Source organism: Schistocerca piceifrons, chromosome 3, assembly GCF_021461385.2.
Source record: "Schistocerca piceifrons isolate TAMUIC-IGC-003096 chromosome 3, iqSchPice1.1, whole genome shotgun sequence".
Lineage (NCBI taxonomy): Eukaryota > Metazoa > Arthropoda > Insecta > Orthoptera > Acrididae > Schistocerca > Schistocerca piceifrons.
Window position 1 is genome coordinate 308977500 of NC_060140.1, and position 144179 is coordinate 309121678.

The 144179-nt window shown below is 41.4% G+C and overlaps 2 protein-coding genes and 1 non-coding gene across 3 annotated transcripts; 2 read left to right on the forward strand and 1 right to left on the reverse strand.

Moving 5' to 3' along the window:
* Positions 1-18456: 18456 nt before the first annotated feature.
* LOC124787893 (vacuolar ATPase assembly integral membrane protein VMA21 homolog) lies at positions 18457-56471 on the reverse strand. Its single transcript, XM_047254864.1, has 4 exons — positions 56272-56471; positions 55744-55849; positions 50946-51090; positions 18457-18588 (listed from the first exon to the last, which is right to left on the reverse strand). The coding sequence occupies exons 1-3, from the start codon at positions 56290-56292 to the stop codon at positions 50948-50950; spliced, it is 270 nt and encodes an 89-aa protein (XP_047110820.1). The 5' UTR covers positions 56293-56471; the 3' UTR covers positions 18457-18588; positions 50946-50947.
* A 14046-nt stretch (positions 56472-70517) lies between these two features.
* Positions 70518-70592, forward strand: Trnas-cga. Its single transcript has one exon. It is a non-coding gene; the product is annotated as a tRNA-Ser (tRNA).
* Positions 70593-111661: 41069 nt separating this feature from the next.
* Positions 111662-112552, forward strand: LOC124788615. The gene has a single exon (XM_047255885.1). The coding sequence runs from the start codon at positions 111662-111664 to the stop codon at positions 112550-112552; it is 891 nt and encodes a 296-aa protein (XP_047111841.1).
* The last annotated feature ends 31627 nt before the right edge of the window (positions 112553-144179 follow it).

Here is a 144179-nt window from a genome sequence, read left to right on the forward strand (position 1 = left end):
TGAAATGCACAGTCTTAGATTTAAATAGTATTCATTAACATTCTAAAGAAATGTTATAGAACAGCCAAGAAGAACAATTAAAATCATAATACAAAACAAGAATGTACCTTCATGTTTTATGCTGAATCTGATCACACACAAGACCACTGAGTAAGAAAACTGTTAGTTTTGTTCGGTGAACCACTTAAAGAATTCCTGATTTTTTAAAAGTTTCATAATATTTTGTTCTTATTTTCACTACTTTGACCTCCTTGTGTGTATAGTGATATGACAGGCATCGATATCTTGAGAGTGACTTTGGAAGAACTAACAGTAATTCTTTTTTATGTTTGGCACAAAACCTTAAATTATACCTCCATTAAGAGTATACTGGAAGAAGACGTTACAGTAAACATAACTGCTAGTTATTGGATAGTTTATGGACAGGTGTCCCTTCAACTGGACATTATAAAATGAAAGTGTTGGTAATGTTCACTTCAACAGTTTACTGGACATTGTGAGAACAGGGCCAAGTACCTTCTTCATACACGATTTATGCCCAATTGGGCTAATTAGGCGAGATTATGTATTCAAATTTATTGCTCTTAGGTTAAGTCTTGTTACTCCGTGGATTCTTTGTCAACATGCAGTTTCCTGACAACTGAACGAAGACACATTCACAAATGGTACTGCCAAGGAAATCAATTAGTTTGAAATTCTTACATTATTGACAAAAATTTTAGTTTGTACATAAAAATTTAAATGCATTGGGTGGAGAGCAGTGAACCGCTTCACTTAGTGGCATCTTATATTCATTATGAAAGTAATTAGCATTCAAATTAAAGAATTTTCTATCTAATGTTACTGACAAGAAAGGAATGGAAGCAAACGCTATCTCTATCAGTGAAGAGGGTTTGCCTGCAACAATATTCAAAGTGTAAACACAATTTTTAAAAACTGCATTTACTACCAAAAAGATTACACTACTATGATAGTTGTTTTATATCACATGCACTGCATCTGCCATGCTCTTACACACTAAAACTCCCTACCAATCAAGGTAATATAAAACGTTGCAAGGAAAGAGGCAACATTTTTCCGGACTATGATTCACACTAATGTGGTGTAAACAGTGTTCTGAAATATAATGTAACAGCAGTTTTTCTTCCTTTATTAGTCGATTTAGTTGTTGAACTCTGCCTGTATTGTTGAACTCTGCCTGTATTCATACTATCATATTTTACGAGCTATAAGATGCTGTGGACTAGAAGATGCACCCTAATTTTTAAGCAGTTTTCTAAAAGATAACATTTTTACCTTTTTCATCATTAGATTACAAAGCCAGACTAAAAATAAACTGAACGGATCTTTAAAATCCTTGGAAATTATCATCTGAAATTTCTCCTTCTTCCTCCTCCTCCTCTTCTTCATTGTCCTCTTCATATATATGACTGTCTTCACTGCCATCAAGATCATTACTTATGCCACACTTCTTGAAAGATTTAACAATAATGTCTTCTCTCACTCTAGACCGTGCTTGTTTTATCCAGTGACACACTTGTTTTATTATAGGTCATTTTACAGCTCCCTTCAGCGTGAATTGATGTTTGGTTTCATCCATCATCCATTTGTTCCATTCTTCTGTCAAATACACTTTAAATGGCTTATTTATCGAGACATTAAGAGCTTGCAATGTGAAGTCAGTCCTACCGGAATAACAGCAAGCTCTGTATTTCCCTGTCTCAATTTCTCTTCCACAGAATTTTTCAAATGACTACTAAATTGATCTAGCACAAGAAGAGAACCCTTCTTCAATAAAACACCTTTCCTTTTCTCCCACATTCGGCTAATCTATGATGTCATACCAGCATCCTCCATCCAGCCCTTGGCTAGTACATGGACAGCACCACCTGGTGGTATTTCAAAAGGTTTTGCACTTGAAAATAATCATTGAATTTAGTTCCATCAGCACAACATGAAAAGAAAACAGTGCAGTGAATTTTTCCCCTGTCTTCTTGTTTTTATAATTACAGTTTTATCACTTTTCAGGCAACAGTTCTGTTACTCAGCCAATCAAATGTCAAAGACGTTTTCCTCCATATTTGCTATTTGCCTAAGTTCCACACTTGTTTTCTTTAGATGTTGAATAATAAAGCAATGGAAAGACAATTTTTTCATTTCATACTATTACGGCATTTTCTGAGATATTTTGGTTTTGGTTCGTATGCTAAGTCCACGATGCTTCATAAACCTGTAGCAACAACCAACTCCAGTCGGTTACGTTCCACTGTAGCGCTATCTTATGAGCCTGTATTTCAGGGTGTATACGACCCGGGACAACCGGGAGGTCCGGGAAAAACCCGGGAATTTTTTTGAATTACGGGAAGTTTTCATTGTTTTAGTTTTTGGTTACATTTTTATAACTTTGACTAGTAAGAACCAATACTCTAACAAAGAATAATACTGTATCTCGCTAATCCAGAATAATATTGCAGCAACAAAACACGAACGAGAGAAAAAACGAAAATAAAACCTAAGCTGCAAAAGGAAATGCGCCATATGCAGGAACATAACACAGTGCTCATACAAGCGTCTGCCAACAGCGAAATGCGTCAAGGCTGTAGGAAGACTATGCAATCTTTTATAACAACAAATTGCCTACGATGAGCGTGACGTCACAACTGTTTCAGCGGTTGCGGGCGAGTTTTATGCGCACGTGCAGTTGAGTCGCGTACGAGTACCTTCTCCCGCTTTTGGCTACAGCAAGCAGCCAGATGCTATCCGGAAAAATTTTACTGGTGCACCTAAGCTGGCAGATTCACGTATGCGGAACAGGCCCGAAAGTAGGGAGCGGGGGCAAACCGGGGTAACTATCTGTCCCAGCCGGCAGTTTCAGGGAGGGGCGCACCAAATTCATAATATTTAGAAAAAGACCTTGTTTCACAAAGCGCCTTGCATCCAGCGCACGTTAGTCTATCGATTACTCGTATGATTTTGAACGCATCCCTGTTGGTTTTTGAACTTCTTTCACCAAATTCTAAGTTGATTTCTGAATGAATCGTAAATTTATTTTTGAATGCGTGCATAGTGTACGTGATGTCTCTGTCAGGGGAATCCCCGTCGCATCTAGAAAAAATGCTTTTCTGCAGACAAAAGGGGACGGGTCTTTACGAGCTGAGCGAATAAAGCCGAAAGGGTGAATGACAGTCGCTGTTTATGTGGTTGACTGGGTTTGCAAATCATCAGCGTTGTTATAATTACTAGCGAATTCCATAGATTCTGGCTACCAGAGTGGAAATAAACGACTAACAGGAATAAGATTACATGTTGGCTCCTCGGTGTATCCAAAAAATGAAATTTTGACAGAAAATTTTTGGCCAGACCGGTACACTACAGTCCCCGGCTAGCAACCGCTAAAGTTCTATTCTGGGACTACCGCGGAGAACGCGTTGTGCGAGCACTTAATAACGCCTAATCGGAGAACAAATGCGGGATAACTAAACCGGTGATTGTGGCAGGGTTAGTGAAGTTACCCAGAGAATAAATGTTGACACTGGCAGGAATAGTTACAGAATTAGTGATGACAAGATTGTTTGTTAGAACGAGGAAGGAGAAGAAACGGGGCCTCAGGTAAGTATATGACGATTACAAATTTATATAAAAATTACGTACTACCACTTTTCGATCTCATGCTTCAGAAGTTAGAGTATGAATGAAATGTGAAATTATTTCCTAACATAAAACTTTTTGCTTGTAGTAGGCCTAATATTAGTACTTCGTGCATTATATTCTGTCGTGTTATAAAAATGACCATTTGTGCCAAAACAGTTTCGTTTATTTGGTGTGTGTAACAACTGCTGCAATATTAGGCAGATCTATTTCGTTTTATCTAGCACACAGTGACAAAATACACGTAATCTGATCGAAAAACCACACCAGTCTTGGGTACTATTTGTATTAATAGCTTTTCTGGTATTAGACAACGACATTTCGTTTTGTCATGTAGCACAACGTTGCCGAACTTTGATAGCATAATAGATTCTTTCCCAGAAAGGAAAGTACGCCACATAAAGCTGTGGCAAGATTACAGAGAGAAAAAAAAAGAAAGAAAGAAAAAGCTAGGGCTTGAGGATTGAAATAATGTGTACTGTCTTGCTTGTCTCTTGTCTTTACTCGTTTTATGTATCCTATATATAATTTTATGTCACACAGAACAGCAAGTTATTAGCTAGTAGGCAGTAAAGACTGCAAATTTTCCAAATAATCCCATCCACTATTAATTGCCAGCTTTTTTAAAGCGGGGCAGGATGTCAAACCGGCCGACTGGGAGCAGGAGAGGCACCACAGGACATTTTAATTTCCAGTGGCCTGAATGTAGTTTGATGGCACCCATTAAAAAATATTACACGTTTGAATTCCACAGAGCGAAATAGAGAGACGTGCGATGGAAGAATACTGTGTGAAGAGGCGTGGCACTGCACTTCGGCACACTTAAGACCAAATAACATGTCTTACGTTGTCTCGATCATTTATGTTTTATGTATCAGACACTTAAGAAAGAAGCGCGCTACAAATGAAGATATTTTTGAAAAATCAATTTTTTAAATTTTTGGCGTCCTACCTCAAACGCTCGAGGGATGGGGAGCGCCACTGTCTAATATTGGCCCGGTTCGGAAGTATCGTAGATCCGGACCTGATGTACAGAAGAGCAGTCTAGGTTGTAGTGGGGAGGTGGTAGCCTCCACGTGACCCGTGTTTACGTTAAGTGATTTTGCTGTTCCCTCTTCGTTTATTGCTCTCACGTAAAATGAAAACAAAACGGATTTCTGTGGTCGGGAGCTATCAAGCGAATTATAATACATACTCATAAATACGGAAGGCTAAAATAGGTTATTAGTTTCAGATTTTATTTTGTTTCTACCTTTCTGACAGTCAAGCGTTAATCGCCTTGCAGAACAATGAAGTTATCTTCGTCGGTTTGTTAAAGAAATTTGACTTATTAATATTTTCTGCCGAGTCAGTCAATTTATTTGAAACGGAGTGTTTAATTCCACATTATTGCCTAGTTTCAACTGTTCGCTACATTTCATTTCAAGTTCACGTTTCCATCGTCTAGCACGTATGGCATTATGCCATAATAAAGAACCAATCATGAGATAATGCGGTACTGGTACATCTGAATTGGACATACGAATGTGCACTTTAAGCCGAATTATGCATTTTAGTAGGGTTCACAAAATTCCCAGGCTCTTGGAGTATCCTCTAACGTCTTGTTTCTTTTATGACATAATGTATGATCTATTTTTGTTTTTACACGTACGAACGTACGGGCTTCCTGTGTCATCGTAGCTGCGCAAGCACGAAGACGCCTGTCATCTGGCGCAACTGCTGAAACGAATCTATTTCTAACAGGTCGCGGGAAAATATTCAGAATGGTTGTTTGAAAAGCGTTGCTTTCAAGTAAATTTCCTTTTACACAAGATGAACTCTGTGCGCGAATGTCCGATGTTGTTGTTGTTGTTGTTGTGGTCTTCAGTCCTGAGACTGGTTTGATGCAGCTCTCCATGCTACTCTATCCTGTGCAAGCCTCTTCATCTCCCAGTACCCACTGCAACCTACATCCTTCTGAATCTGCTTAGTGTATTGATCTCTTGGTCTCCCTCTACGATTTGTACCCTCCACGCTGCCCTCCAATGCTAAATTTGTGATCCCTTGATGCCTCAAAACATGTCCTACCAACCTATCCCTTCTTCTAGTCAAGTTGTGCCACAAACTTCTCTTCTCCCCAATCCTATTCAATACCTCCTCATTAGTTACGTGATCTACCCACCTTATCTTCAGCATTCTTCTGTAGCACCACATTTCGAAAGCTTCTATTCTCTTCTTGTCCAAACTGGTTATCGTCCATGTTTCACTTCCATACATGGCTACACTCCATACAAATACTTTCAGAAACGACTTCCTGACACTTAAATCTATACTCGATGTTAACAAATTGCTCTTCTTCAGAAACGATTTCCTTGCCATTGCTAGTCTACATTTTATATCCTCTCTACTTCGACCATCATCAGTTATTTTACTCCCTAAATAGCAAAACTCCTTTACTACTTTAAGTGTCTCATTTCCTAATCTAATACCCTCTAATTTCCTAATCTAATACCCTCAGCATCACCCGATTTTGAATGTCCGATGAATTTCTTAAATCACTGAGCGTTTGACTGTCATTCAAAATTCAAATCTTTGAGAACGACCATTTAGAATATTTTCGAGCCCAAAAGATCAGACATTTATGACGTTGTTAAAAAATTTACTGGCACATTTCAGTGGTGTATCTTAAAAGTGTAACACGCGCAAAAGGATCACCATTACGTGTGAAAGCCCAGCTTCTTTTGCAGCCTATTAATTTTAGAGGCCAATATTATAGGGTACGTGAAAGCTTTTCTTTTCTTTTAGCAACACTATGTATATTAATTTAAACCATTACCTTTCCCTATTTGTGTGTTTGCGCTACTTAGCAGTGATGTGCTATTGGCTGACTACATCACATGTCCTATACTCTGAATATCCGCCGTCATCGGTTGGCGAGATCGCTTGACATGAGCTACGACCGGCTTACAAAAGCGTAACGCAATCTCGATCTCAATCCTTCGGAAAGTAACATGCCGTTTTTGGTGGAATTCGAATTTATACTTTGGTAATACGAAATATGCAGTGTACATGTTGCTGCACATCAGACATCTTTTCAAAACGTGTTTTTTCCCCCTGAGTTTAGTTTTCTAACGTGCCGAGAAATTCTACGCCAGTGTATAAAACCACAATCATTGAAAGGATTGATAAGTTTTACAGTTCCGAGGAAAAGTATACTGTTACTTAACACGGAAAAAGTGTATTTTCATTCAGGAGAAAGTGTATTTTTAACCGGGAAAAATCCGGGATTTTTTTTTCCTCGTCCACGTATACACCCTGGTATTTGCATCATTTTTGTACTAATTCCAGTACTATCCTGATGGTGTCCCTGAATGCATTTCAGTACGCCATCTTGTAGCATTGGCTCTTTTGCTTTCTTTCCTCCATTTGCACATTTAGTCTTCCTCAATTTTTTCAGTTCTTATTTACTATCCTGCCAGTCACGAATGCTTTCTTCTGTTGGTGGAAGGTCGAAATGCCGCTCAGCTACTCTGTTTCCACATTTTTCTGCATAAGCTATTACTTTAAATTTATAGGCTGCATCATATGAATACCTTTTACTTTTTTCCATTATGAAACTAGCTACTAAGAAAAATACTGTACTGTTACCTATAACACTAATCACTTTCAATTTAAGTTCACTGGCACTATAGACTGCAGTGATGCATCATAGGCTAGGCAGTGTCCTGGGTTTGTGATGGCGGGGCGGGAGGAAGACTTTGTTAGCAAGGTTGTGAATCACCACAACTCATTTTCATTGCATCGTTGCACTGCTGCTGTCAGTTGAATCCAATATTGCCAGATAGAGACATGTTTCCCGTGGCATCAAATATATGGCCATTTGTAAGACTGGCAGGAATTTTAAATCAAACACTGAACATTTGATATTAATTTCAAGTATAAGACACACCTGAATTTTGGAGATAATTTTTTTGAAGAAAAAAGTGCATTTTATAGTCCACAAAATACAGTAACCAATCACAGTGTGTTAGATATATTGCATAATGTGAATAGTAGTAATTAATACTTTGTAACACATAGCAAGCCTCGCGAGCACCAAATACGTAGAGCTGAATGTTGACATATTACTTTTACTGTTTCACACAGGAAATTCTGCCAGTCCTGTCTGGCTAAAAGTTTGGCAATCATGATGGTCTGGAAATTGATGCTGATCAATATCATCAGTCTTCTGAGCATACTTCAGTGTCCACCATTGGGCATGACAGCAGAATGTTTACTCAGTGAGTGAGACTCTGCTTAAAGACTCAGATTGGAACTGTTGCTGCCCAAATGCAAGAGGCTTGATCAGGTATTGGAAGCTATATGAGAGTTAGCTGTATGAGAGTTAGCTGTAATTTCACTGTATCAAACACATACTTTTATTCTGTCCTTTAACTCTCAGTGGAAGAGGTGTACAGGTTCCAACATCCACACAACAAGAGCTTATGAGGTTAGCAGTATAGAGCAATCTGCTACAGACGTGGGAACTTCTTATAGGAACAGGGCACAATTACACAAGGACATTTTTTTACACTGAGCAAACACAGGCACCTTTGATAACTTGTCTCCTTTAACAATCAACACGATTTTGAAGGAATTATAAGTAGGCAGAAATGTGGACACAACATAGGACTATAGTAGACTTGAAAACACACACTGAACTGGAAGAAAAGCAAGGAAGGAAATGATTGTGACATTTGAATTCTGAGTATCATTCAGAAGGTGATACTTCAAAGCAGAATTTGAGGAAAACAGACTGTGGTCAGGAAAGTGGCATCAAAGTGAATGGGGATTGATAAGAGTACATTCATACACCAGCTGATGCCATTAGCAAATTAGGACAGTAAGCCTTTTTATAAAATGACCGCTGTACACAGAGAACACTAAACTGTGATAAAAGATGAGAAACAATTACTGAAGCCCAATGAAGAGGACTCTGATGTTCAGAAACGCCTTTATGATGAGGGGGAGAGTCTATATAATTATATTAAAGTGAAGTATAGCAACCTGCTTCCCTGGTACTATAAATATGATGCTGGCAACAATCAGAGCAAAATGCCTCGGACCTTTGGAGGTGACGGAGTCCCACCTCTAATTGACAAACCAGGGACTCCTAAGATACGACTCGGCAAAAGAATGGTAACGAGATGGGGAGCTATAATATCAATGGGGGCTACTCTGGAAAGAAGGTAGAGCTGGCAGAGGCTGCAAGTAAGATGGGGTTGGACGTTTTAGCTGTTAGTGACATTTGGGTAAGGGGTGAGAAAGAAGAGGAAGTCGGAGAATGCAAGGTCTACCTGTCAGGAGTCAAAGCAGGAATAGCACAATGGGGTGTAGGGCTTTTCATCAGGAAAGAAATGGAACCCAGCCTAGTTGCAATAAGGTATGTAAAGGAACGACTGATGTGGATAGATTTGACAGTGTCTAGCAAGAAAATTAGGATTGTGTCAGTATATTCGCATTGTGAAGGGACAGATCAAGATAAGATGGATAGTTTTTATGACTCACTCAGTGATGTAGTTATTAGAGTAAAGGACAAGGACAGTGTTCTGCTCATGGGTGATTTTAATGCTGGGATTGGAAATTGAACAGAAGGGTATGAAAAGGTTATGGGTAAATTTGGAGAGGATATGGAGGCCAATAGGGACGGGAAACAACTCTTGGATTTCTGTGCCAGTATGGGCTTAGTAATCACAAACTTCTTTTTTAAACATAAGAACATTCACCGGTATACTTGGGAAGGCAGGGGAACCAGATCTGTCATTGACTATATAATAACAGATCAGGAATTCAGGAAGGCTGCGAGGGGGACACGTGTATTCAGGGGATTCTTTGATGACACTGATCATTATTTAATCTGCAGTGAAATTGGGATTGTGAAGCCGAAAGTGCAGGAAGTCAGGTCCATATGTAGGAGGATAAGAGTGGAGAAACTTCAGGATAAGGAAATCAGACACAAGTATATAACAGCGATCTCAGAAAGGTACCAGTTAGTTGAATGTAGTCAGTTACAGTCATTGGAAAAGGAATGGACAAGGTACAGGGATACAGTACTAGAAGTGGCTAAAGAATGTCTTGGAACAGTAGTGTATAAAAGTAGGATGAAGCAAACAGCTTGGTGGAATGACACAGTCAAGGCAGCCTGTAAAAGGAAAAAGAAGGCGTATCAAAAATGGCTACATACTAGAACTCAGGTAGACAGAGAAAGTTATGTTGAAGAAAGAAACAAAGCCAAACAGATAATTGCAGCAGCCAAGAAGAAATCTTGGGAAGACTTTGGAAACAGGTTGGAGACTATGGGTCAAGCTGCTGGAAAACCATTCTGGAGTGTAATTAGCAGTCTTTGAAAGGGAGGTAAGAAGGAAATGACAAGTATTTTGGACAGGTCATGAAAACTGCTGGTGAATCCTGTTGATGCCTTGGGCAGATGGAGGGAATATTTTGAAGAGTTGCTCAATGTAGGTGAAAATACGATCAGTAATGTTTCAGATTTTGATGTACAATGGGACAGGAATGATGATGGAAATAGGATCACATTTGAGGAAGTGGAGAAAATGATGGAGAAAATGGTCAATAGCTTGCAGTGCAATAAAGCGGCCGGGGTGTCTGAAATTAAGTCTGAACTCATCAAATACAGTGGAATGTCAGGTATTAAATGGCTACACAGGATAATTGAAATGGCGTGGGAGTCGGGACAAGTTCCATCAGTCTGGATGAAAGCAGTCATCACACCAATCTTTAAACATGGAAACAGAAAAGACTGTAAAAAGTACAGAGGTATCTCTTTGATCAGCGTTGTGGGTAAAATCTTCTCAGGTATTGTTGAAAGGAAAGTGCAAGTATTAGTTGAGGACAAATTGGATGAAAATCGGTGTGGGTTTAGGCCCCTTAGAGGTTGTCAGGACCAGATCTTTAGCTTATGGCAAATAATGGAGAAGTGTTACGAGTGGAATAGGGAATTTTATCTATGTTTTATAGATCTAGAAAAGGCATATGACCGGGTTCCTAGGAGGAAGTTATTGTCTGTTCTACGTGATTACAGAATAGGAGGCAAACTTTTGCAAGCAATTAAAGGTCTTTACATAGATAGTCAGGCAGCAGTTAGAGTTGACGGTAAATTGAGTCCATGGTTCAGAGTAGTTTCAGGGATAAGACAAGGCTGCAACCTGTCTCCACTATTGTTCATATTATTTATGGATCATATGTTGAAAACAATAAACTGGCTGGGTGAGACTAAGATAGGTGAACACAAAATAAGCAGTCTCGCATATGCGGATGACTTAGTTGTGATGGCAGATTCTATTGAAAGTTTGCAAAGTAATATTTCAGAGCTAGATCAGAAATGTAAGGACTATGGTATGAAGATTAGCATCTCCAAAACAAAAGTCATGTCAGTGGAAAAGAGATATAAACGGATTGAGTGCCAAATTGGAGGAACAAAGTTAGAACAGGTGGACGGTTTCAAGTACTTAGAATGCATATTCTCACAGGACGACAACGTAGTGAAAGAACTGGAAGCGAGGTGTAGCAAAGCTAATGCAGTGAGCGTCCGGTGTAAATAATACTTTTATTACAGACGGAATATTTCTCAATATTACATAAGACACCTATGTGGTACTTAAATGAGCTATTGTTATACAGTAAATTTTATATGAAATTTAGGTATCTTGTCCACATTTCATTCTCAACATTGTGGCAACTAAAATCGACCATACGGAAAGTATACTCTATGATCTTTTACCTTTGCAAACTCTTCAAAATTTCGTGCAATGGTTTACTATATTTAATGCTGCATAATAACTGCGCTGAACATCGAAATAAAATTAAGTCATTTATGGGGGGAAGGTATCAGTCAAGAAGACGTGTAAAAATCAAATTTTTGGGCCAAATAGTTTTTGTGGAATTGAATGATAAGTGTGTCAAAGCAGTGGGAACACCATGTGTCTACACAGGCGAGCAGTGCAGTGATGACAAAATCGTGCACAGCGCGGAATGCGGCGAGCACGTGTCTGCAGCAGGAAAGGTTTAATGAAGAGACAAAGCACTAGAAATTTCAAAAAATTGCATTCAAACGAATATAATTCGTGAAGTAAGGCACTTCGATATTGTTTTTAAATAATGAAAATATTAAGCATCGCACAAGGTTTGAACTCATAACCTTTCACGTAGCAGCCCAACACCTGAACCGTTACGCTAACGCACCTCTTCTGACTACATAACGCAATGAGGAGTACAACACGTCACGCAAAATACCGACAAACACTGTTGGTACGACTACGAATTACTCACGCTTCGTCGAAGTACAATAGGAAATAAACAATTACCGCTGTTCTTTATTGCAAAAAAGCTGTTCGTGAGAGTGATACAAACACCTTTCCTTGCTATCGCCTGAATTAGGAGTCCTATTGCTTGTTTGGTTTAGTTAATTAATAGAATATGAAGCAATTGGTATAAAGAATGCTTTTTCCAAACTTTCTATAAAAGAATGCCTGCTATCAAGACATTGCTTTTGTTCTATTACTTTATTTATGACTGAACGTTTCTAAAACTGAAGACACTCGTCCATGCTCTGCACTGCAGTCGAGATATGGCAACGTCGTTCTCTGTTCATTGGCTGACTGTGTTTTGTGACGTCAGATGCGCAGAACCAACCCAAACTCTGCCGCCAACATAAATGACGCGCACTTTAGTAGAGGGGAACAATGGCAGGAGGGTGTGCACAATGAGAAAATAAAAAAAAAAAAAAAAAAAAAAAAAAAACTGGGAATGAACTCTATAGATGTAGCAGTCAGGGCGAACAGGCTTAGATGGTGGGGTCATGTTACACGCATGGGAGAACAAGGTTACCCAAGAGATTCATGGGTCCAGCAGTAGAGGGTAGGAGGAGTCGGGGTAGACCAAGGAGAAGGTACCTGGATTCGGTTAAGAATGATTTTGAAGTATTGAAGTAATAGGCTTAACATCAGAAGAGGCACCAATGTTAGCACTGAATAGGGGATCACGGAGGAATTTTATAAGGAGGACTATGCTCCAGACTGAACACTGAAAGGCATAATCAGTCTTAAATGATGATGATGATGATGATGATGATGATGATGATGAAGTATAGAACTATGAAGTGCACAGCTGATACTGGCATGTGTTTCTGCACTCTTCCCACCAGCTAACAATGAAAGTGCAGGACACATTCACTACATGACAATTTCAGAAAACTGTGCCAAGAACTTGACATGTCAAAAAGCCTTACGTTACCAGTAAAATCTAGCTGAGCATTCAAATTCATACTGAACCCATTGTTGTGTGTTGTATACAGTACAAGGTTTCGTGCGAATATTCAAACTACTGTCATAAGATCAAAAGGGAGACTGTCGTTCAATTTTCTGAGCTTTCATTATCAACTAGTACTTAGGCAGATGATCAGAATCTATAGTGAAATTACTTCCCATTGAGAACCTCTATGTACAAAGCAAAATGATGAATTTTGAAGAGACTTTTCACTAAATTTAAGAAGGTCTTCTGCCAAAAAAGAGAGGCATTTAGGAACTTTTTCCTGACTATGTGACAGTCTGGACTTACCTGTATCTGTGGCACTATTGTATGTGTACATCATTATTTTTGTGTGTGTGGGAGGGATAGAAAGAAGCACATGTAATTATTATTATTATTATTATTATTATTATTATTATTATTATTATTATTATTGCAAGGAAGGAAATCTATGGGATTGGTAATAAATTGCCCCCCCCCCCCCTTTTTTGGGACTAAGGCACTTGTCAAAGATGCAGTGGTCAAAAGCCAGCTTGCTTGCAGTTGTGATGAAGCAATTTCTGGAGGAAAATATTGATTTGTTGGACATTTTTATTTATTTTTTGTTGGTTACAACAGACACAGTCTTTGTCAAAAAACATTTAGTATTATTGAATTTCATCAAAAATCCATTTCTTGATGGCTGCACATTTGCTTTGTTGCTTGGTCTGCCTCTGTCAGCATTGAACTATCTGCTGACCTAGAAAACACAGCACTGTTTCAGCAGCATTGCATTGAAGAAAAAGGAAAAAAAAAAGATTGTAATATCTTCACAAGTACAGTTTACTGTGATGATGTCATTACCCTAAAGTCCAGTTCACGCACATCTACAGCACCTACTGCATTCTCCAGATTCAGATTTAGGTTTTCTGTGATTCACTTAGGATCTATGCAGTGTTGGTTCTTTAGAAATGGAACAGCCGATTTTCTTACCTGTCCTTCTCCAATACAAGCCTGTGCTCCATATAATGACTTCATCACCAGGACATCATACCCTAATCTTTTTTCTTTGAATTTTCCAGTTTCTTGACACTGCTCTCCCAACAGTCACATAGTACACTCAAGAACATTATACCATGTCCAATCTTCTTATAACACCAAATCCCTTCACAAAAACAATGATATGTCATAAGTGGCCTGTTGACAATGAGACATGTAATGCAACACAACTGGATGTATTCCTAGTGAGGTAGTGAAAGTATTTAACCTTCAATCATGTACTGTCATTGGCTGCCTAGAATCCATTATGCACTTACACACATTACTGACAACATTAAGCTGTCAGTATATGCTGCAAAATACTTCTAACACATGATGGATAATGTCTTGTGTAACACATTTATTTTACAAAATACCATTTCTCAATAGAGCAGTTTGTGTGACATGACCCCACAACAAATTAAGCACTTCCATCTCCTGATGTTCCTATACAGTATTTCCAAAAAACCTGGAATGCAATCACAGGATGATGACAAATATAGCATACAGTGAGATAACTATATAGCCAACTGTTAACGCAACAAGGGCTAGGTATGCCATGTGTAACACCAGCAATGTCTTTGCATTTCAACCTGCCTGGGAAGAATCTACAGATTCACAAGGTTCCATTGTCAAACATGACAATCACACACTGCATATATGATATGGCAGACTACATTCACATTTAGCTCATAAATCTTTGTACAAAATTGGTTATAGCACAGCTAGCCATTTTTATCAGATGCGTAAACAGTGAAATTGAGGTCAAAAAGAGCTGCTGGACTTGTTAGATGCAATGAACATTCTTAGCAGCACAGAAGGAAGTGTAGAAAATAAAGGTTTATCATGAGATTTATTAGTTTCTGTGCCTGGAGACAGAGTACCAGCCATTTAGTAAATAAATCAGGACTCTTAGCGCAACTGTATGAGAAAATGAAAAAGAGCTTCCAATATCTAGTGAAATCAGAGGGTTTCTAAGCATGACTCACCAGGAGAATTTATGTGCAAACAAAGTCACTTTGAAAAATTTAATAAGTGTAGTTCCTACAACTAACATAAGGGTGCATGAAACAGCACCATTTAGAGAAGATACAGATGAGCCAGTTATGTTTGCTGACGTTAGTAATGTGTGTGTTCCTGAACTGGACCAGTCTTCATGCAAAAGAGACCTTGCATTCTTTACCAATAAAATCAGCTACCCGAATGACTTAACACTTCAGGATAAGGATCTGTTGATAACACATTTCCTTGGCCGTATACACGCATTCAAAATGAAATTGGCACTTTGGGAAGAATCAACTGGCAAAGTACATGCAGGTCATTTTCCAAAATTGTCTTCACCGAAGGACTCTGGGTTTAACAGATTTCAAACGCTAACCACCTATTCTAGTTAAGATTTCCAGTGTTGATTTAACAATGTCGCAGCACTACACAGTTATTTTTCTCTGTTTTTCTCTTCATATTCAGTGAAGATTGGTGACATTTGCTTTGATCTACAACTTGAAGTTGATCTGCAACTTGCAGTAACTGACTGTAGTGTTACAGGGAATATAAGGACAGATTTCTCTGATTATACAAGATGGCTGGAGGCATAATATCAATGTTGCATTCCACCTGTGTCTGTGAACAACTGTTTTCAACAATGGGGAACAATAACATGCATGTTACACTAATGGCTCCTCTTCTAAAAGGGAAAAAGAGCAAGAAGAATACATGTATAAGGTATGATTAAGGATTATTAGAAATATGTACCTACTTAATAATGTAATGATGTGGCAACATTACATTTTTAGTCTGTTTAATTTAAAGCAGTGGAAACTCATTTACAGTAACTTGCACACTTCTTGTTGCAAAATGAATAAGCCTGAGACATATCTTCACGCAGCTCCCCACTCCCTAACTCTCCTGTAATGATGGAGGAGAGGAGGTTCGGTACTTGTAGGCCTGTGCTTATCACCTGTTCATAGGAGACAGCTGTGAAGTCCCTTTGTAATGAGTTACAATGTTTAATATTGATTTTAACCTCATAGAAATAAATGTTTTGAGTGCCTGTACACACAGTTTCAGAAGCAGAGAATTCAGCATGTGGACTAGACATTTGCAATATTTCTCGAGATGAATACTGTCAAGAATTATATTACATATAATTCCTGATCCAATTCTTAACGTGCACTAAATCTAATGGCAGTTACACTGTTCAATCATTCTCTGAACATTTTACACAGTTTATTCAATGCCCACTGATGCCAAGCAATCAGACCAGAAGAACTTTCAAATTCAAGAGCAGATCCTTCACATCTGGATTCGTTGCACCAATGAGTGCATGCTAAAGGAGGAAATAAATCGCTAAATTCCCAATGCAGTTCGTCACAGTAATGATGTGCATTCATGAACAACCTTCTGAGTACATGCATGCAAAAAATAAAATTAGGCAAACTAACATTCTACTTCTACAATCTTAGAAATTTATTACACTGTAATTTGCTAATTGCTGTGAAAATATTTTGAACAATGTGTGGTGTTTCATGCAAACAAAAAATACAATTACTGGTAATACTGGAGGTTTTTTACTAATTTTAATGACAATAGAAAAATAGTATAGCAATATAAATAAACAAAAGTCATTTTTACATAGTGGCTTCACAAATTCTGCGAAATGCTACCAGAAAGGATGGATTAAATTTTCTCAGCCAATGTAAGTGCACACTAAACAATGCAAAATCAGTGGTTTATGACTTCTCACAGAATTCCCTGTGTGCTACTACTTCACATGCTCATCAAAATCCAGAAAAGAAACATAGCCGTAAGAGATATCTGAAGCAGTGCAACATGCACTTACCCAACAAGCAGGCTGAACATCATACAAAATTACTGTAACATACAGGGCACAATAATTTTACTTGTGTAATGCTCAAGTCCTCATCTAAATTTTAGGTAAAAATAAGATGGCGAATGTAATACAGTACACTTGTTATTTTTCTTGAGTGTTCACTGTTTTCTCTGAACAATGGTCTTTGGATAAGAGTAACAAACAAAGCAAAGTAATAAATTTATGGTAAAGTTGAGCTGATATTACAGTAGAATGCACATTTTAAATATCTTAAGCATCTAAATATTAAAACTGCTACATTTCTTGCAAACTAGTGACCCCTCACCACATACCCATCACTACAAAATAAAACCATCACAAAGAGAGACTAATTGGCTAGAAAGCCAGCAATGCCGATGTGGCCAAGAAAGTATTTAAACTGTTTCTACAGTAAATAAGTATTGCATTTGCAGTGTGGTAAACTGAACTTATCTCCTGCATTTACACCTCTGATATGGGTTAATCTGCAAACACTTACGACATGGTAGTTCTTATCTTAAGTCTGACAGGAAAAAATAAGAGTCCACTCCTATGTAACGTCTGTTCTGTTACTTTCTTATATTGCAATGGTTACTACTGCCATTATAATATTTTTAGTTCTACAATTTTTTTACAAGAGAAGCACAAAGGCTACATAAACAAATCCTTCCCCTTGGAACATTACCAAAACTTATGAAAATACAAGTCTCCAGAAAACCCTGGTTCCAATGCTCCACGAAAAAATTAAAATTTTGTACAGCTAATACTGCTCATTGTAAGCAATCCTGTCACCAAAATGATATTATGTTAATGTACTGACATTGAAATTGTTTTTATTCTTACATCTCAAGATCATGTGACCATGGTATGGCGACTGAAATATTATCCTACACATACTACAAGATTACACTGGAAAAAAAATTCAATAAAATTTACTGCACTGCAATGTTCTGTACAACCAGTATTAGTTAATATTCACCTACTAAAATACTGAACTAACACTGTGTAATTGAATAATATACATGTTGGTACCATTACTGATGTTTTCCAAAACAAAATAAACAGACAAAATGAGCCAGAGTTTGGTGTGTCCCTAATAATTTGCTATGTCTGAAGTACTAAATGGCAGACTGGTTTGTAAGTTGATATTAGAATGTTATGAGTATAGTTATTCTGTGCAAGTCCTCATCCAGCATTAAGGCACCAGATAAATGAATTTTCACAGATCCTAAGTATGGAACTACTAAACTGAACAATTAACATTTGAGAATTGTCATATTTGATAGTCTTTTTTAAGACCTATGTGTGGGACCCCAGGTTGTGGAACACAATGCAGCACAAAGAACAGTGCCAGTAATTGAAAACAGGAATCACTATTTGCCAGTATAAAAGCCACAGTATTCTCTTACACAACTTAAATAAATGTGTACAATGTCACAGAGTAGTTGTTAAAATGAAACTGTGGTATTATAAGAAAATTATGAAGGTCCAATTAGTTGCTCAGGATGTTCCAATAATCACTATGTGTGTAAAACTTTCTATTCATTATCTCCTTCCTTTTTAAGGCATAAAACCCTTGCTCTAAAAGTTCCAAGAGTGGGTACTCACAACTGTTCCATGACAGTTTTTACTGACCCACAACACTTCAAATGTGTTGATGGAAACTGATGTAGTTCAGCATGACACATGCCCACTCAGTTACATTTTATTGCTTGCAAAACATCTATCATCATATCACCAATCATCTGATGGGCACCTGCTTCCTCATTCTATCCACACAATGAAGATACCTGCAACAGAAGATAAAACACTGCAGTTTATTTTGATTCAACAATTACACTTGAAATAGTTTGGAAAATATACCAGCAAGATAACAAAAGAGTACAGAAACATAGAAATTGAATCCACAAATTTAGTAGCACTTGACTTCAAATCTTTTTTCTATCCTGTAGGTAGGAGGTTCACTTGAACTGCCTATTTTTTTTACACCACTGCCAACCACTGACAGTTAAGTATCACTTAATATATATCTGACATCACTGTACTGAATCACACAATCAAAAAAATTTAAATTTCTAACATAATCAAAGAAATTTAAATTTCTATGCTTGCATCCAGGTTTGTGAAACATATTTCATCACATCTGATGTATTTGCAAAGCAGAGTGCGATTTGTGCTTTTAACCAGTGGGGGGGGGGGGGGGGGGGGGGGGGATGGGATGTCTTAGGGGGTTAGTAGAATTATATATGCTACTAGCTTGGACTGTGGCATTACGCATGGTTAAACAGCTATTTATAAATAGATGTTAATGCCGAAACTCCGAAACTCACTATTCACGCTTATGCACTATCAGAAAAGCCATCCCTTGTTATATCTTTAAAAGTACATTATAGGTAAAGCTTATTTACAAAATCATATACATACAGGTATACAAGGGGACTCCAAAAAGTAGAGGCACATTTGTGAAAAGCTGTACTTATTCTGATGATAGAAAACTGAAACATATTAATAGTAAGACTTATTAAAAACTTTCAGTGTTCGGCTCCACAGATTTAAATTATATGTAAAATTTTACTACAGTGCATGGGAAATAAACATCCCAGGTTGGGATGCATGAATTAAAACCAGAAGAGGGGATGGTCTGATGCAGAGGGGGGAAATCCCCCCCCCCCCCAACCCCCCCTGCAAATCGCACACTGTTGCAAAGACATAAACTTCTCTTTAAGTGAGGTATGGTCTGTTCCACAAGATAAAATTACACAATCCTTGAAGCAATGTGAGGCGTTTTCAGAAAGTGTGTGTACTAGATTACTATATTTTTCCAAAAAACACACAGTACTGTTGAAACGAAAAAAATAAAATAAAATAAATAAAAATTACAGAGTATTGTCAAAATGCTTGCGGACTATTTTTCCATATAATCACCAGCCTGTTCAATGCATGTGGCAAGTTTTAGCACAAAGTTCTTTATGTCCTCCTCAAAGAACTCTGTTAGCTCCTACTCGCACTTCAGAGCCTCTTTGTGCACCTGCTCAACGAATGAAAACTCAGTTCCATTGAGTGCCTTCAGAGAGGAGAGAAGATGATAATCTGAAGGCACCAAGTGAGAGGAATACAGGGGATGGTTCAGAATGCTCCACCCAAAGAAGTCCTGGAGCGCCTTGGTGGCAAAGGCTGTGTGAGGACGAACGTTGTCTTGCACCAAGCACAGTCCTCTCACCAGCATTCCCCTACTTTTGTTTTGAATGCTCCTTTCGAGATTTTTAGGATCTCACAATATTGTTGTTCATTGATTGTCTCCCCGAGGCAGAAATTTGACCAAAATGACACCTTTTCTGTCCCAAAACTATGAGGCCATGATTCTTTTACCCAAAACTGTGGTTTTGAATATTTTGGCAGATGGTAAATAGTGTGACACCACTGTGATGATGGTCTTTTTGTTTCAGGCATGTAATGAGCCACCCAAGTTTCATCTCCAGTTACACAAGAACTCAGAAAATCCTCACCTTCCAAGTTAAGGTCGCTCAAGAATCTCACAGGTGCTACTGACCCAATTTTTAATGTGATGTTGTCAGCTGTTTTGGGATCCATCTTGCACACAGTTTCCAGTATCCCAGAGTTTCTTCGTGGATTTTGTATAAGAGACTTGTGAAGAAATGTGGAAACCTTGCAGAAATTTTCTCCATTGTCAATCTGTGGTCTTTGCAAACAGTCGCCTTCATTTTTTGCACCAACTCAACAGTCAAAATGGAATGTCTTCCACCCCTCTGCTCATCATGAACATTTGCTCTGCCTTTGCCAAACTACCTACAACACTTAAACACTCATTCTGTTCATAGCACCTTTGCCATAGACCACTCTGATTCATGAAAAAATTTGGGCAGAAGTTATTCCTTCTATGAGTAGAAAGTGGATCACAGCACATGGCTCACACTTGGCGAGATTTCATACTGGGAACTTTCACACAACTGGACACTTCAATATGAGTTCATGTTTTGTTTCTGTGATGCTTGGTCTGGTCATGGGGTCCTCCCTCTACCACACAGTGTTGCCAACCCACAATAAACAAAAAACCACCATCTTTTGTGGTCATAGTACATTACTTTCTGAACATGCCTCGCATTATCTTATCTAATACTACCCAACTGCCTTACCTGCATTTTACCCATTTTATCCTTTTTCATATTATTACTAGAATGATTAACTACATTTAAAAAAAAATTACTTTACTTACAAGGACCTTATATTCTGGCCTCCTTCGATTTCCTTAAGGTTTATAGGGTTTGAAGGTCAGTGTTTGGACACCAATTTCCCAAAGCACTATTCCCAATCGTAAAAATTAAAAAAAAAAAGAAATGTGAAAAAAAAAAACTTTGAATCTTAGAGGATTTCTGAGCACTGCTACGTACAAAAAATTTCAATTTGATTAACATAACGTTTGCCAGCTGACTGCATCGTGTAAAAGTCTAGTATATAATATTTCTGGTTCAAATTTTGCTAACAGTAACTTTTATTGTGTTTTTATTTAAATTCCACATTTAATGACAAATGGAAATGGTAAATAACAAATATTGAATATTATATAAAAAATAGCAGTTTTGTAATTACTGATAGCCTGAAGTATTCACAATAAATTAAAATTCAGTAAACAAATGTGAAACATCAAATACAAAATAAAATACTTTTTTATTTCTACAGATTAAATAGCATTAGTGATGTATATAATTTTTTCATTTAATAAATTCACATCTGTCATAGTTTATTTTCATACAACCAGCAACTAAAAATAAAAACTGTTATTTTTATTTAAAAATTACGATTCAATATTTGTTGATGAAATTTTCATCTATTAATAAATGAGGAATTTAAGTAAGAAAATTTATTGGGCTGAGATTTGGGCCAGGGACTTTACCTAGGACTTCATGCTACACATCACACAACAGACACTTACAAGGGGCAGCCAAATGAAATGAGACAGATGTAAGAAAGCATGTAAACTTTTCATTATTTCAAATGTAATTGCCATAACTGTTAAAACATTTGTCACATTGCTAGATAAGATGGTCAATGCCTTCATGGAGAAATGTTTAGGGTTGTCTACAGAACCATGATTGTACCCAGGAGTGTACCTTTTTGCCTCAAGCATATCTATGACCACAAATGTCTTTCTTCAGGGCTCCAAAAATGTGGAAGTCACATGGGGAGAGATTGGGATTATCTGGAAGACATGTCAGGACTTTCCAGCAAAACTTCTGCAGCATACTTGAAACAGCCTTGGCAACTTGTGGGCCACCTGATCTCTCCCTGTTCGATTTCCACATATTTGGAGTCTCGAAGAGACATTCATGGCCATCAATACAGTTCTGATAAAGAGGTGCAGGCACCGACTCTCTTGACTCACAGTGGGATAGATGTATTAACAGTTATGGTGATCACTTTTGAAATAACAAATACTTTTTAAACTGAAATAACAAATACTTTTTAAATTGAAATAACAAATAATTTTGAAACAACAAACTGTTTGCTTACTATTTGTTATCTGTCACATTTTCATTTGACTACCCCTTGTATGTTTGCTATTTTGAAATTCCTTACATTTAGCAACTTCAAATGACGATTTTTTTAAAATTCTTTTGAGACTTGCGTCATACTCCATTAGGAAATTGAGCTCCAGGCACTGATATTCAAATCTTGTAAGAATGCAGAAAATCAAAGTGGGCAGAGCAGTCCGTAACGCCCCTTTGTTAGTTTTCTAGCTTTTCATACTTCTTACTCTTGACTTCTAATCTGCCTGTCCAAGCACTGTTGTTTTGCCCAACTTCTCTTATTATATGAACCTCATGGCGCTGGGACTGCCCACATACTCTGTTTTACTGAGCAGCCTCCCTTCCATCCCTTTAAATTTATTGAGACAAATTGCCCCCCCCCCCACACACACACACACACACACATTCACACAGAGGCAGAGGGACAGGGAGAGATATATTTACTATAACGACAACTGTACACAGACGCCCTATGACAGGTTACTGTCTGTACAATTGAGTCGTTAACACAGGAAACATTGTAAGACATGAAAGCTCGTTGAAATGGAATTTTATTCACATAAACTGGAAGTGAAACATACAAAACTCATGTGGAACAGTGGAACTCAGGTAATATGAATTAAACAAGAGCACCATATTAACAATAAAAATTTGATTGAAAGCATTGTCACACCCAAGTTTTAGACAAATTTGCTAATTTCAAGTGCAATTTCTGTAAAAATACCCAATAGTATTAAACCAAAAATTCAAGCACGAAATATAAATCTTATCTAGTACTGTCAGTTCAGGAATCTCTCGGCAACCACAAGGCATGACAATGTAATGTCGAGTGCCACAAACTACTTGCTTAGCTCCTTAGGTTTCAAGGATGGGACAATCTCTGTAAGACCAACCTCAACTTCAAAGTGTGTGGCACTCTGATGGGGTCTACGGCTTCTGAAGAGAAACAGTTATCACCCTCTTTTATAAGTTTTACCTATGGAAAAGGGGCTCTGATTGGACATTTATTTCGCTTGTTTCTTAAAAAGACTAAATCGAACTTTCAAATTATTTCATGTCACTCCAGCTGCACGGGCAGACAGCCACTGAGGATCCATACTCAATGTTGTAATGGTGTCTGTGTAACATATTTATTGAACTAAGACAAGATACACTTGAAGCACTGATAAAAGTATACTGATAACTGTAAAACAGTCTAGTTGTCAACAAAATACATCAATAATTTCAGCCAGATAACTTTTCTGTGATGGAAAATGGATGTGTCATCCTCCTCTCCAACGGGGTCAGTGAAGAGAAATACAGTACCTTTTGGGGCTCATTTAATCCTTCACGCTTTACTTTTCCCCACATGTTATCACATTTACTGGTTTTCCACATTAGAAAAGCTAGAGGATTATTTCTTCAGTAATTCACACTGTGATGCTTCTTATTGGGTCCCAGTAATCTGTCATGTGTTGCAAATGATGAAACTATTTCCCACGGGAAGCAGAAGTGGAGTACACATCACTTATCTTATCTATCCTCTGTTCTCTAGCACATCAGATGACGAAGGAATGATAGCTTCTGCCTATCTATATGAATAATATCATGTAACAATCCTTGTCATATGTGCAAGGTCTTCTGGTCTGTCCGTTACACGATGCACTGGACAAAATCCAGCACTGCTTGAAATTCTAATGAGGCTCCCACAACACTTGATTTGATAGATAAATGATAATTATGAACAGGATAGATTGCTACTCACCATATAGTGGAGATGTTTAGTCGCAGACATTATTCCATCCAGGATTTTCTTTGTTTGATTTGATTGATAGATTTATTAAGTTGTTAAGTTACAACTGAAACTGGTTGTTGTTTTCCTTCAAAAATAATAATAAAATTAAGAGGCAAACAGCATTATGCCATGACAATGAAGTGAGCTTTTCAGTCTTCGGTCTGCACTCTATTCTCACATCTATCCTCAAATGTAAGTAAACACTCCCAATGCCATCAGAACACAAAATATTTAATGAGATGATCTTAGACTGTGAAACAGATAAATCTGAAGTGTGGTGAATATTTCATAATTTCAGAAATCCTATTGGATGTTACCCCACATTCAAATATATATAATTACCTTTACGACAACCAGTTTCCTTTGTTGGAGTAATGATTTTGGCAGCTTTACTCTGAACAAGTCTGACAGGTGTAAATATATACATTCTATACTCCACAAGGTATTTGGTAATGGAAACTTCATGAGCCACTACCATTTGCTCCATTAAAAGAGAGTCACTTTAAGAATGACTTGACTGCAATCCTCTGGATAAGCCTGATTTTCTCCAGTTTTATGATAACAGTCAAGGAGAAACATGTATGAGGGGGTACATAATATGTTCCTTGACTGTTCTTAGACTGAACACTCTCACAATTTTAAGAGTAAATTCCTCTTGGATATGACATTGGAGTTGGATTAACACCTCCATTACAATGTTGTGTAAACTAATTTTTAACTAACTCCATTGCTCTTTTTCTTGTTCATATTTACATCTATGAATTCTACTTATTACACCCAGCAATCAAGAACTGGTCAATTTAAAGTTCTGTAAGCTAGCTCCTTCACAACCGAATTATGTTTCCCTAGAATTTTTCTAATTGTAGCATTTTTATGCTTCCACAATAGAAGTGTGTGTGTGTGTGTGTGTGTGTGTGTGTGTGTGTGTGTGGTAGTACACATTACAGGTGAAGTGATTTTAAATATGGGCAATTCTATTTGATGTGTGTTAGCACAGAAATTTGATGACACTGTAACTGTGAGAACTAGTTTGACAGATGAACTAAGCTGGTACCAAGAACACACAGTCCATCCAAGCCACAGGTTTGTGATGGCAAATCTCACTGGCTGTCGAATATACAGTGTATGAAATAATGCAAGTAAACGAGTGACAAATTAGAGCAAGTACTGTGGAACATTTTGCCATATTACACTGTACTACTGGAGTCTTGGAGGAGTCAAGTTGCCTCATTAGCCACCCTGGCCACCCAAAGTTCACTGCCACCTGCTCCTGCACACCTGTGTTTCAGAACAATACAGTGAGCACCAGTTTCAGCCTCCCACAGATTCTCTTTGGAGCGGATGACTGAAATGGCAGTTGGCAGTCCACTCATATCACAGGTAGTAGAGATGCATTTGGCTCAGCAGTCCTGGCTTTCATCAAGTTGTCACTCCTCGTAATCTTCGATCTTGGAGAAATTTTTCCTCCAAGCACAGTCAGTCTGCCAAGAACATTATAATTTGTGTTTTGATAGCTCCACGACATTTGATCAGGTGCTGTGAAATACCTCTGCCATATCGAACAAATACATTTGACTTAAGGGGATCTCCCAAAGCATCATTTGTGACTGTTAAAAATACTTCCACAAGAGGAAGATCAAAACCCACTTGAAAATATGATGGGGGGTAGGGGGAGGGGGGACTGATGCCTCGGCAAACGTAATGCTGAAATAGTGGTTATAATATTTAGATGCATACATATGCTATTGCATATATATTTGCTATTGTTAATTTTCTTGTACACTTCATTTCACAGCTTCAGTCTGATGATGAAATTTTGAAATGCTTAATGCTTAATAAAGAATCATGTGATCGAGACCTTTCTATATTTTAAAGTTGTGCCAAATCTGAATAGTCACCTGCCTCTATCATGGGTGTATTTCTCCATCAAGTAAAAGACCTGTTTGTTCCTCTGTGTTTGTAAACATTATTATGGCTGCAGAAAGTGTGATTTGAGTCTGCTATCTGCAACTCTACTGTCGTGTTCCAATCTGCATACGATATGATTCAGCGAGTCAAGTTTGTCTTCATTGGAGAATACAAAAATTTCATGAACTATCGGAATCCTGGTATGAACAGAGTAATGTTGACACACTGCACATTTATATTTACATAGTGGACACAATCTTCACATAGCTGCCACCCTTGAGGAAAGGCTGTAGGTAATCACGTGGCAAATATGGAAAAGCTTATTTACGTCTTCAACACTGTTTTAGACACTTTCCGACCCTAAATAAAGATTTTTCAGGAATGAAAACAATTGTAAATGAAAAACTCAGGTGAAGTGGAAAATGCTAAAAATTAGTTTAGTACATTCAAGGTTGTTTTAGCAACATTTATGTAATTTTCATATACTGCAAAATCAGCACACACATATCTCTCAAATTATTAATGAAAACGAAGCATGGAAACAATCCACTTGTATTATTAAATAAAATACTAATTTTCATTGGTGACTGAAGATAATTTTTTCTTGAGCGGTATTTACTGTGAAATTACTTTGGTGACATGCTCTTCCTGAAGACAAATGGCTCGTTTTACTGATCATCATAGCACTTGAAGTTTCTATATTCATACAAGATTGAAATTCAGTAGTGTTAGGAAAACAATACTGAAAACTCTCTCACAGGTAGTATTACTGCAATGAAAAAGCACTAATGCAATCATAAGCTTGCTCAGCAATGGATACTTTTTAATACCTGATGCATCACAGACAGCAGGTATTTTGCGCCAACCGATATCAGCTTTCATTTCTTCTACTCTTCGAAAGTCATCAAACTGGTATACTAAAAACTCCAATTCTAATTTTTTTTTTTTTTTTTTTTTTACACATATTTTTCACTCAGGACATTGGGAAAGAGCTCACTGAACTTCACAACTGATGTAAAAGATATACTGTCGTAAATCCAATATCCATAATGTCCAAGTTTTTCTTTGGTGCAAATACATGAGTTTATGAAAAAACTTCTGATATCTTCATAAAATTTTACAACACACTTTTCAAACTTGGTATGACGAATAGTAGCTTCTAGTGTTTACAGCAATAATAATATCTTTATCTCCTTTTTTTTATATTTTTCGAAATTTCGATTCCAGCAGACAACAAGAACCACATACTGCAGAAGGTTTGATAAATCTCATAACCAAATCTTTAAATAAGATATTTAGGGTGCTAGGTAACTTACAAGTTACTGGCTCTTCTTTCTGAAGGAATACATTTGCTTTTGTAAATAATGGAAGAGTATAATGCAAGAAAAGAAGACATGGTTTAGTAACTGGATCATTTAGAATGGAGTGTACTCTACTTAAGTGAGAGCTGTTTATACTTTAAGCTTTCTCAATGAAAAATTTTACCACAGGTTCCCACTGTTCAGTTACTTTTTCCATTGTCTGAAGCAAAGAGAGGTTTACTTGTACTCAGGAAAGGAATCATTACCCTTTGTAAAACATTATAGTAGCATATAATTATTGGAATGTAAACAGTGCCTTTCCTGATTCTTTTTCTAAACACTGAGTTTTAAAATCTCTATCCATAGCTTTTAGTAACTTTCTGTAACACTGCAATTAAGGTGATAAATCTGTGATAACTACAGACAATTTGTAATAGTCATGTCTTCACAGACATTTTGATGTTTGCGGTTATCTTGCCTGAAATTTTCATGTCTGCAAGTGGCATAATCACAAATATTGAACATGACCTCCACAACAGCATTACTTACATGTTTCATATTAATATGTCTTAAGTTACTGCTGACACTGAATGTTGCACTACAAAATACACAATTATTTCTATAAATGTTTCAAGAATCTGAGAATCACACTGAAAATTTCGAATATAGAGCATTTGCTGTAATGATTCTGTGGGACTTTAGCATCTATATGGAAAAAGCACAAACACCGTTACCAAGATCATACAACAGCACGAAGCACCAAAAAAGGAGCAAAAATTAAGATCACTACAACACCAAAAAATCACAAACTGCTACGCACTTTAGCAATCGTACGCAAAGATAGGAAGTGTTCGGGCTTGTCACATAGTTTTCCCACATTCAGGCTATAAAAATGATGCATGGGAAGTATTTTGTTGGGTCCATGTAGCATGGTATGACATAACTAGGTAGCTACGACAGATAAAATGAAATACTTTATAGTTACTATAGTCCGATCCACGAATGACAATGGTTCGCGCATGACGAGGCACGGATACGAATTGCCTTGTTGACAATTCCAAGTGACAGTTGCGGTACGTGCGTGCATGTGCTTTCCACTTTAAGAAAGCATATGTCCTGCAAATTATGTCTCTCGCTTGCTTATGCAAACTATATCACTTACCACCACAATCAGCGATGACAACTCGCAACAAATTGAATCAAAACTCACTAAACAACTTGCTCTGATCATGTTCAATGCTCGTATTAGCCATGGCATTCACAGCAGAATGCTCAGAACATGCTAAACGCTCACTGGCTGCTGGAGAATACGTGACGTTGGTATGCAGAACAAGCCTAAACTCTATCTCCACCGTTCGTCACTCCAACTATAGACGCAATGATCTGCACTTGACAAAGTAGTTTTCTGATTTTATTGTTACCTGTTTAGGTTATTTGTTGAGTGAAGTAGCAAAAGTGAATCATACCTTGATGTTGGTACCTACAATAACACTGAACACAAAACCAAGTGCATATTTTATCATCACTTTCACAAAGACTTTGACCACCACAAAATGTATGTTTCCATCTTAAACAGACAATGGAAAGCCCAGGATGGAATACCTATCCCCTTTCCTTGGTCTCCCTCCAAAACTCCATATGCCTTCTGTTCCATGGAATGCCTATACCCTTTCCCTGATCCCCTTCCAATACTCCACATGCCTTCTATCCCACTGATGCACCTATTAGTCTTTCCCTCTCTCTTCTGCTCCCACTCCAGCACAGCCTTCCAACTGCACCTAGCAGCCCATCCTGATCCCATCATTATGTCCCTGCACACTCCTACAGGCAACACAGCACCTTCCCTCACTTCTACCCTGCCATCCCTTCCCACCCCATGCCTTCTCCTAAACCCTGCTATCCACTCTCCATGCCACCTTCTAATCCTCACTACCCGCTTCAGGAGGTTGCTGCTCATGCCAGATGTAGTTTTAATCTGCAGTCAGGTCCCATCACCCAAAGACAGTGGTCAGGTGTGTGCGAGACAGTGGTCAGGAGTACGCGAGTTTTGAAAGTATGTTTCCATTTTGGAACAAGGATTTTTGTTTGTTTGAAAAATTAAACATATTACAGTATTTTTTATTGTGCCACCTACAACTCTACACCACCTCTATGGGGTGAGTAGCAGTCTACCCTTCTCACTGCTAATGAGAAGATAAGTATATGGTAATGCAAATCAAGAAATTACTTGTTTCAAACAAAAACTTGGAAGCAGTCTGGATCCTAACTTCCACTCAGATTTGTGACTGATGAATTATTTCACTGATGAATGGGTGGGTGTCAGTGTCCACTGGGCACAATACTTCGGCAAATGGCCAAGCTGCCATTACCAGGTTTGCTGATGAACTGATAGGACTGTGTCATCACAGCAATATTTATATAAGGGAACCACTGATCAAGCACACTAGTGGTTTCATCCTTAATAAGGCCTAGGAACCCGCATTCAGTATGGTGAAGAAAGGGAGGGGGAGGGGGAGAGGGAGAGGGATCCCACAAGGAACTTATTTCAGAGACTGGGAGTGCGACAGTTGAAGTGGCACATGGAGGTGTCCCTGGGTGTGAACTGGGTATGGAGTAATGTGCTGGCAGGAAGAGGAAGTGATGAGCATGGATGGTAGACAGAGTGACAAATTGGTGGAAGGGAGGGGGAGGAAGAGATAAAATAGTGCCTTGCTGACCCCTTCACAGTCAGTTTATCAGCACACCTGATGATGACAATTTTGTCAGCTGTCAAAATATTGTGTCCATTGGACACTGACACCTGGCTGTTTGCCTGTGAACTAATTCGTTGTGAATTACGCTGGGAGAAACTGGAGAATCACAGTCTCTTAAATTTGCTTTTTATAATATTTTTCCAGTGTATTTTCTAAATCTACATTTATGCTCTGAAAAACACTGAAGCACATGCTGCTTAGTAAGATACCAGATGTATTCGAGTCATGTATAAAGTGCAGGAAGAATGACTGCTTACAAGCTTCTGCGTGTGCTGTAATTAGCTTAATCTCATCTTCACAGTCTCCATCAGAACAATACACAAGAGGCTGAAAACTGATAGGACTGTGTCATCACAGCAATATTTATATAAGGGAACCACTGATCAAGCACACTAGTGGTTTCATCCTTAATAAGGCCTAGGAACCCGCATTCAGTATGGTGAAGAAAGGGAGGGGGAGGGGGAGAGGGATCCCACAAGGAACTTATTTCAGAGACTGGGAGTGCGACAGTTGAAGTGGCACATGGAGGTGTCCCTGGGTGTGAACTGGGTATGGAGTAATGTGCTGGCAGGAAGAGGAAGTGATGAGCATGGATGGTAGACAGAGTGACAAATTGGTGGAAGGGAGGGGGAGGAAGAGATAAAATAGTGCCTTGCTGACCCCTTCACAGTCAGTTTATCAGCACACCTGATGATGACAATTTTGTCAGCTGTCAAAATATTGTGTCCATTGGACACTGACACCTGGCTGTTTGCCTGTGAACTAATTCGTTGTGAATTACGCTGGGAGAAACTGGAGAATCACAGTCTCTTAAATTTGCTTTTTATAATATTTTTCCAGTGTATTTTCTAAATCTACATTTATGCTCTGAAAAACACTGAAGCACATGCTGCTTAGTAAGATACCAGATGTATTCGAGTCATGTATAAAGTGCAGGAAGAATGACTGCTTACAAGCTTCTGCGTGTGCTGTAATTAGCTTAATCTCATCTTCACAGTCTCCATCAGAACAATACACAAGAGGCTGAAAACATCTCTACATTCTTCACTTAATATCAATTTTTGAAACTTTAAGTAGGCCTTTGCAGTATAATTTATTTCTAATCAGGTGATTTTAACACTTCTGTGACTAAAAGAAACCTGTCATCATTTGAGCCACCCCTCTTTGTAGTTAATCCTGCCTGCTGTAGGTTCCACACAGTTCAGCAGTATGCTAAAATGGGACACACAAGTGAACTGAAAACAGCAGTCTTCTTTGTAGACTAGCAGCAATTTCTCAGTATCCTGCCGAGGTACCTTATTTTGTCATCTGATTTACCTACTATTGAGCCTACTTGCCCATTCCATTTCATATCCTGTCAATCTGTTACACCCAGGTATTGTCCGCTACCACAGCTGAGTGGACAGAGTGCTGGCTTGTCATGCTGGGGGGACCGGGTTCAATTCCTGAGTGGGTTGGAGATTTTCTCCGCTCAGGGAATAGGTGTTTGTGTTGTCGTCGTCGTAATCATCATCATTTCATCCTCATTGACGCGCAAGTCACTGAAGTGGCATCCCCTTGCACTAGGTAATCAGGTCTGCCACAAGGCATTTCATTTCACCCAGGTATTTGAATGAGTTGAACTCTGACTCCTGGCTATTTTAATCATATACTGTGAAATGCACAGTTTTACATTTAAAACAAGTTGCCAATCTTTGCATTACTTCGAAATCTTATCAAGATCATTCGTGAACTGCTTCAAAGAGCTAATCCTTCTAAGGAGTGAGTGATCAATGACTCGGAAAAAAGGAGCATTAGCTCCTCTGATCTGAAGTGTCTCTGGAGACATTTGTGAGCAGAACAAAGGTTCCGTGAGAGGACACTACAACAGTGCCCCATGTCTGATGATGAAGGAAACATTTTCCAAGCAAGGGAAAAAGGGATAGGGAAAGGGGGAGGGGGGGGGGAGAGAGAGAGAGAGAGAGAGAGAGAGAGAGAGAGAGAGAGAGAGAAATATGCACAATAGAGCATGTGCACGTATGGTTTTCAGAAGACTGCTTTAACACAGGAAACACTTTGCATCTTATAATGGGTGTAAACGATAACCATTTACAGAGGTGTAGAGGAAGTTGAGAAGCAACAATTTCATATAGGACACCCTGTGGTCTATCAAGCTGGGAAATGACCTCAAATTGACATACAAAAATTACCTAAGGCACAGCACATGCACATCATGCAGGATTTTCAATATTCTCCCGCTCTATTTTTGCAAACTATTAGGCCTAGAGAAAAAATGAATAGGACCTTTTTTATGGAAATTTAATATAGTTTAATTTTGTATTGGGATACTTTTTTCTAGAGGGTGCATGTTTCATGTCATTCAAGAAAAATTTACAATAGTTACTTTCAAATGTACCACCATCCCTCAGCAGTCAGTGTTTCTAGTATGTTGTTGAGGGCATTTCCTCCTGCCACTGCACAAAACCATGCAACTTGACATATTATTTCCCTTATTTGGCCTTTGTCTTCACTGACTGTGCTAGTACACCACCAGCTTAGTTGCGCACTTTCAAATTGTAAAATGGAGATTTGTATAAATTTTACCTCACAGTTTTGTGAACTTCTGGCATCATAAAATTAACAATTTAATCGTTTTGTTTTCGTGGTACCTTCTTACTGTGAAACTTATGTGCTAGTAAGGATATAAGTTTAGACTGAACTGTAAATGTAATCAGTTTCTGCATAACATTTGCAAAAGTCTTTTTTCCTTTCATTACTCTCAAAGGAAAGTTTAAATGTTAATAAAATACGCGACTAATCCTGTGATGTAATAGCCCAGTTGAAAGGGGGCTGCCCCATTTGTTATGGCAATTTTAGTAGGGTTTGACCCTAAATCAGAGTGAAGCTGTGAGTCTGATAGATGTACTCAACCTCTGTAATATCTATATAATCATATCCCTTGTAACACTGTGTTTGAGACCAGATATGTTGGTCAGAGTGTGTCAGAAAGTAGCAGAGCCAGTGTGTGTTGCATAGTCTGGTAATGTAACTGGTTGGAAAAGGATGGAAGCTGGCCTGCCATGTAGTGGAGGCAGCATTATTTAAAAAGGCTTTTGTAAATAATATGTTTTTAAGAAAGATACTAAGAAAATGAGATTATATTATTAGAAGAAAGATAAAAGGTACTACAATTTTTTATATTTGTAATTGTCGAGGTAACTGTGTTACTATTAAAACATTGCACATGTTTGAAGTTTGCCACAGAAGTTTTTTAATGTGGCATACAGTTTTGTCTTCTAGTTGAAACAAGTGCCATGAAACCAATTGTACACAGGAGAGTTGTTAAAAAATATTTTTGCTAACTTTTCTAGGTGTGAGAACTTTATGAACAGGTGTATTGTTGTCATAACTTAATGAAGCATGCATAGTTGTTTGAAATTCAGGGGGGAGATGGCTTTTTGGGCCATTCGGATGTTAAAACTGGGATTGTAAGTTCCAGAGTGCGTGTTCAGCCGCTCCTAACATGGAGAACAGACGCTGTTTGTAGCAGCTCCTCTAGGAGTTCAGACGCTACATTTCGTTAGTTTTTGGTCCGCCCTGGGTATTTGATTTCCCCAGTACCACCTATATCAGTTTTAACCTCGGAATGGCCCAAAAAGCCATCTCCCCCCTGAATTTCAAACAACTATGCATGATGTCAATTTCTCTAGATAGAACTACTCCAGGAGGTAACCAATCCTCCGCCGCTAACAGCAGCGCAATCAGGCCTAAGGATTCTGGAGAGCCTGAAGCACCATGTCGTTCAAGGAATTCAAAATCCTCTAAACTGAAGAAAAACAGCGTACATTTCTTTGGAACCCTAAATATTAACTCGCTCTTGAAGCCGGGAAAACTGAAGCAGCTCACCGAAGTCTTGAAGGTATATACAATCCAAATATGTGCGCTGCAGGAAACCAGATTTACAGATGAAGATTTAATGGATTAGGAAGGATACAGGATATTTAAAGGAAAGAAAGGCTGGAACCCATGTGGAAGAGGCCTTCCCCACCTTGGAACAGGCTTCATCGTGAAATCTAACTGGGTAAACTCAATAACCGACTTCCAGTCATCTAATGAACGCTTGTCTTTTCTCACATTCCGCGCCCTAAATAAAACCTATACACTTATTAATTGCCACGCACCCATCAACAATGACAATAAGAAAAACCCTCAGAAAGTAGATACATATTGGGAATCTCTAAACCATGAACTTTCTAAAATCCCAACATCAAATGTGAAAATACTGTTTGGGGACTTCAATGCACAAATAGGCCAAGAAAAAAAATACAAAAAAAAAAGTAGGAAACTACCCGGCTCACAAAAGGACAAACAGAAATGGAGAAAGATTAATAGAACTATGCAAGGGTCATAACTTAAAATTAATGTCTACAAATTTCAAAAAACCTCCTAAGAAACAGAAAACATGGAAATCACCAAACACAAGTATTGGAGAGTTCCAGATAGATCACATAGCCATCACACACTATAATCAAAAAGAAATAACGAATGTGAGAGTTCGGAAACGGGCAAACATTGTAACTGACCACTACTTATCGACAATCAAATTAAATTTCGTACCACAAAGAAAGAAACAAATACAAAACAAGAAAACTCAAAAGATAGACGCAAACATCTTGAAAGAGAAAAGAGAAGAATTCTGTCAAAACATAGTTATATGTTCGGATAAATGGGAAGATATAAAAGAAGGAATAATAAGATCTGCTCAAGAAGTCGCAAAAATGAAAAAGAGAAAGAAACACGAATGGTGGGATGAGACATGTGAGGAAGCAATAGAACAAAGGATGAAGGCAGGGAAGAAATGGCACTCAACCAAAGTGATAAGGACTACCTGGAGTTCAAACAGCAAAGATCTTCTACAGCAAAACTCATTAGATCAGTAAAAAGACTATTTGAAAAGAACCAACTTACACAAATGGATAAAGATTTTAAGAGAAACAATAACAGATCCTTTTACAGCACATTCAGACAGAAACTACAAAAATATGTAGCACCAAATCTGTGTTTTAAAGATACCAGCGGAAAACTGGCAATGAATAATGAAGAAAATTGTGAAATATTAGCAAAATATTTTGAACAACTCCTCAACTGTCAGGAACCTATTGAAAAATTACCAGCGAACACCCCAAACACAGTAAACAATAATTCTGAACCCCCATGCCTCATAGAAATCAGAGAAATAATTAAAAACCTTAAGAACAATAAAGCACCAGGGGAAGACATGGTAATTGCAGAAATGTGGAAAAGTGTGGATAATACAACTCAAGAAAAACTACTGGGAATAATCAATGAGATTTGGAGAACAGAACGTTTACCGGAAGAATGGAAAACTGCATTAATCCACCCCATCTTCAAGAAAGGGGATAAAACCGATGCAAATAACTACAGAGGGATATCTTTACTTCCGGTAACGTATAAAATTCTATCTAAGGCCCTACAAAACAGATTGGAGAAACAACTTGATCAAGAAATTGGTGAATACCAAGCAGGCTTTAGGAAGGGAAGATCTTGTGTGGAGCAAATTTTAAACTTGAAGTTAATCATTAAATATAGACGATTAAGAGGAAAAGACATCTTTATCATGTTTGTTGACTTCAAGAAGGCATACGACTCCGTTGACAGAACAACCTTGGTTAACATCCTTAGTGAGTTTGGAGCAGACAAGAAAACAGTCGCAATCGTCAAAGAAACACTTACGGATACCTATGCAAAAGTAAAGTTCCGTGGTGAGGTATCCAGACCATTCAAAATCAGAACAGGATTAAGACAAGGAGATGGGTTGTCACCTACCCTATTCAACTGTGTGTTAGAAAAAGTTATTAGAGAGTGGAGGAAGAAAACGACTGAAGAATGAACACAAAAAAATCAGATTAGGGAGAATAAAGGATGGATTAGAAGTAGATTGCCTCGCTTTTGCTGATGACTTAGCGATTCTGGCAGGAAGTTTGGAAGAAGCAGTCAAACAGATCAATATTCTGAATGAAACAGCAGAAAAAGCAGGACTGAAAATCTCCTTTGAAAAGACAGAGTACCTAACCAATGTAAAAGAGTCACCGAACAATATGATTACAAAGGATGGCCAGATAAAGGTGGTTTCTAATTTCAAATATTTAGGGGAAATCATCCAGCCCAATGCTTCAGATAAAGAAGGAAATAAAACAAGAACAAGAAAAATGGAAATGGCATTCCAGCTAACAAAGAATGTGTACAACAAGAAGTCAGTATCAATTAACGCAAAAATAAGGCACTACAACACTGTGATTAAGCCAGAGTGTCTGTATGCATCTGAATGTTTAGCAATAACAAGGAAATGGAAGCTATAGCAAAAAAGGAGCGAAAAATCATTAGAAGAGTACTTGGGCCGAGGTTTGAGAATGGGACTTGGAAGTTTAGAAGTAATAGAGAAGTGTATGACAAAATTGAGAAAGTGGGAGATACTATGAGGAAGAGAGGAGTAAGCTTTTACGCCCATTTGAAAAGAATGAATGATGAAAGGCTGACAAAGAAAATATTCATGTTTTTTGACAAAAACCCCAGAACCCAAATTACCTGGTTCAAAGAAGTCAAAGCAGACTTAAAGGAGATGGGTATAGGAGAAGATGATATAACCAACAGAGACTTAATGAGAGACAAAATTCAACATTTTGAAGGATTTGAAGTGAAGAACAGAAGAACTGGAGGATCAGTGTGGACAGAAGACCGAAGGGAGCAGCACAGAGAGAGGATGAAGACATATTGGCAGAAGAGAAAAGAGGAGGAGCGCAATAGGAGAAATGTACATTGAAAAATAGTTGTTTAACGCGGTCCCTAGACGGCCAAAATCGGAAATAATAAAAAAAAATGAAGCATGGTTAAACTAGGGGTCTTCTCATTTACCAGTCATTAAGATTAGTTCCTCATTTTCATTCACTTTCATGAATGTCTGCACACTTGCATCGCACATCGCGAGTTGTGTACTGAGAAGCATTTTATGAAAGTGGTAAGACACGATCTTGCATTGCACATTGCAAGCACAGCAAATTAAATTTGATTTTTGGGAGTCACATGATTATTTCTAATATCAAGAAGTTGCAGAGCAGAAGATAATTCCGCATACATAGATAAGCCAACAAATTTAAATGCCATCAAAGTTCATGTCCACTGTAAGGCACAGTGACTGTCAGAGTGTATTTGTGAAAATAATATATCAATTCAGAGGCTTAATACCAGTAAAAGTCAGTAAAGTGCTATCTCGTGAATTTTCAAGCAGTTTTATCATGAAATCAGATGTGTAAAATTTATGTTCATTTGCTGTGTAATTGCAATAACAGTTCTGGTGCAGTGATTGTTTGCAAGACTAAAGATAAAGTTAAGCAATATTCAAGGGCCAACCTTTTAATCTGAGTCATTTTGTTTTGCAATCAGGTGGCACACATAAAATTCACTCAAAATGGTTTGTTCTCTTGCAGACAAATTGTTTGATGTACAAACTAGTCTGGGTTTCGCATCAACTAGTGAGAGCTTCACATATTTCCATTCAAAAACAAATTGACACATAGTTCTGTTACTCTGGACTGAGATTTACATATTTTGATACCAAAATAAATTTTACACACTACTCAAATACCAACTTGAATCTTACAAAAGCAAGTTTTAAAAATAAATGAGAAACTTTCTCCATCAATGAAGACCAGAAAGCGTTGAATATGGAAAATAATTCACCTAGTTACATGTTTTTGTACAGTGGTAGGTGGGAAGGCCATGAACTACATAGTAGAAATTCTGACTCATGAGAAATGAGTATTGGGGGGGGGGGGGGGGAGGAGGGAGGGGGAGGGGGGAGTAAACAGTTACCATTTACACTCTGTACTTCAGCTTTTGATCTGAAAAGAAAATCTCAAATTTCAGACGCCAAATAAGTGTTTACGTACTATATAAGGGGCATTCATAAAGAAACGAGCCGGAGAATACATAGAAAGAAGGATCCTTTAATGTATGATTATATGATAGCGGAACAAACACTGGTAGCAGTTACTTCTGTAAAATATCTGGGAGTATGCGTGCGGAACGATTTGAAGTGGAATGATCATATAAAATTAATTGTTGGTAAGGCGGGTACCAGGTTGAGATTCATTGGGAGAGTGCTTAGAAAATGTAGTCCATCAACAAAGGAGGTGGCTTACAAAACACTCGTTCGACCTATACTTGAGTATTGCTCATCAGTGTGGGATCCGTACCAGATCGGTTTGACGGAGGAGATAGAGAAGATCCAAAGAAGAGCGGCGCGTTTCGTCACAGGGTTATTTGGTAACCGTGATAGCGTTACGGAGATGTTTAATAAACTCAAGTGGCAGACTCTGCAAGAGAGGCGCTCTGCATCGCGGTGTAGACTGCTCGCCAGGTTTCGAGAGGGTGTGTTTCTGGATGAGGTATCGAATATATTGCTTCCCCCTACTTATGCCTCCCGAGGAGATCACGAATGTAAAATTAGAGAGGTTAGAGCATGCACGGAGGCTTTCAGACAGTCGTTCTTCCCGCGAACCATACGCGACTGGAACAGGAAAGGGAGGTAATGACAGTGGCACGTAAAGTGCCCTCCGCCACACACCGTTGGGTGGCTTGCGGAGTATAAATGTAGATGTAGATGTAGTCTGGAATGCACAAACCGGTGACAGGAGGGTAACATCGTAGCATATGTAATGAGGTGTGGTTCTGACCAGAGAGTGGAAGTTCACAGCCTGTTGCTAGAGGGCACACATTTGCGTCACATGACTATACAGAGCTAGCAGCAGCATGCATCAATCGTCCAACGCTGCCAGGCGCATTGCCAACAGTGACAGAGGAGTCAGAAGACTAGTAAGGAGGTGTTACTAGTTTTCTGACAGCGGAAGGGATAGGAGGAACAGACATACATCAACGAATGTCACAAGTGTACGGCAAACACTGCATGTCCCTTGCAAGGGTCAAGGTGTGGCACTAGCACTTCAGGGAAGGATGGGTGACGTTAGCCGATGATGCACGGTCTGGAGCACCATACTGCACTACCAATGACATCGTCCAGCTGGTGGATGCACTCATCACCCAGGACCGCTGAGTGACAGTGTAAGCCATATCCGCCTTGGTCGGATTGAACGTTGGAAGTGTTCACACCATCATGAAGGAATGACTGCACATGCACAAAGTTTGTGCCCAATGGGTGTCCCAAAGTCTTCAAGCACACCCGGAAGCGTGTCGAATGGCCCACTGTCTTGCTCATCTGCAGCACTATGCTCGGGAAGGGAATGTGTTCCTGGCACAAATGGTGGCTGGAGATGTGTCATGGTGTCATCACTTCAAACCAGAATCAAAACGACAAAAGTCTCTAGTGGAAGCATCCAGGGTCACAACCACCAAAAAAAAGCCAAGGCCATCCACACGAGTGCAGAAAAGGTTATGCTGACATTCTTCTTCGACCAAGATGGCCCACTTCTGATTCACTTCTTACAGCATAAGACAACAGTGAACGCCCAGCACTACTCGCATACTCTGACCACCCTTCGCCAAGCGATCAAATCAAAATGACCAGGCTATCTCACCTGCGGGGTCATTCTGCTCCATGACAATGTAAAGCCTCATATGGCAACACAGTCGCAGCACTCCTGCAGAAATTCAAATGGGAGGTTCCTGGCCACCCTCCATACAGTCCGGACCTCTCTCCCTGTGATTATCACATTTTTGGTTCCCTTTAAAAGGCTCTGAGGGGCAAACTATTCACCTCGGACGACAATGTCCAGCTGTGTGTTCGGAACTGGTTAACATCACAGCCCCAGGAATTTTATGAGACAGCCATTCACCACATTGTGTCACAGTGGGACAAGTGTCTCAACAGCCAGGGTCAATACTTCTAACACAGGGGTACTGGTTTCTTTAATTATGCCTTCAGCTAGTTTCTTTTTGAATGCCCCTTATACAATGAGTTGTTACGTCTTATCTTTTGACTTACCATGATGTTCAGAATATGTTGTCGATCATGTAAGTCACATGAGCACAGCTGTCATCAGGCACCACTTGCATGGAGTGGATCATTTAGCAACCGCTCCCTCCTGGTCGGTCAGATCCTGATCACCAGTCGATGTTGCGTGCTGGGTGATCTCGAACACCAGGTGACACCACATGTTGGGCAATTCCATTCACCAGCCGATTGCACAGACTGTATTAAAAAGCAACTCTGGAGTCATTCTGCTCTCTGTGCTGTTAGCCAACCCACTGATTTAGCTTGTACTTTTCTTCCTTGACTCAGTGCCTCTCCAGCTATGTTTGGTTTTACCGGATGTTATTCTTTATCATAATAACTGTATGTATTCACTTAATTATTTTTACACATATGATAGGGCACTGTATACTGTTTTTATTTATTCAACCTGATCAGATAAATGCTTTCAGATCAATTCTTATATCAGGTCAGTTACTTAAAAAATTTTAATATTTTTTACATAAGATGTCATCGTCTTTTACCTGCAAGTGTTAGGCACTTGCCTGTTACACCCTCTTGGTTGAAATTATTGATCTTTCCACCCTTTTCTCCATCTTCCTACGGATCTTATGCAAACTGTGTTATAATTTATCAATAATTCAGGTCTTCTATCAGCTTTCCATTGTTTTGGCATAGTTCATTCAGTTGTTCCTGTATGCCTTCATCTGCTTATGAAAGCTTTTTGTCATAGTTGGTTTTGACACCATTTTGTAGAACTTGGTTAGATTTTCCTTTCTTACTTTAATTGTGAAGGTTCTACACATTTCCGTCACAAATGAGATAATATTCCCCAAGAGACTGAATGAGTTTATACATTCCATTTTCTGATCATTTATTATTATTTTGCTGGGAGTTGGCTTCTGACCCCTGAAAGTCGTAACTTCTGTTTTCCTGAAGGTATAAACAGATTAGATCCCTTTGCGGTTGTGGGTAAGATATTAACAACTGTCTGGAATGTGTTCTCAACTCCAAGGAAGTCATGTACTGGGATTATCAAACTAGATGAATATTTATCTCAGGCATATAAATTACTTAAAATTATGCTACACTTCTTATTTTATATTTTATCTGCAATGAAAATATGAAAACTAACAAGAAATAGTCTTATTTTTAAAATCTTTGCACTTGATAAAAGTATTTAGGATTCTGTTGTAATATTTTTAATTTTTACAGCAGATGAAATGCAGATGATTTAAATTTCAAAACTACTAGGGACATAAACTTATTATTTCTCTTTCTATAGGTATAATGGCCTGAATTAAAGAGGCAAGGTGACTTTCTTCTACGTATTTTTGTGAGTGAATGATGAGTGGTTAGTCATGAAAAAGAGCTAGTTCATTGCAGTGAATGAGCAGTTCCAATCTGATCCCTGAAAAGAAGGGTTTTGCCCATCTCTAGTTCCAGAACACTTACTTCCCTGGTGCACTAAAGTTACTTGTACTTCTGTCGGCAACTCTACTGCCATGATAAAATGATGGTGGGGAGGATGCAAGAAATCCTAATTCCATTATCAAATTACGTCTGATCACATATCATTGTATTTTTGTTAATAAATGTTGGTGCAATACCAGTTTTACAAGCACCTCTTTTGAGGAGTAAAATACAATTTGCCTGTTAACACTGGCTGGCAATGCTAGCAAAATACATTTGTCCTGTAGTGTTTGTATCACACTGCACAGAAATCAGCATTCTCATAAATTAACACAATCTGAGTCAGTTGAACAGCAAGTCTGAGGTAATAACAGTTAAGAATGATGCATGCAGTAAGCATGCACTGTTTCATGCTTTGAAAAGCTTTATTAAACACTACCAGTTACTGGTTTCGGATGCTTTCACATCGATCTTCATGAAGATACGAGTTTCTTACGACACCCACACAAACTTTAGATGTGCTGAAACATCAGTTCTGTCTGCCACTGCTTCTTCAACTCCACTAAAACTATAGCCCTTGATCTTCAGCATTCTGTGAGTATCCCGTACTAAGTCCAACTCTCCAAAATGGGTGATGTGTTGGTTTAATGATTTTATTTGCTGAGTATGTAAAGCAGCATGCCAAATTTTGTGGACCGAGCGAGGTGGCGCAGTGGCTAGCACACTGGACTCGCATTCAGGAGGACGACGGTTCAATTCCGTGTCCGGCCATCCTGATTTAGGTTTTCGTGATTTCCCTAAATCACACTAGGCAAATGCCGGGATGGTTCCTGTGAAAGGGTATGGCCGACTTCCTTCCCCATCCTTCCCTAATCTGATGAGACCGATGACCTCGCTGTCTGGTCTCCTCCCACAAACAAACCAACCCAAATTTTGTAATTTGTACAGTGATTATGCACTTAAACAGTAAGCTTGAAGTACTAATATTGACAAATACAGTGGCACTGCATCTACTACTTGACACTAAAGTTGGCAAGGTGCTAGCAGCATGCATGCACTGCTTCCTTTTCTACTGCTCCTTACTTCACTGCCACAAGATCAGCATACGGCCACTAACTGCCATTCAGCCAAACACTCTCTAGAGTTCCTGATGGAGGCTGAAGCTGCTCCTCACTTTACTGTCCCAAGATGCAACTCTTCTGCACAGTGTGTGGTCAATACACCCTGGAGGCAAGCACACCTGCCATATTTTACGGACTATAAGACACACCTTAATTTTTAAGCAATACTTTTTTACCATTTTTATTATTGCAATGCAAAGAAGACTAAAAAAATGCATAGTTTATAAAACCAAACTGGCCTTTAAAACCCCTGAAAACCACCATCTGAACTTTCTTCTTCTTTTTCTTCCTCTTCTTCCTCATTGTCATTGCTGTCCTTTTCATATATAAGATGGTTTTCACTGTCATTAAGAGGATTACTTATGTCACACTTCTTGAAAGATTTAACAATAATGTCTTTTCTCACTCTAGGCCACGTCTATTTTATCCACTGACACACTTATTTGTTTTTAGGTTGTTTTGAATCTCCTTTTGGCACAAATTCATGTTGGGCTTCACCCATCATCCATTTGTTCCATTTCTCTTTCATATGCACTTTAATATATTTCTTCACAGAGACACTGAGGTTTGGTTTGTTTTGCTTTAGGATGCAAAAAACAACTGGGGTCATATGCACCCAAATCAAAACTATAGACCATGAAGACAGAGACGAGTTAAAAAATGGCTATACATCCGTCCCAATTGACATAAGAGAAGACAGCTAAAAACAGACATGGAGAAAGGGCTAAAAAAAAAAAAAAAAAAAAAAAAAAAAAAAAAAAAAAAACAACAACAACACCATACAGAACAGAGGCCCGAAACTAAAAATTAAATGGCCTTCACCACATTGCTTTGGCGGATAAAAAGTAAAACGTGGTCAACAGCCCGTGCGTCATTTGCTAAAACGACTGATAACTCACATGGAAAACCCAAGCGGGAATGTAAACAGTTAAAAAATGGGCATTCCATCAGTAAGTGACAGACAGTTAATACTTGGGCACAATGTGTACAAAGTGGTGGGTTAGTGCCACATATCAAATGACGATGGCTAAAAAGGCAGTGCCCAATACGCATTCTAGTTAAAATGACCTCCTCCCGGTGGTAGGGCTGAGAGGAGGTTGTCCAAGCCACTGGGAGAGGCTTAATCCTGAGCTTATTCCCGTGACAGGAGGACCATTGGCATTGCCAAAGGGACACCATCTCCTGACACATGGCAACATAGAGATCATCGGAGGGAATATAGACACTAAAGGGCTGAGGTACAAGGACTGCAGCCTTGGCAGCAGCATCAGCTGCCTCGTTTCCTGGCAGATTGACATGGCCAGGATCCCACAGAAACATCATACTGGCTGCATCGAGAGTGAGCAAGTGACAGTTTTCCTGGACCCGCTGCACTAAGCGATGGGCGGTGTACAGTGCACGACTTTGAGTGGGCCTCAGCAGATGACACAATTGATGAGACTGTGTTGCCAGATGTACTCTGTGGCCTGATACAGGGTAAAGAGCTCGGCCGTCAATACTCAGCAGTTTGCCGGAAGCCGATATTAATAAAGGTGTCCGACAAGGCAGAACCCACGTGCAAGTTGAAAACTCTGTCTTTTAAAAATTCCTGAAGGAAACAGGACAGGCGGTCACGGAAGCCCCACATGTAAAGAGTACAGAGGATACCAGTCCTCCAGCAGGTGTTTTATGCCTTCTCCACATTGAAATACACGGTCAGAGTCTGGAATTTCCACAGAAAACCATTCATGACATGGGTGGACAAAGTAACATGATGGTCAACTGCTGAATGCCGCACTCTAAATCCACATTGTGCATTCGTCAGTAAACTGCAAGACTAGAGCCACCATACCAGCCGGGCACGAATCATACGTTCCATCACCTTGCAAACGCAGCTGGTAAGAGGGATGGGACGGTAGCTGAAAGGAAGGTTTCTATCCTTACTGGGCTTAGGTATGGTTATGTCGGTGGCTTCACACCAATGTCCAGGAAATGAGCCATCTGCCCAGATTCGGTTGTATGCGTTAAGCAGGAAGTGTTTGCCTGCAAGAGAAACATATGAAAGTGGACGGCGTCTGGCCCTGAGGCGGAGGATCAGGATGAACTGAGAGCATGATCTAGCTCCCTCATAATAAAGGTGGCATTGTAGCCTCATGTTTCGGAGGAAAGAAGGGTATCGCCCAAGCCTCCTCCACTTGTTTCCGAAGAAGGAAGGCAGGGTGATAGTGGAAAGAGCTCGAAATATCCGCAAAATGGCAGCCCATGGTGTTGGAGATAGTAATAGGGTCCACGATGACATCATCTGCTACTATCACAGGTTGGAAATTGGGCAATTGATCTTGGTCCCAGAGAGCTGTCAGAGGCTGGCCCACACAACAGAGGAAAGGGTGGAACTGCTAAAAGAACTACTGCATAAAATCCAGCTAGCCCTTCTGCAATCCCGAAAAACGCGACAACACTTTGAATGCATCTGTTTATGAGTGCAGTTTGCCGTCATAGGATGACTGTTAAAAATGTGGAGAGCATGTCTCCGTGCACAAATTGCATCGTGGCATGCCTCAGTCCACCAAGGGACTGGGACACGACGTGGTAAAGTGGACATGCAAGGAATGGAACATTCTGCAGCAGTACATCTACATGGTTACTCTGAAATTCACACTTAAGTGCCTGGCAGAGGGTTCATCAAACCATTTTCATACTACTTCCCTACCATTCCACTCTTGAATGGCGCATGGGAAAAAGGATCACCTAAATCTTTCTGTTCGAGCCCTGATTTCTCTAATTTTATTATGATGATGATTTCTCCCTATGTAGAAGGGTGTCAACAAAATATGAGGGTCACTCCAAAAGAAATGCACACTATTTTTTTTTTTAATCCATCTTTTATTCTACATTTTTGAAAGTTTTACAGTGTGTAGATACATCCTTTAGGAGCAATATTTTCATTTATCCACATAATTTCCATCCCTCTCAACTGCCTTACGCCATTTGGAACCAGCTCCTGTATACCCGCAAGGTAAAATTCTGGACCAACTTGTTGGAGCCACTGTTTGGCAGCGTGCACAAAGGAGTCATCATCTTCAAACCTTGTTCCATCAAGAGAGTCTTTCAGTTTCCCAAAGAGACGATAGTCACATGGAGCCAGGTCAGGATTGTAAGGCATTGTCCATCCAAATTCTGTGATCGTTTCCATAGTTTTTTTTACTGACATATGGCCGTGCATTGTCGTGCAACAGCAAAACATCCTGTTTTGCCGATGTGGTCGAACACAACTCAGTCGAGCTTGAAGTTTTTTCAGTGTCGTCACATATGCATCAGAATTTATGGTGGTTCCACTTAGTATTATGTCCACAAACAAGAGTCCTTCGGGATGGAAAAACACTGTAGCCATAACTTTTCCAGCAGAAGGTGAGGTTTTGAATTTTTTTTTTCTTGGGCGAGTTTGCATGATGCCACTCCATTGATTGTCTCTTCATCTCTGGTGAAAAATGATGGAGCCATGTTTCATCACCTGTCCCAATTCTTCCAAGAAATTCATCTCCACCATTCTCGCACTGTTCCAAAAGTTTGCTGCATACTGTTTTTCTTGTTTCTTTGTGAGCGAATGTCAACATCCTGAGAACCCTTGTGGATGCTTCCCACTGTCTCGTTTTCACAGCACAGGAATTCTATGACAGCACGTTGCTTCCGGCAAACATCAAGCGTAGCAACCATCTTGAAGACATGCTGTGATGGTGCCACTCACGAGAACAGGTTGAACTAAGTTTGAAAACAAGCGGGAAGGATGAATCTACACACTGCAAAACAGGATGAATCTACACACTGTAAAACTTTCACATTTGCAGAATGAAAACTGTATTTTTACAAAAATAGTGTGCATTTCTTTCGGAGTGACCCTCGCATTTTCACATTCGGAAGAGAAAGTTGGCGATTGAAATTTTGTAAATAGATCTCACTGCAAAGAAAACCACCTTTGTTTCAGTGACTGCCACCCCAGCTTGTGTATCGTATAAGTGACACTCTCACCCCTATGGCGCGATAACATGAAACGAACTGCCCTCCTTTGCACTTTTTCGATGTCCTCCGTCAATCCTACCTGGTAACATTTGTGAGATATTCCACCTGGTTATCACAACTGGGGAAATCTTGTTCTTCGAAGGTTGCCAGGGAGGAGTAAAGCTGCCAGTCAGCCTCAGTAAGCTGCCATTTGGATGTGGACGTAGATGGGGGAGGAGTCAGCCAACGGATAGCACAAATGAAACAGTCACTCAAGTAGGTGTTAGAAAGAACATACCACTCAAGACAATGGGCAAGCTGGGCAGTGCAGAAGGATAGGTCCAAATGGGAGTAGGTGTCAGAAAGGAAAGTGGGTGCACTGTGTTAAGGTAGTAGAGGTTAAGCTGGGTAAGAAGGTTAGCCAAGAGTGCATCTCTCTGACAGGTCCTGTGAGAATGCCACAGGGGATGTCACACATTAAAGTCACCGATTAGCAAAAATAGGGGAGGTAGCTGCCCAATAAGCTGAAGGAAGTCTGCCATGGCGACATCAAATGATGGAGGAACATAAACATAGGGAAAAAGTCAGGTGCGGAAGGAAAAGGCGAACTGCAACAGCTTGAATATGGATAGTCAGGGAGATGGGTTAAATATGAATGTCGGCCCCTTTTGAGCAGCATGACGCCCCCATGAGATGGAATGCCATCCTCAGGGGGAAGGTCAAAACGACCCGGTAAGAAATGTGAAAGCTCAATGCAGTCATGAAGGCACAATTTCGTTTCTTGAAGACAGAGTACAAGGGGACGCTGCGATGCTAAAAGCAGTCATAAATCCTCTTTGTGGAACCGAAGGCCATGAACGTTCCATTGGAGGAGAGTCATGATGATGAGATGTAGGGGTGTCATCTCGGTGGCTGGCGAGTGATACCCTGTGGAGAGTCACTACTACAGGGCACAGAAGCAGGAGGATCCTGCTCCATGGGGTCCATAGAAGCATCGGCTTTCTTGAGTCCAATGCTGAAAAACAGTTGGTGATGTGCATCGGTGACACGGAGGCCAGCCGGGCTAAGGTATCACGCGGTGACTCCATCAAAGAGGATCTTCGAGTCACCAAAGGAGAAGACCATTTGCCTTTGGTGGATCTCTTCGAGGCTTTTCAGTTAGAAGAAGACTCTGGTGGTGTTTGGCTGGAGGCACAGAGGAAGCCTCAACAGAAGTACTCCTCCTGTCCTTTCTGAACTACAGGTTGTGTAGCTAGTGGCTAGAGAGTTTGATGGCTTGTTGCAGAGCTGGATGGGGGGATGCATGCTACCTTGACACTGGGCTATTTCACAACCTCAGAGTTGAATTGTAGGTCGCATGGCTGTGACCATGTCCTTCATGGAGTGAGGGGTAACAAGAACAGGGCTATAGGTGCCAGACGGGAGAACACAGGGTTTGTAACTAGGCAATAACTTCTATCACTATAGACCATGACTGTTTTATCCAGTGACACACTTGTTTGATTGTAGGTCATTTTACAGCTCCCTTCAGTGTGAATTAATGTTGGGTTTCATCTATCATCCATTTGTTCCGTTCCTCTGTCATATACATTTTAAATGGTTTATTTATAGAGACATCGAGAGGTTGCAATTGTGAAGTAAGCCCTCCTGGAATAACCGCAAGCTCTGTATTTACCTGTCACAGTTTCTCTTCCACAGAATTTTTCAAATGACTACCAAACAAGATGACAACTCTTCTTCAATAAAGCACAATTACTACTTCTCACACACTGTTAATCCACTATTTCATAGCAGCCTCGTCCATCTAGCCCTTGTCTTGTACGTCAACAACAACTGGTAGTATTTCAGGTTTTGGCACTGTTTTGCACTTTAATTGGATTAAGTTTAGAACCGTCAGCACAACATGAAAGGAAAAAAGTGTAGTGTCTTTTTTCATGTCCACTTCTTTTTATAGTTACAGTTTTAGCACCTTTCATAGCAACAGTTCTTGCACTCGGCAAATCAAACGTCAGAGGAATTTCATCCATATGCACTATTTGGTTTAGTTCCACACTGGCTTTCTTTCGAAGCTGCACTGTAGTGCTACCTTACACTATGTACTTGAGTCATTTTTGTACTAATTCTAATGCCACTTTGACAGTGTCCCTGAATCCATTTCCATATTTCATCTCTTAGTTTTGGCCATTTTGCATTCAATCCTGTATTTACACATTTGGTCTTAATTTTTTTCCCCCCTTCTTCTTTATTAGTCCGCCAATTGCGAATGGCTTTTTCTATTGGCCAGGGGGCCAGAATACTGCTCAGCTGCCCTGTTTCCATGTTGTTCTGCATATGCTTTTACTTCTAATTTATAGCTTTCATCACATGAATACCTTTTATTGTTTTCCATTATGAAATTAGCTACTAACAAAAATATTCTACTGTTACCAATAACACAAATCACTTTCAATTCAAGTTCACTGGCGCCTTAGACTGCATTGACACCTAGGCTAGACAGTGATCTGGGTTTGTGATGGCAGGGTGGGAGGGATACAGTGTTAGCAAGCTTGTGAATCCCTGGAACTCATGTTCATCTCATCAGTGCACTGCTGCTGCCAGTTGAATCCAATGCTGCCAGATAGAGTGTGTTTTCCTGTGGCTTAGAACATACAGCCATTTTTAAGACTGGTGGGAATTGTAAATGAAACTCTGGACATTTTTATATTAATTTCAAGTATAAGATACACCTGAATTTTTGAGGCAATTTTTCGAAGAAGAAAGTGCATCTTATAGTGCATAAAATATGGCATCTTTTGATACACGTCTTCCAGTTGCAATGCTGTATAATGTGGGCTTAATGTTACACGTTCAAAACTCTTTTCACTAAGTCAATAAATTACTCACTGTAAAAGGTTTTTAACTCTTTTTATGGTTTTTTATGTATTACAATGATCCAATACATGTCCATGCTTGCTGATGATGTTTCACTCCCTGTTACCTTAAATTACCATATCAGTTTCCTGTCATTCATTATTTCAGGACTGTATGCACACTGTAGCATATATTAAATGGCTTGTAGTAACTAGCCTGGCATTCATATTGCAGAATAATTAGCACATTAAGCATAAACTAATCATGTTTGAATGAATGATTCTAGAAACAGCAGCCTCAATGAGATTGCCATATTTTTGTCTGTGCAAAAGACACCTCAACAAGCATGTTATCCTATTATCAGCAATGAATCTCAGCACAGAATTATATCTAAAAAACAAAGATGATGTGACTTACCAAACGAAAGCGCTGGCACGTCGATAGACACACAAACAAACACAAACATACACACAAAATTCTAGCTTTCGCAACCAACGGTTGCCTCGTCAGGAAAGAGGGAAGGAGAGGGAAAGACGAAAGGATTTGGGTTTTAAGGGAGAGGGTAAGGAGTCATTCCAATCCCGGGAGCGGAAAGACTTACCTTAGGGGGAAAAAGGACGGGTATACACTCGCGGGCACACACACACATATCCATCCACACATATACAGACACAAGCAGACATATACAGAGGCCCTCTGTATATGTGTGGAGGGATGTGTGTGTGTGCGCGCGCGAGTGTATACTCGTCCTTTTTCCCTCTAAGGAAAGTCTTTCCGCTCCCGGGATTGGAATGACTCCTTACCCTCTCCCTTAAAACCCAAATCCTTTCGTCTTTCCCTTTCCTTCCCTCTTTCCTGACGAGGCAACCGTTGGTTGTGAAAGCTAGAATTTTGTGTGTATGTTTGTGTGTCTATCGACGTGCCAGCACTTTCGTTTGGTAAGTCACGTCATCTTTGTTTTTTAGATATATTTTTTCCCACGTGAAATGTTTCCTTCTATTATATTCAGCACAGAATTAGTTTTACAGAATCATTCCACAGAATTAAAAACCTAACAAGTTTAAAAGTAGAGGGCTCCCAGAAGGAAAAAAGGAAGTAATGTATGGTTTTGTCTTCACCCACCAGTACATCTTATCCCATTTACAACTTTTGTAAAGTTTTCTTTCTTCTAATAAAAAATTGTGAACTGATAAATTACTTGTAAGAAAAAGATATACCTGAAAAATGTAAGTCAGGTTGATTCATAACAAAAATTATTACATCAGAGGAATGATTATTCAAATCACAAATTGTGTTTATATTGCACTATATATAAAAATGCATTTTACCACTTTCTCATCTTACATTATCTTCACAACTAGAGAGACAATAAAGAATCATTACATAAATTATTCACACAGCAAGTAAGAAAATCACACAACTGTCACCAAATAAATACTGATAAAGCCTTCAACTATTAAATTTTGATGAATAATTTAAATTTCTACATGAATCAGAAGATTGACAAAAAATGGGCATCACCTTTAATCCCGTTTGGTAACAGGCTTAGGAGGTTCAGTCTCTGAATATGCTTTAATTATGAAAAACACCAATGAAATGTGCAGTACTATTACTGCAGTTATCGCTGAATACACATTAGCCTTGATAGAGTCATCAGACAGGATACCTGAAAGGAGATAATATCACTGGATGCATAATTTATGTCTATTATCATAATCATCATATCAGTGTTTTACATTGTATTGTTACATACACAGTGTGGAAAACATACATTCAGCAATGTTGTTTCTGTTGCAAAGAATTAAACTTTTAATTTGAAGGTCTACTTTGGGGTCATTGGAAGTGTCTGATTCCACCTGTCTTCTTTGACCCATGATGGAATGGTGTGCTGTGTGACGTCACTGTTGTGTGGTGTTTTTGAGTTTGTACATCTTTGTTGATGCCATGTTGTTGTACTTGATGGTGCTCTATTGTTGTGGATGCTGATGAGTTGAGTTTAAGGTGTGTTACTGGGTTCATTTAAGTCTTGGCTATCACTGTGATAATGTGGGTTTACTTGGATTTGAGCAGTTAGTGCTATAACGTGGATTTGGAAGGGTTTGCTTTGTTTTCAGGGAGTTGTTATATAGTTTTTTTTCTCTCTTTGTTTATGTTTTGGCAAATTGTGAAGTTTAGTCTGTTTTATATTCATGGTATTTCGGTTGTGTTTTAATTGATTGAATCAACTTTTTTTTTTTGGGTTTTGGTTTCAGTGGTGTTCTGTGAGTTATGTAGTGGTTTGTGGGTTGGGGGGTTGCGGTTGCGTTGTTTGTGGGAAGAGACCAAACTGCGAGGTCATCGGTCTCGTTGGATCAGGGAAGGACGGGGAAGGAAGTTGGCCGTGCCCTTTCAGAGGAACCATCCCGGCATTTGCCTGAAGCGATTTAGGGAAATCACGGAAAACCTAAATCAGGATGGCCGGACGTGGGATTGAACCGTCGTCCTCCCGAATGCGAGTCCAGTGTGCTAACCACTGCGCCACCTCGCTCGGTAGGTTTGTGGGTTGCCAGTAGGTATCTAGAGTTGTGCTTGAACTATGTATGTCAAGTAAAATGTCCGATTCCACTTTTTGGAACTGCAGATTTTGGTTTTTGGTATTTTGGACCTCATTTGAGCTATACGAGTCAAGTGAAGTGTACACCTGTTGGTTTTGTGGCTGTAGCTTTATGTCTTGTATAATATTTGTTTTGGGATGGTGCAGTGTTTTGTATTATTATATATTTAGCTTGTCCCCACCCTACACCCCCTATTTCCCACAGTTGTTCTGTTAGTCTAATTTTATTGTTGGAGTGAGAGGTTCTTGTGCAATTTTTATTTCTGTTTGCATTTGCTGGTACATGTATGTATTGGCAACATTGTCGCCATTCATATACACTGGAAGTTGGCGTTTCCACCATACGCTTCCCTAATTCCCTACTTTTAAAAAATGTAATTACAGTATATCAGTTTCATGAATACCATATTGGATACATACTCACATAGATGACAAATGTTACATATATTCCTCCATAGTTAGCTCATTTACTTAAATACTCTATTATTGGTCTCAAGGCTACTTTTTCTCATTTCTAACAATGTGCATTCAAATATGAGAAACGTGCTTTTGAAACTGGTCACACAGTAATACAGGAATAACACAAAAAATTTTTGACACACAGATACTACTATAATTGCTAACAGTTGTCTGAAACTGATTTTTAAGTACCCTAAGGATTGTGTGCCTTGTGACATTTACAGACCTGGCATATAAATAACACTAACTTTGTACTGAAAACACAAGATTTCAAACACTGTTGTGTGTAAAACTTACATAAACAAATTATCACCTACACAAATGATTTCATTTATCAATTTAATATACAGCCCAACACAATAATTCATAATGTTTGTATAAAGTTGAAGCTTTATTTCGGAAGGGGAAACGAAATTCACTTCACTATTTTTTACCAAACCAAATAGGTCATCGTTGAACAGACGGATGTCAGTGTCCAACAGCACAATATTTCAGCAAGTGACCATGTTGCCATCATCAGGTGCTCTGATGAACTGGCTGCTTAGGGGCCATCGCAGAACTTCTGTTTCTTCCATCCCTTCCTTCAATCTGCCACACAATGAAGAAGATAGAGATATCGCACAGTGAACTAACTGACTTCATGGCAGGCACAGGAACAGCAGATGTGCATACCTGGGCATGAACCTAGGATGATTCAACTTGATAGGGGGAGGAGAGATGTCTGATGGAGATCTCCGACACCACAGCACATCAAACTGGAGGGGGGGAGGGACGGGGGGAGGAGGAGGAGGAGGAAAGTTCTCACATTCAAATTATTCTCTGAACCAAGAGCAGGTTCAAATCTGAAGAGGAAAGCTCTGAGATATTTAGCCAGTCATGGAACATATATAGGAAAGACAGATGAGAGGCCACATGAGGAGGAGTGTCCATGCAGTTCACAAAAATATTGTCTCTGTTGAGGTCCAAGTTGAGTGTGACAGTGAAGTCATCTGGTTGCTTGTAGCACGTGTAGATGAAATCAAGTTAATTGTTCGATGTTTTACTGGCCACCCAATTCTGTTGTGACAGTCAAAGAGCCATTCAAACAAAGTCTACGGTCAATAATGTAAATAATGTAATGTTGGAGGCAAATTTAACCTGCTGAGTAATGTTTGGAGATGGTATGACTAGTCCAGAATGAGATTTTCACTCTGCAGCGGAGTGTGCGCTGATTTGAAACTTCCTGGCAGATTAAAACTGTGTGCCCGACCGAGACTCGAACTCGGGACCTTTGCCTTTCGTGGGCAAGTGCTCTACCATCTGAGCTACCGAAGCATGACTCACGCCCGGTACTCACAGCTTTACTTCTGCGAAAGGCAAAGGTCCCAAGTTCGACTCTCGGTCGGGGCACACAGTTTTAATCTGCCAGTATTACTAGTGTCCCATTTGACACAATCCAGTCATTTAAATATCTGGGCATAACGTTGCAAAGCAGTAAAGTGAAAAGACTATGTGAGAACTGCGGTACGGAAGGTGAATGGTTGACTTCGGTTTACTGGGAGAATTTTAAGGAAGAGTGGGTCACCTGTAAAGGAGACTAAAGGTTGCTGGTGCGACCTATTTTCGAGTATCGCTTGAGTGTTTGGGATCCATATCGGGTAGGATTGAAGGAAGACATCGAAGTAATTTACAGGGGGATGGCTAGATTTGTTACTGGTGCATTCGAACAACGCGTTAAGTGGTAGAAAGATGCTTTGGGAATCCCTGGAAGGAAGGCAATGTTCTTTCTAAGAAACACAACTGAGAAAATTTAGAGAACCGGCAATAGAAGTTGACTGCTGAATGCTTCTACTGTCTCCAACATACATTGTGCATCATGTCCATGAAGATAAGATACGAGAAATTAGGGCTCATAAGGAGGCATCCAGACAGTTGTTTTTCCCTCACTCTATTTGCGACTACCGACAGCAAAGGAAATGACAAGTAGTGGTACAGGGTGCCCTCCGCCACACACCGTACGGTTGCTTGCTGAGTATCTATGTAGATGTACAGGAAGAGGAAAAGGAGGGGAGAAAGTGTCATGTCAGTTCCTAAGTTATCAGTTTATCAGTGCACTTGATGATGTCAATGCTGTTGGCTGCTGAAATATTGTGCCCATTGAACACTTACACCTGGTTGTTCACCTATGAACTATTTCATCATGCAGTAAACGAAGAAAAGCTAAAGAATCACAATTTTGTATCATCTTGCCAAATTTTATCAAAAACGAAGAGGAGGAAAAAAAAAAAAATTCCACGAGTGGAAATGAAAGTAAACGTACAAAGCATCAGACAGGGCACAAATGCCTCCTTTTTCAAATTAACTAATAATTGCTGCTACACCCAATCAGTGTATTAAAAATTCATATTCTATGGAAGTCATTTTTTAAATAAGTTCTGTTGATAAGTACAAGAAACTAACACCCTTCAGTTTTTTCTCTGAACACTGACAAATTTTGCAGTTCAGATTTTGTTACCAACACAGTGACACTCCCAAGTGCATAGTGTTAACAAGGGTTTAAATGATTATGACTGGTACTGATAACACTGTTTTTAGGGAACCAAATATTTTACCTAAGTGAAATGAATGCTAGGCTTCCACTGAAAGCATTTCATATGGGCTTAGCAGGACAGAGGTATGGAGATCTTGTGGCCCATTCCACCCATCAAGCTTTGTGCAAGTTTGGGTTAGTGGCTGAATAAAGTGTTCTGCAATGAATCTGATTCACAATTGTGTCCTTCAGTAAGAATCACTTTGGTATCACCCCTATGACACAGAGAAGGAGCATCCTTTGTGACAAATGACAGTTCAAACAACTCTCTTCCCTAAATGTATACCTCATTCATAAATACTAGGCCACACATTATATGCCTATTGTTATCCACGGGCTTACGAACTTCATGAATCAAATCAAAGAAAACAAATTCCTGCCATTCCAATGGGTTTACATTGCATACACTACATGTAACTATTCATTCTTCACTGTACTTTCATTACAGTCCTTCTGAATACAGGTCTTGAAGTGATAAGTCTTCACAACTTCTTTTTCCTCGCAGGAAAACCAACTATATTGTTCGGGACGACGCTGTAGTGGCATGTTGTAGCCGTGACATGCTAATGTATAATATTAATTAAATAGGCATTACATGGCTACGTCATGATAATCGGCTCGATTGCAGTGATTATAAAATTGCATGAGGAAAACAGCAAAATTATAAATGAAATATATGATTCACCTCTTCCACTTACCGTTAAAAATCACATACTTAACACCAAAAAATGTCGCCACGGGTAATATCATCACGCCGAAGCAGTACATAAATACTGTCCTAATTATGTCGATGTCCGACGAACCCTACAAATAAGCATGAAACTCAATATTCTGGGATGTTGACTAAGCCATATAGATAACATTAAAAGAAAAACAAAAAACACTGACCACTTCATTTATAAATGAAGTGTACCGGAAAATAATGAAACTTGCTAAGAGGAAATTAAAATTTTTTCTGCTTGAGAACCACTACCACTCCACAAAAGAATTTCCGTAGATTTCCGGTTACTAAATCTACATGTTGAATAACATTACCGCAAAAGCCAATAATGGAACAGACCGCATGTAGAGGAATACTCTCTGAGTTTATATATTAGAATTGTGAGCTTATTAACACACAACAATTCATAAAGTGTTGTCAGCAGATATGGTCTACGGAACAAGCAGAAAGCTAAATTACTATCAACACAAATATCCTCAATACAATCACTTCCACACGCACTTACTTTTGGTATCCTGTTAATCATGTCACCACAGTTGGTGCACACACGAATATAGGAAAATAATGCCCGACGGCTTCACACGCTTTATCAGCTGCACCTTCGCCAGTCACATGTCTTTACTAACCAAGTAACCAGTGTTTATCTGCTGCTTTGAATATACATACACAAGCGATGATCGACTGCAATGATGCTATTGTCACTTTTGTTTGCGCACCGGCAGAGACCTCAACTACCTTCCAAGAATAGCCCGTCCACAGGCCACGATCTATCTGCGCAGATGAATGCGCAAATGTCTGAGCACGCAAATAATCGTTGCAAATACAGTGCGTTCATACGATAAAATATACCTCGTCGGTCCACACTCACTTGGTCCAATCTAGTATCTACTTCTCACCCGCCATCTGTCGGTCTACAAAAGATATTTCAGCGGCAAGTGGCTATGCTCTCGCAACATTAAAGTTTAATTCATTTATACAGAATCGTAATGGAGGAAATTCTGTTATGGTCTGTGATCGCAAACTATACTGAAATAAAAGACGCAGTAAACAGAAAGATCAATCATAGTTATTTAGACGTTGGCTGCTTAAGCGAAGACAATTTTCGCACACAAATTTTCTTTGCGAGTTGCAACGCGAAACTGATAACTGGCATAGTTACTTGCTTATGTATTTGTGAGCATAATTATCTTTTGAAGCTCACAATTCCACGCATAGCCTGGAACAAGACTTATTTGATGAGAGCAATTCTTCCACATGAGTGGCTGGAGACTCCTGGCAACAGGAAGAAGAAGACTTTTCACCATTGATCTAAAAAATTATACTGCAGTTTCGGAACAAACATTGAGTGAAATTATACCCCACATACACAAAGCTATGTTCGCTGTCCTGATGGAGGATTTCACAAATTCGCACCTGTAAGTCACTGTACACATGGAGGAGAAACACAAGACTGAAACAACAGTTTCCTCAGATACGTTCACACGCGAGATCTGCAGTGGTCTCCGGTTCATACGCTACGATTTGTCTATGCAAATGTAGTTGGTGCCCCAAAAAGTTTTTTTATATGCGTACACACGATGCCATTTTTCTATTCAACTTTGTGCATGCGCATAAATTTTCAACAGCGCAACTACCCATGCATATTTGTAGAAGCGTAATTTCCTGGAAAAGGAGGCCGAACAAGCGCATTCCTTCCCGCCTTCGGTGGCCATCCTTAGGTATGTCCATACGATGCCTCTTTCGTCGTGCGCAATCAAAGACGCACGGGAACCAAACGTCATTCACAAAGATTTGTGGGACGAACGCATGGGCGTTCTCGTGTCCATACGTTGCTTCATTGTGGAAGCTTCTTTGCTTGGGAGCTTCTGCTGCGTTTTTTGTGATGAAAACGCGACAGGAAAAGTAAACACAAAAACTGCTGTAGGTAGAGAAATATCTAAATAACAGAGGTACGAGAAAAATAAAGTGATAAGAAGATTTTGTCTGCAAATTTCAAAGGAGGTCACAGTGAGATTTTAGATTTTCTACTTGGTAAAGTGCAGCGATAAGTCTGGTAACATAAGTTCGTTAGCTAGTAAATGGCGACTTACACACCAGTTTGAACTACTTATTCCTCATTTCAAAACAAAGCATTTCAGTGATTATTCTTGTAACTGGTAAATATTGAAATGAAGATCTTAGTTGATATGTGAAGGTTAACTTTCAGTGCGTCATTTGTATTGAGTTTGTTTACACATCTTTAATCACGAAAGATGATATGTGGTTAGTATCGTCGCTCTCGACAAATTTGGAAATTTCATAGATGGCGGAATCAACTAGAATGTAGTTTGTCTTTTTCAATTTAGTATTTTTTGCATTACATGTGTACTTCACTTCAATTTTTCTTAGTTTTTTGAGGTGCTAAATATACCCCATCACTTCCTTTGTTCAAATGTCAGGCTCCCCAGTTGATCTCCTTTTAAGTCGCCACAGCATTAATATTCGTCCACAGTTTTGATATAGGAATACACTTTTCATAGATTTCTGGCTTATTCTTCTCAGTTTTTCTACTTCTAAACTTACAGTAGCTTATTCTTTACAAAAATATGATCGAATACATTTTATAAATTACTTGATGTTCAGTGCAATAGATCTCGAATTTTCATTCAAATAATCATCAGAAGGGGCAATGCAGACAACCTTCTTCTTCGTCATTTATCATCTATAAATGCTTCCTTTGGAGTCAACAGACTTTATTGCCCATAATTCGCTTCACAGCATAGCCTCAACATACTACACAATCAAACACACACCGTCCTCAGCTACCTGTCATCTGATAAAAAGCACAAACATTCCTCGTCACTGTAGTTTTCCAAGTAGAAAATTTAAAATCTTACTGTGACCTCATCCTGAATTTTGCAAAAAAACATTGTTGCCACTTGGTATTTCTCGTATCTATGTTATTTAGACACTTCTTTACTTACAGTCGCTTTTGCTTTTTCATTTATTGTCGCCTTTTCATCACAATAAATGTGGCATGACTTGTCAAGCACAAAAGGGAATCCATAACAGACTGTGCAATTAGGCAACGTGTGGACACAAGAGTGCACATGTGTACTTACCTTCTTTCCACAAATTTTGGATGTGTGCTTTATTCCAGTGTATCTGCGATTGTGCACGCAGAATGAGGCATTGTGTGGACGTACCTAAATTTAAACTCGTTAGCGTCCACAGATTTGAGCAGTTTTGTTCAACAAACCAACTTCCAGTTTTTCTTACCTCTCACACCTGCACAAATCTTCTGTCTACATGCAACCATCATCTGTACAGACATGATGTGCGTAGACATTTGGTCAAACAGATCGTTACTTGTGGAAGGGAAAGGGAGAATTTCTAGATCCTTGTTGCTTCTTGCTATTGCCAGGTATCTTAATATTACTGCCAGCCACTCATGTGGAAAATTTGCTCTCCTCATACAAGATGCTGTCGATATTATGTAAAAGAGTTATGAACTTCAAAAAGTAATTATTTGCTTCCAAATACATCCACAAATAACTGCGACAGTCGTCAGGTTTGCTCTGCAACATGCGAAGTAAATTTATGTACAAAAACTGCCTTTGCTTAAGTAGACACTATCTAGACCAGTCTGACTGTTCCTTGTGTTTCTTCCATTTTGTTTGCATTGTTTTTTGCAAAACAAGTTGTAAACAAAGATCATAATGGAATTTCCTTCCTTACGAATTTCTGAACAATGAATTAAGCTGGGTTCCCACAGACATGAATTTCTTACAAGTGCATTCCCACACCACTACCATGACATGCACATTAGCCTTTCCACACACCTGAGTTGGAAACGCCAATTATGTGACTGTGAAGTGGAATTATATGTACTGGAGCTGTGCAGCTTTCAGGTGAAGAGCTTATAGTGATGTTTACGAAAAAAAACCGACCCACACATGTTGGATGTGGAAATAGGAATCTCGCAGGAATCGCTTGGAAACATCAAATACACTAATAGGAGTGTTATCTGATGAGAACGATGTTTCGTTCGAAAATGATTTTCAAGTGAGTAAAATCAATTCTGAAATCTTTTGACACATATTTCTCACTCTGTACAAAAGTCTGATGCAAGTGCCAGATGCTGTTCCAGCTAGCATTAAATTATTGAAATATCTGGAAACTGGAGTCACTGCAATATACATATTGTATTCTGAAGGGAATTATTTCTAAATTTTTATGTTATCTACAGGACGCTTAATGTACATCGGAAAGTAAAGGTTTTTCTCCCAACAGTTCAGCCTTTTTTAATTTTCAGATTTAGTCACGATTCTAATGGGTCACAAGTGCTGTAAATATACTTTTGTTTTAACAGTATAAATTTGCAACCAAACACTATAGTACTGTGCAATACAGTCATTACTCAATTATAGCGCCAATACAAACAGTGTTACATTTACACAGAATTATAATGAGGGTGAAGAGGAGTTCTAAATCCCTAAAGCCATAAATAAATTTCCATTTCCTGGTAATATTTACAATCAGACAAAAGCAAAATATTATCATTATACTGAAATAAAAAATGCCTTTATATTATTGACTGTTCTGCAGTAATACGAATCTCAGCCAGCTCACACTATCAGTTTCAATACTTTTCAATCTATTTCACCACTACAAGCAATGGTTTGTTTCTCTGTTACAATTAAGTGATTATAATGATTTACTGAACTCTAGAATGACATTCCTATCCCACAGTTTTAGAACATTTTGTCAGTTTGGAAAGTATTTATTTACTTAGTGTGTAGATAGTATGTTTCCACAAGTAAGTTGACTTACGCGAGTGGTGGTGGGGGCATGCATGTGTAAAAAATTGATGCCTGTGGTAACTTGGCTTCAAACTGTGATGGCGTGAGAACATAGGGGTGTGACGTTGAACTTTCTTTCCTTGAGCCAGTTTTACAATCTTCGATTAGCAAGCAGTTAAACTCTATTCTCGGAAAAACGTGAGAAATGCGTTTTACGAATCCAGAAGAATGCATAACTGGAGAATAAACTGGATATGGCTTAACCAGCGATTTCTGGCCAGTTAACGAGCTTAACCAGGGAATCGTTTCCATGATGGCAGGAATAGTGACGGAAGCAGAGAGCAGTGATGAAATTTTGGATGTACTCTTGATGAGAATGAAGAAGAAGACAGTAAGATGCGGATTCTAGGTTTGTTTATCAAAGGAAGCCATATTTCGTCTTTTCAATCTTGCACTGTATCTGAGAAGCTGGGCTGAATGATGGACAGGTAAGACTATTACTCTGTTTATAAAATAGGACTATAGTAACATGCATTCGATTTCAGTTCTTTGTGAATTCCATTATGTTATTTGTGTAAAGCAGGCACAGTAAAACGACGATTTGTGCCAAAATAGATTTACCTGGTGTGTGTTACAACTGCTGCAGTAGTGGAAAGGACTGTTTCGTTCTATTTAGCAGCCAGTGACATAATATACGTAACTAAATTGAAAAAACTACCTCAGTTATTGGTAAATTAACAGTTTCTTCTGTTTTAGGCAAAAACCTTATGATTTTTCATGTCGCAAAACGATTTGATACAACAGTAATGTCCCAATTTCATTCAGTCACAGTATGTCAGTAGCAGAAAATTTTGTTCCACTCTGTTTGCTGTTGGGAATGACTCGTTATGTAAACACCACAGCAGTGTGAGAACGACTTTCCGCTTTTTAGTGAAAAGCAGAAAGTTGTTGCTCCATAGCAACAACATTGTCTCCTATCTACCACTATTCACTTCACTCTGTGAACTATTTGTGCTTACTCAAGATACGATTAACAGGAAAGTAGCATTTTTTAATGTTATGCTTCCCGAGCTACAGAGCATAGTTGATGTATTTCTCAGTTATAAGTATTATCCACATAAGTCCTCCCACACTGTCACAAAAAATAGCTGTATATATATGTTATGAGGGCGGAACAGGAATCTAGTTATTGAATCTGTGTAACTGTAGCATGTGGAAGATGTGCTTGGTATGCTATGTTTTTAACTTGCCTTGAATATCAAGTTATTTATGTCAAATTGTAGCTGGCTGAAGATAACTTAAATTGAAATATCTTATATTCTACTTGTGTGAAGTGCCATTTTTTCTGAAACTGATGGCTCATTATGAATGTGTAATGTAACAAAAAGTTTGATAGTGCACTAATGTCCTGAGTTCACTTAGCCACACCTATAACAGAAAATATTATTCACTCTTATCTCCCTTTGGAACAACACTTTGCTTCTTTTAGTGAATGCTTCAGAGCAACAAAATTGTCCAGCACCTAGCATTATTCCCATAAATACGTAAATTGTTTGTGCTTATTCAAGCTAAATTTAACACAGTAAAGTCGAGAGGAGAGTCAATTTTTAAAGTAAGATATAGGATATAGCTGTTGTTCTCAGTTATTAGTAATGTCCACATATCCACATCCATATTTATCATAAAGTAATTGTTGTCTGTGTGTTATAAGAATGTAGGTACCTGTAATTTAGCTAACAGAAATGTTTAGTTATTGAACACACAGAGCCATGTCAGTGGAAAGAGTAGCTGCCAAGTTACGTTTTAAAATTTCTCTTGAATTGTCACTCAAATTGTCTCCTGTCGTTATTTTCTTTCTTTCAGAAATGGCTCTGGTCCACCAATGAACCAGCTACTACTGACACTCAAATATTTTGCCTCTGGTGATTTACTCCTTTTGACTGAGGACTTGATTTGGATGGGCAAGAGGAGAGACAACAGAATTATTAAAAGGATGTGTATGACACTGAACAACATGTACAAGAGACAGTTTTGTTAATTATTTCAGTTCTCTGACATAATTAAATGAAAATAAAATCAACAAATGTATATAGATTAATATGTTTTTGTTCTGAAATAATTTGTTTCAGTTTTTATTTTCTGATCTTCATTTTGAGCTTATGGTCTTTTTTTTACCAAATACAGTTATTCATCCCTTCCTGGTTCTTGTCATACTACTTTTGAAGCAACAGCATCTGCAGCTCTGATAATTACTCCAAATTTGAGGACAGGTATTTTTATTTTGAAAACAAAATTCACATTTCTAAGCTGAGATGACTAGAAAAGAAGGGTGAACGTAGTGAAGGTGTCACACCTTCAGTTACGTCCCCCACCCTCCCACATTACATGTAGCTGCTAGAGATGATTGCACAAACCAAAATTATATATGAAATAGTTACTGTTCCTCAAATATTTGGGTTGAGTTACAGTAACAACAGCCTCCAGTTTGATATGTACCACAGCTACATTTCTACACTAGGATTAAGAAAATGATAATGGTTGTTTGTTGTAAATTTTGGCATCGTATTCTACATGTGTAATAATCACATCTTCATCAGAAGACGATTTATATATACCCCAAAAAAGCAGAACTGGATGCGCAAATAGTGGTCAGTGAGTTAGCAAAGGTAGTTTCTACAGAACACCCATTGCAGCTGTAATGAATTAATCATTCTAAGATGTGGAAACGACAGCAAACCAGCTAGTAATATCTCTCAGAATTGTCAGCCAAATCAATCGCCGTGATGTTTCTGTTGTCACAGTTTGTTGGAGAGTGAAAAGACCAACTATTTCCCAAAGCGGACCACACTTAACAATTGGTTCTGTATTATTTGCCTACTTATAATTCATCATGTACCATACAGCTAAATTTGTTGGAATACTATCGTGTCTAGAAATGTAGGCTCTGAATTGAGCTGACTGTGGCGTCCTTTTGTAGACAACTTAATCAAATCTTGTGTTTCATTGTACACAAGTTGGAACTTAAATTTCACGTATGGGGCACCACCAGTCTGTAGTCTCTGCTATCTCATACGGGCATAATATTTACGTGTTTCTTTCTTGAAAAAAAAAGTATGACTGTTTTAGCTCTCTGTTGATGTATGTAAAGTTGTCTGTAAATGGAAACCATTACATATTTTTCCATGCTTACTTGGAAATCTAGAAAGATCTCTTACTGCTTAAACAACAAATATCTGATCGTTTATCTAATTTCGAGACAGATCATCATATTGTAACATGTAGAAGAAGCCTACAAAATCAGTTAAATGTTTTGCAGTAAGATTTTCGTTGAATGAAGTCCCAGCTGTTTTCGGATTTTCTACTACACTCTTGAACACATTTACAGTATTTGCCACTCTCAAAATATCCTCAAGGGAATAGTTTTGGTATTTGGAACGCTCATCGCTCATATCAGACACACTATTTCTGCAGAAGATGACTAAGTAAATAAGAAAAGATGTATGCGAAAATACCCAGTATGCTTTTCAGTTGTTACTAACTTAACTGGACGGGAACGCCATTCTGTGAATAACTAACTGGACGATAAAGTGGCGTCATACAACGTGCACTCCAAGTTAACCTGTGGTTAGCCTATTCCTCAGTTAGATATCCCTGGATTTATCCAGAGACTGTACAACTGGGCCCTAGTTCGACAGACGGTGGGTGGGCAGTAGTCGAAAACTTTTTCTCTGTGAATGCACCAGATTTGCAGCAATTTATGGTGTGCACAGGCATTTGTGCAGATATCTCTGCAGACAGATCGTTGCGTGTGGTGAGGCCTTAAGAATATTAAGGCCAATTCACATGTGCTGTGACGACACGTCATGTCAAAATATTCCACATTGCACTTCTTATGGGGGCATTTACACTGCCTGTCAATGGACTATCACATAACGCCGCTGGGAAGCTTTTTCGGGAGACCTATCTTCGCAAAGCTAACTCATGTTATTGTAGTGGATTTTGTGATTCTATGCCATCTTAATCTTTCTTTCTTTATTTATCTCCTTTCTTTTTGTGACAAATCTTTTTTAAAAGATGATCACAGTCTCTTACTCAGAAATCTTACTATGGAAAATTACTTAAATGACTACTTCATAAATACTACAGTCAACCTAAGTAAAAACTGCTTTAGGATCAGTAGAACCTCAGTTCCACAAGAACAAGATGTTAATTCAAGATTGCTATGTCCCACAAATAAATTAGAAATTTTAAGGATAATAAAAACAATGGTAAGCAAATGTGTAGTGTCATGAGAACTTCTCTCATATATGATAAATACATCGTTATCAGAAGTAGAGTTTCCACAAAGATTAAAAACTTAGCAAATAAAAACCATCGTATAACAGGGGCAGTATATATGAAGTGGTAAACTTTAGAGCAATAGCTTTGGAATCTGTATTTTTCAAAAGTAACAGTGACAGTCATGAAATATTGAATTATAAAAAACCTTGAAAAATCCAATCTCTTGTCTGTAAACTGACATGGTTTCCACAAAGGAGGGCGTAGAGAGTCGGCTGTTACCCAGTCCATTGAAAGTATCATAATGGGATTACCAGAAACAACAGTATAATAAAAATAAACTTGGACTTATCAAAGCATTTGATACTGTCCAACATGACATCTTGCTAGACAAATTTGAAGCTACTGGTAAAGGAGACATGGTGAAAAAAATTGATTTATTGATATCTCCATAACAGCAGACAGGTAATAGAAATTACTGTCCATGGAAACTAAGTTGACACTTAGCACAGTGGCTAATGGGAGTGGTTGTAAAGGTATTTCCCACTACAATTGCTATCATCAGCCACCACATCGAATGTCAAATAAGTTTATGCAGACATTGCCTCTGCAAACACTAAAACCCAAAGGATTGTTTACAGGTCGGATTTTCAACTGTACCAGTTGGGGTACCACAGAGCCTGACCGAAAAACAGGACTAAATCCATAAACAATTATGTGCACATAGACAAAAATAATTCAATCTGTCGACCTACTACAAACGGTCAGGATGTGGCATGGAAGTAATGAAACCAACATCAATGCAAAGTTGCTGTTACAAGCAACCTAAATGCCAACTACCAATATCTGCAGAAAGCAACTTACTAGGTAAGTATTGTGGCAGCCACATCTTGAGTACATCAATCATGATAACTGGCAGCCAGATGGAGTGCAAGGAGATAGTAAAAAATGTTGAGGAACAGGTGTATCGACCTTTGGCACCAATGTACAACACCTGTCGAATCCATCTTGAAGAGATGGAGGACAGCGTGCCAATCTGTTAACATTTTGGACATCCTGGACACAACGAGTGCCACTACAGAGAAAGTAGATGGGTATTCGACTACCGTTAACGCCACAAGACGTCATCAGTCACAACAGTCCTATTAGGATGTTCAAATTTGACTAGATACTGTGTATCCATTCCAAAAGGTAAGTAATTCGAGTTAAAGTGTCCTGAAAACTTACACTACGTCTTGTTACTCTACAAAATCTGTTTTCCAAGCCTTTTACGTTATTTCTCGTATCACAGATTTGAGGATTCTGTACAGGAAAAATTGTCAGAAGTAAAAATAAGAGAATTTCTAGTGACTAAGGCAAGATTAAATTAACTAAGCCAAACTTGATGACAGACCCATTGGAGGCTTTTGTGTCCAAGGTAATACGTCCCATTCACATCAGTCAACTGCAGACGATTATAGTCGACTTCTGGGCAAAAGATTATCTCCATACCCTGCATGAGGTCACTCGCCAACACTCTGTAGTCATCTCCTACCGGCATTCAGAGTTACCAGCCACTTACCTAACTTCCGAATTTGGGAAAATGGAGCAAGAAGGCCATCTATCGAGTTGATGCTGCCACAGATGAAAATCCTCTATGGACAATACTTACTGAGATGGCAAGAAATCTTATCGATGGCATTATTGATGGACAGTCAGCCTGGGCTTCTTTTTCTGTGAAGTGAAACGCTTATAACCTCCTGCTAAAGGCGACCATGTTCTCTAATACAAAAGCAACTGTGCTGAAGGTCACAAATACATCGTTTGTCGCGTTTACAGAAAGTAGTCATGATGTTATTTTTGGATGGTACTTCTTCTAGGCATCAGAAGCAATCATAGACTGTGGAAGATCAGAACTCCAGACCGACAAAAATATTCGAACAAGCACACATAATAAAGCTTGCTTTTGGCTGCTGTTTGTCGATGAAGACACTGTTATCCCGCCATCAACGAGATGAATTTTAGTAAGTTATTAAGATGCCTAGTTAGAGCAGTTCCAAGCCCTCTCCTCCCCCTCCTCACCCTCCCCAAAGGCCCATTTTACTACGCCAATTTGGAGGAGCATAAATGGCAGAAAATAAAAAAATGAGGGATGTGATGTTATTCTATTGGCTGTGGCGTAACAGTATTGTTACCAGATTTTCTATGTTTATTTAGGTTTGATTTAAACAAATCAAAAAAGTTTTGCATCACACCGTTTCCCAGAACTCTTGAAGATAGACGTTGACTGTGGATATTGTATCACAGACACAGTCCCTTTGATTGTTCAAGGACGTCACTAAACACGCCCAAAGATGTAAACAACCATGCATGAGCAGCGCCTATAAGACGGAGGGGGACCGACAACTGATCACTTCCAGTCATTCCACCAGGAATTCCACGGGTCGTGTTGTCTGTATTTCAACCATGCCTAGATGGTCAACACCGCGGTTCGATCGCGTCTGCATTGTTACTTTGTGCCTGGAATGGCTCTCGACAAGGGAAGTGTCCAGGCATCTCGGAGTGAACTGAAGCGATGTTATTCGGGCATGGAGGAGACACAGAGAGACATGAACCGTCGATGCGATGCTTCGCTCAGACCGCCCAAGGGCTGCTACTGCAATGGATGACCGCTACCTATGGATTATGGCTCGGAGGAACCCTGACAGCAACGCCACCATGTTGAATAATGCTTTTCGTGCAGCCATAGGACGTCGTGTTACGACTCAAACTGTGTGCAATAGGCTGTATGATGCGCAATTTCACTCCTGTCGTCCATGGCGAGGTCCATCTTTTCAAACACAGCACCATGCAGCGAGCCACAGATGGACCCATCAACATGTCGAATGGACCACTCAGTGTTGGCATCACATTCTCTTCACTGATGAGTTTCACATATGCCTTCAAGCAGACAATGGTCGGAGACGTGTTTGGCGGCAACCCAGTCAGGATGAACACCTTAGACACACTGTCCAGCGAGTGCAGCAAGTCGTAGATTCCCTGCTGTTTTGGGGTGGCATTATTTCGGGCCAACGTACACCGCTGGTGGTCATGGAATGCGCTGTGACAGCTGTACGATATGTGAATGCCATCCTCTGACCGATAGTGCAACCATATCGGCAGCACATTGGCGAGGCATTCGTCTTCATGGAAGACAATTCGCGCCCCTATCGTACACATCTTGTCAGTGACTTCCTTCAGGATAACGACATCATTCGACTAGAGTGGCCAGCATGTTCTCCAGACATGAAGCCTATCGAACATGTCTTGGATAGATTGAAAAGGGCTGTTTATGGACAATATGACCCACCAACCACTCTGTGGGCTCTACGCCGAATCGCCATTGAGGAGTGGGACAATCTGGATCAACAGTGCCTTAATGAACCTGTGGATAGTATGCCACGACGAATACAGGCATGTATCAACGCAAGAGGACATGCTACTGGGTATTAGAGGTACTGTAGAGCAATCTGGACCACCACCTCTGAAAGTCTCGCTGTATAGTGGTACAGCATGCAATGCGTGGTTTTTATGAGCAATAAAAAGGGCGGAAATGTTGTTTATGTTCATCTGTATTACAGTTTTTTGTACAGGTTCTGGAACTCTCGGAACTGAGGTGAGCAAAACGTTTTCGATGTGTGTATTTTCCAATCATCTTCATGGTGATATTTTATTATCTGCCTTTAAAAAAACAGCTGCCTATGTATTTATATCATCCTTCTCTTTATAACGACGATGTATATTCCAAATTTGGCCAGCAGGTGGTGATCTGTGTACTTCACCTTATCTTAATTAGTACAATTTATGATCCAGTTTGTATGCCACTATGAAAACATGGCTGCCTCTATATTTATGTTCCCTTATGTTAATGACTATAATTTATGATGCAATATGGCCACAGGGTGATTTCCAATGTGTCATCTGCAGCACAATTTATGACTAAAATGGATGCCATTCTCAAAACATACCTGCCCAAGATGAGTCCTGAAGCATAACCTTACAACTAGACATGTAAAAATTGCTGGAAGTTAAAAAAAGTCTAAGTAGAAATATTTCTCCAGATATATAAATGCCTGTATTACATTTAAAAAAAAACAGTGTCCCACACAAGACGTAACTAAATCACACTGTGGAGTTGCATAAATAACATGTTACACTTATGTCCCATGGCTCTGAGTGTAATTCCCCCACCCTTTTTCATCTAAGTTCAAACAAATTCTGCCAACCAGCTGCCAGATCACATGTGCTGTTACCACCACTGCTGGGATAGGATTGGAACAATTATGTCTTTATTATTTAAACAAACATTGGATTGTGGAGTGCCCCCCTCCCCCCATGCTAAATCATGCTGTCTGGAATACTCTGTATTATATAGCTGCAGGCGATGATTTCCATGGTGACCGAGTGTTGTCAGGCTACAGCACCGACTGCCGCCTTTTTATACTGCCCACCACCACACTATGCTTGTTAAGACTACTATAGTGGCATCCAGCAGCCACAACCTCAGCCAGCTTAAAGTTGAAGTGTGGAAGGCCTTGAAAAGTGAAGCCAACAGCACTGTGCAAGACGAGAGGGATGGATGGATGTACACAATGTGATCAAAAGTATCCGTACCCCGCAAAAACACATGTTTTTCACAGTAGATGCATTGTGCTGCCACCTACTGCCACGTACTCAATATCAGCGACCTCAGTAGTCATTAGATATCGTGAGAGAGCAGAATGGGGCGCTCCGCAGAACTCACAGACTTCGAATGTGGTCAGGTGATTGGGTCCAGAATGAGATTTTCACTCTGCAGCAGAGTGTGCGCTGATATGAAACTTCCTGGCAGATTAAAACTGTGTGCCCGACCGAGACTCGAAATCGGGACCTTTGCCTTTCGCAGGCAAGTGCTCTACCAACTGAGCTACCAAGCACGACTCACGCCCCGTCCTCACAGCTTTACTTCTGCCAGTACCTCGTCTCCTACCTTCCAAACTTTACAGAAGCTCTCCTGTGAAGCTTGCAGAACTAGCACTCCTGAAAGAAAGGATATTGCGGAGACATGGCTTTGCCACAGCCTGGGGGATGTTTCCAGAATGAGATTTTCACTCTGCAGCGGAGTGTGCGCTGATATGAAACTTCCTGGCAGATTAAAACAGTGTGCCGGACCGAGACTCGAACTCGGGACCTTTACCTTTCGCGGGCAAGTGCTCTACCAACTGAGCTACCAAGCACGACTCACGCCCCGTCTTCACAGCTTTACTTCTGCCAGTACCTCGTCTCCTACCTTCGAAACTTTATAGAAGCTGTCCTGCAACCTTGCAGAACTAGCACTCCTGAAAGGAAGAAGTTTGGAAGGTAGGAGACGAGGTACTGGCAGAAGTAAAGCTATGAGGACGGCGCGTGAGTCGTGCTTGGGTAGCTCAGTTCGTAGAGCACTTGCCCGCTAAAGGCTCGGTCTGGCACACGGTTTTAATCTGCCAGGAAGTTTCATATCAGCGCACACCCCGCTGCAGAGTGAAAATCTCATTCTGGAAACATCCCCCAGGCTGTGGCAAAGCCATGTCTCCGCAATACCCTTTCTTTCAGGAGTCCTGGTTTTGCAAGCTTCGCAGGAGAGCTTCTGTAAAGTTTGGAAGGTAGGAGACGAGGTACTGGCAGAAGTAAAGCTGTGAGGACGAGGCATGAGTCGTGCTTGGGTAGCTCAGTTGGTAGAGCACTTGCCTGCGAAAGGCAAAGGTCCCGAGTTCGAGTCTCGGCCCGGCACACAGTTTTACTCTGCCAGGAAGTTTCAGGTTATTGGGTGTCACTTGTGTCATACGTCTGTACGCGATGTTGCCACACTTCTAAACATCCCTAGGTCCACTGTTTCCGATGTGATAGTGAAGTGGAAACGTGAAGGGACACGTACAGCACAAAAGCATACAGGCCGACCTCGTTTGTTCACTGACAGAGACTGCCGACAGTTGAAGAGGGTCATAATGTGTAATAGGCAGATATCTATCCAGACAATCACACAGGAATACCAAACTGCATCAGGATCTACTGCAAGTAACATTACAGTTAGGTGGTAGGTGAGAAAACTTGGATTTCATGATTGACCAGCTGCTCGTAAGCCACACATCACGCTGGTAAATGTCAAACGATGCATCGCTTGATGTAAGGAGCACAAACATTGGCCGACTGAACAGTGGAAGAAAGGTTGTGTGGAGTGACGAATCACGGTACACAATGTGGCGATCCGATGGCGGGGTGTGAGTATGGCGAATGCCTGGTGAACGTCATCTGCCATATGTTTAGTGCCAACAGTAAAATTCGGAGGGGGTGGTGCTATGGTTTGGTTGCGTTTTTCATGGAGGGGGCTTGCACTCCTTGTTGTTTGGCCAGCCACTATCACAGTGCAGGCCTACATTGATGTTTCAATCACCTTCTTGCTTTCCGCTGTTGAAGATCAAATCCGGGATGGGGACTGCATCTTTCAACACGATCAAGCACCTGTTGATAATGCACGGCCGGTGGCGGAGTGGTCACAAGACAATAACGTCCCTGTAATGGACTGACCAGCACAGAGTCCTGAACTGAATCCTACAGAACACCTTTGGGATGTTTTCGAACCTCGACTTCGTGCCAGGCCTCACTGACCGACATCGATAAATCTCTTCAGTGCAGCACTCCGTGGAGAATGGGCTGCCACTCCCTATGAAACCTTTCGGCACCTGATTGAACGTATGCCTGCGAGAGTGGAAGCTGTCATCAAGCTTAAGGGTGGGCCAACACCATATTCGATTCCAGCATTACCGATGGAGGGCGTCACGAACTTGTTAATCATTTTCAGTCTGGCGTCCGGATATTTTTGATCACATACTGTACATGTGCATGAACAAATTTCTCACCACTTTACACCCAGGAGCGGATAAGAGGTGTCTTTCCAGACCGTGGGCCTCCTACCAGAGACAGCATCTAAAAGGACTCTGATACTTCAACAATTATGTAACACTTAACAAAATCATCTATAATCACAAAACGTAGGCAGTGTGTGCATGAACTTGCTTTACTACTAGTTGCTTGTAGTGCAATGTGGGATCTACAATCTGTGTACACTATCTGATCATAAAATACATACCAGTGAACATTAATATGAGGGGTGTCACCAGTTGAATCACACACCATATATAAAATCAGAAATAATTACAGGTGACAAAAAAAAAGCCAGGATTTGCGACCATTTATCTGGTAACAATTCAGTGTGACAATTGTTTGGACATATGCATATGCATATGGTTTCACACGTCTGCAGTAAATGGGATTTCATGGGAAAAAGACACTGTAGTTGTCACAAAACTCTTTTGGTTTTTTTTTAGGGGATGAGCATTTGAGGTAGATCGTGTGATAATTCTACTGCCACCCTGACATATCTCACATAGAGGCCATGGGAATAAGATAAGAGACCATACTTGTGATTCCTAGAATGAACTTAAAGAATAATTCCAGAATGAATTTTTCGCGCTGCTGTAGAGTGCATACTCATATAAAACTTTCTGGAAGATGAAAACTGAGTGCTGGATCGAGACTTGAATTCGAGAGCTCTGCCTTTCACAGGCAAGTGCTCTACTTACTGAGCTACTCAAGCCTGACCCATGACCCCATCCTCCAGCTTTACTTCCACCATTAACTCATCTTCTACCCTCTAAACTTCACAGAAGTTCAATCCATGTAACTTACAGGACTACCACTTCTGGAACAAAGGGCATTGTGGAGTCATAGACCAGCCACAATTTTGGGGGATGTTTCCACAGTGAATGTGCTGATATGAAACTTCCTGGCAGATCTAAACTGTATGCCGGATCAAGAACTGTACACAGGATGTTTGTCTTTGTTGGGCTAGTACTCTAACGACTGAGTTGCCCAAGCACGACTCGTGGCCCAAACATATCAGTGCACACTCTGCTAGAGAGTGAAATGCTCATCCTGGAAACATCCTTCAGACTGTGGCTAAGTCACGTCTCCACAATATCATTTCTTCCAGGAGTGCTAGTCCCAAAAGTTACGCAAAAGATCTTAGGTGGTGTTTAGAAGGTAGCCTATCTTGTATGGGTAGAAATAAAACTGTGAGGACGTGCTGGGAGTTGGGTTTGGGTAACTCAGTCAGTAGAGCATTTATCCATGAAAGGCAAGTGTCCCAAGCTAGAGCATCGATCTTGCACACAGTTTTAATCTTCCAGTAAGTTTCATATCAGCACACACTCCGTTGCAGAGCGAAAAATTCATTCTGGGAAGATCCCCCAGGCTGCAGCTAAGCCATTTCTCCACAACATCCCTTCTTCCAGGAGTGCTAGTTCCACAAGCTTTGCAGGTGAACTTTTGTGAAGTTTGAAAGGTAGGAGATTAGATACTGTTTATTTTATTTCCACACACCAAGCAGGAGTTAAGTGAGTTCGTAACCTACTGTTATATACTAAGTAGGTATAAGAAGCTTAATTTAGAACTAATATGTATTTATTGAAATGAATACATTAAAAATCAATTAAGAGAGCCTAGCACACATCAAAACAAATCTGTTGGGTGTACCTTAACAAGAACCATGTATGAATTTGTGATCTCTGAAAGCTAAGCTCATGTGTTTTCAATGAGCAGTCCTTGTATGCATTTAGTTCTTACCTGAGTTCTCCAGTTCCATTTTTTTTGGTTGCTAAAAAATGCTTTCCTAAAATTAATCTTGTACAACTGTGCAATGACGAAAGGTGCTTTTCTTGTACTTAAGATAACAAGCGATATCTGCATTGAGTGTACAATATTCAACAGAAGGTGGATGAAAGCTGTCGATCGTTGTAGTATTTTAATGAAAAGAAGATCTGAATGAAAGAATTATGCTTCCAAATGGAATTAATAAAATGCTGAAGGTTCTACCTACATCCACCATCCTTCGAACCTTGCAGTCTTAACATAAGCTACTGTGAAATATTCAGGGATACAGAGTGTTGTTAATTAACGTAGGCATATACCTTTTGTAATAACATCTATAGGGGAAACCCCACGTTGCCCAAGTATTTATTTGTAGCTGTGCGTCTGTGGCTGTACGACGCAGCGTCTGGCCTTGTGCTTAATGTTTATTGTGTCATATCTATTTAACTATATGTCGCACAATGGTATAATTTTGTAGGTACATTCTGCGGCATTTGTGGATACTCCATGCAAACTGTGTTGTGAATGGAGTTAGCAGCAAAGAAGTAATAAATTTGAATGCCATGCACAATGTGGTAGTTTTTCACACATCTCCCTGTTTATCTCCTGATCTATGTATCATACAATGATATAATTTTGCACTTACATTTAGTGGTGTATCTTCAAACTATTTGTAAAATGCGCCACGAATACAGTTAGTAGTAAAGAAGTAATAAATTATAACGTTATGTCTCGTGTTACTTTTACTGCATGAACAGCAGAAAAGTAGTAAGTGATAAACGCTCTTGCTTTCATCATTTGTAGGGGTTGTCTGCGAGAAAAAAAATGGTAAAGGTCTGAAATTATGTTTGAAATTTGATGCAAGTGGCTATGTTCTCTTACTCTCAAATATTGGACCAATAAAATCTGGGAACTGATGTCTGATGAGCTATACTTCATCCCCCCCCCCTTCCCACCCACTTTGATAGGAAGGTGGTTCTTACCCCCACAGAAATTGTTGCCTGACAGTAAGGTACATGTGTATGAAGTTTGTCTGAAATCAGTCCAGTGGCTTAGGAGATGCAGAACATATAACACACACACACACACACACACACACACACACACACACACACACACACACTCACATGCATGGACACATTCACTCATTTTTCTAATATGTATTGACATATTCTTCAATAATTCAAGCACAGATCCCTGACATTGCTTTCATTAGTCCCTTAATTCTTTTTCGTGTAATGGTTGGTTGGTTATTTGATTTGAGGGGAAGGACCAAACAGTGAGGTCATCAGTCGCATCAGATTGGGGAAGGATGGGTAAGGATATCGGCTGTGCCCTTTCAAAGGAACCATCCTGACGTTTCCTGAAGCGATATAGGGAAATCATGGAAAGCATAAATCAGGGCGGGCGGATACGGTATAGTGACCCACAGCTGCCTGAAGTGTGTGTGTGTTAGTGGGTGAGTGTCAAATTTTCGCACGTGCGCCAGTAGTTCTGTGCGCGCCACCAGAGGTGCTGAGTTTAATTGTGGGAAGCACAGATCATCTATTCCCTGTTTTTGTTACCTTTCATATGTTTATTATTCTATGTTTTTTATCTCTCTTTCTCTAGTGTATGTGTTTCTTTCATATATGTTTAGTAATGCTAGCAATGAGGATCGCACTGACCTCGACTAGACTATTGTACGTTACTAGAATCGTGATCTCTGTGTTATAGGGCCGCACACAAAAATGAAGTTCCATCGTTTAGTTTAACATATTCCGGTCTACACATCATTTCTGTAGCAGGCGTGACAGAATTTTCTTTCTTACTTTCTTTCTTTGGGCCTTGTCCCACGCCACACAGGGTCGGCTGTGTTATTACTGATTTGGCAGTATCAGTTGCAGAAGGTGGCTGGATGCCCTTCCTGCCACCACCCCAAACCCCCCATGACGTAAGTAGTGTACCCCAGCTGTTTGCGTCTAGTGTAAACCATGAAATAGTGCGAATGGCTGAAAATATCTGTGAACCATGTAGTTGAGGCAGAACATTGAGACAAACCCAGTATTCACCTAGCGGGATGCAGAAAACCGCCTAAAAACCACATCCAGGCTGGCCGGCAGACCGGCCCTCGTCGTTAATCCGCCAGGCTGATTCGATCCGAGGCCAGCGCACCTACCCGAGTCCAGGAAGTAGCGCATTAGGGCTCTTGGCTACCCTGATGGTTCATGGTAGAATTCCAGGACCTAATTCATTTACACTGCAGCTAAAGTGGTGACCCCAATGTGATCTGGCCTGCCTGCACATATGTAACACCAGTAAAGAATGAATGAGAATCAAGCAGCTGTTAACCCGGCTGTAGACTAGCCGTGAGGCTACTGCCTTTCTGGCCACGAAATCCGGTGCTGTGGTTTGCCCAGGTAGAGGCAAATTTTTTTTTATGCAGGCGTTATTGCAGACCCATGTAATTTTGCATTGGTGGTGAGCCAATTGGAGAAGCAATATGCGACAGAAGTGCAAGATATCATTGTCCTAAAGACGGAACTGATCCGCCGTGTTTCTGCATCACAAGAAGAGCGCTTCCATCAGGTACTAACTCAAGAAGATATTGGAGACCGAAGACCGTCACAGTATCTGAGGCATCATAGGAGTGAAATTGATGCTGGTACTGTACCTCATCATCTGCTGCATACAATCTGGAGCAGTCACATACCTCAATCTATCAAGGCGATTATCGCAAAGCAGTCAGAGATGTCGTTACACGCCATGGCAGAATTGGCCAACAAGGTGCTGGCTGAAACTTCCTGGCAGATTAAAACTGCGTGCCCGACCGAGACTCGAAATCGGGACCTTTGCCTTTCGCGGGCAAGTGCTCTACCATCTGAGCTACCGAAGCACGACTCACGCCCGGCCTCACAGCTTTACTTCTGCCAGTATCTCGTCTCCTACCTTCCAAACTTTACAGAAGCTCTCCTGCGAACCTTGCAGAACTAGCACTCCTGAAAGAAAGGATATTGCGGAGACATGGCTTAGCCACAGCCTGGGGGATGTTTCCAGAAGTAAAGCTGTGAGGCCGGGCGTGAGTCGTGCTTCGGTAGCTCAGATGGTAGAGCACTTGCCCGCGAATGGCAAAGGTCCCGAGTTCGAGTCTCGGTCGGCCGCAAAGTTTTAATCTGCCAGGAAGCGCACACTCCGCTGCAGAGTGAAAATCTCATTCTGGAAACATCCCCCAGGCTGTGGCTAAGCCATGTCTCCGCAATATCCTTTCTTTCAGGAGTGCTAGTTCTGCAAGGTTCGCAGGAGAGCGTCTGTAAAATTTGGAAGGTAGGAGACGAGATACTGGCAGAAGTAAAGCTGTGAGGCCGGGCGTGAGTCGTGCTTCGGTAGCTCAGATGGTAGAGCACTTGCCCGCGAAAGGCGAAGGTCCCGAGTTCGAATCTCGGTCGGGCACACATTTTTAATCTGCCAGGAAGTTTCATATCAGCGCACACTCCGCTGCAGAGTGAAAATCTCATTCTGGAAGGTGCTGGATGCCGTCTCACCCGCATCTATTATGGTGTCAGCCGCACAGTGTGCGAGTTCAGCCACCACAGTAGCGTGAGTTGAGTACAATGCATTAGTGGCGAAGGTCGATCAACTGACGCAACAGATTAGCCAGCTGGTAGCACGTTGCAGCGTCGGTGGAGATCGTAGCCGGCCAAGATACACGAGATGCTCCTGCAGCAGGGCCGCATCCCGCTCGCCTGCGTCGTCACCTGTTTCACAGAAGGATGCGTGCAGGTACCGCCGGCGTTTCGAGGAGCATGCGCACCGCTGCACCAAACCGTGCACGTTCCCAAATGCCAGCGGCAACTGAACATAGCCCCTTCGTCCTATTGCCGGCCAACATCACAGCGCCTATTCGTCAGCGATCGACACAACGGCTGTGAGGACTTGATTTATACTGGCTCCGACTTCTGTATTTACCCAGGTACGCTGCTACATCAGTGCCAACTGCTTACGTCTTTCTGCCTGGCGGCCGCGAATAACTCGTCTATTGCAATGTACGGCTTGCACAGAATAGAGATGGATCTTCGCCTCCGATGCGCGTTCCTTTGGAATTTCACTGTGGCAGATGTGGCAGAGTCAATAACAGGAGCGGATTTCTTGGCGCGCTATAACTTCGTGCCAGTTACGACCGACACCCACCTTGTAGACCAGACCACTGCCGCGGGTTCCCGGCGCCAGACATCCACTCAGTCTGTCCCGCTGATTACCGCCTCTGACGATGGGTAACCCGCGTTACTGAAGCACTTCCCAGCATTAACAAAGCCACCAGGCATACCGAAGGAGGTCAGGCACAACACTGTGCACTATATTATGACAACTGAGAGGCCGCCGATCTCCTGCCGATCGTGACGACTGACGCCGAACCGTTTGAAGACAGCCAAGACCGAGTTTGATAACATGATCAAAGGGGGCATAATTTCCAAGAATGATTACCTATCGAAGTCGCGGGGTCCAAACGATACATATCGAGTGTGCGATTGTAAATCGATCATGAGAGGCTCATGGCGGGCGTTATGATCAGTTATTTGTGATCGTCATTTTTATCTGTTTTCCGTCGTTCATTTACTTGCTCTTTTCTCCGCTAATTACTTGTGACTTGCCTGGGAAACTCAGACGATTTCTGTGGATAGTGAGTGTGATGTTTGGTATTCCTGGCGTTTCTTCGGCGGATTCTCTCACACGGAAAAATCTAATTCCATGCATATCCAGCGTAGAAAGTTGTTTGACTTTTACTGCAAATATGGAGCTCTACCGGACGACGAAAGGAGGGACTGTGTTGAGTGTGGTGCTGTAAAGTGCGTAAAACTTCGTAAGAGGGGTTTCGATGCTGAAATATCGTTTCAGTTTCATTGCGGACAGTCCGGAAAACGAACGAGTATCAGGAAGAAAACGTGGATCGACTCTTCCAAGTTATTCATCCAGACAAGCGTAATTCTTCTACCGTGCTAGATTCGAGACTACACGTTGCAAGCAACAACATCAGAAACTGAGTTATCTGCAAATAACGTGTGTGACTATTTCGGGTTTTGTCGAGAAGTCTGTTATGTGGTAGTGACAAGCGGCGGTGTACGAATTGGTGGAGCGAGTAAAGTTGTGGAAGTGGACGAATCTCATATAGCTAGACGGAAGAACCAGAGAGGAAGACCTTCAAAAAGTGAAATTGGTCACATTTGGGTATTCGGTGGAATAGAAAGAGAGTTCCAGAAGTGTTTCGTTGTGAGAGTATTGTCCAGAGACAACGTCACTTTAGTGGATCTGATAAAGCACTTCATATTGCCTGGTACTAAAGTCATTACAGAAGGGTTTCAGTCGTACAAGACTCTGAAAGTTGAAGGATTCGACCACGAATTCATGAACCACTCTGTGGAGTTCGTGCCTTCGGATGGCTCCAGTGTCCACACACAGAATATTGAGCGGCTACGGAAATCTGTGAAGTCTTCCATTAAAAGAGAAGGGCGCCCAAAGAGACGAAATGTACTTGTTTCAGTACCTCTATTTCCAAAACTTGGGTTTGCAGGGAAAAGTTAACGCATGTGACACTCTGCCGATATTCTTGCGTGATATTGACAGAGTTTACCCAGGCTATAGGAGAAAGGGAATTGTCCCTGTAGCGTACACATCACATGGACTTTCACATGACGATAACACAGACGACGAATAAGGTGTCGTGTCCTTTGCAATTACAAGTATTTTTTTAACACTCTTCTTTTGTCGTTCCTGTAGTAACCACCGTAAACATACTCATAGCGCCCGCCATGAGACTAACACGATCGATTTACAGTCGCTCGTTCGCTATGTGTCGTTTGGTCCCCGCGACTTCGATAGGTAATCATTCTTGGAAATTACCAAAGAGTGCATCATGTGTCCGTGTGACAGCCACTGGTCTTTATTGTCATACCTCGTACCCAAAAAGAGTGGAGCGTGGCGGCCTTGCGGGCATCACAGAGCACTGTATGCCCATACACTATCTGACAGGTACCCAATACTTCTGTTCCGTTGAGCGACGCTTGTGTGTGTACTGTACTATACTCCATACGGCGAGAGAAGAGCTCTGACAGTTGACGTGGCTTTAGCGCATGTGCTTCGCGCATCCATGACGGCCAATCAGATCGTGAGCTTTCGTTTACGTTACCGTGGCAAGGTCCCCGTGTTGCTGCAGTGCTGGGCGACCACTACTTTCTGCCAGTTGCGCCACATGCTACGATCAGGTTTGTGTGTATACGTGTGCATCCCGCTACTTCTGTGAGTTTCAAGTCATGCGTGTAAGTGGAAAAGTGTGTGTAAGTGGAAAATGACTGCCAGTAGTGCAGAGAAGAGGGCTTTCGGGAAAGTAATTATGCTGAAATCCCAAGCAAGCGAAATTGTATACAGACTGCTTGTTTACTTTGAAAGGGAAAGAGACTTTGATATCTGTGAGTACCGTGGTTGACAGAGTGGCAGAAGCATTGAACATCTCTACAGCGACAGTGAAGAGAGTCACAAAGGATAAAGAGGCTGCCAATTCAGCTGCGAGTCCTGTTATTGTGATGCCTTGAAAGTCAAGGAAGACATCGTCTCGTGTGACTGAAACAGACAACTTTGAGGAAACTGCTGTCAGGAAACGCATAATACGAGTACTACAATAGGAAGGAGTATCCGACACTTAAAAAGTTGATGGCATCATTGTCGGACAGTGGTTTGTTCACAGGCAGAACGACATGTCTCTCCATTGTTTTGAAAAAAATTGGCTTCCGTTGTAAAAAGTTTTCAGGACGAAAGGTATTAATGGAAAGGTAAGCATGGAGATGTCGTTTCCTGCGCGAGTTACCAGCAGTGAACCCAGAAAAAGTAATATGGATTGACGAAACATAGGTCAATGTGCGTTATGCACGTTCCGTCTCATGAACAGACGACACGCCCCGCGTAACTATGAGTGTGCCAACTGGTAAGCGAGGGCGATTACTTGTAGTCCTTGCTGGCTCTATGAACGGTTTTGTGCTCGGTGCTACGATGATGTTTCAGTAAAAAGAAAAAAAAAACTGTTGACTACCACGAGGAGATGAATGCAGATTCAAAGACTGGTTCGTTACTCGTTTACTACCAAACGTCAGTTCTGGTAGTGTTTTTGTAATGGACAATGCGCCATACCATTCTGTAGAATTCAGTAAGGCGCCAACGGCTACTGCAAGGAGAGACGAAATAGTCAGCTGGTTGAAAGATAATAAAATAGGCTTTGAACAGAATGTGCGGAAAGCGGAACTTCTGGAATTAGCGAAACGATACAAGCCACAGGAGACGCATTATGTGATTGATACATTAGGAAAGAACCACGGCCACGAAGTTATACGTCATCCACCGTACCACCGCCATTAAAACGCAACTGAGCTCATCTGGGCTCAAATAAAAGTAGATGTTGCGGAGCGAAACAAAACTTTTATTCTGTGAGACACAGAGAGACTGGTAAATGAGACTGTCACACGAATAACGCCAGGAAATTGGAAGAACGTCGTGAACAACATGTGTGAAGAGATTACAAAGCCAAACACAGAAGTACGTGTAAGAGAAGAATCCGTTCATAATAGTGTAATTTCTTTATCAGACGCTTAGGACAGCAGCAGTGAAGATACCAAAGACTATGTGGCCGTGAAGAGAGATGACCCATCAGTTGACGATGATCTTGGGGTTTCCATTCTCCCGTACGAAAAATAGAGGTAACGTCCTTATTCGGTATTTTACTTGTAACATTTGTGCAATTTGCTTTACCTTGTTAATGTTGAAAATCTGATTGTGTGTAATTTTTATTTGGGCTGGAGCTATAGTCATGGTAATTTTTTTAATGATGTTACCGTTGTTTGACGGTAATTAATTGTTATGTTACTGTTTTACGATCCAGAGCTCGGTCATAGGGCATTTTCAAGTACAGTAATTTATTTATATGTCAAAAGATATAAGACTGGTATGAAATACAGCGAAATCTGAACCGTATAACAATAAAATTAAAGGTGTTGCAGTCAAATGGCTGCAACATCATTAAAGAAAATATTCATGTGTGTGTTTGTGTAAGGTGACAAACACTGGTAGCGCATGTGAAAAAATATTCCATCAAGGAATATATCGATCAGCAGAATGCTGCCTCTACAGGAATGCTCCAATGAATGACGGAGCATTGTTAGGTTCTGAAGGAGCCGAGTGTTGCCGTGGGCCGAAGGGTTGGTCGGGAAGGTCTGTCACCCTGCTCCCCCCGCCGCTGGTTCGCTGCCCGTTCGTGTCGAATGCTGGCAACTGCGCTGCCAGCCGTTAGAGGTCTCTCGACGTGCGGAGTATAGATTGCGCCAACGCCTACACACAGATTCCGGCTACTGACGAAGATATACCGAAGAGAGCCATTATTACGCCATTTGGCTTATTTGAAAACAAATTTATGACTTTCGGCATCCAGAATGCGGTGCAAACGTTGCAAAGGTTCGTCGGTTCAGTGCTGCGAGGCCTGTCATTCTGTTTCGCTTACCTGGACGATGTATTGTTCTTCTCAGTCTCTCCAGAAGAACGTCGCCAGCATCTCGTCGAGGTTTTTCAACGACTGAGTATGGAACTGTGCTGAACGTGGGAAAGTGTATCTACGGACAGTCGCAAGTTGACTTCATAGGCCATCTCATTACTCCTTCAGACTCCCCACCATTGCCGGACAAAATAGAATTTATCTGCCAGCTGCCCTGGCCGGCCACATGCAAGGAATTAAGACGCTACCTAGGCATGCTGAACTTTTATCGGCAGCATCTGCCGCATGAAGCTTAAGTTCAAGAGTCGCTGACAGCCGCACTGGCGGGCCGGAAGGCTAAAGACAATTCGATAATTACCTGGACGGACGACATGATTGCGGCATTTGAGAAAATAAAGCAAACGAAAGTGGATGCAGCATCGTTGGCACATTCTGAACCGAATGTACTGTTGGCTGTGGTATAGATGCGAGCCAGACAGCGACAGTCAGCGTGCTTCAACGACGCGTTGATGAGGTCTGGCAGCCACTAGCTTTCTGCTCTAAAAGGCTGACCACCTCGCTAAAGAAATGGACTATGTACGACTGTGAACTGCTGGTGATGTACGAGGCTGTCAAATACTTTCATCTCCATGTCATGGCTCGCGTCTTCACAATATTTACAGCCCAAAAACCGCTGAAATTCGCCTTCCGGGAAAATAATCTGAACTGCTCGCCGAGGCAGCACAATCAACTGCTATACAGAGGTTGAAAATACCGCTTCAGTAGTAAATTAGTTTATTTTCACACGACCGATTTCGGACTGTTATAAGTTCATCCTCAAGTGTCGTAGCTGTGCTGTGGGCCTCGAGCGGCTGGTGCATGCGACGCTCGGGGACCACAGCACAGCTACAACACGTGAGGATGGGCTTATAACAGTCCAAAACCGGTCGTGTTAAAATAAAGTAATTTACAACTGAAGCGGTATTTTCAACCTCTGCTATAATGCTCAGTTGCGGATGTTCTGTCAACAGGACAACTGCTATACGTTGCCCAATTCACCACAGATATTCAACACATTTCCTGGATCGACAACATCGTGCCAAACTGTCTCTCTTGCGTTGGCAGCTTCTCTACACTGGACTACACAGCACTCGCAGAACCACAGACGTCAGACCAAGAGCTGCAAGACCTGTTATAAGATGTGCGGACTTCATTACAACTACAAACCGTAGACATTCCTGGCGCCAGCGTGCAACTGTGTTGTGATGTGTCCATGGCCAAGCCACGTCCATACCTGGTTGCGAATTTCCGATGGCAAGCAATCCAATTCCTACACGGCCTGAGCCACCCATGTAAGAGATATATGCTCCGTCTTGTTCTAGATCGCTTCGTGTGGCTGGGAGCAAAGAAGGATTGTAGAGAGTGGACTAAGTGTTTCCTCCAATGCCAACGCAGTAAAGTCGGCAGACACGCACATGCACCAGTAGGTAATTTCCCTGACATCACAGTGCGATTCACACATGTTCATGTTGACATTGTTGGTCCACTGCCCCCTTCAAACAGCCAATACTATCTGCTCACCATCGTCGACAGATTTATTCGTTGCCCAGAAGCAGTACCAATAAATAGCATCTTCAGCCGAAATATTGGCGCATGCCTTCGTGTCACATTGGATATCGCCGTTTGGCTGCCTGGTCCACTTTACCATAACATAGGCAGGCAATTCGAGTCCTAATTTTTTGCAAAACTGTCAGTAATTTGGAGCAAGAACCACTTCAGACAACCAGTTACCACCTGGAAATCAATGGAATGGTGGAAAGATGGTATCCCACCCTAAAAGCAGCCCTGATGTGCCATGCGACTGGGTGGACTGAGGCTTTACCAATTGTCCTAACCAGACTCCGAAACACATGCACACCCGACCTGGGTGGTTCCTTGGCCGAGCTGGTATATGGGAAAACGCTGAGACTACCCTGTGATTCCATAGAAACATCTCCAAGACAAGAAGTGGATCCTTATATGCTCGTTGGGCGTCTCAGAGAGTACATCCAGAAGATACACCCCCCACAGCCATCCAGGCCTGGCACCGGCCCCAACGTTCGTGCACAAGGACCTCAGTTTGTGTTCTCACGTTATGCAATATAGTGATGGCACCAAACCGGCTCTCCAACTGCCCTACATGGGTCCACACCAGGCTGTCAGTAGAGGAGACTGCACACTGGACATTCTCCTGAACGGGAAACATACCACTATCACTATCGACAGAGTAAAGCTGGCCTATGTTTTCACGAGCCGCCCCATCGAACAGACAACTAATGTCTGAACCACTGCCTGTTACAGCGCCGACCCAAGCAACAGACACGACCTGGTCACTCGCACCGACTACGCCAGCAGCTCCTGCAATACACCGCTCCACGAGATGTACGTTCCGGCGCATTTTCTGAATGGCGCTCCGCTCCCACCGAGAGGCTGATGTAGCGACCCGCAGCCACCTACCGTGTGTGTGTGTGTGTGTGTGTGTGTGTGTGTGTGCGCGCGCGCGCGCGATTGCAGCAGTAGTTCCGTGTGCGCAGTTGTATCAGTAGTTCCGTGCGCGCCGCCAGAGGCGCTGGGTTTATTCGCGCGAAGTGCAGATCATTTATTCCTTGTTTTTGTTACCTTTTGTATGTTAATTATTCTATGCTTTTTATCTCTCTTTCTCTAGTGTGTCTGTTCCTTTGATATGTGTTTAGTAATGCTAGCAATGAGGATCTCACTGACACTGACTAGACTGTTGCACATTACTAGAATCGTGAGCTCTGTATTTTAGCGCCGCACGCAAAAATAAAGTTCCATAGTTTAGTTTAACGTATTCTGGTGTAGGCATCATTTCTGTAGCAGGCATGGCAGAGTCACAGGACCTAATTCATTTATACTGTCGTCCTCTTGAATGTGAGTCCAGTGTGCTAACTACTGCGCCACCTCGTTCTGTTTTTGCATAACGTAAGTCACGTTTACAATATGGCGCTTCTACAACGATCAATTGTAAAGCTAGTTACAAAGTAGATACAGTCATTGCTTTCTGCATGTATACACATTTCCTAAGAATAATTATGTTGCTATTCCAAGGAGAACTCCCCACCTGATTTACTGCACTACACTGTTAATCTTTGACGCTGTAGACAATCGACATTTGACAGTTTGAAATCCGCTGATGGGAGGGAATGGGGCAGCACAATGGCCTCCTGGAGGCAAAAATCTGATGCAGTTAATTTAACTACTTTCAGCACCTGTAGTGATAAGTTTTCATTGGAACACTATTAATTCTTAAACATATGCACAAAACTCAGCTAAAGTTTTTTCTCATAAAGATCGAAAGTACATCTGCATATCAACTTGAGATTAATCACAAATAAAAAGTTTCATCACAATTGGTACTCAAAGATTAATGTTCATTTCTACAACCTCTGAAAATTCATGAAGACCTTGTAGAATTATATAACAAGCAACTCAGGCTCAAAGTTTAGTTCTTACAAAATAATTTAAAGACTCTATTTTGTTGCTCAAGTAGAAGCTTGCAGGTGATTTATTGGGATTCTGGCTTTTGGTTATAATTATTAATGGCTACCTTGATTAACATACTATCCTTTCCATCAGACCGCTAGTACATTATTGTTGAGTTTCCCCATCTGGGTGAAGTTCCATTCAGAAACCATGGAAGCATGTGACGAAACTGCTACAACCAAGATTTCCAGAGACATAGTTTCAGGAAAGAAGTTAAAACGTTGATAAACCATCAATTGAAATTACATTATCACATATTTGTTACTGTTATCATCGTTTGGTTTGGCTTTTGAAAGAAATTTGTTAGTGAATGACGTATCAAGTTTATGTAGACAGCAGTAAATGGTTGTTTGATTAGATTGATTAGTAAGTATGCATCTATTCCGTCTAATTTGTGGAACTCAATACATAATAATATTTGTTCAGCTCAACTTATGGGATTTGCACATAGTAAACACTATTCAAATGTTCAGAGATTAATGTTCTTTGTTTTAAAAATCGAAATTGTAGCCATTGGACGAGATTGATAACTGACAAAAAGTGTTAATTGGAACTAAATGTTTTTTGAGTACTGGCTGCATATGTAAGTAAGGTTTTCCACTCGGTAAATTTGATTATGCTGACTGCTAAGAGTCATTGATAAATATATTGGATGGTGTTCATAGTAGAGCTGGACTTTATTTAAAATAGTTTACAATATGAAAACTCGTGGATGTAAATGCTGCTGACATTGGCACGATGAGTGCTACATGCCAGAGGATGGAGGTCATGAATCTTGGGGCGCTGGCCATTGCCATCCAAAGGATCCTAGCCAAGGAGTGGGATAACTGGCACAAGGATGGTCATTGGGATTAATGGTACAAAGAACTTGGTACATTGCCATGCCTGTGCAGATGGTGAAAATATGAAACATTTTCATGTAAACTCTCTGAGGCAAAAAAATTAATACTGAAATGAAAATGGTTGGTACAAACCAATTATCTAAATAAATCATGGCACAACTGTAATGAGTTCGACTGATTTTAACTGGGTAATTTACGATATAGTAAACTGAATCTGAAAGCTGATATTGCTTCTAGGGAATTTTATGGTACTGCACTTTCAAGTCGTGCGAGATGATGAACTGCATGATGTACACTTCACAGTCATATATAGTCCCCATACATACACAGATTCATCCCTGTAAGTAGTATGTTAGGTGCACAAATGTTCACTGGCGTGGCAACCATATTGTCTATGCAGTTCATGGTCAAGCTGGATTCCTGCACAGTACACTGGAGATTGGTTTGTCATTCCTCTCAAAACAGATATTATTTTCACAACAGTTCCCAGGCAGCTATTGTTTTATTGACTTACTCACTGTCTCTTTAAATATCAACAACACCTCCATGTGAAGTTCATTGTGTTATACAGTAACCATCACTTCCACTACATTAACCCATCTCAATTACATTTCTTTCACATAGAATTATTCGAGTTAACATATTATGTACGTGAAAGGATTAATGCAGATGAATTAGTGAATTCAGTGCAGCACAAGTTCACCAAGACTTTCAATATTTCAATAGAAACAGGGAAAGTTTGGCAATTGGAGTAGAAGATATCATACAAGAACTTGAACCGTCTCTCACACTCTAGTACCAGGTAGCTTAGCTTATAGCAAGTGTGCGCCACACAAGATTCTGAATTACCTATCCCAAAATAAAACTACCCATCAATGGAGTGAATTAAATAAACCTCAAAATGTGACTTATCAGGGCAGTCTGAACTAATATGCTCAAAAGCTTTGAAATGAATTTCTCCTAGACGGAACAATTATATTTACTGAATAATAACTTCTTAAGAAACATTTTAGATTCTATATCATTCTGGAAGAAATTAATCTGTGGTTAATTATATACAAAATAGAAATATATTTCTAATTCGTTAATGGAAGTCTGTAAGAACGAAATATTAGCACATGAATATGATATGCACATATACTTAATCAGCAGAGCCTGGGTTTTAGGTAATTACATATCCTGATCCTTTATATATAGTTCAAAGAAAAACTAAAATGTCGACGAATTACTGAACGGACCCTTATTTCAAAGTTTCTGCAAGTAGCACCTTGTTTAATGCCATATTCATATGGGTACCCTTGACTCTTGCCACAGACGCTTCCTAGCGTGGTACCAGCGCCAGCCTTTCGCAATGGGTAGGGGAAAATAGCTTTCATCACTGATAGGTTAAATAATGCTCCAAATAATATATCCAGATAGAGAAAGAGGTCCTGTGCAAATTTCACACGCACTTCTGTGGTATGTAATTCCACTTATTGACCGATCAGAAGTCTTTGCGCTGTTTATTCGGCCCTCACTCATAGTTTCCTGACAAAACGGAAGAACACTCGCAGTGGTGGCCTTCCAGTGCATGCAAAACCAACAGGTCAGCATACGAACCTCTGCACTCTTTCCCATCTTCCAGTTGACCTTGATGCAGGAGGTCGTGTGCTTCCTCGTCCTCTCAGAGGATCATTGCCCTTTAAATGATTTTCCAGTCATGGCATTCAATATTGTAAGAGAATCGCGAAAGGACAACATGATGCACCAAGATTTGAAGTGGGTGAAGTCAGATTGACCAGACAATTTCCCTACAAGATCGGATCTAACATTACGATGTTACTTTCCATTGAAACCTTGGTTTTCAGCTCAGAATGGTGTCTTCCTACTCACTAAGGAGAATGAGTTTCTCCGAGTGGCAATCCCACCCTCACTCCGTCTTTGCATTTTCATCCTGCTTTACGTGGGTCACTGGGGGGGGGGGGGGGAGGCAAATGAAAACCTTGGCCCGTCGTCATGCTTACTTGCTGGCCATTGAAAACAGTTCGAGGTACTCGCCTGCTCATTTGACGATTGTGGCCCCAGCACCCGTTGCTTCGAAAAGATTTTCTTCCTAACCCCAGCCTGCTGGTACTTCGTGAAATGACGATCACAGGGACAGGTCACAAGGCTGCGGAGTGGGAGGGTTAGCCCAGCAGCACCGAGGTAATTCACAGTTTGCATGGTGACAGTTCATTTTTACAAGTTTAATCAGTGAGTGCATGGACACAATTAAGCAAATTTCTTCCTGTATCCAATACTCGAATGAAATACTGATTACACTGTAAACAATTTGTAGTTAAAAAAATAAATCACAACACTCAATGAGACAGATGCTCTTGACAATTTCATTAAATTTTAGATCTAAGAAAACATGCACCTAGCGCTTACTAAACCATCTGTCAATAATAATTTATCTTTTAAAAACAACTTGAATAATATCTCCAGTTTTAGAAAAATGCTCGCATGGCGGTTACCAAACTTTGTTAATAACCTCCCAGTTAACAACTGTAGCTAAGAAGTATGCGTCATCGCGCTCACTGAGTCTTTAATTGATAGCAGTTCAGGTTACAAGATATTTAAGATCAAAACGCACCACAGCGCTCAACTAATGAGTAATTAAATAACAGGTCAGTACGAATTAAGCTCCGAACTTGATTGTTAACAGCCATCAGAATAAAGCTAGGTGCGTTTAAGAAATTGAGATACATACAATAAAATTGTTATTGTCTGACGGCACCGGCCTCGAACCGTCAGCAGACCGACATGAGATGGCTCGGCCTTTTCTAACACCGGCACGTCGGTCGGTCGGTCGATCGCTAAGAGAGCGGCGCCAGACCCATGGCCGACCAGGGCAGCAGAAACCTGCCCTAAGTTCTTGCACAACTGGGGAGTTGACACAGGCCCACGGTTTGACTGAATTGCAACAGACTAAAATTCTTAAACACATAGACACTGGGCTCGCATTCGGGAGGACGACGGTTCAATCCCGCGTCCGGCCATCCTGATTTAGGTTTTCCGTGATTTCCCTAAATCGCTCCAGGCAAATGCCGGGATGGTTCCTTTCAAAGGGCACGGCCGACTGTCTTCCCCATCCTTCCCTAATCCGAAGAGACCGATGACCTCGCTGTCTGGTCTCCTTCCCCAAAACAACCAACCAACCAATCTTAAACACAAGGATGAACGACTACAAATGGGGAACAAACCAGTTCCACTTAAGGGAACTGAGAGTGATATTCCTACATTGATCCGCACAACCATTGTCTATACATATTAGGTATGGCTTTGAAATTAAGCTACAAGAAACTGAGAACTCAGCCACAACTCAGGCTTTTACTGTTGTTCCCGGAACATCAATAACGGCCACCAAACTCAAGGTAGAGTATTAGGCTTATTAGGGCACAACAATCTGTCTAACAGTCACAACTATATAACATTTTGACAATCACATATGACACTGTTTTGGATCATCTCCCAATAGAGTTTCACATTAACATCAACGTCGATACTTCGCACATCTGTTACTCTAATAGTACGTGGAAAATCAAGGAAGCCAATTGGGCCTCTTATAAGGAAACGGTTCGTCGGGCACTCGCAAATACGAGACGTGACTTACGGGACGAAGATGCCTACCCAGTTTTACTCAATGCTATGAACATCGCAGCTGGCATCAGCATCCCTAAGAAAAAAGAGTTTACAGTAATGAAGCACCGTTCTCCTCCTTGGTGGAATTCTGAATGCTCTCGGGAAGTTGCGAAGCGACGGCTCGCCTTGAAAACCTATCGTCAGAATCCTTCATTGGACAACTTCTTCGCTGTGCAAAAAGTGAACGCGCGAGTTAACAAATTCCTGAAGAAAACCAAGAAGGACAGTTGGAAACAATTTTGCCTGTACATAAATAATGAAACCAGTATGGCAAGCATCTGGCATAAAATAAAAGCTATTAGAACAAGAAGACTGTCTTCCTCCCCTCCTGCTACCACGGCCTGGTTAGAGGAATTCATAGCTACAATCGCTCCTCCCACGGTTCCCTGCTGAAGAAGACCGCTATCATGTTCTCCTTCGTCCTTTCTCTAAAGAAGAACTCAACGAAAGTATTAAAGTATCGAGCGACAGTTGCCCTGGCATTGATCATATACACTACTCTATGCTTGCACACCTGCCTATAGAAGCGAAAGACTTTCTCTTGAACATTTTTAATCAGTACTGGATGAAGACAGACCTCATATCAACATGGTAGACGCAAGCAATAATTCCAATTCTCAAAAGTGGTAAAGATCCAAATATCGGTACTAATTATAGACCTATTGCCTTGTCGTCGTTTGTTGCAAAAACACTGGAACGAATGGTAAAAAGGAGACTAGAATGGTGGCGTGAAAAAAGTAATTTGTTGCCTCGGAGCCAATACGGCTTCAGAAAAGACAAAGGGACCATGGATAACCTGTTTTTGCTTAATATGGATATCACGTCAGCCTTTCAAACGAAAGAGACAGTAGTGGCAGCTTTTCTTGACGTTAAGGGTGCATATGATCACGTACAAATACCGATACTCTTGGACAAGCTGGCAGGATTCGGAATTCCTTCACGGATGATCTACGGTATCAGACCCTGATTACTCAAAGAACGATCTACGTCCGTTTCAAAGGCACCATGATCGGACCTTTTTATGTCTCCCAGGGCTTGCCGCAAGGTGCAGTTTTAAGTCCTCTCCTGTATACTCTATATACGCACGACCTAGAACGCATAATTACTCCCCCCACAAAAATCCTACAGTATGTTGATGATATATGTGTTTATTCTACTGCTGCTTCATATCTTCGGGCCAAAACGGCATTAACCACAACCATCACACACATCGATGAGTGGCTCTCTATCAATGGGCTGGAGATGTCGGCTGAGAAATCAGCAGTCGTTCCCTTCTCCAAGTCGACGACAGCTCGCACTGAAGATCACATTACCTGTGGCAAGTACACCTTCCAAATAAAATCTCACGCTCGATTTCTGGGGATGATTTTTGACTCTCGGTTAAGCTGGGCGCCCCACATCCGATCCACCGTTACCAAGTGTGAAGAAGGTTTAAATGTAATCAGATCACTCACTCGTGTCTGGTGGGGAGCGCACCAGAGTGTTTTACTCACCATGTACCGAGGGATAATTCGATCTCGATTAGACTATGGCTGTCAATTCTACCACACTGCGGCAAAGATTCATCTCTCCAAATTAGATACTCTTCAATATAGAGCCATTCGTACCTGTCTTGCAGCCATGCGATCGACGCCCACCAACGCCCTTTTAATAGAAGCAGGGGAGATGCCCTTGAGCATTAGGCGCCAAATGTTATCGGACAAATTCTACATTCAAGGCATGGCCATTATGGACAGTTCCGTCTATCAAAGTAGAGACTGCATTTATCGACTGTGGATTGCATCCCACAGAAGGAATAAAGTGCCAGCCGTTTGTGCCAGCTTTGAGACTTGGTCACCTGTCATACATTCTATACGGCGTTCATCGCATCTACCTGTTTTTGAATATGATTTTCAAATGCTCTGTTCCCAGATCCCAGTCCATTATTTAAGTACGACCTGGCTGGACAGTACTAATGTCAACGTTGGCTTCAATCGTCTTGTTCAAGCACAATGGCCGGGTTTTCTCTGTGTGTATACCGATGGCTCCAAAATTCCGCAAGAAGAGTGTACAGGATGCGCTTTTTTCTGCCCTCAGATCCAGATCCGCAAAACCTTCAAACTGTCTACGAGCACTTCTGTTTTTACGGCGGAGACAGTGGCAGTTTTGGAAGCACTTAAGTTTGTCTCTAGCACTTCCTTCCCCAAGATATTGATAGTATCTGACTCGCAAAGCGTTCTTAAAAACATTCAGTATAGTCGATGGAACAAAACAACCAACAGTTATATCTTGGATGTGATATCTGAATATATTCGCAGCACACGCACGGGCCGGACGATCCATTTGTTGTGGGTACCTTCCCACTCTGGTATCCTCTATAATGATGAAGTTGGTGCATTAGACAAACAAGCGGCAACCTTAGGCACCGTCCTGGATCTGCACCTTCCTTATACAGACTACTTACATGAAGTCAAGGATCACGCAAGACAACAATGGCAGGAAATGTGGAACGTTTCTCAACAGACAAAAGGCGGTTATTACGCAGTGCTACAACCTCGGATTCCTTCACAGCCGTGGTTCATGAGGACACATCTGGACCGATCCACGATTTCTACCATCATAAGACTCCGCTTCAATCATGCCTCTTTCCCACAACATCTACATCGGATCAACGTTTACAGTTCACCAGCATGTGAGTGTGATCCTGAGTCGGAAGCTGATGTCAACCACATCTTATTTATGTGCCCCAAATTTGACCGTGAACGGTTGGTCTTTCTGAAGACATTGCTGAGTATGGGCTACCATCTTCCTCAATCAGCTTCTTCTCTTTTGTGTACTAAAGACGTTCGTCTATATAAAGTGATAGTTAACTTCATCAAGAGTACTGGTTACAATCTGTAGGTTTTAACGGTGTACATAAATTATAAATATGTCTTGCTGATGAAGATATTTCAGAAGTGGTGTGAATTGTAAGCCAAGACACTTTTAATTATTTTCCAATTCAATTCAATTCAATTTTTAAAACATTATGTACAAAACTGTAACAGTTAAGCTTTTTATTCTTGTAAATATGCATTTCTGTATTTGTTTATTCAATTATGTGTACATTGTCACTATGTGTTGCCGATGGCTAAATTGAGTACACACTCAAAGGCCAAATAAAAAAAAAAAAACATTGACTGTCTTAAGGGGCGGCTTATTATGCATCAACAAATGGTAGAATTCTTGTCCATAAGCTCCAATAGCAGTGCAGGACGTTGTCCTTTACATATAAACATGCGCGTGGAATTGACCGCATGGGTTGCCGAGAAGTTCTGGACGGAAATCAGCACCTGAAGGTTGCCGCTCCTCCCTGCCTCTCCTTCTCACAGAGCGGCACCCCCTCTATATCCTGTGGCCTCACCCGTTGCCGACGTACCACTCGCGCCCTCTCTCCGACTTTCCGCATACCACCAGCCAGCCAGTTCTGCATGCAAGAGTCGCAAACCGGACCACTGGCGACAGAATCGAGCGCCACACCTCATTTGGGACCAAGTTCTTGTAGACTTTGTGGGTACTTTGCGCAGCTCTATTAGGGTAATCGCCGTGGCCTCTTTCTCAACGATTTCATATGTCACCAAGACTCATTCATTCCATATTGACACAAGTGACGTTTAAGCGCTTGCGCAGTTGTTCACGACTAAAGGTCACCCAAAGGCAAACGTGGCTGATAACAGACCCCCATTTCACCTCTGTACCCTTTGTGCACTTTTGCACTCAGCACACCATACACCATCTCTCCAAAGTTTCATTTCATCCTCAATTAAATGTCGAGGTGGAGCAGGTGGTGCACACTTTTAAGGACTTCTTCCAGAAAGGACGATGTAATCGATTTCCTTATAGATCCCACACTGCCTTAGACAAGAACCTGGAGGAACAACTGCACTGCATGCAACCTACAACTATTCTCCACTTTCCAAGCCTGCAACAGAAACCAGCAGCATCCGTCATAGCGAAACGGCTCATGCAAGGGAGATTAGATATGGGCATGAAAGTTTGGAAGGCACTAGGAATGGGTCCCCGCTACCAAATGGTTCAAATGGCTCTGGGCACTATGGAACTTAACATCTGAGGTCATAAGTCCCCGCTACTGTATGTCAGATATTGAGATAACCGATTGCAGAATAGAAATACTACAATCGCTTAGTAGAGGAAAGGCGTCAGGACCAGATGGGATACCGGTAACATTCTACAAAGATTATGCGAAAGAATTTTCTCATCTTCTAGCAGTAACTTCTCGTTGATCGCTGGAGCAACGAAGGATGCCTAGCGACTCGAAGAAAGCGCAGGTCATTCCCTTTCTTAAGAAGGGCCTTAGGACAGATGTACACAATTGTAGATCTATATCATTGACGTCAATCAGTTGTAGAATTATGGAACATATTTTATGCTCAAGAATTATGACGTTTTTCGAGAGCGAAAATCTCCTCTATGAAAATCAACATGGATTCCGCAAACAGAGATCCTGTGGAACTCATCTCACTCTGCTCCTCCATGTGATCCACAGCGCCGTAGAGAGCCGGCCGCTGTGGCCGAGCGGTTCTGGGAGCTTTAATCCGGAACCGCGCTGTTGCTACGGTCGCAAGTTCGAATCCTGCCTCGGGCATGGATGTGTGTGATGTCCTTAGGTTAGTTAGGTTTACGTAGTTCTAAGTCTATGGGACTGATGACCTCAGATGTTAAGTTCCATAGTGCTCAGAGCCATTTGAGCCATTTTAACAGTGCCGTAGACAACGGCGCTCAGGTTGTTACACTGACATCAGGTAGGCATTTGACACCGTCCCGCACTGGCGTTTAGTTATATATACATAAAAAAAAAGAAAAGTAGCTTATCCTAGTATCAGAACAGATTTGCGACTGGATTCATGACTTCCTTGCAAACAGAACTCAACATGTCTCTCTTAACGGAACAAAATCGACAGATGTAAAGATAACTTCCAGAGTACTCCAAGGAAGTGTGATAGTGCCGTTATTGTTTGCAATATGTATAAATGATCTACTAGAAAGTGTCATATGCTCTTTAAGGCTGGTCACAAATGGTGCGGCTGCGTATAACAAAGTAGCAAAACCAAAAGATACTGCGATTTGCAGAATGACCGTCAGAGAATTGATGGATGGTGCAGGTTCTGGTAGTCGATCCGGAAAGTAAATAAATGTAATATATTACGCATACATTGGAAAAGAAATCCACTACTGTGCGGCTACACTGTTGATGACAAACTGCTGGAAACCGGAATCTACCGCAAAATATCTAGGAGTAACTATGTAGAATGACCTTAAGTGGAATGACCACATAATACAAATAGTGGCAAAAGCAGATGCCTGACTCAGATTTATAGGAAGAATCTTAAAGAAATGTAATTCATTCACGAAGTAAGTGGCTTATAAGGTGCTCGTTCGACCGATTCTTGAGTACTGTTCCTCTGTCTGTGATCCTTACCAGGTAGGACTCATAGAAGAGATAGAGAAGATCCAACGAAGAGCGGGGCGTTTCGTCACGGAATCGTTTACCCTCCGCGAGAGCGTTACGGAGATGCTCAACAAACTCCATTGGCAGAGGTTACAGGAATGGCGTTGTGCATCACGGAGAGATTTACTACTGAAATTTCGAGTGAGCATTTTCCGGGAAGAGTCGGACAACATATTACTTCCCCCCTCCCCTCTCCCGCCCCCCAAATACACACACATACATACGTCTTGCGTAACGGCCACGAGGAGAAAATTCGAGAAATTAGAGCCAGTACAGAGGCTTACCGACAATCATTCCGCCCACGCTCTATTCACGAGTGGAACAGGCTTATAAGGCTCAGTTAATGGTATAAAAGTAGCCTCCGCCACACACTATTAGATGGCTTGCGGAGTATGATGTAGATGTAACCGTCATCCCTAGCTGAAAGTACATTAATGGAAACTCCAGTTTTGAATGAGGGGTGCCAGGAGTGCTGCGTGGTATTTTGCTTAAGTTTTTGTGGTCCCGTTGTCACCTCCTCTCTAAAATAATACACTGGTTGTTGCAAATTAAACGTGAGGCAGTTGAACCTAACAGTTAATATACTGTGGCTGTGTTAAACAATGTAAACAGCTAATTGCTGGGTGTTGTCAGAGAGTGCAACGACCATTCGCGGTTGGCCATCGATTAGGGCGGACAAGTGTCGTGAGCGTCACGTATCTTGTTGGATGACGTACATTGCACGGGAGTAGCAGCAGTTCAGTAGTAAGTGTGGCACAGGCTTCGAATATGGTGTGAAGGAACAATAAATACGACACTGAAATCACGACTACTACTGGTAATTACGTGTTTAATGATCCCTGGTACGTATTTAAAAAATTAACATCATTTCCATCCCTTGCGTCAGCTTCAGAGTTGATTTCTGAGAAAATCATTGCGCACATCAGTTAATATGGCGTTTGAATATGAAATAACTTACTTTTATGAACCGTCTTAGAGATGGCTTACTTCTGCATGACCACCATATGAGTTTCAGGACTGCAGAAAAGATGGACGTCAAATGCAGTGCAGGAGAATGAATTCACACGTAGTGGCTCTACAACTTCAAAAATGTTAAACTAGATGAAACTGTACCCCAAACAGATCACCCGATATTCTGTTAAATATTTCGTTTCTTTCAAGTTATGAGGAAAGGAGCAACGCTTTTCATGTTGGTGCAGAGTGAATATACAGGTGACAGTTCATGCTTCATTTCGTAATAGTTTCCGAGGAAGTACATACAGTCTTTGAAGTCACTTGCCTTTTGATGATAGTTGTCCGCATATTTCGTAGACATTGCCGTAACTGCTATTGATTAAACATCAATTATTCACTATTACCTCCATGCAAAGAGGTGATGCCCTGAAAATCTAGGTCGCGTTTAAAGCGGTGTCCTGCCCATGTACGTCTCCCTTATTTAATGTTAAATGAAAAATGAGAAGCTCCTTCTGTGGATTTTTTGTACTAGCGTCCGCTAATTGCCTCGTGTCGATTCTTAGTTGTTATTAGAGTTCTATTTGTCGCTTTCAACTGCGTGGGATTAATAATTCATTTCAGCTGCGCGTGATTTCTGGCATCTGAGGACTTACACAGCGACGTTAATGACACGCAGAGATTACGACAAATGCTGATTCGTTGGGAGAAGTGCTGAGAACGTACCTTCCACGACACTAGTGTCTAACAGCTCGACCAGAGAACGAGAAGACGACATCAGGAAGAATGGAAAGCCCGACGGTGTGTAGTGCATTTGCCTACATTTGCTGTTCAGCAGCCGGGTACAGCCTTTATTCCTCGGAATCGAAGGAATTCTGGTCTAACTCCCATCTTATGAAGTTACTTTGTCCGTGAAGAGTAATGTCTTTTACCACCTTGGTTGTTACTCAATTAATGATAGTTGTCAGAATTCCTAACTAGCCAAAAACGCTTCAAAAAACTTTCTTTATCTCGTCATAATTATTTTAGTAACACAGCCTATTGCTAGAGCGCTACGTGTGTATAGCATTTACTTTACTCTCATTCGATATTTTGAATATTACCAGATATTACGTCATACTGTTTGATGAACTATTGGTACGGAGGAGAACGAGATCTGTGCGAGAATGATTTCTGTGTAATTTACACTATGTGTTCCCACACTGTATGTTGCAGTCATGGTCGTTACTAAAAAGGCAGTGGGAGAGCGGAATAAGGCACGCGACATTCCAGTTTCTAGCAATGAAATAAAGACTTATATCGCTGGCGTCAGTCTTTTGTAGAGTTATGGAGAATGTTTTCATGTTAATGAATGGTTTCCAGCTAACTGACCGTCATTATAATTCGAAATAACTCGCTATATGCAGTTCAGAAACTGCAAGGGGTTCATGCAGATAGGAGATGTTGATGGTCTTAATTGTTGAGAGAAAACGTAATACTAAATTCAGTTGAGAGGCAAGGCAACTAATCTTTAAATTTATTCATGGATAGATGAGAGGTCGTACCTGTACCCAACGCGAAAGCTGTCATGTACTCTCAGCCATGCACAATTCAAAAGCACTAATTTTAAGCGTTTGGAAACAACATGCCTTCAGTGTCGGAAGCATGTACACACAAGCATTGCCATGGCATGGAATATATTTAGAAACTTTCATGCACTCAAAGTCCATTTAGCTACATGATTAACGTGTGAAAGGTAAGAAAGATAAAAAAAAACCACATAAAAGGCAAAGTTCTGCGTTGAAGGCTCGGTCCAGCGCACTACTTTAATACGACAGATCGCTTCAACTTTCAATAGTTAAACATATATTTTCCATCTTATTATCGCCTCACCATAGTCCTTGAAATTTTACTCGTACATAAGGTGTTTATTTCAGTGCTGATGCTTCCTCTTTCAAACATTATATTCCTTCGATATCGCAGTGCCTGTATTGTTCCGAATAACGATGCGATGTTGCTTTGGACATTTCCCCTGTACAGGAGTATACACAATGGATGTACGAGTACAGGTCGTAGTCACATGATTGATGGCATGTGGAAGTTTGGCTCGGGTCCGAGCAGTGGCTGGATAGACTAAAGGCTGCCGGCACGGTGGCTCAGCGTGTTCGGTCAGAAGCAAAATTGCTCTCTGTAATAAAAAAAAAAAAAAAAAAAAAAAAAAAAAAAACTGAGAGAATGGATCAACTATGAAAGTTAACAAGCGTCATGGGACGCCCACCCCGAGCAAATGTAATGACCAAAAACGAACAAAATGAGATTAAAAAAAAAAGTACGGTAAGGCGACCGCTCTCGAAAAGCGGGAAATCCAGGTTCGAGTCCCGGTCCGCCACAAATTTCATTGCCGTCACTCCATTGTGCACATGATATTTGTCCAAATTCGCAACTGCGAATACATTTCATATATTATATTGCCTCTGTATCTTGTTGTTATAACCCTATGACTCATGAACATTTTTTTCCTCGTTTATCAGATGTTTCTAAGTGATCTGTCTGCTTCTTCTGCTTATAAAGATATTTAAATGTAACCTAGCTTCATTGCGTCCATTAATAAGAAAAAAGCTTAGTATCATCTGTTAACAACAGATTTCTGCTAGTCAAAAGTGGTATGGTATATCACTAACAAAATCGAGAGTAACAGGCAGATCAGAACACTGAGAAGAACAGTCCCCAAAGGATGCAATTTTTTAATCGTGAAATCACTTTCTTTTAAACGATGACATGTGTGCAGGTAACCTCTATTGTCGATACATGCTACGATTATTCATTGTTCATTGAAACCAGGCGAAATGGGACTACGGCTAAGATAATGAGCTCTTGCACGGCAGGAGATCCAGATTTAGGTGCTGTTTTCCGAAAACACTTCAGATCTTTAGGTAAATGACGAGACAATTCTTTTCAGAAGGTCACGGGCGAGTTGCTTCTTCATCTTTATCCAACTGAGCTAGTGTTTCGTTAAAAAAAATGGTTCAAATGGCTTTGAGCACTATGGGACTTAACATCTGAGGTCATCAGTCCCCTAGAACTTAGAACTACTTAAACCTAACTAACCTAAGGACATCACACACATCCATCCCCGAGGCAGGATTCGAACCTGCGACAGTAGTGGTCGCGCGGTTCCGGACTGAAGCGCCTAGAACCGCTCGGCCACACCGGCCGAACTAGTGTTCCGTCTCTAATAATAGCCATGTCCATGAAACGTTACGTTCTAAGGTTGCCGTGGCTCCGTATTTGTTCTCTGACAGTTTCCAGTCGACAAACGGTAACTGATCATTGTGTAACAAACGACAAAAATTGATAAAAACTCTAAATCAACAGTAAAACAACTGTACTTCGGACATACGCCGTTGGATCACATGGCTATTACACAAAACAATTGCAAACAGAAGTGTTTTGTTGTTTAAATAATTGTTTTGCGCTTGAGGTTGTGACAGACGATGTATATTAAGCATCGTCAAGACAATCTATTTGTGATTTTTCTGAGTACATTCGTCGACGGGCACGTCAGTGGGAAAATTAAGCCCTGTCGACCGACCGTTAGCCGCACAGACTAAGCTTTCGATTCATGAGAGGTTCCCCGTGAAAAACGAGTTATCGTCGGACAACGAAGCTTTGTGAAGACATTTGTAGGGACGTGAAGAGAAATACCGAATATAGAGTTGAAAGAAACACGTTTTAATTTCCACACAAGGGGGTAATATTTGTTAACTGCGCACCACGTTTACGTTCCAGGTTACAAACATTGCTCAGTGTCTCCACGACAGCCTGGAACCTCGCTACAGATTGCTCTGCTGTTGCCCGAAACAAAGGTGCACCACGGAATTTTCAGCTATCGTAATACAGCTCGTGCGCTACTTGAAAATCGCACATTGCGTCCAGCATTCTCAGGCATGGCAACAGTTGTTTTTTTTTCTTTATTGGATCTCGATTCCCCCCCCCCCCCTTCCCCCAAGAGGGGTCGGGCTGGCAGCAGCACAATACGTCGCTCTGCAGCCTACAGAAAAGTTAAAAAGCAGAATTAGGAGACACGAAAAACAAAACAAAAGCAAGCGATAGAACGGTGACTGTTAAAAACTGAAACATGCAGAAAAAGATACGAAGAAAAATATAAAAAAAAGGTCGGCGATGCAGATTAAAACACATAGTAAATAGACAGGCACAATTAAAAAACACGGCGAGAGTCTCGTTTCTGTTTGCACGAGATCAAAAAAAAACCACAACTAGCGACAGTATGGTGGCTGTTCGCAACACTGACAGGGGATGCAATACATGCAATACACTGAACACTCACTTAAAACAGCACTATACGGTGGCAGTTGGGGGGGGGGGGGTTGAGGACCTGGACCGATAAGGGAAAAAAGGGGGGAGGAAAGGAAAGGAGAGAAGAGGGGAGCTGATGGAGGGAGGGGACGTAGAAAAAGGGGGTGGGTGGATGCCAGAAGGAATGGGAAAGGCAGTGGAGGGGAGAGCAAAAAGGACTCGGGGGGGGGGGGGGAGAAGGGAGGCAGAGAGAGGGTAGGCAGGGAAAAACAGGATGGAAGGGGGGGGAGAGGGAGTGTGGGAATAAGGACAGAGGAAGGGAGAGGGAGATGGGGATCAGAGTTGATAGAAGGGATAAATGGAGGGAGAGAGGGCATCATCTGGGAGAGGGAATCAATGGAAGCCACCTTGGGAAAGGAGATGAAGGGTGTAGAGGTGGAGGGTAGGGGGGCCACAATGGTGAAGGTGCGGCAGAGGGTGGGAGTTGGAGAGGAGAGGAGAAACCAGGGGATGACGGGGATCAAGGCGGCAGGAGGTGTAGAGGACGTGGATATGTTTGAGGAAAAGGAGCAGATGGGGGAAACGAATCAGGTCATAGAGGATCCGCATGGGGGACGGGAGGCATATGTGGAAGGCGAGGCAGAGTGCATGGAGCTCGAAGATCTGGAGGGACTTATAGAATTTGGGGGGGGGGGGGAATCCAGGCGGGACTGGCATAACAGGGGATAGGACGGATAAAGGATTTGTAGGTGTGGAGGATGGTAGTGGGATTCAACCCTCATGTCCAGCCAGAGAGGAGTTTGAGGAGTCGGAGGCGAGTTTGGGCTTTGGATCGGATAGAGGGATCCAGGTGAGGTGACGGTTAATGATGAGGCCGAGTAGGTGAGGGTGGGGGAGAGGAGGACAGGACGGGCGCAGATGGTAAGGCAGAAATCAAGGAGCCGGAAGGAGCGACTGGTGGCAACAGTAACTTCTTCACCAATTTGTGGTGTAGTTGGTTGTTGGCCTCTCCCAAGAACAATTCCGAAATAACCAGTAAATTCGATATTCCAAATTACGTTCTTCTACTCCTGCGCAGAAAGAAGACATAACTGTATGCTTCTAAAGCGTCGATACCAGCGATGAGCAACACTGTTGCTGCTGTTATTATAAAACGTCTTTACCAGTTGGAAAATGCACGCTGATGCTTGTGTTTCGACCCTACGCCGCCGCACCAGAACCGGCGCCTAACGGCAAGGCAGGGCACTAACACTACCAAAGACGCAAATCCTATAGTGCATAGCCTGGACATGATTCCTATAAAGCTGGGTAACTAAACAGCAAATAGTTTTCCTTCTACACTGGGTCAAGTAACAGAAGTTTAATTGCAGCTACCCTATAAATTTAGCATTCTTGTAAAAAAAGCTACGACTTCAAAGATGTTTCATTTAATTAGGAGTGCCAGGTTTCAAATACACGTCCACTCCTCCTGATTTAGTTTCTCCGCAGTTTTCTCAAAACCGTTTATTCCTTTGTTAACGACACAACCGATTTGCCTTCCTGTCGTTGTCTGCTGAGAGCTTAAGCTTCGACTCTAATCACGCCGTTATTGATGAGGCGTCAAACCCTAGTCTCTCTTTCTTCCTAGACACTTAAATTTTACTTAACATGGACGGTAATGCTTGTACCGTTTCTTATTGTTGACAACGTGCCGGGTGTTTGTGTGGGCTGTAATTATCCTATGGCAGTCAGACTTAGTAGATATGCTAATCCATTAATGCGGAATCGATTTATGCCGGAAAACAATTAGTGTCAGTTCTGGCCACCGACCACAAATCTGGCGTTGTGACTGCAAAAAAGGCGTATAGAAATGTTTCCATATGTAACGGATTAGGAACGGGACATGAGCAGAAAAAGTCAAACAAGTCATAAAGGGATAATGTTGAATTTATTATTAACTATCTTGCTTGAAAACAGTGGTTCTACACAACTATGCTCTTCCAATGCTCGAATCACGTTTTACAAGGAGGTCTCGATAACGTGCAGTTGTCACGGTACAACTGACAGGCCCTCTGGGTGTATTCTCTTCAAAGAAGAACAGACCGAGAGTAAAGGTATTGGAGAATCCACACCACAGAGTCACATATGGCGAGTGCAATGGCTCTTTGACTACAACACGTTGTTTAACATTACTCAAAATTCGGCATTTCTGTGTATTCACTGCACCCTCTACTGTAAAATGTGCCTCGTCGCTCCATAGAATATCGCCTGGCCACATGTCATCAACTTCGATCCATGCCAGAAACCGAAGAGCAAATATAGAACGTTCCTGCAGATCATGAGTTTTCAGTCACTACACTTCCGTATCTTGTACGGGTAACAGTGTAATATAGACCGCTAAACTTTCCGTAGTGTTGATCATGGGATGGACAGTTCTCGCGACACTGCGTTAGCACCTGGAGAAATGCTGCATGATCAGTTACTTCGTTAATAGCTTCCACCCGGATATGACGCCTTCCTCTTCCATGTTCCACATCAGGCTTACCCGTGTTTTCGAATTTCATTATCATCGTCTTTAAACCATTTAATGAAATCGGACCTCTCCTCAGACCTTTCGGTAGACGATTCTCTCTGGATACATCACTGTAACTGCTGACGTTCACATAAAACAGTTTCTTTAACAGCGCGCTGTCTCTCTTCTCGATAACCATACTGTTTACTCGCGTTGTGGCTTGTAAAAAGGCAGCGTGAATGTCGTACCGTCATACAAACAGCGCCAAATTTCCACGTGGTGGCCAAAATTGGAACCACTTTCTTTTTTAGCGTAAATTCGCTCCTCATTAACGCGTTAGCATACCTACGAAGCTTCGTTGACATGCGATAATTACTGTTGTGACTTGGCAAGACAGCCAAGCCACTATGAGATAGCCGAAAGGCACGCGTTTAAGCTCACGCAGGCTGGCATGAGGTCTGGAACAGTTAAAGGAGTTGAGTCTAGTAAAAAAAGTACGTAGCTTCTGGAATACTTAACTTTAATCCATAATTGGTGAACATCGGTCTGACTGTACATGCATCACAAGATAAATAGCAAATGATAATGGCGTCTTGCTAGGTCGTAGCAAATGACGTAGCTGAAGGCTATGCTAACTATCGTCTCGGCGAATGAGAACGTAATTTGTCAGTGAACCATCGCTAGCAAAGTCGGCTGTACAACTGGGGCGAGTGCTAGGACGTCTCTCTAGACCTGCCGTGTGGCTGTGCTCGGTCTGCAATCACTGATAGTGGCGACACATGGGTCCGACGTATACTAACGGACCGCGGCCGATTTAAAGGCTACCACCTAGCAAGTGTGGTGTCTGGCGGTGACACCACAGACAGTTCCTGATGCTCCTGGCGTCATCCCACTGTCCGCCTCGATACTTGTTAAGAGCAAGCCTGTTTCCTGTCACAAGGTATGTGACGCGGTTGTACTATCCTACTTGGCCGAGTGATCAGTACGTCTGTACTCTTGTGCGATAGTCGCGAGGAGCCATTGTCATCCTGCATGGCGTTGAGTATGGTCATCTTGAAGCCATTTGAGTGACACTATTAAACGCCAAATTTGTAGATAGGTAGTGGTGTATCAGTATGTATAACAACAACTACCGCCTAGTTAGAAATAAATTTACCTTGGTTCAAGGTACACTATCATAATGTACACTGCCTGAAAAAATAGGCAGCCACAAGGAGAGGAGGAACTGAAATGAAACATGATGGGTCGAGAATGTTTGGGATATTATTTCAGTGATTACAAAATCGAGTCAAATGTACAGAGAACTTGGCTGTGTGAATCCGCTTATCAGTAAGGCGTTGCACCCCCTTTGGGCTAAATACAGGGATGTTCAAATCTACATCTACATTTATACTCCGGAAGCCACCCAACGGTGTGTGGCGGAGGGCACTTTACGTGCCACTGTCATTACCTCCCTTTTCTATTCCAGTCGCGTATGGTTCGCGGGAAGAACGACTGTCTGAAAGCCTCCGTGCGCGCTCGAATCTCTCTAATTTTACATTCGTGATCTCCTCGGGAGGTATAAGTAGGGGGAAGCAATATATTCGATACCTCATCCAGAAACGCACCCTCTCGAAACCTGGCGAGAAAGCTACACCGCGATGCAGAGCGCCTCTCTTGCAGAGTCTGCCACATGAGTTTGCTAAACATCTCCGTAATGCTATCACGGTTACCAAATAACCCTGTGACGAAAGGCGCCGCTCTTCTTTGGATCTTCTCTATCTCCTCCGTCAACCCGATCTGATACGGATCCCACACTGATGAGCAATACTCAAGTATAGGTCGAACGAGTGTATTGTAAGTCACCTCCTTTGTTGATGGACTACATTTTCTAAGGACTCTCCCAATGAATCTCAACCTGGTACCCGCCTTACCAACAATTAATTTTATATGATCATTCCACTTCAAATTGTCCCGCACGCATACTCCCAGATATTTTACAGAAGTAACTGCTACCAGTGTTTGTTCCGCTACCATATAATCATACAATAAAGGATCCTTCTTTCTATGTATTCGCAATACATTACATTTGTCTATGTTAAGGGTCAGTTGCCACTCCCTGCACCAAGTGCCTATCTATTGCAGATCTTCCTGCATTTCGCTACAATTTTCTAATGCTGCAACTTCTCTGTATACTACAGCATCATCCGCGAAAAGCCGCATGGAACTTCCTATACTATCTACTAGGTCATTTATATATATTGTGAAAAGCAATGGTCCCATAACACTCCCCTGTGGCACGCCAGAGGTTACTTTAACGTCTGTAGACGTCTCTCCATTGATAACAACATGCTGTGTTCTGTTTGCTAAAAGCTCTTCAATCCAGCCACACAGCTGGTCTGATATTCCGTAGGGTCTTACTTTGTTTATCAGGCGATAGCGCGGAACTGTATCGAACGCCTTCCGGATGTCAAGGAAAATAGCATCTACCTGGGAGCCTGTATCTAATATTTTCTGGGTCTCATGAACAAATAAAGCGAGTTGGGTCTCACACGATCGCTGTTTCCGGAATCCATGTAGATTCCTACAGAGTAGATTCTGGGTTTCCAAAAACGGCATGATACGCGAGCAAAAAACATGTTCTAAAATTCTACAACAGATCGACGTCAGAGATATAGATCTATAGTTTTGCGCATCTGCTCGACGACCCTTCTTGAAGACTGGTAGGAAAGCCATTATGAAGTGGTTGTATCCTCTCCTGAGGCGAACAAGCCCACAAATGTTGTAACTGGCCTTGATATCCTGGATGTTGGTAATGGCACGGAGCTGAAGTCCGTGCTGTCCCTACACATGTTCTCGCAGGGACAGACCTGGGGATTTTGCTGGATACAGGAATATCTCCATATCATACAGACAGATCTTAGATATACGTTTCATGTGTGGATGAACATCATCCTGTTGAAAAATGGCATCACGGTACTGTTCACATGAGAAGTGACTCACGAGGAATCAGGAAGTCCGTGGCCTACCATCCTGTTCCCTCAATCACTACCAGCTGTAACCTGAAATTATACTCGATGGCTCCCCACACCGTGATGCCAAGAGTAACATTTTTGTGCCTCCTCTTCAAAACATGGGAAGAATGAGACCTCTCTCCATGTCGGAGAGATACTCGCCAACGACAACCCGGAGTGGTGTAGTTTTTGTTTTTCAATTTTTTGGCTCTCGGGCCATGCACGTCCAGCCATCTCAATAGTGTAATGTCAATTATAACGATACAAACGTAAGCACAACACATCATTCAGCCCCGGAGCGTAGAAAATCTCAGACCCAGCCGGGAATTGAATCCAGGCACCTTCACTTAGCAATCTCCCGCACTGACCGCACATCTACCGAGGCGGATTTCCGGAGTAGTGCTGCATTGCGATTCATTGCTGAATACAATGCAACGTCATTCGTCAGCAGGCCATACTTCTCGGCCACGTAACAACTCCAAACGCAGCCATTTGTGTTGTGGTGTAAAGAGCAGCCAATGTGTGGGACGGTAATTCTCTTGTCCAGCTGTTGCTAGTCTCCGACAATTGGTGTGGGTTGAAAGAATGTTGCAGGGAGTTCATTACACAGATATGAAGGAGGTGCGGTGTGCTTGATGCGCAGTATGGTGATCCTCCCTTGTGGTGGTCAGAACCGTGATGACGAATACGTCTGCCCTCATGTTCTTACACAGTCTCTCATCGGGCCGCTGTCACGTTCGAATGCCTCACAAATCTGAATACTGCCCGATTCGACCCACTGGCGAAATAAAGGTCCACAATAACGCCTCTTTCAGACCATTTCAGGAGCTGATAACGCTGTCTCACACGAATCCGCAGCATCTCTGTGTTTTCACAGTGATCACTCAACATCTGACGCTGTTCACGACCCTTATATAACAGGCCAGGTAACAGCACTAAACACGAACAACACTAATGCACTCTGGTGGCAGTCCCAGCAGTCACAGAGTATTGCAGCTATATTCATTTAGATACGCCCTGATGTGTAGGTATACGAAATTACATTAACATCATCCGACTATGTATTCTGGGTGCTTCTCACTCTGTTTGTCAGGCAGTGTATTTAGTAGAACATTGACAAGTTAACTCTAAATTTTGAGTTTGATGTGTATTGCTAATGTTGTCCAAGTAAGGAAGCAGAAGTAAGACGATGATCTAGGGTCCGACCCAAGAGAGAGAGAGAGAGAGAGAGAGAGAGAGAGAGAGAGAGAGAGAGAGAGAGAGAGTGTGTGTGTGGGGGGGGGGGGGGGTATGCGGGGAGATTACAGTTCGTTACATCCCCACCCTCCACTGTAACTTTCCGTTATCCTCACATTTAATGAGCTCCATGAGCCTGTGATTTTACAAATAACAACAGCATATTATAATTATTGAATTAAAAGTTCTTATATGCCCTGATGGAAAAGATCCTAACACCAAGAAATAATTAATGTAGAATAATGAAATTTCAGGAATAAACCTGTCTAGGTAACATATTCAAGTGGTTAACGTTGCAAGTTCACAGGTAAATGTAAACGCGAGAAAAGCCATTGCAAACGTCAAATGTTGGTACATTAATATCTGGTGTAACTGCCAGAATGTTGAATGCAAGCATGCAAACTTGCATGATCACATCGTGTGGGTGTCGGATACGAGTTTGTGTGCTGGAGTTCCATACCTGTTGCACTTGGTCGGTACACACAGGGACGGTTAATGCTGGTTGTGGATGACGCTGGAGTCGCCGTCCGATGATGCCCCACGTGTCCTAGATTGGGGACAGAGCTTGAGACCGAACGTGCCAAGGAAACGTGCCGACACCCTGTAGAGCATGTTGGATTACAACAGCGTATTTGGGTAAGCGTTATCCTGTTGTAAGACATCCCCTGCAGTGCTGTTCTTGAATGGCAGCACAACACGTCGAATCACCAGAATAACGTACAGATATGCAGTCAGGGTGCGTGGAATAACCACTAAGGTACTCCTGGTATTATACAAAATCGCACCCTAGAACGTAACTGCAGGTGTTGGTCCAGTGCGTCTTAGCGCCAGACAGGTTGTTTGCAGGCGCTCACCTGGCCTCCTTATTACCGACACGCGGCCATCATTGATACCAACGCCGAACCGTCTTTATCAGAAAACACAGCAGACCACCACTCTGCCCTCCAATAAGTCACAAACGGAGGTGGTTTGGGGTCGGTGGAATGCACCTAACGGGGCATCTTGCTCGGAGCTATCCTTGAAGAAACCGATTTGTAACAGTTCGTTGTGTCACTGAGGTGCCAACTGCCGCTCGAATTGCTGCTACAGACGCAGGACGACGCGCCACAGACATACGTCGAACAAGATGGTGTCCGTCTGGAGCCGGGTATTCTTGCGACTGTGCCTTCCTGTGACCACAGCTGTCGGCAATTCTGTATAGTGCCTACTTTCCAGCCAAATCTTTCTGCGGTATCGCGGAAGGAACATTCAATCTCTCGTAGTCTTATTACATGACCTAGTTCGAACTAAGTGAGCTGTTGGGTGGGATGTATTCGTCGTCTTAAAGGCATTCCTGACCAACATCTTCTCACTACGTCCAGTCTCAAAGGTAATTAACGCTCACGACCTTTACAGCACTTATTTAAAGCATACCTGATTTGGATCCTCATCGTGGCGCTACTAACACCACTCTTATACCAGTGGAGCGAAACCTAAATGGTCGTCATCTTTCAGATGTAGAGACACGCCTGCCAACTTTTGTTTATCTTGTAGAACCCATTCTTGGTGTTGGAATCTTTTCTATGCTGTCAGTGTAATTTGTTTACACCAGTGCTAAGTTCATTACTTCAATGTAACTTACAAGAAATTTCGATTCAGATAAATACATCAGGTGAAACGAATCATCCAAACATTTGAGAAGAACCTGTGTCATAGAATTGTTTTAAGAACGATAATAAGAACAAAATGTCCCACTTTTACAGTTTTATAACGTATACGGTATAAAATCGAAATGTACACTCACCATTATCAGTTTTTCACTTATCTCTAAGATTGTGAACCAGCTCTACAGACTGCCGCTATGCGAACATATAAACGAGGGGAATGCTGTATCTCTCTGCCGTCTGCACCCTCGTTCAGAAAAGGCATTCTTCCTTTTATTTGTTTTCTCTGTGAAACATCCTTGTCCTCCTGTCTTGCCTTCCTTCAGGTTCCTCTGGATTGCTGGTACGGCCTATGGACTCGTGAACCGTGTCAGATTTATTGTTGGCCTGTGAGGGTGCGAACCGCGCGGGATTAGCCGAGCGGTCTAGGACGCTGCAGTCATGGACTGTGCTACTGATCCCGGCAGAGGTTCGAGTCCACTTTCGGGCATGGGTGTGTGTGTTTGTCCTTAGGATAATTTAGGTTAAGTGTTGTGTAAGCTTAGGGACTTATGAGCTTAGCAGTTAAGTCCCATAAGATTTCACACACATTTTTTTTTTTTTTTTTTGTGTGAAGGTGTCCATTTCCCTGGCTGGAATGTTTTCCGCAGCCAGTCAGGCCGCAGACCAGTTCACGCATCTAAAAAGTAGCGAATGCGAAAGAAAACTGTAAATTTTTTTTAGAATTTCTTGCCACTTTCGAAACTCTTCATGGTACTTTATTCTCCTAAAGCTAGAAAATTTTGAAAATTAATATATCTACAAATATTCTGCCCGACAAAAGATGTTAAGCAGCCAGGAGGAGAGGAGGAAAAGAAATGGAACTTCAACGGGGTGAGAGGGTATGTTATGTTATTTCGGTAATTACACAATCGAGTCAAATTTACCAAGTACTTGGCAGTATGAGCCTAATTGTTAGTATGACTTTGCACCCACTCGGCATGGGTGCACGCCCTGATTCGGTTGGAATGGTGTCATCAAGCCTTTGTATCCTCTGCTGGGGCAAGCTGGTCCACAACTGTTGTAACTGGTCCTTGATATCCGGGATACTAACACTGGAGACGACGTCCCAGCTGGTCCGACATGTTCTATCAGTGACAGATCTGATGATCTTGCTGCACACAGGAGTACCTCAACATCACACAGACAGTTCACAGAAACACGTTTCGTGTGTGGACAAGCATTGTCCTGTTGAAAAATGGCATTACGATACCCTTGCATGAGAAATAACACATTAGGTTGCAGGATGTCCGTGATGTACTATTGCGCCATCAGCGTTCCCTCAGTCACTACAAGCCGGCTGCTGTGGCCGAGCGGTTCTAGGCGTTTCAGTCCGGAAGCGCGCTGCTGCTATGGTCGCTGGTTCGAAGCCTGGCTCGGGCATGCATGTGTGTGATGTCCTTAGGTTACTTAGGTTTAAGTAGTTCTAAGTGTAGGGGACGATGACCTCAGATGTTAAGTCCGATAGTGCTTAGAGCCATTTGAACCATCAGTCACTACAAACCGTGACTTGAAATCATATCTGATGGCTCTGTGTATCATGGAGTATGGAGTAAACTGCTCTGCCGTGCCAAAACATTGGAAGAGTAGGACCTCTCCCCATGTTGCCACCATACTCGGTTATCTGGGTTAGAGCTGAAAAGCGATTCGTCGTTGAAAACAATGAAATGCCATTCATCAGCAGTCCATGTTTCCGAGCCATGACACAACTCCAAATGCAGCTGTTTGTGTTTGCGGCGTTAACGGCAGTCTACACAAGCAGGGTGATTCCCCAGTCTGCTTGCTGGTAGCCTCCAACCTATGATTCAGGATGGCAGAGAAGGTTGCGAGCAGTCCATTGCTTGTTCCTGGATGGCAGATGCAGATGTGAAGAGTTTGTGGTGTATTTAGTGCCTAATATGGTGATGCTCCTTTGTGGTATTCAGACACGGTCGACCGGAGCCTTGATGAGTATGTGTATCCTCTCTTTCCCATGTGGTCCAACATCAGGGCACTGTCACATCTGAATCCCCAACAAATCTGGAAGTTACAAGATCAACCAGCTGATCAAAAGGAGATTCATAATGAAGCTCTTCTCAAACTCTGTTGGGTACTAATAACCCTTCTTTTATATATATATATATATATATATATATATATATATATATATATATATATATATATGGCATCTCTGTGTCCTTCACAGTGGTCACTCATCATCTGACGCTATTCGCACCACTTATATTCCCCACCAGGGCTCATAACAACAGTAACAACAAGTACTCCACTCTCGTGGAAATTCTGTCTGTTGCAGTGCACTGAGACTCCAGTTATTTACATACTCGACAATTATATATAGCTGTATGAAATTAAATTGACATCTCACCATGTTTGATTGGTGCTTTACTTCTTTTGTCAGGCAGTGTATAACGCTCTTAGATAAGTTTGGGATGGATCACGACACCCGCACCCTCCTTTGAATCCCCCCCTGAGATAACATGTGGTATGCACCGTACGTTTCTGGTGTTCCAGAAACGCAATGAAGGCGTCGCTCGAGTGCCTGAAGGTGGTTGGCTGACGCTGTGGAAGGACCCGGAGACAACGAGCAGCGCTCTCAAGCTGAATGTGCGCTGCCTGTTCCTGGGGGGCCTCTGGTCCAAGTCCAGGGGTCCACTCTACCTGGCTTACAGCGCCTTCATCCAGATGTGCAGCTTCGCCTACATCGCCATGTGCATGGTCAGCATATTCTCTGCGGAGGGCGACATCAACGACGTTACGCTCACCTTGCTGCACACCTTCGAGGTGGTCTGTGGCGTCCTCAAAGCGGCCATCTTCTACCTGAAACGGCACGAATATTACGAGATCGTACGCAGCTTGGACGAACTCATGTCCGCCCAACGTCAGTACTTAACTGTAAGCAAAGGCCAAGAACTGTTGGTGATGCTGGAAGCAGCACACAAGAAAGCCAATTTCTTGACGCTCGTGCTTACAGGGTACATTTATGGGCTTGTTTTCGTGTGGTTGCCATTCCCTTTGATACTTTGCCCTTCCGAAAGGTTACTGCCCTTGATACCGCTACCAGGAAAATATTACAAGGAGCCTCTCTTACTCTACATCGCCGTGTACGCCATTCAGAGTTTCGTTCCGCTTTCACTGATAATGGTCGTGGACGGTCTCGACTGCTTCTTTGTGTCTTCGATGGTACACACCGAAGCTCTCCTCAAAGTTGTGTCGGAGCGCATCGCATCTCTTGGGCACCTTCCCTATACAGACTTCACGGTGCAGCGATTTTCTGGTCTGGAGCAGGAAACATGCGGAATGGATGTTGGAAACAACTCAGATTGGACAGCGGAGTTGCGTTCGTGCATTGTGTGCTATCAAAAAATCATAGAGTAAGTACCAAGTCTCTTTGATTTTGCTTGTTCCCTCAGTTTTCCCCTGAAATTTTTCAGTTTATTTAATTCATTTCATTTATTCATTCATGCACAATTTAGATTGTATGAATGTCTTCCATTGTATATACAAGAGCTACATTTTTCGTGATGTACAAAGGTACGGGGTGTTCTAAAAGTCTCTCCACAGTGCCGTATGATTCTTAGCCGCGCATGCCGTATGCCGCAGTGAATATACCGAAATGAAACTCAGTGAAATACTAGTTATTAATTTATTGAAATTCATTTTTACTTACAAATTTTCACATTAAATGTTGAAAGTGTCCCCCCTGTTGTTGAATACACAATTCAATTCGTCTAATCATGTTTCCAAACACAAGCTGTAACATTTCTTCTGTAACAGAAGCAGTGAAAGTGTATATTGCAGTTTTCAATTCATCGATGGAATTTGGACGGTTTTTTATAGACAGTCGCTTTCGCTGCACCCCAGAAGAAAAAGTCAGGTGGTGTTGGGTCAGGAGATCGTGGAGGCCAAAGTCCCTGTGAAATTATGCGATCACCAAAAACATCAGCAAGCAGTGACATTGAAACGCGAGCTGTATGCGCGGTTACACCATCTTGTTGAAAATAACCGTTCAGTATTTCACTTAACACAAGTTCTCCTATGAATGGGTACAGAATATCACTGCAGTGTCGTTGTGCATTTACTGTTTCGTTGAAAAATATGGGACCCACAATCCGAAGTCTAGAAATTGCAATCCGAACTCCTATTTTCACAGAATGAAGTGGTTCCTCATGAATACACAATGGATTTGCAGTACTCCACATACGATAATTTTGCGAGTTCATGTACCCGGATAAATGAAACCACGCCTCAAACGTTTCATTAAGAATATACCTTCCACTATGTTGAACGAAATTTTTGAACCATTGACAATAATGCAGTCTCTTGCCATGATTAGTATTTTTCAGCTCTTGCACGACTGTCGCTTTGTATGGGAACAGTTCAAATTTTTTCCTTACTGCTGTGTGGGCCGTTCCGACACTAACATCGATTTCCTGGACGAGTTTTCTTACTGACTTGTCCGGACTCATGGACATTTATCGGAAATATCGAGTAGTTTATCCTCAGACAAAACGCTAGGACGACCACTTCTCGGTGCATCTGTCACTGAACCCGTACTTCGAAATTTGTTAATCAAATCTCGCACAGGACCGCAAAGTGGGAGTGTTGTCTCCGGGAAAACTGAATTAAATGTTTGACCAACTGAAACTGTGTATTTACCGCCAGCTTTGAACACTTGTTTGACAAAAAACACCCGTTATTCAATGGTTAGCATTTTAACAGTGACAAAAATGAAACAAACGAACAAAGGAACTAAACTTAAACCTTCACGTCAACACCTAACTACACACACCATAGAGTAAATATTACTCTATGACACACACCAACGATACTACTGACGCTGGCTGAGATAAACGAAACAGTGGAATGTTGGGAGAATCCACTTGAAGTGAAGTAACCCAGGCAGGCGAACAATCATACGGCACGAGCGGCTAACCATCATACGGCACTGCGGAGAGACTTTTTGAACATCCCGTAGAAACAAGAACATATTTCTCTATTTGGACATAATAATCATATGGTTGTTGTTGTTGTGGTCTTCAGTCCTGAGACTGGTTTGATGCAGCTCTCCATGCTACTCTATCCTGTGCAAGCTTCTTCATCTCCCAGTACCTACTGCAACCTACATCCTTCTGAATCTGCTTAGTGTATTCATCTCTTGGTCTCCCTCTACGATTTTTACCCTCCACGCTGCCCTCCAATGCTAAATTTGTGATCCCTTGATACCTCAAAACATGTCCTACCAACCGATCCCTTCTTCTAGTCAAGTTGTGCCACAAACTTCTCTTCTCCCCAATCCTATTCAATACCTCCTCATTAGTTACGTGATCTACCTACCTTATCTTCAGCATTCTTCTGTAGCACAACATTTCGAAAGCTTCTATTCTCTTCTTGTCCAAACTGGTTATCGTCCATGTTTCACTTCCATACATTGCTACACTCCATACAAATACTTTCAGAAACGACTTCCTGACACTTAAATCTATACTCGATGTTAACAAATTTCTCTTCTTCAGAAACGATTTCCTTGCCATTGCCAGTCTACATTTTATATCCTCTCTACTTCGACCATCATCAGTTATTTTGCTCCCCAAATAGCAAAACTCCTTTACTACTTTAAGTGTCTCTTTTCCTAATCTAATCCCCTCAGCATCACCCGATTTAATTTGACTACATTCCATTATCCTCGTTTTGCTTTTGTTGATGCTCATCTTATATCCTCCTTTCAAGACACTGTCCATTCCGTTCAACTGCTCTTCCAAGTCCTTTGCTGTCTCTGACAGAATTACAATGTCATCGGCAAACCTCAAAGTTTCTACTTCTTCTCCATGAATTTTAATACCTACTCCGAATTTTTCTTTTGTTTCCTTTACTGCTTGCTCAATATACAGATTGAATAACATCGGGGAAAGGCTACAACCCTGTCTCACACCTTTCCCAACCACTGTTTCCCTTTCATGCCCCTCGACTCTTATAACTGCCATCTGGTTCCTGTACAAATTGTAAATAGCCTTTCGCTCCCTGTATTTTACCCCTGCCACCTTCAGAATTTGAAAGAGAGTATTCCAGTTAACGTTGTCAAAAGCTTTCTCTAAGTCTACAAATGCTAGAAATGTAGGTTTGCCTTTCCTTAATCTTTCTTCTAAGATAAGTCGTAAGGTTAGTATTGCCTCACGTGTTCCAACATTTCTACGGAATCCAAACTGATCCTCCCCGAGGTCCGCTTCTACCAGTTTTTCCATTCGTCTGTAAAGAATTCGCGTTAGTATTTTGCAGCTGTGACTTATTAAACTGATAGTTTTGTAATTTTCACATCTGTCAACACCTGCTTTCTTTGGGATTGGAATTATTATATTCTTCTTGAAGTCTGAGGGTATTTCGCCTGTGTCATACATCTTGCTCATCAGATGATAGAGTTTTGTCATGACTGGCTCTCCCAAGGCCATCAGTAGTTCTAATGGAATGTTGTCTACTCCCGGGGCCTTGTTTCGACTCAGGTCTTTCAGTGCTCTGTCAAACTCTTCACGCAGTATCTTATCTCCCATTTCATCTTCATCTACATCCTCTTCCATTTCCATAATATTGTCCTCAAGTACATCGCCCTTGTATAAACCCTCTATATACTCCTTCCACCTGTCTGCCTTCCTTTCTTTGCTTAGAACTGGGTTGCCATCTGAGCTCTTGATATTCATACAAGTGGTTCTCTTCTCTCCAAAGGCCTCTTTAATTTTCCTGTAGGCAGTATCTGTCTTACCCCTAGTGAGACAAGCCTCTACATCCTTACATTTGTACTCTAGCCATCCCTGCTTAGCCATTCTGCACTTCCTGTCACTCTCATTTTTGAGACGTTTGTATTCCTTTTTGCCTGCTTCATTTACTGCATTTTTATATTTTCTCCTTTCATCAATTAAATTCAATATTTCTTCTGTTACCCACTGATTTCAATTAGCCCTCATCTTTTTACCTACTTGATCCTCTGCTGCCTTCACTACTTCATCCCTCAGAGCTACCCATTCTTCTTCTACTGTATTTCTTTCCCCCATTCCTGTCAATTGCTCCCTTATGCTCTCCCTGAAACTGTGTACAATCTCTGGTTCTTTCAGTTTATCCAAGTCCCATCTCCTTAAATTCCCGCCTTTTTGCAGTTTCTTCAGTTTCAATCTGCAGTTCATAACCAATAGATTGTGGTCAGAATCCACATCTGCCCCTGGAAATGTCTTACAATTTAAAACCTGGTTCCTAAATCTCTGTCTTACCATTATGTAATCTATCTGATACCTTTTAGTATCTCCAGGATTCTTCCAGGTATACAACCTTCTTTCATGATTCTTGAACCAAGTGTTAGCTATGATTAAGTTATGCTCTGTGCAAAATTCTACAATGCGGCTTCCTCTTTCATTTCTTCCCCCCAATCCATATTCACCTACTATGTTTCCTTCTCTCCCTTTTCCTACTGACGAATTCCAGTCACCCATGACTATTAAATTTTCGTCTCCCTTCACTACCTGAATAATTTCTTTTATCTCGTCATAAATTTCATCAATTTCTTCATCATCTGCAGAGCTAGTTGGCATATAAACTTGTACTACTGTAGTAGGCATGGGCTTTGTGTCTATCTTGGCCACAATAATGCGTTCACTATGCTGTTTGTAGTAGCTAACCCGCACTCCTATTTTTTTATTCATTATTAAACCTACTCCTGCATTACCCTTATTTGATTTTGTATTTATAACCCCGTAATCACCTGACCAAAAGTCTTGTTCCTCCTGCCACCGAACTTCACTAATTCCCACTATATCTAACTTTAACCTATCCATTTCCCTTTTTAAATTTTCTAACCTACCTGCCCGATTAAGGGATCTGACATTCCACGCTCCGATCAGTAGAATGCCAGTTTTCTTTCTCCTGATAACGACGTCCTCTTGAGTAGTCCCCGCCCGGAGATCCGAATGGGGGACTATTTTACCTCCGGAATATTTTACCCAAGAGGACGCCATCATCATTTAATCATACAGTAAAGCTGCATGTCCTCGGGAAAAATTACGGCTGTAGTTTCCCCTTGCTTTCAGCCGTTCGCAGTACCAGCACAGCAAGGCCGTTTTGGTTAATGTTACAAGGCCAGATCAGTCAATCATCCAGACTGTTGCCCTGCAACTACTGAAAAGGCTGCTGCCCCTCTTCAGGAACCACATGTTTGTCTGGCCTCTCAACAGATACCCCTCCGTTGTGATTGCCATCTGTATCGCTGAGGCACGCAAGCCTCCCCACCAACGGCAAGGTCCATGGTTCATGGGGGGAAGTTACAGCAAGTACATTACATGCAGAGTAGTATTAGATATTATGTCGTCCCTCTCTCCTTAATTTAGCGTGGCGATTATTTTTCGTATGGGTTTTCGCACTTTCATATGAACGGCTAGTTTTATATGCCGTTTGCAATGAAATGCTCTACGTAAGTAAAAACAGACTGAATTAATGCTTTGCGAAAGTTCGCTTCTTATATAAATACACTCCCAGCATGTACCAAACACATAGCTTATCGAAAAGTAATGCATAAATATTGCCCAGTACAAATAAAGCTACGAAGAGAGACGGTACAATCACCTACGTAGCTACATTATTGCATTGATAATAGTAATATTCTTTTATAATTTGGTCTTAACGGTGAAATACCTTTCATTAATTTAATAAAAATTAATTTCACTTTTTCAATGAGAGCTGTTATCTCACTATCATATCCACTGAAACTGTAATTGGTGACGTCGCTGAGTCAAAATGAGAACGTAAGCAGGGGTCGCCATGTTCAACTATGTGTGCTGAACGGAGTGCTCCGAATCGCTTGTGTCTGCACCAGCGTCGTACTCTATCGTCAGATCTGCCATAGATCGCCACCTATCCTGCTTTACAGTTCAGGCAAGCACCCGAGCACGACAATCTATGATTAGCCACGGACGTCCAATACCCTGTCTCCTATTCTCGGTTGCAGCGCACTTCAGTCACATTCCATAGACGACGTCACGAAAGTAGCACGCGAACATCCAATTCCTTCGCCATTTCGTGATACTTGTTCCCAGGCATTGGACTATAAAAACCTCCCCTTGTATTTTACTTTGTCTTCTTTGTGAAGGAATTTAGGAAAACCGTGTTTAGTAACTCTGCTTTAGTGACAGCGTCATCAATAACATCATTGTTGTTGTCGCGCAGTGAAGGTACAGGCTGTGTTTTGCCATTGGGGTGTACTTTACATACGACCAAAACTCTTGTTTTTCTGCCAGATTCCAAGGCAGAGTTTCGTTGTGGAAACTATTAAAAGCATCTCGCACTGAAGTTCGCGGTAAATTTCGAGCTTCTGTAAAATTTCGCCATTGTTGGAGATTCTGCGTTCTCTTAAATTTGGCATGCTTTATTCATTGCTTCTGCAATAGTATTCTGACCTGTTTTGTGTACCGCGGGGATTCAGTAGCATTTATTATTAATTTATTTGGTATATATGTCTCAACTGCCATCTGTTTACCATCATTTCTTTGAATTTAAACCACATCTGGACTATGCTTACGTAGTCATAATGGAAGGAGTGCAGGTTGTCTCTTAGAAGGGTGTCAAGCGAAGTTTTGTCTGATTTTTTAAATAGATGTAGTTTGCGTTTTTTGGTGGAGTTGGATGTTACGGTATTTAGTCTAGCTACAACAACGTGGAGGTCACTAATCCCTGCAGCTGTCACAGTGCTCCCGATTTGGTTAGGATTATTTGTTGCTAAGAAGTCAAGCATGTTTTCGAAATCATTTACACTTCGAGTGGGCTCCTGAACTAGTTGTTCAAAATAATTTTTTGAGAAGCTATGCAGTACGATTTTGGACGACGTTTTATGCTTACCACTGAATTTAAACTTGAATCCTCGCCAACATACCAAGGGTAGTTTGAACTCACCGCTAGTTATAATTTTATGAGTAGGGTACCTATCTGAAATGGCACTCAAGTTTTCTTTGAACTGTTCAGCAACTATACCATCGGAGTAGGGGTCGGCGTCGGTAAAAGGAACCAATCATTAATTTATGTCGGTTGTCAAATATAATATCTGCCCATACAAACTCACAGAAACAATCTACAGTACTTCAATTTCACTACAGGGTAAACTGCTTCTGACAGCAAAAACTCTATCACCAACTGCATTTAATCTACCCTTTCTGAACATGGTTAGGTCGTTTGCAAAATTTTCGGCTGAACTTACTTCCGATTTTGGCCAGCTTTATGCACCTGTAACGATTTGAGATGCAGTGCTTTCTACTAGTGCTTGGAGCCCTGGTTCTTTTCAACACGGCTACGGCATTTGACAACTACAAAGGGCGTTCAAAAAGTTTTGCTCAGTCGTCTCTAGTTTTTTAATTTTTTTGAGGAGGAGAATGAAATTTTTTGTGAACATACTTGGAACATTTAGCTATATATTGAGCCTACTCAATGCAGCTTCCATCAGGCGTGACGCATCTGGCCCAAAGCTCTTTCCATGATATAAATGCAATTTGGTAAAATTCTGGCCATTGCTTTTTACACCAGCGCTTGACGCAGTAAATAAAGTCTTTCTCACTATTAAATGCCTTACCGAGCAAGTGGGCCTTCAGACGATCAAATAGGCAAAACTCAGACGGAGCAAAGTCCGGACTGTAAGGAGGATGAGGAACAGTTTTCCAACCCATATTCCTGATTTTCTCCTGCGTCATAAGGGCTGTATGGGGTTTGGCATTGTCATGGTGTAGTCTGATGAGCTGACCCTGAAGCTGTGGTCAGTGGGTCTTGATAGCACGTAGCAGCTTGTCCAAGGACAAACAGTAATGGTCCCTGTTAATTGTGGAGCCAGGTTCCAAAAAATCAATGAAAATGATACCACACTGATCCCAGAAGAAGGAGGCCATCACCTTTCGGCCTGCTGTTCGTGAAAGTCTTGGTTTCTTCTTCCGAGGGGAACCCGGATGACGCCACTCCATGAATTGGGTTTTGCTTTTAGGCTCAGACAAAAACAACCATGTTTCATCCTGGGTAATGACGCCATCAAAACACTGTTTCCACTCTTCAGTAAAGGTCTTCATGAGACTCTCGCACACAGTCTTCCTCATTGTTTTCATTTCTCTTGACAATAATTAAGGCACCCAACGTGCACAGATTTTTCTGTACCCTAGTAACTGTACCAGCGATACCACACTACCCAATGACAAACGAGTCATTTCAGCAAGCTGTCGTCTCGTCACATGTCTGTCATTTTGGATGATTTGATCAATGGTCTCCTTATTCACACCGCTCACTGCCGTCGGTGGTCTACCGCATCGTGGATAGTCCAGTAGAGAGAAATCACCTTCTTTAAACCTCTGCAACCATCGCTGGATACTGCTGCGATCCACTGTGTACTCCCCATAAACAGGTAGCAACTTCCTGTGAATAGATGTGGCAGAGTCATCACCGGTCTTGAAGATGAACTCCATCACCGACCGTTGTTGCAACCTGACATCTACTTCACGGTCCATTAAGGCTCACCTGTAAGTAAAAGAAAATACTTTTATATACCAACTTATAGCTAAATGTTCCAAGTATGTTCACAAATCATTTAATTCTCCTTCTGCAAAAAATTAAAAAAATTAGAGACGACTGTGCAAAACTTTTTGGACGCCCTTTGTACAATATTGATTATTCCTACGTCTACCCTCTTCCTGTGTTTGTCCTGCACGCTCTGAAACTGAAGCCCTCTCTGCACTTTCCAGAGGCCCTCTAAATTGAAATAAAACCGCCCAATCCCCCCACACAGCCCCCATGACCCCTGTAGCCGCTTCCTGCGTGTAGTGGACTCTTCATCTATTTAGCGGATTCCGGAAACGTCCACCCTATGACAGAAGTTGACGAATCAGCATTCTATACGACTGCAGAACCGTCTGAGTGACCGATTCAGACCCTCCACTAGGCTATGTCAACGATGCTACAGGTTGTGAGCTCTGCCTTCATCTTACAAGCAAGACTGGCAGTCTTCACTACTTCACATAGCCACCCGAAAACAGCGAGAATCTCTTACAATTTAAAGCAACACACGTTGTCAGTACCAACATGAGCCAACATCTGCAGCTGGCTATACCTTGTGCTCTTCATGGTAGTCAGGGGCACCCGTGCTGTATCTCGAATGACTCCTCCTGGTAAGCACACAGAGTGCACACTGGATTACTTTCCCGCCTTTGCAGTCATGTCCCTAAGGGGCCCGATTATGCTCCTAACGTTGGGGCCCCCAACTGCAGTAAGCTCACTCTCTGTGAATGCTCAACTCTTGAAGGCTGAGAGGATTCCTCTGGCACAAGGCGAGCGACTTCATCTGGCTCAAAGACTTTGTTAGCCACAAATAGCACCCGAAACCTGTTCGTCAGACGAACCAGGGAGGTCCTTCAATCGGCCCCTTGGGAAATCTTTTGTTGCTGGCCATACCTTGGAATAACCTCCTACTCGAGCAAGGGTGAGAGATCAATCTCAGTGTGGGAAGTACCCACGGCAGTCGTAATAGTGGACTGATTGGGGGGACACGTGGGTCATGCTGGACATCCCTCAGATCGCCTTGTCAGGCTCCCCCACAGTGGCGCCTCAAGCTGCATGACCCAACCCAACACTGCCTGGAATTGTGAACGAAGGGTCGCCAGCTTCACTCGCCTCTGAACACAGCAATCACAGTTCCTGTCCATACTAAAGAAGGCCTGATAAATACATAGGAACACGCAAAATATATGAGTTGAAGCTAAAGAAAACGGAGAAACTTTGTCTACTCATAATCCTCTGATGATCTGCTGCTGCTACGAGAGCTATCACACGATTGTTGACAACTTTGCCCCATGGCTTCGTGGGGTCTGCGTCACACTCGAACCCTACCATCAGCTCGCACCAACTGAAATGGGAACTCGTCTGACCAGGCAAGGGTTTTCCAGTCGTCTGGGGTCCAACCGATATGGTCAAGAGCCCACGAAAGGGGGTTCCGGCAATGTCGTACTGTTACCAAAGGTACTGGCCTCCGTCGTCTACTACCATGGCCCATTAATGCCAAATTTCGCCGTACTATCCTAACGGATAAGTTCGCCGTACGTTATTTCACGCAGTGTGGCTTGTCTGTTAGCACTGATAACTCTATGCAATCGCCGCTGCTCTCGGTTGTTAAGTAAAGGCCGTCGGACGCTGCGATGTCCTTGGTGTGAGGTAATGTCTGATATTTGTTATTCTCGATACACTCTTAACACTGTGGATCTCGGAATATTGAATTTCCGAACGATTTCCGAAATGGAATGTTCCATGCGTGCAGCTCCAACTACCATTCCGCTTTCAAAGTCTGATAACTCCCGTCTTGTGGCCACAACCACGTCGGAATCTTTTCACATGAATCACCTAAATTCAGGTGAGAGCTCAAGCAATGAACTGCCCTTTTATACCTTGTGTACGCGATACTACCGACATCCTTAAACGTTAATATCGCTATCCCGTGCCTTTTGTCACCTCAGTGTATGTACGAGGATAAGCTCACGTACATTTAAGCAGGATTGCTACGTCCGCTGTATAGGACATTTTCTTCATCAAAAATATCTTTGAAATTATCTTTGAACTGATATCGTCACTACCGTTTTCTCATGTCGGAAGTTTGTAAACAGCTGTTCTTGAGAACTTATTTCAGTTCACTGCATCCATAACATTAAGAATAAAATTATTTGTGTTGTTAGTGCTGCTTTTTCGAAATTTTCTGCATGTTGTTTTCCTTTTTAGCTATGGGTTATTTTCTGTGAAACATCCTTCAGCTATTAGCGTTTCGTCACTGGCACTCCTAGTCCGCCCCGGTAGCTGAGTGGTCAGCGTGACAGACTGTCAATGCTAAGGGCCCGGGTTCGATTCCCGGCTGAGTCGGAGATTTTCTCCGCTCAGGGACTGGGTGTTGTGTTGTTCTAATCATCATCATTTCATCCCCATCGACGCGCAGGTCGCCGAAGTGGCGTCAAATCGAAAGACCTGCACCAGGCTGACGGTCTACCCGACGGGAGGCCCTAGCCACACGACATTGATTGACTGGCACTCCTTTCCCGGGCCCTTATCGAGTCACTACACGCTACTGAGTTGTGTCGTTAGCGTAGAAAATTACCTTTCCATTTAGTTTACATTTCAATGTATCATCACATACTGATGCGTGAAAACTAATTTGTGCAGTTTACTCTGATTGAATCAAATAAAATATGTTGTTGAAATCTGGTCAAAATCCGTAATATGTATTGAGATACGGATCGTAGTCATTTATGTGTCACACATTTAGCTCGCACTTTCAGCATGTAAGGCAGGCTTGCGTATGACGCATAACAAAATTACGAGAGATAACTTGCAGATTCTGTGAGAAAATAAAATGGGTGATGAAAATTAAGCATAAAATTTTCTGGTATTTCTGGTATTTTTTGTGTGTTTGACAACACAATATCTCTTGACGTTTGTGGATTTCAGGAGCCGTGAAAGTGGAACAGACAAATAAATTTCGCTGGGCTCGTTCCAATGCAGCTGCCCTTGCACCCTACGGCGATTGCCACGTATCGGATGTTGAATAAATTACGAAGTGTATGAGAAAAGAACTGAGACTCTGGCAGATAACAATCACCACAGTTTTTATTTTCTTCAACTAACAATACTGTACCCTTCAAAGCAGTTCCCTTGGGCAGCTAAACTCCGGCGGAGTAGTAGTTCCCCGTCTTGGTAGCAGCACTGCAAGGCTGAAACTCGGCCACATTCTTTTGAGTGTTCTTCAGAGTCCCAAAATGACGTCCTTTTAAGATATATTTCAGTTTTAGGAAAAGAAAAAGGTCACAAGGACTCATATCAGATGAATAGGGGGAGGGGGGCTGTGGAACGACAGGCTTGCCTTTTGAGGTAAAAAAAAATTCCTTGATGGGTGTCGGCGTGAGACATGGGGCGTTGTCATGATGCAGCATCCACTTGTCTGTCAAGTCCAGTCTCACCCAATTAATGCTTTTCCTGAGACTTTCAACGACCTCTTTGTAAAACACTTTGGTTGCCAGTTTGTTCTGGAGGATCAAGTTCCTTATGCGCGATATTACTAGTGTCAAAAAAGCAAATCAGCATTGTTTTGATATTTGATTTGCTCATTCGAACTTTTTTCGGTCTAGTTGTTGTCTCAGTGTGCTACTCCTCACATTGTCGCTTTGTCTCTGGATAGTCCTCAAAAACCCAGGATTCTTCACCTGTGATCAAACAACTGGGTCATTGTCAGTCCTCTCAAGAACATCAATGCACACGTTTATTCGAGCGTCTTGGTCAGTTGTGATGTTTTTCGGCACCATTTGGCACAAACCTCTCGCATGTGCAGAATTTCGGTCAAAATTTGATGTACGGTGAAAGCGTTTAACAGGTCACCCATATCCTTATTGTTAAACGTCGGTCCGATCTCACAAGAGCGCGCGCACGTTTGACGGTTTTGTCGGGTTTTGAAGTTGAAGGTCTCCCTGAGCGAGGTTCATCTTCAACGTGTTCCCACCATTGGGTGCGTCTCACCACTGGAGTGCTTAATATCGGTGAGTGCCATTTCCTCTCGCTTTAATTGTGATTCACAAAAAATGCTCAAACTCACGACCTTCCATTTCGATACAGCTATTAACTTGTGCGTAGAATGCATGTATACAACCTAAAGCATGCCTGGTAGAATGTTTGTGCAAGCATTTACGACACATTCTTCCATTTTCTGTCAAGAGGCTGGTACTTCCACATAGTCTATGTCCTTCAGATGACTCTACAAGAACAAATCCGTCGACATCAAGTTAGGTGATATGATAGGCCACGTTAGCGGACCGTCTCTACCGATTCAGTGACCACTGAAATCGCGATTCAGTTCTTCCCTGGCTCTTGTGGAGAATGTGCCGGACACAAAGGTTTACATTTAAAGCGTAAATGAAATGTCAAATCAAATGCGTCTGTTTTTAATTGCAAAAACAGGCAAGTTTGATATTTGTCGAGTACAGCGATATCTACGACGAATGGAAAACAATGGTTTGAGTAAACCGTGCGCGCATATTTTTTTTTTTTTTTTTGCGTAGGATCCGAATATGCAATAACAATAGAGGTTCCCTGTTGAAAATACAAATAATCATCTTATGGTGTTGCAGTTCTTCTTATGTCCGTGCTTGCTATGAAAATAGGACGAGGAATTCCGTCTTATGCAAGACACCTTTTCAGTTTCGTTTTAGCCAGACATGTTTGAGCACTTTTTGTGCTATCTTCAGTGAGTTATTTTATGTTCTGACAGTCTTGCATAAGACGGAATTCCTCCTCCTATCGATAATACAAAGCTGACCCCGCCCACGCAGAAGCGGCGATCAGGGGTGGCCAGTTGTAGCACGGACAGATGTCCCCTTTTTTGACATTAACATCTAACCTAGAACATTCTTTTCGTACATGTGTCGTTTCCGAGATATTTATTTGTCTCAAGTTAAAACGAACACCCTGCATATTTCTTTCTATTTCATCCACTGAGCTCTTTGATGATTACGTCATCATCATCATTATGGTGTATCTGTTATAACGTATAGTGCACAAAATTAACAAAATCAAACAATCTCTTCTTTTATTCGAGGTGTGCTATTAATTTCTTCCTTCCCCAGTTCGTCTCAGTGGCTCCTCCTTAGCTGTTCGATGTAACCATCTGATCTTCAACATTCTCCTGTAACAGCACATTTCAGAAGCTTCCGTCTTTTCTTTTTCTGAACTGTTATTGTCCACGTTTCACTTTTGGACAACGCTGTGCTACAGATAAAAAAACCCACCGAAAATACTTCCTAACATTTCAGTTGAAATTCGATGTTAATAATTACCTCTTTTTCAGAAACGTTTTTCTTGCTGTTGCCAGTCTGAGTTATATGTCCCCTCCACTTCTGCTATAATCTTATTTAGCTACCCAAACAGTAAAACTTGTCAGTTACTTTTACTGTATGACTTCCTAACCTGATACTCTCAGAATAGATTTATTTGATCTGACTATATTCTATTAACGTTGTTTTACATTTATTATTACTAATCTTAGTCTCTTTTAAAACTCCTATTCATCCTATTCAAGTGCCGTTCCAAGTTCTTTTTCCATTTCCGACAAATTAGAATGTCGTCGGCAAACCTCAAACCTTTCAAGTTTCTCCTTGTTTTGGCTCTGAGCATTATGGGACTTAACATCTATGGTCATCAGTCCCCTAGAACTTAGAACTACTTAAATCTAACTAACCTAAGGACAGCACACAACACCTAGTCATCACGAGGCAGAGAAAATCCCTGACCCCGCCGGGAATCGAACCCGGGAACCCGGGTTTCTCCCTGTTTTCCTTTACTTGTTGCTCAACATACAGAATGAATAAAACCGTGGAAGACTGAATAAAACTGGAGACAGGCTAAAACCCTGTCTTACTCTCTTCGCAGCTATTGTTGTCCTTTCATGTCCTTCGACCCTTATAACTGCAGACCGGTTTCTATACAAGTTTTGTAGATTACATTTGGCTCCCTGTATTTTATGGTTGCTTCCTTCAGAATCTGAAATAGAGTATTCCTCGGAACATTATCAAAAGCTTTCTACAAATCTAGAAATGCTATAAACGCAGGTTACCTTTCTTCGAACTGTCTTCGAAGATAAGTCGTAGGGTTAGTAGTGCTTCGCTGCTCCTACATTTCTCTGGGAAGCATCGTGCCCTTCCCCGAGGTCGGCTTATACCAGATTTTTCCGTCTTCTGTAAATAATTTGTGTCAGTATTTTGCAATAATGAATCATTCAACTGATAATTCGGCAGTATTCACAGTAATCGTTACCTGTTGAAAATTATACATATGAGTCTCTGATTAAAATAAAAGACAGCTGTGTATTACCTGTCTGGAGACAATCAAACTAATAAATTGAAGTAGCATAATTTATTTCTCATTTTGAGAGCAGATACTAAAGCATCTTAAAAATTGGCAACAGTTTTTGGTTCCGCATATGTAAAGACAGAAAGCAACGATAATATTTTAAAATTCTAAAGAAGAAGATTTACTTTTTGTTGAGACTTGATAAGAAATTGCATTTGCACCTTCTAAAAGCGCACTGTTATTGCATCACATGGCAAAATTATTATTTATTGCACAAATAAATCAAATATTCTCCAGAAAAAGCAATGGCGGCCTGAGATTTATGTAGCAGAAAAGGTGGCATAATTGAAGGCCGTTTTCCTAAGTCACTGTGAACAGGCTTTTTACTGATGATCAGTACGTTTCAGAGGCCATTAAAGTACCGCGGGAACAATTGTGAACACGCGTTTAGTAGTAGAGAGAGGGATCAAGAAAAGGCTTTATATCGATCGAAGCTAGGGAGACATCAGAAGGATACTGACACAAGTGAAGAAAGTTTTCTTCAATGAAAGAGATCTACTGTTGTCAGTATTGAAATGCAGTTACTGAAATTCAATTGAGAAAGGAGTGCCGAAACTAAGGATTTGCATCGCAGATATGTACGCGAAATAAACACTGACTGTGCGAAAAACGGAGAAGAATAAATGAGACGTATGTGAAATGTGGTCTGGCCAAACAATGTTGACAGATTAGTGAATAGATAAAGTATGAAATACAGAGATTATAGAAAGAATAGGAGAGGGAAAAACCCTTATCAACAGAGCAAAAATGATGATTAGAGTTTAACGTCCCGTCGACATTGTGGCCATTAGAGATGGAACACAAACTCAGATGACGAAAGGATTCGGAAGGCAATTGGTCGTACCCTTTTCAAAGGAATAATCCTGGCGTTCGCCTTCAGGGACTTAGGGAAATCATTGAAAATCTAAATCCTGATGGACGGACACGGATTTGATCCATCATCCTCCCTAATGTGACTCCAGTGTGCTGACCACTCGCTCTGTAACGTTACAATAGATGAATGGGACCTATTAAGATATTCAACAGTAGGTAACTTAAAACTGAAAGGAGCAGCAGAGGAGAAAAAGTTCTTGGGACAAAGAAAATTTGCAGTATATAAGAAGGATTGTTAAGGATGCTGATTATAAGGGCAGACTTATTGTCTTAGATTTTAAGTACAATACCTAGCTATATAGCGTAGAGAAGATTAACATCATTAGCCTGGAAGAGGGAGAGGACGCTCACAAACTAGTGGGAGCCAATACCTGAGGGGGACAAAAATAAAAATGGGGATTGGCCTCCATGCATCCAAATAATGAATCTTCTTCAGAACTGCGACACTTTGCCTAGTTCAGAGGCTGTTCTTCGTTTCCCTTTAGGAAATGCGAACGTAACCGTTTCATTCCTTAGGTATGAGAAATAGTCTCTGCTATGGTTCTACTTTTTATGAGTTTCAGTTAATTCACCTACATTTCTTTGTCGTTTACTAATATTCAGCCCTTGTAAGAATAAAGACGCATTAATACATGTACTAGCTATTTTGCTCCATTGCGCAATGCGCCTTAGGTATCTGTAAATGCCATAATACAAAACCTTCTGATGCTTATAGTTTACATAATTCTTGGACCATCACATGGCGATTTCACACAGTTGTGTAACACGTTATCGAAATTATGGCGCAACAAGTCAATGTTGTTTTTTTTTTTTTTTTTTTTTTTTTTTTTTTTTTTTAGGTTAATGCACATTTCGGAGTAAAGCTTTGTCACCTGTGCACCAAGCAACGGTCTTGCCGCAGTAGTAACACCGGTTCCCGTCAGATGACCGAAGTTAAGCCCTGTCGGGCTGGGCTAGCACTTGGATGGGTGACCATTCGGGTCTGGCGAGCGCTGTTGCCAAGCGGATGCCCTCAGCCGTTGTGAGGCCAATTGAGAAGCCATTTGCTTGAGACGTAACAGCTGCGGTTACGAAAGCTGACAACGGCCAGGAGAGCGGTGTGCTGACCACATGCCCCTCGTATCCGCATCCAGTGACACCTATCACTGAGGATGACACGGCGGTCGGTCGGTGCCCTTTGGGTCTGTTCGGATCGAGAGGTCTGTGCACCAGCTTGGGGCTGAGTGAATTGCTTTAATGTCTCAAAGCTATGTAAATACGTATTCGTGAATGTCGAGACGCTTTTTTCAAAAACTGACGTAACGACAGACGAAAGTAGGCGACCTTATAAATGTGTATACAATAATTTGTTATGTCAAGATTCCCTGATTATTTCAAATATCCGGTTTAACGATTTCGGCAGGTCTGAAGGTGGCAGTAAACTGTGTTGCAGTAATTAGGTGATGTTGACATAATACATTATTGTGTAAGTCGAGATGCTTCTTCGTGTAGCATGTTAATGTGTTTTACTCACACACATGTATAGGGTACATAAGTGAGTAGCATGCGAGATGACTGCACTGTTGAGTCACATGCAAAGGAACATGGCTCTACCACAGACACTTGTGGCATTGACGTTGCAAGGCACTTCTCTTAGTAGCAATTGAAGTTCTGTGGAACAAGCGGTGTTTAGAAATGTACAGTGTCCATGAGCATACGCAGAAATTTGCCAAAGACAAGGGAAGATTCTAAAACTGTCATTTTTTACGTAACTGATACGTTAAGTTTGAGAAAATATATAGTGCTTCAAGAATTTGAAAGGATGTACACAAAAACACAAAACTTATCTTATTTCAAACGTTAATAGTTATCGACTCAACATTCTATGAAGGTAGGAGACTTTTTCTTTGGAAAGGAAGGGGAGAGGGTGTTTGAAAAGCTCCACCTATGTGCCTCCGCAGCCAAAGTATGGTTTAAATGCGACGAATCATAGCAACAGTAACGAATGCGGTTAACTTCAGTCATGCTCATGAGTTTGACCATCGATTTGGTGTTTGTCATGCTTCCTGTGGTGGGCAGAGTCAATATTTGTCAAAGGTAAATGAAAACGGTGATCCTAAACGTAATTGTAGAAAGTACCCCAAGGTTGTACGTGAGGCACGCAAACAATATACTATTGTAATTCCGATGGTTGTATTGGGAATAAAAATTTTGTAGCCCTCTATATATGTTAGAATGCACACCAAGGTTCTGTTGTCAAATATGTGGCAGATATAGTATTGCAAAACTGGATGCACCTTTTTAAAACACCAGCGCAAACCAAACTGACACACTTATGGTCGCTCCCCTCAGCCACCACGCCGAGTGCCTACTGGTTTGCGTAGATAGTCCCTCAACAACCATATAAGATACGGGCAAGAACATAATTTTAGCGCGCAGCACGCTTAAACAGTTTGACAACGCGTTTGTATCTGTATGAGGTAAATTAAGTATATAATTAGGTAAAACAAGAGAAGTGTAACTGATACAAAGACTATCCCAGATAGTGAACTGACAGTACAAAGAAGAGTTTTGTGATAACTTACACACTGACACATCAGTGCAAAATGATTTCGTGACTGTGTTAATTTATTTTACTTTGAAAGTGAAAAAGGTCACTGGATGAGGTTTGGTGAAACATGTCAGCACCATATATTCGAGGGGGGTACCGAAAAGACACCGAACTATTTTTTTGTGGGCAGGGCTTTTGGATGTAGTGCTGCATTTTGTCACTAAGAGTGTATAGAGCAAACATTCCAGAAGCGGTAAGCCGAGTGCCACCGCTGAAGATCAGGACGAGTTTCGGCACAGTTCATAGTGACAACTGTTTTGTCTGATTGTCGTTTTTGCAATGGCTGATTTTCAGGAACAATGTGTGACGATGAAATTCTGCTTTTTGCTCCGAAGAAGTGGAGCAGAAACTCTTATAAAAGTTAAAAACGGCGTACGAGGACGATGCTATGGGGAAAACTCAAGTGTCTGAGTGGCTTTCCCGCTACAGAAATGGTGAAATGTTAGTTGCTGACACACCTCTTTCTGGTTGTCCTACCATAGCCCGAACACATGCAAATTTTACAAACTTTAGCGCAGTTATCAAGGAAGATCGACAACGGACCATTCAAGAAATTCTGGAGTTGTCAGCAGGAACTTGGGAGTTCAGCGCAGCGATTGGGGACAGAATGTTTTGGAATGAAAAGGGTAGCTGCCAATTCGTGCCATGACTGCTGACAGTTGAACAAAAACAAAGTCGTGTGGAAGTATGTTATGCTATGCTTTGAAAGAAGACTCCTGAAGTAATCCAAACTTTTTCTCAAAAATTATCACAGGTGACGAAACTTGGTGCTATGCTTACGATACTGAATCAAAGCAACAACCAAGCCAATGGAAGACTTCAAGTTCGCCTCGTCCCAAGATAGCTTGTCAGGTGATATCAAACGTTTAAAAATTTTGATTTGTTTTTTCGATGTGAGAGTAGGCACCTGTTCAGGGTTTGTTCCGCAGGTCAGGCAGTTAACTTGGCTTTCTATTTGGAAGTTTTGAAAAGATTTCGCAAACATGTACGGTAGAAGCGACCTGATTTGTGGCAATTGAGGATTGATTTTTTTTCATCATGACAATGCCCTTGCTCACACAGTCTTGTCTGCACAACATTTCTTGACCAAAAATGGTATGACCTCTGTTTGTCACCTCCTATACTCACCAGACGTTGCACCACGCAACTTTTTGTTGCTCATAGAATGAAAAGGAACATGAAAGGAAAGCATTTTGCTGACGTTGTTGAAGTGAAGAAAAAAACGACGGAGACGCTGTCAAGCATCACGAGAGATGAATTTAAACAATGTTTTGAAAAATGGAATAAAAGATTGGACAAATGTGTTAGTGCAAGTGGAAAGAACATTGAGGGAGTTTGTGCTTAAAAAGTTAATAAGTAAGTTTAAAAAAACAGTTCAGTTTGTTTTGGGTACCCTCTCACACATCATTGTCTCTGTCCCTGGAGACCACAAGTACGTTAGTGCAAAGTCTAATTATTATGAGCGAAGCTTATCTCAAGAATTATTTATTAGAATATGTTGCAATGGAACACTCATTCATTCATTTAACTATTTTCCCAAAGTTCTCCTTTTCCAAAAGTATCTGCTTGGCATTTTGATAAAGTTCCAATTTTTTAAATTCCGATATCAGTGCTTCATACTTTGGCGAATTGGAAAACTAACCAATGCTCTTTGATTTCAGGTTTCTACAAAGACTGGAGAAGGCTATGAACATCATGGTGCTTATACAGCTTTCCTTCTCAATGCTCAATCTTTGTATGGCATTGTACCAGCAGACTAAAGTAAGCTCAATTATTTTAGCTATAACCCCGTAACATTAAAAAGGAAATACAAAAGAGTTACACAATAACGCATAATTACTTCCTACTAAGTAATGAAAGATGCTTTACTAAAGTTTAGAGACCAGCGACATTTCTGAAAGCGGAAGAAAATCTATCTGCAGGAGGAACTGGGGAAAATTTAAATTAATATAGATTCTCAGATTTTCGAGTATTTTTCAAATAGTATATGTACAATGGTCGAGGGCTAGAATCTTTCAATACTAATCGAAAAGGTGCTGGCACCAGTTTTCGATCACACATATTGTTTCGGTTTTGGATAACAAAATCATCGACAGTGGAGACCGAAGATTTCCGGCATATCGTGTCATCCTCATTCCTTCAATAAGCTTGTCAAAAGTGGGTGAAGGATCGGAAGAAGTTTCTTACTCTTCAGTTTGTAAACTGTCCCTAAAGGCAGAAAAATCAGCAACGATCAACAACATGAGGACTTAGAATGTAAAGAAAACTAGCGCAAGACACTTAATGTATATCCAAAGATGCTGTGGTCTATAACTGAGAAAGTGTTATGATAATCTCTCCCTTGGCAAAAGACCCAGGATTAGTCACCATCCAGATTTACGGGAGAGGTCAGCTACGGGCACGTCACCACGAGAACAGCATTCCGACATCAGATATTGGATTTTAGGGCGAACCCAAAAACAGATCACATTTTGTTAGGTTGGTGCATGAGGTCGTAGCGTTTCTGTTTTGCATGTTGGTATTCCGGTGTGCTATGCTTTTTTTCTCGATTGACTTTTTTTATTTGTAGTTGACTGTTGCTTTTTGAGTTTGCATATTGTCATTTTGTCATTTGGAGACAGGCGAGTGCAGCTGTGGACCCAAGAAAATGGAGTGCCAAGTGGAGACATGGGAACATTTCATCTGTTTGAGGTCAATAGAGGGCCGAGATCAGCGGTGGTAGCCAGAAACATTTGCGCCGTGTATGAGGATAATCTTATTGAACAGAGCATGGGAACAAAATGGTTTCATGTTTTAAGGAAGATCGTTTAGACATTAGTGACTCTCACATTCAGGAAGACTTCCGGTGTTTGATGAAGGTCGTTTAAACACATTAATCCACAATGATCCACGTCACGGTACCCGATAATTGGCAAATGTGATGACCTATGATCATTCCACCATCGTGGTGCATTTGCATGCAGTGGGAAAGGATGAAAAATCAGGTGTATGAGCACCGCAAGCTCTAACGTAAGCCAAAATTACAAAAATCGGCGGGTGGCCATATGTCCATCTCTGTTTCGTCATCATCAATTGGCGAATGAACAACACCAATCATTCATATCCTGTATCATTACTGATGCCGAAAAATTGTGTCTTTATGATAACAAGGTGAAAAAGGGATGGTTCAGCTCAAGAAAGGCAGCAACTCCCCGTACAAAGCATTGTGCGCGTCCACAAAAGATAATGTTTTGGATGTTGTGGGACAGCGACGGTTTGGTGTACTGCGAATTGCTTCCCCAAGGTGTAGCCATCACTGCTGACATTTATTGTAAACAACTGTGACGTCATGCAGATGCAATCCAAGAAATACGATCAGAAACACTGCGTATAGTGGTGCTACTCCATAATAACGCACCGCTTCATTCTGATAAACTGACAAAAAACACTGTACAGGAGTTGGGTTGGGAAGTCATTCCGCACCCACTTTATTCACCTTATCTCCTCCCTTAGATTTTCACCTTTTCCACGCTCCAGTGAAAAACCTTCAAGGGACTTCCTTTCCGGATGAAAATGCGCATCGAATGTGACTTGACGAGTTCCCTGCCTCAAAACCATATGATTTCTGCAGTCGTGGAGTCGAAAAGTTACCCTAGCGATGGCAGACTGTTGTAAATAGTGAAGGAGAATATAATGTTGACGACTAAATTCCCTCCTACGTGAGCCGGCCGAAGTGGCCGTGCGGTTAAAGGCGCTGCAGTCTGGAGCCGCAAGACCGCTACGGTCGCAGGTTCGAATCCTGCCTCGGGCATGGATGTTTGTGATGTCCTTAGGTTAGTTAGGTTTAACTAGTTCTAAGTTCTAGGGGACTAATGACCTCAGCAGTTGAGTCCCATAGTGCTCAGAGCCATTTGAACCCTCCTACGTGTATTTGTTGTGTTTATTAATATTATGGAATAGCGCTACGGACTTTTGCAATCAAACCAATTGTAATTATGATGAGTAGGCTCAAGTTTAAAGAAATCGCCAGGTACAATCAACGTACAAGAAAATGGCAGACCGATACTGACTTATTGAGAAATGGTCGTGTGTAATCGAAGTTCTCTGTGGCAGTAGATCGTGCGAAAAATGAATATCACCTTAGGTTGTGCAATTGAGAAGGAACGGGCATCCTTAAAAAGTGTTAAAATAGAAGCAGGACAAAAAACTGTAGGCACAAGAAAGGGAACTGCGGTGAAACTGTAGGTGAGGCAAGACAGTCGAAAGACGGAAATGTAAAAATGTTTGGGACAAAAAGAAACAGAGCAATAAAAGTCACTAGGTAATGAAATCAGAAGGCTGTGTAAAAAAAAAATCGAAATAGCTGCAGATCCTTGGCGAGACATTTTTAGCACACAGAAAAGTTAAAATAACATTAGAAGAATTTAAAAGAAAAATGTCAAGATTAAGAGAGTAGAAGTAATTTCGCTGTTAAATGCAGAGCAGAGAGCTGATGGTTGGACAGAGTAGAGTACATTCAGGGCTTCTATGAAGGGGAGGAACTGTCTGCTGGCATAATAAAGAAAGAAATGGGTGTCGATCTGGAAGACATAATGGATCCAGTATTAGAGTCAGGGTTTGACAAAGTTTTATTGAGAAGATTTATCACCAAGCGAGGCGCAAAGGATAGGTGACATTCCTGCAGAATTTGTAGAATAATTGGGAGAACAGCAACCCAACAGTCGTTCAAGTCAATGCATTAGTTCTGTGAGTCTGGAGGCATACCATTGGAATTTTGGCAGAAAAGCATTCACACAATCCCGGATATAGCAAAGACAGATAAATAGAACTATCACGCAATTACTGATAAGGTAATGTATGTTCTGGCACACTTTTTTATATCAAACTGATATGCAAATTAATTAAATCTGGTTTTTCATGTACCCCTTCCCCTCCCGTTAACCTATCGTTATGCTAATTGATTTACGACCCCCTGGGGATAATCTGTCCTACTGAAAAAAAAACCACCCTATCCTCTGCTCCTCCTCCTCCCCCATCCCCTCTGGGAATTCCCCAATCCTCCAAACCTCCCTCTCACAGATAAGAGTACAGTTTTGATCTCAAACTGATATGCAAATTAAATAAGTCGATCAATTTATTATCCCATCCTCCTCTGGGAAATCCCCCCTTCAACTCCACCACTTCCCCCTTCCCCTCCCTCATGTGGAAATTGGCGGGAAAAAAAACTCAATCTGTGCTGGAAGGGAAGGATCTCATGACAAAAAATTAAAATCAGTTTCAACAATAATAATGCGTTGATTCACACACTTTATTTAATTATTTTATGGGAGACAGGGCTCTCCCACTCTGGTAGAGCTCACGCCTGCCTCCATTTCCCATGATGTAATAACCATTAGCATTGAGGAATGCAATGAAGTGCGGTAGATTAGCCGCCATGTGGGGCATCCACACGTGTGCCTGGTGTCCAAGCGACGCCATGGAGGTCAAAAACAGCTCACTCTCCTAATTACAGATCTCAATACTAAATACCACAGACTACAGACTGAATGTTGGCCTCCTATGATCTCGCAGTTCCGAACAAAGCATCAGGTTGCGGCATACTGTTGATCGGGAAATTCCAGACTCACTTCCTGTCTCTCTCAAGTGGCTACTTCCTGTTTGCGTGTGAACCAACGTCTCCCAACGCTTTCTCCTCAGAATACTGTGTTCCTATTGGCTAATGTGGGGACAAAGGGAGTGCTAACGCAATTTCGATATAAAAAATAGCAGGAAATAGTCCATTTGCACTACCGTATCAATTTAATTGCTTAAAAGTTTATAGGTGTCAAATAGCTCACTTAAAAATCTCACTACCACCTTTTTCGTAATAAAACGTGCTTTCAACGTTTGATAATCACATGCAAATATCTTGCAAATCAAGTAATGAAATTTTCGCCACAAATAATGGAACATAGCGCTAAATATATACTAGGTCGTGCATGCACCGACATTTGACAACACAAGCACCCTCCTCCATCACAATGTTTCTACCTTACACTGGTGAAAAAATCCTTGTGATCGCACATACTCAACATTGGTATGTGCCATCTGCCAAGTGCTGGGTAGCCACCCCCACGTTGGCCAGGAGAGACCTGCATCTGTGCTGGCCACACCAGCAGCTGGACACCTGTCTCCTGGCATACATGGACCCACCATACTGAACGCTCGTATTATCACCACGACCAGCATCCAGTGAACCAATCAATGTACATGGGGAGAATAATCATTCAGTGCAAACACACGTCATATTGAATCTTCTGATACAGCACAAGCGTGTACTTCTGTCTCCGCTCACCCAGCATACTGACTAGTTTGCTATTCACCTACCTAAACGATACCGCCGTCTGTACTTGTCCCCATAACTGCAGGCAAGAGTCGACAGGTCGGAGCATTCTTTGTAATTAACTGGCTATCACTGGCTTCTGGTTGACTGAATGCACACGCCCACTCATGCCACCGGTTGCAGTGCAATGCGAGACGAGCAGACATGGCTTGGACATGTAATTCTAATTGCACTTCCACCCCAACATAGATTCCCCCCACATTACCCAATCTGAGGTAGGGATGTTGTCATCCATATACCTCGAATTTCCTACACAAAATTTAGAATATTTAACTCATTTTTGTCTCATGGCGGAGTGCTAAGAGCATGCTCTATCTCTCACACAGGACGTTTCCTCACTTTCGAAACCAAATGCTTCATCACATATGAAGTCTCTGAAAGTAACAGGAGAGAGAAGTTGTAAATATCGGGTTTATACTACATATCACATTATAAATTCGGTAATATAGGTGATTTTATTACGATGGTCATTTCTCCCTGTGTGGGTGGGAGACAGAAGCTTCGTTAAAAGATCTAGTTGCAACGAGAAAACGTCTGGTTACCACTCCAACTCCTGAATTATAGGTATCTGTGGTACTATAGCCCATACTTCCACCCACTCGGCGGCACGTCATTGACATCAATTTGATAGGCTAATTAATTAAATTGATCATGAAAGTCTCTTTGCATGGTGTGTAATTTTTTCCCAGCAGTCGGATTACACTCGCCAGGTAGTCCAAATGGAAATCTTTGGAGGGAAGACGATGTCCTTTTCTAGGAACACTAGGATAAAATTAAGAGAACAGATATTTAATGCTGTCCACAGAAAGATCCGATCGCCACCCACATACATTTCGCATAAGCGCCATGAAGATAGAGATACGAGATATTAGCACTCATAGGGAGGCATACAGGCACTCTTTTTCCCTTGCTATATTTGCGAGTGGAATAGGAAATACACTGTATGATGGCTTGCGAAGTACGGATATAGATGTAAATGTAAATTTAGTCTGCCTATTAGTATGTGGCTCTATCCATTTATAGGCACACAAAACTCACTGAATAATGCTGTCTCTTATTATCGAGAAAGAAAAGACGGAACTTCTGCTGCTGATTGTCTCTCGATAAAAATCTTTATAGTAGCACCTAATTTTGTTTTTGCAGCCTCTTCATGAGACATATGTGAGGAGGTGTAATACGTCTGCCGCAACACTTAGAAGAAGCGGTTTAGAGGCCTCCCCTCAACCCACCTTTTGTCAGAGTATCACTTACCTGCTTCATGCTCACGTATCTTCCAGTCTTCAAGCCCGCATCTCGTGGTCTTGCGGTAGCGTTCTCGCTTCCCCCGCCCGGGCTCCCGGGTTCGATTCCCGGCGGGGTCAGGGATTTTCTCTGCCTCGTGATGGCTGGGTGTTGTGTGATGTCCTTAGGTTGGTTAGGTTTAAGTAGTTCTAAGTTCTAGGGGACAGATGACCATAGATGTTAAGTCCCATAGTGCTCAGAGCCGTTTGAACCATTTTGAACCAGTCTTCGACATGTAGTTAGAACCCACCTGACTTCGATGAGTAAGAGATATCCCTCACCAAGTGGCAGACACTTGCAAATTCTCTCAAAATTCCATCAATTCCCCCCAACAGTGTTCCATAGTTAGAAGGCTGTCTAGTCGTCTTCCTGTCACTGACTAGGTATAGAGCTAACACAATGAGAAAAATAGCACACTAACATACAGGAGGAAATTCACAACCATGTAGAGTATATGTGGACTGCACAAAGAAATTCAGAAGTATAACGATACAGTTCACTGATATCGAATGACTGTCTAATAAATTTGCTCCCTGTGAGTGCCCTAATCTCCTTTATCGTATTCCAATGATTACTACGCTATAAATACGACAGTGTAATGGTGTCATTGTCTTCATTGACTGCACAGAGTCTTTTCCTCTCTCTCTCCTCATTATCTTTATGACATCCAATGGAGTAAAACTATGAACTATAAAAACTTAACTGTCATGTGATAGAGAAATTTATAAGATTTTATTGCATCTCTCTCTTCCAATATATCGACAAAAATATCGTCTGTGTGTTGGCATCGAGAATATGTGGTGATCCCATTAAATATACACATACTGATCCATTTGAGCAGGTGCTCAGTGATCAAAGCTGCTTAACAGACCTTTGAAGTTTTGTCCCTGTACTGTAGGAGGACCATATCCCACAGACTATCACTCACAAGAGAGGCTTCTTGTGCGTGTTTTTTTTTTTTCCCATAAGCAGTCTGATGCATAGCCAACGGCCTTGCTACAGTGGTAACACCAGTTTCCGTCAGATCACCGAAGTTAAGCACTGTTGGGCTGGGCTAGCACTTGGATAGGTGTCCATTCTTTCTGCTGAGTGCTGTTGGCAAGCGGGATGCTCTCAGCCCTTGTGAGGCAGAACTGAGGAGCTACTTCATTGAGAAGTAGCGGCTCCAGTCTCGGAAACTGACATACGGCTGGGAGAGCGGTGTGCTGACTGTATGCCCCACCATATCTGCATCCAGTGATGCCTGTGGGCTGAGGTTGACATGGCGGCCAGTCGGTACCGCTGTTGTGATGTGTCCGCCACGCTGAGCAGGTATGAATGCGTGCATGGCTAGACGCAGCTTGCATGTTCCGTTACGAGGCTCCCTGGCTGGCAGTTGACTGTTCGCTACTTTGGACGAGAGTGAATTAAATACGTGAGATGTATTCCGTGGGCAATATGAATCCAGCAAATATAGCTTGCGACTTCAATAACAATCGCACGGTTTTGCGATGCGGTCGCAAAACACAGACACTAAACTTATTACAGTGAACAGAGACGTCAATGAACGAACGGACAGATCATAACTTTGCGAAAAATAAAGAAAGTAAACTTTTCACTTTAGGGAAGACTTGAACCAAGGACCTCTCGTTCCCCAGCTGCTCACGCTAACCACAGGACCACAGCGCTCCTTAGCTCACATTGTCCTTGATGTTGCCTATCTTGCGCATGGACTACTCAGTTTGTATATTTTACTTATTTTTTCATAGTTCCACACAACTTCTTCCTGTTTTCTCGATTGATCTGTGTTCAGTTTCTCAAGGCCTATCCACTGTGCCAACTTATAACTAAATCTGAGGGGGGTGCGGTGGGGAGGTTCCCTTGTAAGGTGATTTTACTTGCAATGAGTGTATTTGTACTGCATTATTTTCGGCTACTTGAGTGTTGTGACCGTGTTTGCATAGTATTAAACATGCATTATTTTTTGAGAATTTATGAGTTGTTTTCGTGTCTGTTGCATTATTTTGTGAGCAGGGGTGCAGACTGTGCAATGCATTATTTCGACAGTTTAAGAGTTGTTTTCGGATCTGTACATCAGTGTACTGCATTATTTCAGTGATTTACCAGTAGTTTTAAGGTCTGTAGGCTGTGCGATGCATTATTTCGACAGTTTACAATTAGCAAGCGTGTCTGCAGAGCGTTTTACATGCACTATTTCGGTAATTTACGAGTTGTTTGCATCTCTGTAGATCAATGTACTTCATTGTTTCGGTGATTTACGAGTAGTGTGCAGGTCTGTAGACTATTTACTGAGACCCTAAGGACCCTAGGGTGAGCGTTTAGTATCATTATATCAAATAAACTATGTGAAATGCGTCCCCAAATTAATTGTTCCAAAATAAATAAAGTACACCCCTTCCTCTCTCCAGCAGCCCAGCACAGGCTGTCATTTTCCTGCCATTTCCCTCCCACCCCAGACCGCCATCTTGGATTATGTTACGGGAGGGACGGCAGTGCACTCCGGAGGCGGTACTGTGTACTAGTTCAGTTGGACTCCAGACCTCATGGTGAACACACTGCATGGAGCTACTGCCTGAAATTGTTTAAATAAACACTGCATGCAAAATAAAGACTTATGTCCATCCTGTCCAGCAGCCCAGCACAGGCTGAGTCCTTTCCCAGCTAATTCCTAGGAAGAGGTGGTGGTTGGATGACTTAGATTTGTAGAGGTAGCCCAAGTGACCTAATTTCCCTCCATTTTCTTAGGTTAGTGGAGGTAGCTGTGGTGTGTTGCATTGTCCTGCTGGAATTTGAAGTTCCCACCATTTTCTGCGGGAGGGGAAGGGAGGGGATGGGAGGGCGTTAGGTTAGTGGAGGTAGCCCAATTAGACTATCTTCCTGCCAAAATTTGAATTTCCCGCCATGATGTCATTGTGACATTGCCATATCTATCGACGCCATCTTGGATCCGCCATCTTGAATACATTTGGAAACAATGGAGAGTGGGAGGACGCCGCCCTTGTTCTACTATTACAGTCATCTCTCGAAGTGACAGCAATGAAAAAATTAGGAGCTAGTATGAAGATTTTTACTGAGAGAAAATCAGCAGCAGGAGTTCTGTCTTTTGTCTTATTAATAGGTAGACTAAATTTACATTTACATCTATATGTTTACTCCAGAAACCATCGTACGGTGTGTGGCAGAAGGTACCCCGTGCCACTAGTAGGCATTCCCTTTCCTATTCCACTAAATAAATAAATAAAACGTTATGTTGGTCCTCTTTAACCTATCATCTAAGAGAAGATGTAGGGTCAGTATTGACTCCTGTGTTCCAACATTTCTCTGAAACCCAAATTTATCATTTTTTTTCTTTATTGAATTTCTATTCTCCCCAGAGGGAGAGGGGGGAGGGGGGGGCGGGCTGGCAGCAGCATAATATGGCGTTCTGGAGTCTACAGAAGAGTTAAAAACATAATGAGGCGATAACGAAACAATAAAACAGGCCATCAAACGGTTACTGTTTAAAACTGTGACATGGCGCAAAGTTGTGAACTGAAAATATAAAAATAGTAGGTAGGTGATGCTGATTAAAACACATAGTAATTAAATAGGCGGTTGTAGGTTCGAATCCTGCCTCGTGCATGGATGTGTGTGATATCCTTAGGTTAGTTAGGTTTAAGTAGTTCTAAGTTCTAGGGGACTGATGACCTCAGATGTTAAGTCCCATAGTGCTCAGAACCATTTGAACCATTTGAACCAATTAGATAGGCACAATTTAAAAACACGACGACAGTCTGCTTTCTGTTCGGTAGAGTTAAAAAACACACCTAGCGACACTATGGTGTCTGTTCGCAACACGTAAAAAGGAGACGTACAACACTGTACGCTCGCATCTCACATAAACACTGCACTATAGAGTAGACCCGAAGGCAGATTGGGGTGGGTGGAGGGGGGGGCGTGGGGAGGACCCAGACAAATGAGGGGGAGAAAGGAGGGAGGAGAGTAAAAGCGAAAAAAAGGTCGATGGTGGGAGAGGACACAGATAAGGGGGGCAGAGCAGACTTGAGAAGGAGTGAGGAAGGCAGTGGAGGGGAAAGTAAAAGCACTCGGAGGAGAAAATGGAGTCAAAGAGAGCGGGGAAAAAGCAGGAAGCAGGATGTAAAGGGGTGGGAGGGAGCCTGGGAAAAGGATAGAGGGAAGGAGGGGGAGGTGAGCATCAGAGTTGATAGGAGGGATAAATGGAAGGAGAGAGGGCAACATCTGGGAGGGGGAGTTGATGGAAGAAACTCATCATCCCTTTTTATCAGTTTTTCCATTCTTCCGTAACTAATTTGTGTCATCATTTTGAAACCGGCATTTATTAAACTAATAGGTCGGTAATATTCGTACTTGTTGGTACCCGTTTTCTTTAGAGTTGGAATTATTATGCTCCTGTTGAAGTCTGAGGGTATTTCCCCATTCTCAAATACAACGTCCAGTCACATTAATATGACCAACACCCATGTTCGACACCAGTGTGCAATAACCACTCACAGATGCCAGGTGGCAGCACAAGCAATGGAGGGTGTATGAAGCATGTGAGGGGGTTCGGAAGACAGTACAGTCATTCTCATAATGCTGAAACGTAGTGATTTATCTGACGTCCAAAAGGGTTTCATCATTGGCTTTTGAGCCATGGGTGGAAGCATTTCCGAAATGGCTAAATTTTTAAACTGTTTCAGAGCCACTTTGGTTAAAGTATACCATTAATGGCAAAATGACACTATCAACACATTACAGGCCACACATGACTGGGGTGGATGAAGGCTGTGGAGACGTGTATGGCCAAATAGACTTGCAATTGTTGAGAAATTGACCTGCCAGGTGAACCAAGTGGTTACCAACAGTGTCTCCTGAAAGACGGTTCAGAAATCGTTTCTGCAGCAGGCACGTCCTACATGCACTCATGCTGACTGTTGTTCAGTGGCGATAAAGGCTGGAATTTGCACGTCTGTACCGCTACTGGATGTCCACTGCGTGGTGACAGGTGGCCTTTTTAAATGAATCGCGTTTTGTGGTCCATCTGACAGATGGCTGTTGGCATATATGACCTGAAACAACTGAAAGCATACACCCTGCAACCATTGTCAGAAGGATCCAAAATGAGGGAGGGAGTATTATGGTCTGGGCAATGTTTTCTTGGCATTTCCCAAGTAATCTCGTCATTCTGGAAGGCGCAATGGATTAACACAAGTATACATCTATCACTGGGGACTATATTCAGGCTTTTGATAGGTGCTCACATTAACATGACTGGACAGTGTATCTTGCACACCAAATAGGATAGTTTTGTAGTGCCTGGCACTCCTAAGAGTATCAGCATTTATGAGGAAATGTCATCTACTCCAGGGCTTTGTTTCAGCTTAGGTCTTTCGGTGCTTTGTCAAAATCTCGCAGTGTCATATCCCCCATCCCATTATCATCTGCTTCTTTCCTTTTCTATAATATTGCCTTTAGGTTTGCGTCCCTTGTATAGCGACTCTATGTATTCCTTCCAACTTTGGACCTTGCTTAGTACTGGTTTTCCATCTGAGCTCTTGATATTCATAAATCTGCTTCCCTTTTCTCCAAACACATCTTTAATTTTCCTGTAGGCCTCCCCTTGTTAAACATTGTTCAAAAATGGTTCAAATGGCTCTGAGCACTATGGGACTTAACATCTAAAGTCATCAGTCCCTTAGAACTTAGAACTACTTAAACCTAACTAACCTAAGGACATCACTCACATCCATGCCCAAGGCAGGATTCGAACCTGCGACCGTAGAGGTCCCGCGGTTCCAGACTGAAGTGCCTAGAACCGCTCACCCACTCCGGCTGGCTAAACATTGTTCTATAGACATATTTGTCTTCTAGCCATTTTGAACTTTCTGTCAATCTCATTTTCCAGATGGTTGCATTCCCTTTCGCTTGCTTCATTTGCTACATTTTCTTTTTTTTTTTAATTTTCGTCT

Coding starts and splice junctions, on each gene's coding strand:
- LOC124787893 (XM_047254864.1), bottom strand. CDS start 56,292: ATGATTAACAGGATACCAAAA. Junction 55,850..56,271: donor TGATTAACAGGATACCAAAA/GTAAGTGCGTGT, acceptor GCTTATTTGTAG/GGTTCGTCGGACATCGACAT. Junction 51,091..55,743: donor TAAGTATGTGATTTTTAACG/GTAAGTGGAAGA, acceptor ATCTCCTTTCAG/GTATCCTGTCTGATGACTCT.
- LOC124788615 (XM_047255885.1), top strand. CDS start 111,662: ATGCACCGTACGTTTCTGGTGTTCCAGAAACGCAATGAAGGCGTCGCT.